The sequence below is a fragment of the Heterodontus francisci genome, unplaced genomic scaffold, assembly GCF_036365525.1.
Source record: "Heterodontus francisci isolate sHetFra1 unplaced genomic scaffold, sHetFra1.hap1 HAP1_SCAFFOLD_490, whole genome shotgun sequence".
NCBI classification, from domain to species: Eukaryota; Metazoa; Chordata; class Chondrichthyes; order Heterodontiformes; family Heterodontidae; genus Heterodontus; species Heterodontus francisci.
The window spans coordinates 789884-934062 of record NW_027142139.1 but is presented as its reverse complement, the minus strand read 5'-3'; the positions used below and the strand labels follow the sequence as shown (position 1 = coordinate 934062).

Sequence of the window (144179 nt, the reverse complement as noted above, 5' to 3'; positions counted from 1 at the left end):
ACTCCACCGACCTTCGTGAACCTGTTTGTTCAGTGACTGGAATTAATGTCAGTCTCCATGGACCCTAATTGTTTCACTGGAAGGTTTCCGTCTTCTATTAATAAGGGACTCCTTTCAATGTATCATCACATAGTGTCAACAGGAGCATCAAACCCGGCAGTAAGAGGGCCCAACAGCTCCAGACAGGGAGAGGATAGATCAGAATCTGAGAACAATAGATTGGAATGTTACAAAAATGGACAGGAGTTTAATCTGGCAATTTGACGTTCTTTCCACATATTATGACTGGTACTCATTAGACGATCGTATCTATTTTGCTCTTCAGATTATTCAGTATATTTACTATCCCATCCTCGCTATTGTTGGTGTTCCTGGTAAGACTCTTTATCCAGCTATTAATTCTACAAACCGTGTTTAACTACATTACTGCTCTTGTCATTTTCTCATCTCTCTTTGCGGTTGTTGTTTCTCCTGGTGAGTCTTTGATACAGGCTATAAACTCTACGAAGCATTGCTAATTTGGTTACTTGTCATGTAATTTTCTCTCTTGGTGTTGCTTCTTTTGATGTTCCTGGTATGTCCCTGTGTAGAGCTATCAGATCGTCGTTGTACCTAATCTGCGCTTGCTCTGAAAGATTTCACAGAAACAGACTGGTGGAAGGTATATCAATGTTTATTCACACATTAAATCATCAGATACATGAGCTCACTCCTTGCACATTATACGACTCATCAAGACACGAGGTGATCAGTCCCGGAATGGCAGCTGCCCTTCTGTTCTCTGAGTCCTTGACACAGGGAACCTTCTTGAGTGTTCTTCACTGGGGTTCTCGTGCTGTCACCAGTTTCAGCCATTGTCGACTGTGTGTCTAATCATACCTCGTGTCCATAGCAACTCCTTTATCTGGCTTGTGCAAAGACACTGTCTGGTAGAATCTCTCTTTTGTTTCAGCCTGTTTTTTTCTGCACTGTCCACAATTCCTTGACCATCTGTTTGCTGTGCTCCTTTCTACCCAGCGCCCCCCCACGTTTCAAAACATTGTATGTTGTTGTGTGATGAGCCCCTTTGTTTTAACTAAGATCTTATGTGATTTTCCTGAGTCTACAGCATCACCCCCCCCCCCCCCCCCTCCGCCCCCCTTTCATCCTGCAGGGCTATGCCCAAGGGATCACACTCTCCCGTCTCTTAGGTAGTACACTTGTGCAATTACGATTTCATTGTTAACGCAATATCATAAGCAGTGTAATGTTAAAGAAAGCACAATTTAAACATTATTGTTACATAATTAATCACTTGTGTGATCATAATACAGTCGCAATGTAATTGTTAGAATAGATTTGTCATGCATTAATTCATTTTAAGTATCTACCAATAGTTATGCAACTACCCTTGTGTTACTTAATTAATTGTCAATCTTTTTATATGGTAAGTTTGAATACTGATTGCCTTTAAGATAGCTGTCTAACCTGCATTCATACATCCTCTAACATTCCATAATCAATTTCTTAAGTTTCGAAATTAAGTGTGTCACATATATCACCATGATACCCGAAACAACTATCAGAACATGGGAGATATTTCTAAACCCGTTTGACCCCCCCCCCCCCCCACAGTTCCATAAGTCCTCCCACCAGGTAGAATCATTTATCTCATCAATCTCATCTTGTATCATCTTCCACTGCTGTTCCATATTAAAGTACACTACACCAATGGGTTCTAGTTGCTGCCTCTCTTTACCCAAGCATATGGGCAATGGCTGAATAGTATATTCATATTCCCGAAGGTAATTTATCAAGTCGTCCTTAAACTTTCTGTCACAGTTATCGTTTCTGTCTTTCTTTTATGTATTCTCCAAATCCATCTTCTCTACTCTAGTTGGTATTTGTGGGTTGAAAAGAAACGTACTGCTCCTCACCAGTTACGAGCATACTGGTACTCCTTCATTGTGGTGGTTAAGCAATATCTCCCCTTTCCCTTAAAGGCCACATGGGTTAAGCCTGATAATGCCTTCCGAGATTCCATGGTGCAATTTACAGTGGTATTAAATCCACATTTTGATTCTGCTGTTTTATATATATATATATGGTGAGGACATATGACCACCTGGTGTTCCAGACTGCACTTGGACATAGTTGTCCCAATTATCACATTTCCAATTTTCACAACATAGTTCAATATATCATAGTATTTTATGTAATCCTTTCCCCTTTCCCTGCTCCATCTACTATTCTCTGCAGTAATGGGGCAGATGGAAAAGGTTTGCCATCTGCCAACACAAAACCTCTCGCTTCCCACAGAGGTAAGTACTTGGTCAAACTGTTACACACGTACATACTGTCAGAATATATATCAACCAGTGGGGGAAACATGTGTGGTTACGTCCCAAGAAAGCGACTACAATTAGTTCTGCACGCTGCGCACTTAAACTCGCCAGTAACTGTTAGGCAATGTCTTTAACAGGTTTTCCCATTGTGATCCAGTGCACGTAATCCGCCCTCTGCCTGCCCAATCCCATCCTCCACTGCAGAGGAACAGTGAACAAAAAGTTTGAGTGCTGGTTTGATTTCTGGTTCCTTCCTCTGTACACGCTGCCCCACCCCCTAAGATTTTGACACAAAGTGTCCCTTGAGAGCCTTTGCTGTCAAAACCTGTCGCTCATGGAGTTCACTCTGGTAGATTAAATTGTCTGCCAAGGACGTCAAAGTCTTTTCCATTTTTAATGAAATATATCTACCTTGCAAGAGCAAGGTCCACCGAGCAATACGATTCTGACTAACATTACCGTCCCTCAGTCGTCCATCCAGCAACAACTGGAAGGGTGTGCATTCAGTTAGGATAGTTACGGGTCTGAGGCTAACAATGTAACATTACCGTCCTTCAGTAGTCCATCCAGTAACAACTGGAAGGACGTGCGTTCAGTTAGGATAGTAACGGGACTGAGGCTGACAATGTAACATTACCGTCCTTCAGTCGTCCATCAATAACAACTGGAAGGGCGTGCGTTCATTTAGAATAGCAACGGGACTGAGGCTGACAATATTAGTAAAATGTTGAATCACCCAGAAGACGGCAAGCAAATGTTTGTCACACACTGGGAAGGCCCTTTCTACTGACATTAACAAGCGAGATGTGTACACCACTAGGCAGAATCGGCCATGTTTCTTCTGAAACAATACCTCTGATAAGGCGGTATCTGTGGTACTGACCTCGAGGGAGAAAGGAAGGGGTGGGTCCGGCACCTGTAGCACCGGGGCTATGGCCAGCACCTGTATTAAATCTGTAACCATCGACGTGCTCTCTGGTGTCCATACACTCGGAGTTCTTTAAGGCAACTCCATCAATATGGTCCCTGCAATAACCAACGAAGCCCAGAAATGATCTCGGAGCCTTAATATCTTGCGCTAGGGGGAGTTTGAGGGTTGTCTGTACTCGCATCTGCTCTATCTCATGCTTTCTATGTGTTATCACTATTTCCAAATAGGAAATCTTTTCTTTCCTTATCAGTGCCTTTTTAAGGTTAACTTTCACTCCGACCTTCCAGGGGAGTAAAAGGAACTCCTTCAGTAGCTCTAGCTGCTCCTCCTTACTCTCCTTTTGGAGCAGTAGGTCATCCACATATTATACCAAACATTCTAATCGGGAGAAAGAACTGTGCCTGTCCCTTGTGCCAACCGCTGGTGGAATATCAACGGACTATTATGTAATCCCTGGGAGAGACACACCCAGGTGTACTGTTGTCCCTGGAATGTAAACACAAATTTATATTGACACTCTCGTGCCAGCGGTATTGACCAGAAACCATTGCTAATGTCCAACACACTAAACCACTTAGACTGCTATTGTTATTCCTTGTTTTCTAAAACTTTGACTGTCCTCTTAAATGACAGATAAATTTCCTTTTGAATGCTTTAAATAACCACTCATATCAATTTAATTGTGTTTATCGATTCCAATTACTTATGCCCAGACATGGTGATATTGCATTTTTTACATTAAAGGCAGAAGTGCTTGCAACTATCTGTCCTTCTCAAGCACTTTGATCATTGATAAAGATGTTGTGACGTTTGTTGCCTGCAATTGAATTATTAAATTCTTAAAGCTGCTGGATCTCTTGTTGTGGCATCAGTTCTCATGTGCCTTGGAACCTACCATCACCTGCTTAAAAAAAACAGAAAAAAATCCCTTGTGGCTCTGCCCCTGAGTCCAATGGGTGAATTTGTCCAATTTTATCTGCTAATTTAGTCGTTTAAAATTTAATAATGTCCAAAATATATACATTTTACTCTCAGTAATGCAAAAATAGTGTGGTGGATTAAATGGAAAAAACATTAGCTGCAGCAGGGTTATTTTCTTTTTCTCGTCTCCAAGGGGGTGGGGCAAAACATTCCCTGCTGCGTCACTTTACATAACCTTTTTTTTCTGATCGAAAAGAACTGCACTCCATTTAAACTGTTTTTGTCAATTCTTTTGGTTCCTTAGGGTTTGGAAACTACAAAATCGTTAGTAACATTATCAACTTCAAAGGAAAGCATTTCCATCAGGATAGACAGCATTTTAGATTAAACTCCAATTGTTTCCAAGCTTTTAGCATCTTTTGTAAGAGGTTTCTAATCCAAGGATTTTTGTATTATATAACAAGGATGATTGCAAACTCCAATTCACGGCAATAAACTTTGAAAAATTAAACTGCCAATGTTGTATGAGCGAGTCCTATGTCCGGAAATAAATACTCTCTCAAAACTTGACACAACAAACTTCAAAGTTAATTGGGGCCACAGATGAAATTCCAGTTTTCTGAACGTAACATGTCAGTTAACCTTCATAGTACAAACTTAATTCAGACCTTTTAACTCATAATGCTCACTAATTAAACACAGAGCAGAATAGCACGTGTGTTTTTTTAAGATAGGTAAATTACATCAAAGTTCTTGCTCTTTCTTCCGGCGCCTTTTCAAGTTCCTGTAATAAAACCAAAAGTGGAAGAAAATGTTATTTAACATTCTTACAACAAAAGCTTTAACACCAGCTCCTTACACAAACTTTAAACGGGCAGAATCTTTCCCATAACTCCTTTGTTTACCCTTTTCTCCATTAAACCAATATCTAATTCCTGACATTTGATACTTAAACAGTCTTTAAAACATGTTTTTAATTTAAACTGCAAAAAAGCAAGAGCAGATTTTAAACTGGAACTCCAATTAAAATAATGTTTTAAACTTCACATTGGATTTCTGCCAGACATCTTCAGACCTTCAAGGTTGAAGGTTATCTCTTCGAAAATTGTTCATTGCCTTTTCACAGTTGCAAAACCAGTTTTTAAAATAAAAATAAAACTTTAACTTAAAGTATAATTTAGTTTTATACCCCTCTCCTGGGAGCACAATCTTAAATTGAAATGACTACACCCAACGACCACTTTCGCACCCATTTAATTCCAAACATAGAAAATTGATTCCTGTAATGGGTTATGAATTCAAAGTAACACAATCTGTGTCAACTTCCCTGTCTCGATGCCAATGAACACACACAGGTTCAACTACTTCACAACCAAAACATGGCTCAAGGTTCCCACAAAATATACACGTGTAAAAATAGTGCAAGAAACAGACTCAGGCTTTCAACATTAAGTCCAGACAGCAAAGAGTTGACAACGGTCCGCTCGACAGAACGTAATTCGCACATTCCAAGGACATTCATTTCAAACAACAAAGAACAAATTACAGTACAGCACAGGAACAGGACATTCGGCCCGCCAAGACTCCACCGATCTTGATGCCTGTCTAAACTAAAACCTTCTGCAGTTCTGGGGACCGTATCCCTCTACGCCCATGCTATTCATGTATTTGTCAAGATGCCTCTTAAACGTCGCTCTCCACCTGCTTCCACCACCTCCCCCGGCAGCAAGTCCCAGGCACTCACCATCCTCGGTGTAAAGAACTTGCCTCGCACATCCCCTCTAAACTTTGCCCCTTGCACATTAAACCTATGTCCCTAGTAACTGCCTCTTCCACCCTGGGAGAAAGCTTCTGACTATCCACTCTGTCCATGCCACTGGTAACTTTGTAAACCTCGATCATGTCGCCCCTCCACCTCCGTCGTTCCAGTGAAAACAATCCGAGTTTATCCAACCTCTCCTCATAGCTAATGCCCTCCAGACCAGGCAACATCCTGGAAAACCGCTTCTCTACCCTCTCCAAAGACTCCACGTCCTTCTGGTAGTGTGACGACCAGAATTGCACGCAATATTCGAAATGTGGCCTAACTATTGTTCTGTACAGCTGCAGCATGACCTGCCAAATTTTATAGTCTGTGCCCCGACCTATGAAGGCAAGCATGCCGTATGCCTTCTTGACAACCTTATCCACCTGCGTTGTTACATTCAGTGATCTGTGGACCTGTACGCCCAGATCTCTCTGCCTGTCAATACTCATGCTTGATAAATCTACTAGATTTTTTCGAGGATGTATCTAGTAGAGTTGTTGAGGGGGAGCCAGGGGATGTGGTTTATTTGGACTTTCAGAAGTCTTTCGACAAAGTCACACATAAGGGATTAGCATGTAAAATTAATGCGCAGGGATAGTGTATTGCGATGGATAGAAAATTGGGTGGCGTACAGGAAACAAAGTGGGTCTTTTTCTGAATGACAGGCAGTGACTAGTGGGGTACTGCAGGGATTGGTGCTAGGACCACAGCTATTTACAATATACGTTAATGATTTAGATAAGGGAACTAAATGTAATATCTCCAAATTTGCAGATGATACAAAACTGGGTTGGAGGGAGAGTTGTGAGGAGGATGCCGAGAGGCTTCATGGTGATCTGGACAAGTTAAGTGAGTGGGCTAATGCATGGCAGATGCAGTATAATGTGGATAAATGTGAGGTTATCCACTTTGGTAGCAAAAACAGGAAGGCAGATTATTATCTGAACGATTATAAACTGAGAGAGGGGAAAATGCAACGAGACCTTGGTGGTCTTGTTCACCAGTCGCTGCAGGTAAGCATGAGGGTGCAACAGGCAGTAACAAGGCAAATGGTATCATGGCCTTCATAGCGAGAGGTTTCGAGTACAGGAGTAGGGATATCTTGCTGCAATTATATAGGGCCCTGGTGAGGCCCCACCTGGAATATCGTGTGCAATTTTGGTCTCCTTCTCTGAGAAAGGATATTCTTGCTATGGAGGGAGTGCAGCGAAGGTTTATCAGTCTGATTCCTAGGATAGCGGGATTGATGTATGAGGAGAGTTAGGATTATATTAGCTAGAGTTCAGAAGAGTGAGTAGGAATCTCATGGAAAGCTATACAATTCTAACAGGGTTTGTCAGAGTAAATGCAGGATGGATGTTCCCGATGGTGGGGGAGTCCGAACCAGGGGTCATAGTCTCAGGTTACGGGGTAAACCATTCAGCAATGAGATAATGACATATTTCTTCACCCAGAGAGGTGTAAGCCTGTGGAATTCTGTCATCACTCCCATATCCAAGGGGGATTGGAAGATTTTTGCCAGTGCTTCTTCCATTTCCACCATTCCTTCCTTCAGCAACCCTCATTCATCCCATCCAGACAGAGTAAATTGAATACTTTATTGTGGTACAAAAGGTGCTGGATTGAAAGCGGTTAACTGAACCTGTTTGTTCAGTGACTGACAAAATGTCAGTCTCCATGGACCCTAACTGTGTCGCTGGAAGTGTTCCATCTTCTATTCATAAGGGGCTCCTTTCAATGTGTTATCCCATAGTGTCAGTGGTAGCATCAGCCCCGGCACACAGAGAACAGCGACTCCAGAGAGAGAGAGAAAGAATAGATCTGAATCTGAGAACAATAGATTGGAATGTTGCAGCAATAGCTCAGAAACTGAGAACAATAGATTCTAATGTTACAACAATGGGTCAGAATCTGAGAACAATAGATTGGAATGTTAGAACATTGGGTCAGAATATGAGAACAATAGATTGGAATGTTACAACAGTGGGTCAGAATCTGAAAACAATATATTGGAATGTTAGAACAATTGGTCAGAATATGACAACAATAGACTGGAATGTTACAACAGTGGGTCAGAATCTGAGAGCAATAGATTGGAATATTACAACAATGGGCAGGAGTTTTTCCTCGGATCTTTACTATCTTTCCACATATTATGATTGGTACTCATTAAACTCTCGTATCTATCTCGCACTGAAGATTATTCGATACATTTACTATCCCATCCTGGCTATTATTGGTGTCCCTGGTAAGTCTGTCTATCTGGCTATAAATTCTATGAACCATGTTTAACTGCATTACTGCTCCTGTAAATTACTCTGCCCTTCTTGCTGCCGTTGTTATTCCTGGTGAATATCTCCATCTATAAGCTGTATAAACGATCGCTAATGGTATTATAATTCTTGTCATTTACTCTCTCGTCTTTGCTGCTGTTGCTGTCTCTATTTCAGGCTAAGACATCTGTAAACCCTGTTTCACTAAAATACTGTTCTGTAATGTACATTTTAGGAAGACTGAAGCCAGTGTCATTGGTCGCCATCACAAACTCCATCCCCTATCTGTGAAACACATGCCCCCTCCCTGTCCAATATCTAAGGCTGAACCAGACTGTTTGCAATCTGTGTGTTCTATTTAAACCTGAGCTGAGTTCATCTCCATAATCTCGCAATCACCAACCCTGCCTACTACCTCCTCTGTAATATCACCCATCTTCACCTCTGCCTCAGCCCATCTACTGCACAAACCCTCATCTGGGTCACTGTTAAATCCACACTTGACTATTCCAATTCTATCCTGGTGACCCTCCCAGTTATAAACCTCCATAAACCACAGCCCATCCAGAACTCTGCTGCCTGTATCCTAACTCATACCAAATCCCGATCACCCATCACCCGTATGCTCACTGATCTACATTGGCTCCCGGTCTGGCAGAATCTTAATTTTAATGTTCTCATTCCTGTGTTTGAATCTCTCCATGGCCTCACAACTCCAGTTAATCCCATTCCCCTGTCCATTTCCCATATTCCTTCAACTCTTTTGAGTTAAATCTTTTTTCAGTTCTCCTTTTAAAGTGAATTTCCTTCCCTCTGTATCTATCCCGAGCCACTATTTTAGACTCTGCAGCACTACTGGTGCTGAAGGTACAGAAGCTGGGATCCATAAAACGATGTGAACAGCAGAGCCGGCCACTCCTAGTGCACAATACCCCATGCTGGGCAGGGCTCCAGCCCACTCGTATCATCTATGTGCTGTTCGTGTGGTCTTCACAGCCGGCCACTTCGAGTGTGGCTAGCACACTGTCCCAAGCTGGGCAGGGCTCTGGCTCAATCGTACCATTTATATGTTGTTCCTTTGAGGATGGGTTTGAAAGTGATGTCAATGTACCATACCGGGAGCTTTGATGTACGTCTTTGAAACGTGGTCTGTGCATGTCCACTGACCGCATATGTTAGTCACTCTCAGCTAAACATACATTCAGCAGCACGAGGAACTCCCTGTAGTGTTATTTAAAAGGAACAGGCATTCAACTAACAGGTGAGAGGCTTTTGACGTACTTCTGCTATTGTAAAATTTCGTGGAGGTTCTGTGGATGGTTATCTGTACGTTGAGTTGTGAGCTGCTGCAGACATTCAGGGACGAAGTATGGGGACTGTAGTTACAGTGCCTCTGGGTCTGTAACATGACCAACAAATGGAGCAGAGGCTGCAGAGAGGTGACGCACTGTAAAGAAAGAGGAGGAGGGGGCTCTGCCCTACCAACCCCGGGTTTTTCAAGAGCACTTTTCCTACCTATACCTAACCCTGGAGCGGTGTGAGGTGACTCTGATTCAATAAGGACGTGGTCATAGAGCTTTATCAGCAACACGACCAGGAACCTTTCACCAGGGTGAGGACAGAGCTGTCAGTGGCAGTTAAGGTCACAGTTTAATTGAACGTGTACGTATTGAGATCTTTCTACGCAGAAGCGGACGCCATATCCACCATAGACTCACAGAGAGTGATAGGGTCATAGAGTCATTTACAACACAGAAGGGGGCCATTCAACAAGTCCATGCCGGCTCTCTGTGGAACAATACAGTCAGTCCCACTCCCCTGCTCAATTCCCGTTTTCCTGCAAGTTCATTTCCTTCAGGTGTCCATCCAGTTTCCTTTTGAAATCATTGATTGTCTCGGCTTCCACCACCCTCATGGGCAGTGAGTTCCAGTTCATTACCATCCACTGTGTAAAAAGGTTCTTCCTCATATCCCCCTGCATCTCTTACCCAAAACCTTCCATTGGTGTCCCCAGTCCGTGTTTCATCAGTTAATGGGAACAGTTTTCCTTGTCTATCTTATCCAAGCCTATCATAATCCTGTACACCTCTATCAAATCTCTCTCAACCTGCTTTACTCCAGGGAGAAGAACTCCTTCTTCTCCAAACCAATCTTGTAATTAAACCCCCCATCCCTGGAACCATTCTGGTAAATCTCCTCTGCACCCTCTCAAGGACCTTCACATTCTTCCGAAAGTGTGGTGACCAGAACTGGACACAGTTCTCTAGTTGGGGTCTAACCAAAGCTTTATAACGTTTCAGCATAACTTGCCTGCTTTTGTATCTTTGTCTCAAATGATGAAGTCAAAGATCTGATATGTTTTGCCATGCACTCCCCTAATATGTCCTGCTACCTTCAAAGATCAATGCATATGGATCCCCAGGTCCCTCTGTTCCTTCACAATCTTTAGAACTGTGTCATTAAGTCTATATTGTTTCCTATTCCATCTGATAAAATGCATCACCTCACACTCCTCTGTCTGAAATTCCACCTGCCACTTCTCTGGTGGATATGGTGTTATCTTGACACCGCTGCAGAACACGGAATGAAATGTGATAACAGGAACATTTTATCACAAAATTGTGGGATGAAATAGAAGGAAACGCACATTCATTCTCAATAATAACTTCTCAAATTGACATATTAATCTTAGCATCACTGCAGCTGACATTGTCTGTTACAGTTGTACTGATTTCATGTTTTGGTGTTTTTTTTCTGGGATGGTATTGTGTCGGGTTAGACCCTGGACAATGGATCAGCAATTACATTGTTTTTTTTTTCTCTCCTGCAATGAATGTTTAGCTATTCAACTTCCTGCACCATGATAATCTTTCTCACTAAACCAACAGTGTGTAATACTTTGTTTTTAGCCCCTGTGAGGTGTCTGAAATTTTCTTTGGGCCTTTGTTCTTGCTAAGTTCTGCTTTGAAATTGTTGGGTTTGATTAGCTTTGGGTTTGGGACATGATCATTGGCTTCTTCAGTGGGTAGATCCACACTGACCTTTTTTTTAGCTTCTTGGTGAGGTACACAAGTGCTGTTTACATTAGGGTATTTTCCCCTCACTTTTCCCTTTACTATAGGGAGCATCATTGTTTTCTGATCTGCCCTATGTCCTCTGGGACATTAGTGCTCGCAAGTGTTTGTCCAGCTTCCACTTCACTCTCCTGCTGCACCTCGACTCGGTGAGGCATCTCCCTCACCATTGGCATGCCTTCTCGGGACCTTTCCTTGCCCCTGCACGTTTCTGTAAATACTGTTAGCAGCCTTTTCAGTGTGCCTCTTTGACCTGCATTTAAGGAGGAGACAGTAGGGACTGACACATCTACCATTTCCGGGTTGGCTAATCGGAGAGTTGGAGGTTCCAGTTGACAATCCTCATGGCCCTCTTCTAACCTTTCCTCACTGTCCTTTGCAATCCTTCCCTACTGATTGTCTGAAAGATCTGTACTTGTCTGTCCCTTTCACAGCCTTTGCTTTTTGCCTTTGGTCTGTGGTGTCAATTAAATAATTTACCCGCTATACCTTTTGTCACTCGATACGGACCACTGAAACGGGATTTCACGGGTTCACCCTGCAGTAGGAATAGTAACAATACATGGTCTGTGGGCTGAAATGTTCTAACCTTGGCATTTGTGCCTGCTTACATTTTCATAGCTGCCTGGGAGATCTTTAGGTGCTCCTAAGCCATTGCACAAGCTTTCATGAGCCTCTCCCAGAGCATGGAAATGTAATCTAACATGGAAGACTCATCCTTGTGTCCCAAAAACTTCTCCTTGATAAGTTTAAGTGGACCTCTCACTTCGTGTCGATGAACTAATTCAATGGGACTAAAGCCAGTGGAATCATTAGATAGGTCCCTGGTAGGCAACAGGAGAAATCCTAGCGCTTTGTCCCAGTCATGGGGTTACTCATAGCAGTATGACCTGATCATTGTCTTTAGGGTCTGGTGATGCCGCTCCAAAGCCCCTTGTGACAGTAGGTGGTAGACTGAGGGCGTTAGCTGGGTTGTGTCCAGAATACCCATGACTTTTTCAAAAATACTGGACATAATACTGTTTGCCCTGGTCCAGCTGGATCTCAGCAGGCAGCCAATATCGGGTAAAGAATTGTGTTAGAGATAGTTCTTTGGGGAATGGCCTCTGGGAATCGGGTCACCACATCCATAATGGTGAGAAGATACTGGTAGTCCCTGTTTTGTTTTCAACAGGTGTTCCACACAATCTACCAGCACTCTGCTGAAGGGTTCCCCCAAAGCTGGTATGAGAATTCAGGCTTCGATTTTTCGTTCATCTGCACATCCAGTCATTGGAGGCTCGTGGGCCATTCTTAATAATTATTTAAGGGACCTCAGCGGCACTACTATCTGGTGAACCACTGTCCACTCTTCATCTGCAGGACTGTGAGGAGGTCTCCACTTCCTCATTAGCACCTCATTCTCTAAATAGTAGCACTCTGGAACTCCCTCTGCTTCAGTTTTGGTTTGGACAGCCTGTGCTATATTTTAAACACAGGGTCGGATTGTTGAACCTCAGCTAACGAAGATATGCTAACACAACATTTGGGCCCTTTACCTTCCCAAATAAGTTTTCAGGCAACCAGTCAGTAGGGTCATCCGTCTGCAGTGTCAGTTCAGGGAATTGTTTGGCCATGGACGGAGTCACCAAACTATCAGGGAGAATGCCAGGGACCTTCTCCTGCAGCTGCTCTGGGACAGATAAAATGATGTGACCACGCAGTCGGCTACTTCTACTGTGGTCAGCACAGTGCCCCATACTGGTCAGGGCTCCAGTCTGGTCAGCACAGTGTCCCATGCTGGACAGGGCTCGAGTGTGGTCAACACAGTGCCCCATTCTGTACAGGGCTCTACGGTGGTCAGCATAGTGCCGCATGCTGGACAGGGCTCCAGTGTGGTCAGCATAGTGCCCCGTGCTGGAGAGGCTCCAGTGTGATCAGCAGAGCGCCCCATGCTGGAGAGGGCTCCAATGTGGTCAGTCCAGTGCCCCATGCTGGAGAGGGCTCCAGTGTGGTCAGTACAGTGCCCCATGCTGGGCAGGCGTCCAGCTCAGTCGTACCATGTATGTTATGCTCACAAATAGAGGATTTTGAATGTGATGTCAATGTGCCATTCCAGCAACAATGGTGCACGTCTTTTAAACTTGGTCTGTGCATGTCCACTGACCGCCTGTGCTAGTCACTCTCAGCTGAACCCCCTGTAGTGTTATTTAAAAGGACAAGGCATTCAACCTACAGGTGAGGGGCTTTTGACTTACTTTTGCTATTGTAAATTTAGTGGAGGTGCTGTGGACCGTTTTCTGGAGGTTGTGTTGTTAGCTGCAGCAGACATGCAGGGAGGACAGATGTTTCGGTGACCCAACTCTGGACGACTTATGGGGACTGTAGTTACAGTGTCTCTGGGTCTGTAACATGACCAACACTTGGAGCAGAGGCTGCACAGAGGGGACATTCTGGAAAGAGGGAGGAGGACGGGGCTTTGCCCAACCAACCCCAGGTTTTCCAAGAGCACATTTCCTACCTACACCTACCCCAGGAGCAGTGTGTGAGGTGACTCTGATTCAATAAGGAGGTGGTCACCAGAGCTGTGCCACCTCCTGTAACACGACCTGTAGCCTCACACCAGAGTGAGGACGGAGCTATCAGTGGCTGTTAAGGTCACAGTTCCATTGAAACTCTATGTGTCTGGATCATTCCCGGCAGGAGGAGGAGACATATCCCACATAGAGTCACAGAGAGTGATAGGGTCATAGAGTCATTTACAACACAGAAGGTGGCCATTCTGCCCCTCTGTGCCAGCTCTCTGTGCAACAGTCCAGTCAGCCCCACTTCCCCGCTCAATGCCCGTATCCCTGCATGTTCATTTCCTTCAGGTGTCCATCCAGTTTCCTTCAGAAATTATTGATTGTCTCGGCTTCCACCACCCTGGTGGGCAGTGAGTTCCAGCTCATTAGCATCCACTGTGTTAAAAAGTTCTTCCTCATATCCCCCTGCATCCCTTACCCCAAACCTTCCATCTGTGTCCCCTAGTCCGTGTTTCATCAGTTAATGGGAACGGTTTTTCCATGTCTATCTTATCTAAGCCTATCATAATCTCGGACACCTCTATCAAATCTCTCTGAATCTCCTTTACTCCAGGGAGAAGAACTACATCTTCTCCAAACTAACCTTGTAACTAAACTCCTCCATCTCTGGAATAACTCTGGTAAATCAACCCTGCACCCTCTCAAGGGCCTTCACATCCTTCCGAAAGTGTGGTGACCAGAACTGAACACAGTTCTCTAGTTGGGGCCTAACCAAAGCTTTAGAAAGGTTCTGCATAGCATCCCTTATTTTGTATCTTTGCCTCTAATGATGAAGCCCAAGATCTGATATGTTTTGATAAACACTCTCTTAATATGTCCAAACACCTTCAAAGATCAATGCATATGGAGCCCCAGGTCCCTCTGTTCCTGCACAATCTTTAGAACTGTGTCACTAATTCTATATTGCATTCCTATTCCATCTGACAAAATACATCACCTCACACTCTTTTGTATTAAATTCCACCTGCCTGTTCTCTGTCCATTCTGCTAGCCTATCTATATCCTGTTGCAGACAGTTTGTGTCGTCCTCACTGTTACCACACCTGCAAGATTGGTATCCTCGGAAAATTTTGAAATTCTACTCTGTATTCCAAGATCCATGTCATTTATAAATAGCAAAAATACTCAATAAATCAGTGGTCCTAGCACTGACCTTTGGGGAACATCATTGTCTGCCATCCTTCAGTCTGAAAAACAACCATTTAACGCATTCCTCTTTTTGCTGTGCTTTGGTCAAATTCTGATCCAATTGAATGCTATTCCATGAGCTTCAATTTTGTTAACCAAGCTTTTGTGTGGTTCTTCATCAAACAATTTCATAAAATTCATATAGACAACATCCACCACATTCCCTTCATCAACCTTCTCAGATCACCGAAATAAATTCAATTTGTTCAGTCAAGCATGATCTGCCTTTTAGAAATCCGTGCTGACAATCCTCAATTAACTCAAACCTGTCCAAATGTGTGTTGCCCTTTTCCCCTGATTATTGTTTCTAAAACCATTCCCACCACTGATGTTAAGCTAACTGACCAGTAGCTGCAAAGCCTGTGTGTTGTCCATTGATAATTCTGGGAGGTGAGGGTGACCATCTGCATCATCATTTTCTCCCTCAGCAGGGAGAAGCAGGATCAGGGATCCCGTGGCTTTGTCAGGATAGCGGGATTCCTGATGGTGTAGGTGACTCCGCGGTGCCCGCATGTCTACGGGGAGAGGTACAGGAACTGAAAGAACTCTCACTCCATTAATGTACAGTTGGTGTGTGAGCATGTCCAGTACATCATGTTAGTGAATGTCCACTATCCTGGCAGCAGCAACCATACCTTCATTTTGAAATTGTCAGCCAGTCCAAACACTTCGGGTCTTCATGGAGAACCAGAATGTGGCTCCTCGGAGGCAAAGGGAACCCCCTCTAGACACAGCTCATGTTTCTACTCCCCCAAACCACCTCCCACTGCTAACCAACCTCACGCAGTTAACATATGTATAATGTGAGCAATGGAGTCACCAGGAACATGGTGGAACAGACCATCGGTGTGATTAAGCAATGCTTCCGATGTCTGAACCGCTCGGATGGAGCCATCCAGTGCACACTGGAGCAGGTGTCCAAGTTCATGGTGTTCTGCTGCACCCTTCATATCATCACCATCATGAGGACACAGTCATTGGCACAAGGAATCCGGAGAACACCTCAGGAGGAGGAGGAGGAGGAGGCAGGGAGGATATTTCCTGGATGCCTTCGACCCGGACAGGCTGTCGGAGAGACACTGCTAAGATTACGGTTCCTGCAGGACAACTTCCCTTTCCAACCATGAATTCCCCATTCTCCACCATTACACCCATCTGAGACGCCCCATCATGTGTCCTCTTGGTCATTATCCTGTAATAAAAACATCAGAGAATTATTACAGCACAGAAGGAACCATTCAGCCTTTCGTGCCTGCACTGGCTTTCCGAATGGACAATTCACCGAATGCCGTTCCCTGCATTCTCCCTGTGACCCTGCACATTATTCCTTCTCATATAACAGTCTATTCAGCTTCAGTTGAACCTGCCTCCACCACACTCTCAGGCAGTGCATTCCAGAATCTAACCATTCACTGTGTGAAAAAAAGCTTTTCCTCATGTCTTCTTTGCACCTTTTACCCTTTACTTTAAATCTGTGCCCTCTTGTTCTCGATCCTTTCACGAGTGGCAACCGTTTCTCTCTATCTACTCTGTCCAGACACCTCATGAGTTTTGAAACCTCTAATAAATCACCTCTCATACTTCTCCAAGGAGAACAGTGGTAAATTCTCCAATCTATCTTCATAACTGAAATTCCTCATCCCGGGAATCATTCACGTGAATATTTTCTGCACTCTCTCCAATGCCCTCACGTATTTTCTCAAGTATGGTGCCCAGAACTGGATGCCATACTCCAGCTGAGGCCGAAGTAGTGTCTTATGCAAGTTCAATATAACATCCTTGCTCTTGTACTCTATGCCCCTATTAATAAAGCCTCGGATACTATATGATTTATTAAATGCTCACTCAACCTGTCCTGCCACCTTCAATGACTTATGCACATATACACCCAGGTCCCTCTGCTCCTTCACCCCCTTTAGAATTGTACCCTTTATTTTACATTGTCTCTCCATGTTCTTCCTACTAAAATGAATCACTTCACGTTTCTCTGCATTGAACTTCACCTGCCACCTGTCTGCCCATTCCAGCAACTTTTCTATGTCCTTTTGAAGTTCTTCACTGTCCTCCTCACAGTTCACAATGCTTCCAGTTTCGTATCATCTGTAACCTTTGAAATTGTGCCCTGTACACCAAGGTCTGGGTCAGTAATATATATCAGGAAAAGCAAGGATCCCAACACTGACCCTGGGGAACTCCACTACAAACCTTCCTCCAGCCTGAACAGCATCCATTAACCACTATTCTCTGTTTCCTCTCACTCAGCCAATTTTGTATCCATGTTGCTGCCATCCCTTTTGTTCCATGAGCGACAGGTTTGCTCACAGGTCTGTTGTGTGGCACTGTATCAAAAGGATTTTGCACGCAGTGAGTGGTTAAAGTCTGGACTGCACTGCCTGAATGTGGTGGAGGCAGGTTCAATTGCAACTGAATAGCCTGTTATATGAAAATCCATGTTCACCACCTCAACAGCATTGCGCTCATCAACTCTCTCTGTTACCACCTCAAAAAACTCCAGCAAGTTAGTTAAACATGATTTTCCCTTAAGAAATCTATGCTGGCTTGCTTAATCAACTCGTATTTGTCCATGTGATCATTGAGTTTATCCAAAATTACTTTTTTTCGACGTTTTCCCACCACTGATGTTAAACTGACTGGCCTGTAGTTGCTGGGTTAATCTTTACACCCTTTTTTGATCAAGGGTGTAACGTTTACAATTCTCCAGTCGTCTGGCATCACCCCGAGTCTAAGGATGACTGAAAAATTATGGCCAGTGCCTCTGCGATTTCAACCCTCACTTCCCTCAGTATCCTTGGATACATCTTATCTGGTCCTGTTGCCTTATCCGCTTTAACGCGACCTGGAGCCTCACACCAGGGTGAGGACGGAGCTGTCAGTGGCTGTTAAGGTCACAGTTTCATTGAAACTCTATGTATATGGATCTTCCCAGGCAGGAGCATGAGGCATATCCAACATAGAGTCACAGAGAGTGATAGGGTCATAGAGTCATTTACAACACAGAAGGTGGCTATTCTGCCCCTCTGTGCCAGCTCTCTGTGTAACAATCCAGTCAGCCCCATTTCCCCGCCCAATCCCCGCACGTTCATTTCCTTCAGGTGTCCATCCAGTTTCCTTTAGAAATTATTGATTGTCTCGGCTTCCACCACCCTCATGGGCAGTGAGTTCCAGCTCATTAACATCCACTGCGTAAAAAGGTTCTTCCTCATATTCCCCCTGCATCTGTTACCCCAAACCATCCATCTGTGCCCCCTAGTACATGTTTCATTAGTTAATGGGAACGGTTTTTCCATGTCTATCTTATCTCAGCCTATCATAATCTTGGACACCTCTGTCAAATCTTTCTCAATCTTCTTTACTCCAGGGAGAGCAAATCCAGCTTCTCCAAACTAACCTTGTAGCTAAACCCCCATCCCTAGAATCATTCCTGTCAAATCTTCTCTGCGACCTCTCAAGGAACTTCACATCCGTCATAAAGTGTGGTAACCAGAACTGGACATAGTTCTATAGTTGGGGCTTAACCAAAGCTTTATCAAGTTTCAGTATAACTTCCCTGCTTTTGTATCTTTGTCTCTAATGATGAAGCCCAAGATCTGATATGTTTTGCTAAACATTCTCCTAATATGTCCTGCTACCTTCAAAGATCAATGTTTATGGAGCCCCAGGTACCTCTGTTCCTGCACAATCTTTAGAACTGTGTCATTAAGTCTGTATTGTTTTCCTATTCCAACTGACAAAATATGTCACCTCACACTCCTCTGTATTAAATGCCACCTTCCACTTCTCTGTCCATTCTGCTAGCCGATCTATATCCTGTTGCAGGCAGTTTGTATCATCCTCACTGTTTCCCACTCCTCCAAGATTGGTATCATCTGAAAATTTTGAAATTCTTCTCTGTATTCCAAGATCCATGTCATTTATATGTAGCAACAAAATAAAAAGCTCAGTGTTCCTAGCACTGACCGTTGGGGAACATCACTGTCTACCATCCTCCAGTCTGATAAACAACCATTTAACACATTTCTCTTTTTGCTGTCCTCTGCACAATTTTTGATCCAATTGGATGGTATTCCATGAGCTTCAATTTTGTTAACAAAGCTTTTTTTTGGTTCTTCATCAAATAATTTCATAAAATCCAGGTAGACAACATCCACCACATTCCCTTCATCAACGTTCTCTGATCATAGAAATAAATTCAATTAGTTCATCAAGCATAATCTGCCTTTTAGAAATCCGTGCTGAAATCCTTAAATAACTCAAACCTCTCCAAGTGTGTGTTCTCCTTTTTCCCTGATCATTGTTTCCAAAACCTTACTCACCACTGATGTTAAACTAACTGACCAGTAGTTACTAGTCTTGTGTGTTGTCCATTGATAATTCTGGGAGGTGAGCGTGAGCATCGATGTCATCATTTCTCCCTCAGCAGGGAGAAGCAGGATGAGAGATCCCGTGGCTTTGTCAGGATAGCGGGATTCCTGATGGTGTAGGTTTCTCTGCGGGGTCACCATGTCAACGGGGAGAGGTACAGGAACTGAAAGAACTCTCACTCCATTCATGTACAGTTGGTGTGTGAGCATGCCCAGTACATCATGTTGGTGAATGTCCACTATCCTGGCAGCAGCAACGATACCTTCATGCTGAAGCAGTCAGCCGATCCCAACACTTCGGATCTCCATGGAGAACCAGAATGTGGCTCCTCGGAGACAAAGGAAACCCCCTCCAGACACAGCTCATGTTTCTACACACCCAAACCACCTCCCACCGCCAACCAAACACACACAATTAACATGTGTATAACGTGAGGAATGGAGTCGCCATGAACAATGTGGAACAGACCATCGGTGTGATGAAGCAATGATTCCGATGTCTGAACCGCTGTGGGGGTGGGGGGGGGGGAGCCTTCCAGTACACCTGGAGTAGGTGTCCAAGTTCATGGTGTTCTGCTGCAACCTTTATGTCATCATCATCATGAGGACACAGGCATTGGCACCAGGAATACGGAGGCCACCTCAGGAGGAGGAGGAGGAGGAGGAGCAGGATATTTCCTGGCTGCCTTCCACCAGGACAGGCAGTCGTAGAGTCCCTGCTGAGATTCAGTTTCCCATAGGACAACTTCCCTATCCCACCATGGATCCCCCATTCTCCACCATTACACCCATCTGAGATGCCCCATCACATTTTTATTACAGCACAGAAGGGACTATTCAGCCCGTCGTGTCTGCACCGGCTCTCCGAATGAGCAATTCACCTAATCCCATTCCCTGCCTTCTTCACGTAACCCTGCACATTCTTCCTTCTCATATACCAGTTTATTCAGCTTTAGCATGTTTACAGATGTGGTCACCCCACAGTTTAGGAGTATGCAGGGAGAGAGGGAATGACAGTGAAAAATTATCTGGCAGGTAGCGCAGGTGACCCCTAAGTACATCTCACTCTCCAACAGGTATTCAGTTCTGAATACTGAGGAAAGTGATGCTTCACCTGGGGAGTGCAGCCAGAGCCAAGTCCATGGCACCACGTTTGGCTCAGCTGCAGACTGGGGTACTAGGATGACTGGAAGAGCTATAGTGATCAATAATTAGGTGAGCAGGCAGGCGTTTCTGGGCCACAGACGTGAATCCAGGATGGTGTGCTGCCTCCCTGGTGCCAGGGTCAAGGATATCATTGAGCGACTACAGAGCATCCTGAAGGAGGAGGGGAACAGCCAGAGGTTGTGATCCACATGGGAACCAAAGACATAGGTAGAAAGAGGAATGTGGTCCTGCAGTCAGAATTTAAGGAGCTAGTGAAGAAATTGGCCAGCAGGACCTCAAAGTAGTAACTTCTGGATTGCTCCCAGTGCCACGCACAACTGAGTATAGAAATATAAAACTAAGACAGATGAATGCGTGGCTGGAAAGATGGTGCAGGAGGGAGGGCTTCAGATTCCTGGGACATCGTGATCGGCTCTGCTGGAGATGGGACCTGTACAGGCCTGACTGGTTGTACCTGATCGGAGCCAGAACTGGGTTAATTGCAATACGTTTTGCCAGTGCTGTCGGGGAGATTTTCAACAAGTTTTGCAGGGGGATGGGTACCTGAGGGTAGACTCAGTTGGGACAAAACCTGAAATGAAAATAGAAGGCAGAAAATTAATGGATGAGTCGAGAAGACAGAGGAAAAGAGGGTTAGAATTTTTTTAAAGAGCTTGGCAGTGGTCAAGGGTATCTATTTCAATGCAGGGAGTATAGCAAATAAAGCAGATGAGCTGAGGGCACAGATAGACACGTGGCAGTATGATATCATAGCTATTACAGAAACATGGCTTAAGGAGGGACAGGAATGGTAGCTCAACATTCCTGGTTACAGCGTTTTCAGACACAATCGGGAGGGGGGATAAGAAAGGAGGGGGAGTGGCAATTTTGGTCAAGGAATCTATTGCAGCTGTGAGGAAGGATGGTATGTTGGAAGGTTCATCAAGTGAGGCGATATGGATTGAGCTAAGGAACCAAAAAGGGGCAATCTCACTGCTGGGAGTGTGATGCCGACAGCCAAATGGACAGAGGGAGATAGAAGAGCAGATATGTATGGAATTCTCTGAGAAGTGCAAGAACAATAGGCCTGTAATAGTAGGGGATTTTAATTACCCCAATATTAACTGGGATAATTTTAGTGGGAAAAGAATTGAGGAAGCAGAATTCTTGAGATACATTCAGGAGAACGTTGTTGTCCAGGATGTAGCAAGTCCAACAAGAGAGGGTGCGGTTTTAGACATCGTTTTAGGAAATGAAGATGGGCAGGTGGAAGGAGAGACAGTGGGGAGCATTTTGGTGGGAGTGATAATAATTCAGTTAGTTTTAACTTAATAATGGAACAGGACAAGAGATATATCAGCAGTTAGAGTTTTCAATGGGGCAAGGACGATATTACTAAACGGAGGAGCGAAAGTGGACTGGAAACAGTTGTTTGAAGGTAATTTAGTCTCAGAGCAGTGGGAGGCATTCAAAGGGGAGATTCAAAAGGTTCATGATAAACATGTTGCCACAAAGAAAAAGGGTGAGGCGGCCAAATCTCGAGTCCCATGGATGTCAAGGAGCCGACAGGGTAGGATAATGCAGAAAAGGAAAGCTTATGTCCGACACTGAGAACTCAATACTGCAGAAAGCCAAGAGGAGTATGGAAAGTGGAGGCGTCAATTCAAAAAGGAAATTAGGAAAGGAAAGAGATGGCATGAAAGAATATTCGCAAGCAAAGTCAAGGTGAATCCAAAGATGTTTTCTCAATACGATAAGCGTAAGAGTATAACTAAGGGGAGTGTGGGGCCCATAAAAGACCAAGAAGGTAACATTTGCATAAGGGTGGAAGATATTGGCATGGTTCTTATTGAATACTTTGCCTCTGTCTTCAGAAAAGAGGGGGGATTTAGATATTGTCGTTAAGGAGGAAGAGTGTGAATTATGGGGTGTGTTAAACATAGGGAGAGAGGAAGTATTGATGGAATTAACATCCGTGAAAGTTGATAAATCACCAGAGCCGGATGAAATATATCCCAGGCTGTTCAAAGAAGCAAGAGAGTAAATAGCAGAGAGTCTGCCCACCATCATTTTCCAATCCTCACTAGATACAGTTGTGGTGCCCCAGTATTGGAGAATTGCTAACGTTTTACCTCTGTTTAAAAAGGGAGCGAAGGATAGTCTGAATAATTACAGGCCAGTCAGTCTAACCTCAGTAGTGGGCAAATTATTGGAATCTGTTCTGAGAGACGGGATAAACTGTCACTTAGAGAGGCTCAGGTTTATCAAGGATAGTCAGCATGGATTTGTTAAGGGAAACTCTTGTTTGACCAAATTGATCGAATTTTTTCAAGATGTTACAAGGAATATAGATGTGGGTAGTGCAGTCGATGTCGTCTACATGGATTTTAGCAAGGCTTCTGAAAAGGTCCCACATGACAGACTGGTTCAAAAAATAAAATCCCATGGCATCCAGAGAAATGCAGCAAGGCGGATACAAAATTGGCTCAGTGGCAGGAAACAAAGGATAATTATTGACAAGTATTTTTGCGACTGGAGGACTGTTTCCAGTGTCATTCCACAGGGCTCAGTAATGGGTCCCCTACTTTATGTGGTCTATATTAAAGATTTAGACGTAAATGTTGGGGGTATGATCAAGAATTTTGCAGACGACATAAAGATTGGTCATGTGGTAGACAGCGAGAAGGATAGCTGTGAGCTGCAGGAAGATATTGACGGTCTGGTCAGATGGACAGAAAAATGGGATTCGACCTGGATAAGTGTGAGGTGATGCAATTGGGGAGCTCAAACAAGCAAAGGAATACACGATGACTAGGACAATACTGAGAAGTGTAGAGCAAGTAAGTTTGGAATGAATGCCTTCAGATCCCTGAAGATAGCAGGACAGGTCAGTAAGGTGGTTAAGAAAGCATATGGAGTCCTTTCCTTTATTAGCCGAGATATAGAATACAAGAGCACGGAGGTTATGCTGGAGCTGCATAAATCATTGGTTAGGCCACAACTTGAATATTTTCTGCAGTTCTGGTCACCTCATTAAAGAAAGTATGTAATTGCACTGGAGAGGGTACAGAGGAGATTTACGAGGATGTTGCCAGGACTGGAAAAATGCAGCTATGAGGAAAGATTGGATAGGCTGGAGTTGTTCTCCTTGGAACAGAGAAGGCTGAGGGGGAGATCTTATTGAAACGAACAACAAATTGAGGGGCCTGGATAGATTGGCGGTGCAGGGTCTAGTCACGTTAGCAGAAAGGACAGTGACTAGGGGGCATAGATTTAAAGTGATTGGTAGAAATATTAGAGGGGAGATGAGGAAGAACTTGTTGACCCAGAAATACAAAATTGCCTCAGTGACAGGAAACGAAGGCTAATTGTTGACGGGTATTTTATTAACTGGAGGATTGTTTCCAGTGTTCTTCCACAGGGCTCGGTACTGGGTCCCCTGCTTTTAGTGAGCGTCTGGAACTCACTACCTGAAAGGATGGTTGAGGCAGAAACCCTGTACTCATTCAAAAGGAGTCTGAATGTACACCTCAAGTGTCACAATATGCAGGGCTATGGAACAAATGCTGGAAGGTGGGATTAGAATAGGTGGATAACTTTTAGGCCTACACAGACACGGTGGGCCAAGTGGTCTCTTTCTGTGCCTTAAACTTTCTACGATTCTATAATTCTATAACATGAAACACGTTATCCTCGTTAACACTCACAGTTATGTCAACACACTACCAAAATGATCAGAAATGATTTTCCATTAACCTATCCGTGCTGCTAGTCATTTATTAAGACATGATTTTGCAAGCAATATACATTGTTGTGCTGCATTGTGGCCTCCAGAATTTTCCAACTACCAACACCAGCAATGGAACAATTGGTTGTGGCTCAGTTGGGAGCACTCTCACCTTTGAATTGCAGGGTTTTGGGTTCAAGTCCTACTCCAGGACTTAAGTCCACAAATTAAGGTTGACACTCCAGTGCAAATCTAAGGGAGCATTGTTAGATGTATTTTGGGCGGCACAGTGGTTTGCACCGCAGCCTCACAACTCCAGGGACCCAGGTTCGATTCTGGGTACTGCCTGTGACCGCGTGCGTTTTCGCCGGGTGCTCCGGTTTCCTCCCACAGTTAAAGACATGCAGGTGATAGGTAAATTGGCCGTTGTAAATTGCCCTTAGTGTAGGTAGGTGGTAGGGAATATGGGATTACTGTAGGGTTAGTATAAATGGGTGGTTGTTGGTCGGCACTGAGTCGGTGGGCCGAAGGGCCTGTTTCAGTGCTGTATCTCTAAAAAAAAATTACACTGATAGTAACAGGGCTGATCCGACTACACCCTTTTTAAAACAGGGTGTAACATTTACAGCCCTCCAGTCCTCTGGCATCATTTTTTAAAAATTCATTCATGGTATGTGGGCATCGCTGGCCAGGACAACATTTATTGCCCATCACTAATTGCCCATGCGAAGGTGGTGGTGAGTTGCCTTCTTGAACCACGGCAGTCCGTGTGGGGTAGGTACACTCACAGTGCTGTTCGGAAGGAAGTTCCAGTATTTTGACCCAGCGACAGTGAAGGAACGGCAAGATAGTTTCAAATTAACATGGTGTGTGGCTTGGAGGGGAACTTGCAGGTGGTGGTGTTTCCATGCATCTGCTGCCCTTGGCCTTCTATGTGATAGTGGTTGTGTGTTTGGAAGGTGCTGCCTAAGGAGCCTTGCTGCGCTGCTGCAGTGCATCTTGCAGATGGTATACACTGCTACCACTTTGCGTTGGTGGTAAAGGGAGTGAAAGTTGTGGATGGGGTGCCAATCAAGTGCTGCTTTGTCCTAGATGGTACTGACCTTCTTGAGTGTTGTTGGAGCTGCACCCATCCAGATAAGCACAGAGTATTCCATCACACTCCTGACTTGTGCCTTGTAGATGGTGGACTGGCTTTGGGGAGTCAGGAGGTGAGTTAATCGCCTCAGGATTCCTCGCCTATGACCTGCTCTTTTTAGCCATGCTATTTATATGGCTACTCCAGTTCAGTTTCCGGTCAACAGTAGCCCCGAGGATGTTGATAGTGGGGGATTCAGCTATGGCAATGTCATTGAATGTCAAGGGAGATGATTAGATTCTCTCTTGTCGAAGATGGTCATCGCCTGGCACTGGTGCAGTGCGAATGATGCTTGCCAATTATCAGCCAAACCTTGATATTGATCAAGTCTTGCTGCATTTCCACATGAACTGCTTCAGTATTTGAGGAGTCACGAATGGTGCTGAAAATTGTGCAATCATCAGCGAACATCCCCACTTCTGACCTTATGATTGAAGGAAGGTCATTGATGAAGCAGCTGAAGGTGGTTCGGCCAAGGGCACTACCCTGAGGAACTCCTGTAGTGATGTCCTGGAGCTGAGCTGATTGACCTGCAACAACCACAGCCATCTTCATTTGCGCTAGTTATAACTCGAACCAGCTCCTTGATATCAGGGCAGTCACTCATACCTCACCTCTTGAGTTCAGCTCCTTTGTCCATGCTTGAGCCAAGGCTGTAATGAGGTCAGGAGCTGAGTGACCATGGTGGAACCCAAACTGAGCGTCACTGAGCAGGTTATTGCTGAGCAATGGGGAAGGTGGGACATGTACAAGAAGGATGGGTTGCATCTGAACTGGAGGGGCACCAATATCCTGGGCGGGAGGTTAGCAAGAGCTCTTCGGTAGGGTTTAAATTAGTTTGGCATGGGGATGGGAACCGGAGCGATGGATCAGTGGATGGGATAGCTGTTGTACAGGCAGATACCGTGTGCAGAGTGCCTGTGAGGAAGGTTAGACAATTGACACGACAAAGTTGCAGCCAGTAAGATGGGTTGAAGTGAGTCTATTTTAACGCAAGAAGTGTCAGAAATAAGGCAGATGAACTTGGAGCATAGATTAGTACTTGGAGCTACGATGTTGTGGCCATTACGGAGACCTGGATATCACAGGGGCAGGAATGAATGTTGGATGTTCCGGGGTTTAGATGTTTCAAAAGGAATAGGGAGGGAGGTAAAAGAGGTGGGGGAGTGGCATTGCTAATCGGAGATAGTATCACAGCAGCAGAAAGGGAGGTCGTCGAGGAGGGTTTGTCTACTGAGTCATTATGGGTGGAAGTCAGAATCAGGAAAGGAGCAGTCACTTTGTTGGGAGTTTTCTATAGACGCCCCAATAGCAACAGAGACACGGAGGAACAGAATGGGAGGCAGATTTTGGAAAGGTGCAGAAGTAACAGGATTGTGGTCATGGGTGACTTCAACTTCCCTAATATTGATTGGAACCTCCTTAGTGCAAATAGTTTGGATGGAGCCGTTTTTGTCAGGTGTGTCGAGGAAGGTTTCCTGACTCAATATGTAGAGAGGCCGACCAGAGGGGATCTATGTTGGATTTGGTGCTTGGCAACGAACCAGGCCAGTTGGTAGATCTCTCGGTGGGAGAGCATTTCGTTGATAGTGATCACAACTCCCTGACCTTCACTATAGTCATGGAGAGGGACAGGAGCAGACGGGATGGGAAAATATTTAATTGGGGGAGGGGGAACTACAATGCTATTAGGCAGGAACTGGGGAGCATAAACTGGGAACAGATGTTCTCAGGGAAATGCACGACAGAAATGTGGAGGTTGTTTAGGGAGCACTTGCTGCGACTGCTGGATAGGTTTGTCCCGATGAGGCAGGGAAGGGATGGTAGGGTGAAGGAACCTTGGATGGCAAGAGATGTGGAATAGCTAGTCAAGAGGAAGAAGGAAGCTGACTTAAGGTTGAGGAAGCAAGGATCAGACAGGGCTCTAGAAGGTTACAAGGTATCCAGGAAGGGACTGAAGGATGGACTTAGGAGAGCGAGAAGCGGACATGAGAAAATCTTGGCGGGTTGGATTAAGGAAAATCCCAAGGCGTTCTAGGGTGGCACAGTGGCGCAGTGGTTAGCACTGCAGCCTCACAGCTCCAGGGACCCGGGTTCGATTCTGGGCACTGCCTGTGTGAAGTTTGCAAGTTCTCCCTGTGTCTGCGTGGGTTTTCTCCGGGTGCTCCGGTTTCCTCCCACAAGCCAAAAGACTTGCAGGTTGGTAGGTAAATTGGCCTATATAAATTGTCACTAGTATAGGTAGGTGGTAGGGAAATATAGGGACAGATGGGGATGTTTGGTAGGAATGTGGGATTAGTGTAGGATTAGTATAAATGGGTGGTTGCTGGTCGGCACAGACTCGGTGGGCCGAAGGGCCTGTTTCAGTGCTGTATCTCTAATCTAATCTAATCTACACTTTTGTGAGGAACAAGAGGATGGCCAGAGTGAGGGTAGGGCCGATCAGGGATCGTGGTGGGAACTTGTGCCTGGAGTCGGAGGAGGTAAGAGAGGTCCTAAATGAATACTTTGCTTCAGTATTCACTAATGAGAGGAACCTTGTCGTTTGGGAGGACAGCGTGAAACAGGCTGATATGCTCGAACAGGTTGAGGTTAAGAGGGAGGATGTGCTGGAAATTATGAATGATATGAGGACAGAAAAGTGCCCGCGGCCAGATGGTATATACCCAAGGATATTACGGGAAGCGAGGGAAGAGATTGCTGCGCCTTCGGCGATGATCTTTGCATCCTCACTGTCCACTGGAGTCGTACCGGATGATTGGAGGGTGGCAAATGTTGTTTCCTTGATCAAGAAAGGAAATAGAGACACCCCTGGGAATTATAGACCAGTCAGTCTTACGTCGGTAGTGGGCAAATTATTGGAGAGGATTGTGAGAGACAGGATTTAAGATTTTTTGGAAAAGCATGGTTTGATTAGAGTCAGTCAGCATGGCTTTGTGAGGGGCAGGTCACTCCTCACAAGCCTTATTGAATTCTTTGAAGATGTGACAAAACACATTGATGAAGGAAGAGCAGTGGATGTGGTGTATACGGATTTTAGCTAGGCGTTTGATGAGGTTTCCCATGGTAGGCTCATTCAGAAAGTGAGGACAGCATGGGATACAGGGAACGTTGGCTGTCTGGATACAAAATTGGCTGGCCAATAGTAGATGGCAAGTATTCAGCATGGAGCTCGGTGACCAGTGGTGTTCCGCAGGGATCTGTTCTGGGACCTCTGCTCTTTGTGATCTTGATAAATGACTTGGATGAGGAAGTAGAAGGCTGGGTTAGCAAGTTTTCCGATGACACGAAGGTTGCTGGAGTTGTGGATAGTGTGGAAGGCTGTTGTAGGTTGCAATGGGGCATTGACAGGATGCAGAGCTGGGCTGAGAAGTGGCAGATGGAGTTCAACCTGGAAAAGTGCGAAGTGATTCATTTTGGAAGGTCGAATTTGAATGCGGAATGTAGGCTTAAAGACAGGATTTTTGGTATTGTGGAGGAACAGAGGGACCTTGGGGTCTATGTCCATAGATCGCTCAAAGTTGCCACCCAAGTTGATAGGGTTGTTAAGAAGGCGTATGGTGTGTTGGCTTTCATTAACAGGGGGATTGAGTTTAAGAGCTGCGAGGTTATGCTGCAGCTCTATAAGGCCCTGGTTCGACCACACTTGGAATATTGTGTTCAGTTCTGGTCGCCTCATTATTGGAAGGATGTGGAAGCTTTAGAGAGGGTGCAGAGAAGATTTACCAGGATGCTGCCTGGACTGGAGGGCATGTCTTACGAAGGAAGATTGAGGGAGCTAGGGCTTTCCTCATTGGAGCGAAGAAGGATGAGAGGTGACTTGATAGAGGTGTACAAGATGATGAGAGGCATCGATAGAGTGGATAGCCAGAGACTTTTTCCCAGGGTGGAAAGGTCTATCACCAGGGGGCATAATATTAAGGTGATTGGAGGAAGGCTTCGGGGAGATGTCAGAGGTAGGTTCTTTACACAGAGAGTGGTGGGTGCGTGGAATGCACTGCCAGCGGCGGTAGTAGAAGCAGATACATTAGGGACATTTCAGCGAGTCTTGGATAGGTACATGGATGATAGTAGAATGAAGGGTAGGTGGTTAGTTTGAGCTTAGAGTAGGTTAAAGGTTCTGCACAACATCGTGGGCCGAAGGTCCTGTACTGTGCTGTACTGTTCTATGTTCTATGTTCTTTGTTCAAGTGCTGTTTGATAGCACTGTCGATGACACCTTCCATCACTTTACTGGTGATTGAGAGGAGGCTAATGGGGCGGTAATTGGCCGGGTTGTCCTGCCTTTTGTGTACAGGACATACCTGGGCAATTTTTCACATTGCAGGGTAGATGCCAATGTTGTTGCTGTACTGGAACAACTTGATGGGGGAACGGAGGTTCTGGAGCTCAGGTATTCAGTTCTATTTCCGAAATATTATCAGGGCCCATAGCCTTTGCAGTATCCTGTGCCTTCAGTCGTTTCTTGATATCACGCGGAGTGAATCGAATCCTGAGAAACAGCACTGTATACTCCCCTCCACCTCCGGTCTGTACAATGACCCTTCAACACTTCTCTCTGCTTTCTGTCCCAGAGTCAGTGTCATATCCACACTATCACTGTCACATTAATCCGTGTCACAACAAGTCTATAAAATGTCATTTGATCACAGGCCTTTTGAAAATCTATATCCATAAGTGGATAAACATGATAAGGGGCGGAAGATGTTGGTATGGTCCCTTCTGATTACTTTGTTTCTGTCTTAACAAAAGCGGTTGGAAATTCAGATATTGTGGTTAAGGAGGAGGAGTGTGACTTATTGGATGTGATCTCCATCGGGAGAGATGAAGTATTAATGGGATTAGCATCCTTGAAAGTTGATAAATCACCAGGGCCAGTTGAAATGTATTCCAGGCTGTCAAAAGAAGTGAGAGAGGAAATAGCAGAGGGTCTGATCATCATTTTCCCGTCCTCACTGGATACAGGTGTAGTGCTAGAAGATTGGTGAACTGTTAACATTGTACCTCTTTGAAAAGGGAGCAAAGGATAGACCGAATAATTGCAGGCCAGTCAGTGTAACCTCAGTTGTGGGCAAATTATTGGAATATATTCTGAGAGACAGGATAAACTGTAACTTAGAAAGGCTCAGGTCAATCAAGGACAGTCAGCATGGATTTGACAAGGGAAGATATTGTTTGACTAACTTGATTGAATTTTTCGACGAAGTAGCAAGGATGATAGATGAGGGTAGTGCAGTTGATGTGGTCGACATGGATTTTGGCAAGGATTTTGACAAGGTCCCATGTGGCATACTCGTTAAAAAAATCCCATGGAATCCAGGAAAATGCAGTAAGCTGGATACAAAATTGGCTCCGTGGCAGGAAACAAAGGGTGATTGTTGACGTGTGTTTTACTAACTTGAGGTCTGTTTGCAGTAGCATTCCACAGGACTCAGTACTGGATCCTATGCTTTTTTCAGTCTTTATTAACGATTTTAACGTAAAGGTAGGGGGCATGATCAAGATGTGTGCAGATGGTACACAGATTGGCCGTGCAGTAGATAGCGAGGAGGATAGCTGTAGGCTGCAGGAAGATATTGATGGCAGAAACGTGTCAAATGGAATTCAACCTGGTTAAGTTTGAGACGATGCAATTGAGGAGGTCAGACATGGCAAACAGATAGACGATCAATCGGAAAATACTGAGAAATGTAGAAGAAGTGAGGGACCTTGGAGTCAATGTTCACTGATGTCCTGAAGGTAGCACGTCAGTTAGATAAGGTGGTTAAGAAGGCATATGGAATTCTTTCCTTTATTAGCTGAAGTATATAATACAAGAGCAGGGAGGTTATGCTGGAACTGTATACATCATTGGTTAGGCCACAACCTGAGTACTGTGTGCAGTTCTGGTCACCTCATTACACAAAGGATGTAATTGCACTAGACAGGCGACAGAGGAGATTTGCAAGGATGCTTGCCAGGCCTGGAAAATGCAGCTATGAAGAAAGATTAGATAGGCTGGGGTTGTTTTACTTGGAACAGAGAATGCTGAATGGAGATCTGATTGAAATGGATATTATTTTGGCGGGCTGGATAGAGTGGAGGTGAAGAGTCTATTCACCTCAGCAGAGAGATCAGTGACTAGGGGGCAGTGACTTAAAGTGCTTGGTCGAAGAATTAGCGGGGAGTTGAGGAGAAACTTGTTCATTCAAAAATACAAAATTGGCTCAGTGGCAGGAAACAACGAGTAATTGTTATAATAAAAGCAAAATACTGCGGAAGCTGGAAATCTGAAGTAAAAACAAGAAATGCTGGAAATACTCGGCAGATCTGTCAGCATCTGTGGAGGGAGAAGCAGAGCTAACGTTTCAGGTCAGTGATGAAGGGTCACTGACCTGTTACATTAACTCTGCTTCTATCTCCACAGATGCTGCCAGACCTGCTGAGTATTTCCAGCATTTCTTGTTTTTATTCAAGGGTAGTTGTTGACGGGTATTTTACTGACCGGAGGACTGTTGACAGTGGCGTTCCACAGGGTTCAGTACTGCATCCCTTGTTTATTGTGAGGGTCTAGAACTTACTGCTTGAAAGGATAGTTGAAGCAGAATCCCTCCACTCAGTGAAAAGGAATCTGGATGTTCACCTCAAGTGTCATTATCTGCAGGGCTATGGATCAAATGCTGGAAGGTGGGATTAGAATAGGTGTATCATTTTGCGGCCGGTGCAGACACAATGGGCCAAGTGGCCTCTTTCTGTATCTTAAACTTTCTATGATTATATTACATGAAAGACTCACAGTTACGTCCTCAACGAACTTGATCAAGATTATCAGGAATTATATTCCATTAAGCTATCCGTGCTGTATGTCATTTATTAACCCGTGTTTTACCACCAAGAAATATTTTTGTGCTGGGTTATGACCTGTAGAAGTTTCCAACCACCTTACTTACAGGGTTTACCCAACTTCTCTCTTTTTAAACAGGGTATCACATTGACAATCCTCCAGACCTCTGGCATCACTCCCATATCCAAGGAGGACTGAAATATTCTGTCCAGTGCCTCTGTCATTTCCACCATTCCTTCCCTCAGTAACTCTCATAATTCCCATCCAGACTGGGTAAATGTTCCACTTTATTATGGCACAAAAAGTGTTGAATTGAAAGTAGTTAACTGAACCAGTTTGTTCAGTGACTGCAATTAATGTCAGTCTCCATGGACCCTAATTGTGTCACTGGAGGGTTTCCCTCTCCTCTTAATACAGGACTCCTTTCAATGTGTTTTCCGAAAGTGTCAGTGGGAGCATCAGCTCCGGCACCAAAAGGGATCCGAGGCGGCAGAGAGAGGGAGAGGAGAGATCAGAATCTGAACAGTAGATTGGAATGTTACAACAATGGATCAGAATCGGAGAACAATAGATTGGAATGATACAACAATGGACAGGAGTTTATCCGATTGGTTTTACTGGCTCACTGCCGATTATTATTGGATAACATTGGAACGGCGGATCGCTTATGCTCTGAAGATGATTCAATTTATTTACTATCCCATCCTCGCTACTATTGGTGTCCCTGGTAAGTCTCTGTATCCAACTATTTGATTCATAAACCATATTTCACTGATTTAGTGTTCTTGTCATTTAAATCGTGAGAAGACTGAAACCATTATCTTCAGTTTCTGTCACAAACTCCATTCCCTGTCCATGATCTGCATCCCCCTCGATAGCCGCTGTTTCAGGCTGAACCAGGAAGTTTACAACCTCTGGTATCTATTTAAAGATGAGCTGAGTTCATTCCCATATTCTCTCCATCCCCAGCCCGGCCAATTGTTATGGCCAGGTGATGAGGGGTCACAGTGGATCTTCTTTATTTGTCTGCAACAGTGTTTTTCCTTTATAAACAGTGAATATGCTTAACGTCTCAGTGAGTGTTTTACATTTTACCTTTGGTGTGATAATGAAGAAACCAATTGGACAAGTTCTCTTGAGTTTAAACATGAAAGAGGTGAGTATATTATACTTAACAATATAAACCCGATCTAAATAAAATCATAAAAAAACAGAACACACAGTTATGCACACACTCACACGAGAATCACACACACACAAATAGATTACAGAGTGAGAAGTAAATTTGTGGTTGGATGTGAATCCAGAATACATTTTTAAAAACTCATTCTGTGATGTTGGACGATTCCGTAGTCTTCCAGCTGAAGTTATAATCTTGAAGTCTTTGGCTTGTCGAAGTGCAGTTTGTGGCTGGTCCACATTGCTCAGGGTTTTCTTTGAGGCAAACTTGTAGGTGGCTTTCTTCCCCTGGTTACTCTGTCTGTAGCAATCTGTCGGCTTGAGGGGCCCACAGTCGCATATGGTTTTCAAACTTGTGATGTTAGGTGGAGAGAGAGAGATGGAGAGAGAGAGGGGGACACAGCCCTTCTGCCTCTGCACAGTTTGAATCATTGGCTTGTCTGTCTTTGTCCAGGGCAATCTCCCAGCTTTCACAGAGATGGACGGAAGGTCTCATGACTGCCTCAGTGTATTCTCTGGACCCTTTTAATGAGATTCAAGTTTAGAAACTTCTATCTCCCCAGGGCTCAGGATACCAGTATTTATACTTGGAGGAGTTTGCTCTTTCAAAGTCAATGTGTCAGGGTAGCCATGTATGCCGTGTTAATGAATGTAATCTTAGGTAATTCAATCACTATAGCAAGCCAATGATATAGGTCCAGACTCATCAGACATGTGTCTCCTGTTGTAGGCCTTGGAATGTGAAAAGGTGTTTCAGATGCCAATTGCGGTGGTTATCTTGGCTGACAGTTTTTTGAAGGTTAACTGTCGGATGTTTTCTATTAAAAGTTTTGTGTAAATTTCCAATCGATGAATTAAAATTCCCCATTTGGCATATTGTGTTATCTTGACACCGCCGCAGCACATGGAAAGAAATGTGATAATGGGAACATTTCATTACAGAATTGTGGGAAGAAAAAGAAAGAAACACACATGCATTCTCAAATAATAATTTCTCAAATTCACACATAAATCTTAGAATTACTGCAGCTGACATTATCTGTTACAGCTCTACTGATTTAATTATTTTGGGGTTTTGTCTGGGATGGTTATGTGTCGGGTTCGACACTGGACAATGCATCAGCGATTACATTGTTTTTCTTTTCTCTCCTCTAATGAAGTTGTAGTGGACTCTGTCGTCAGGGACACAGATAGGTGCTTCTGTGGACGTGAAAGAGACTCCAGGATGGTATGTTGCCTCCCTGGTGGCAGGGTCAAGAATGTCTGTGAACGGACAGGGGGCATTCTGAAGGGGGAGGGTGAACAGCCGGAGGTTGTGGTACACATCGGTACCAATGACATAGGCAGGAAGAGTGATGAGGTCCTGCAGGGGGAGTTTAGGGAGTTAGGGAGAAAGATAAAAGTCAGGACCTCTGGGGTTGTAATCTCTTGATTACTCCCTGTGCCACGTGCCAGTGAGGCTAGAAATAGGAAGATACTGCAGCTAAACACGTGACTAAACAGCTGGTTTAGAAGGGAGGGTTTCAGATATCTGGACCATTGGGATCTCTTCAGGGACAGATGGGACCTGTACAAGAAGGACTGGTTGCATCTAAACTGGAGGGGCACACAAATCCTGGCTGCGAGGTTTGCTAGCGTCACTCGGGAGGGTTTAAACTAGTGTGACGGGGGGTGGGAACCAGAGCAGTAGGACAGCCAGTGAAATAGATGAGGGGGGACTAGCAAATAAGGCCAGTAAGACTAAGAGGAAGAACAGGCAGGGAGATGTTGCGGAGCACAGCGGGACTGGTTGTCTGAAGTGCATTTGTTTCGATGCGAGAAGTATAACAGGTAAGACAGATGAACTTAGAGCTTAGATTAGGACTTGGAACTATGATGTTGCTCTCACAGAGACTTGGTTGAGGGAAGGACAGGATTGGCAGCTAAATGTTCCAGGATCTAGAAGCTTCAGGCGGGCTAGAGGGGGATGTAAAAGGGGTGGGGGAGATGCATTACTGGTTAAGGAGAATATCACAGCTGTACTGCGGGAGGACACCTCGGAGGGGTCATGCAGCGAGGCAATATGGGTGGAGCTCAGGGATAGGGAAAGTGAAGTCACGATGTTGGGGGTTTACTACAGACCTCCCAACAGCGAGCGGGAGGTGGAGGAGCAGATATGTAGACAGATTTTGGAAAGATGTAAAGGTAACAGTGTTGTAGTGGTGGGTGATATTAACTTCCCCTATATTGACTGGGACTCACTTCGTGCCAGGAGCTTAGATGGAGCAGAATTTGTAAGGAGCATCCCGGAGGGCTTCTTGAAACAATACGTAGATAGTCCAACTAGCGATGGGGCCATTCTGGACCTGGTCTTGGGGAATGAGCCCGGTCAGGTCGTCGAAGTTTCAGTAGGGGAGCATTTCGGGAACAGTGACCGTAATTCCATAAGTTTTAAGGTACTGGTGGATAAGGATAAGAGTAGTCCTCGGGTGAAGTTGTTAAATTGGGGGAAGGCTAATTATAACAATATTAGACAGGAACTGAAGAATTTAGATTGGGGTCGGCTATTTCAGGCTCAACCATCATCTGACATGTGGGACTCTTTCAAACATCAGTTGATTAGAATCCAGGACCAGCATGTTCCTGTGAGGAAGAAGGATAAGTTTGGCAAGTTTCGGGAACATTGGATAACGCGGGATATTGTGAGCCTCGCCAAAAAAAAAGAAAGCATTCGTAAGGGCTGGAAGGCTAGGAACAGACGGATCCCTTGAGGAATATAAAGACAGTAGGAAGGAACTTAAGCAAGGAGTCAGGAGGGCTAAAAGGGGTTATGAGAAGTCATTGGCAAACAGGATTAAGGAAAATCCAAAGGCTTTTCGCACGTATATAAAGAGCAAGAGGGTAACCAGGGAAAGGGTTGACCCACTCAAGGACAGAGAGGAAATGGGCGAGGTACTAAATGAGGACTTTGCATCAGTATTCACCAAGGAGATGGCCTTGGTGAATGACGAGCCGAGGGAAGGGACTGTAGATAGTCTCAGTCATCTCATTATCAAAAAGGATGAGGTGTTGGGTGTCTTGCAAAGCATTAAGATAGATAGGACCCCAGGGCCTGATGGGATCTACTCCAGAATATTGAGGGAGGCAAGGGAAGAAATTGCTGGGGCCTTGACAGAAACCTTTGTATGCTCATTGGCTGCAGGTGAGATCCCAGAGGACTGGAAAATAGCCAATGTTGTTCCTTCGTTTAAGAAGGGTAGCAAGGATATTCCAGGAAATTATAAACCGGTGAGGCTTACGTCAGTGGTAGGGAAATTATCAGAGAGCATTCTTCGGGACAGGATTTACTCCCATTTGGAAACAAATGGACTTATTAGCAAGGGGCAGCATGGTTTTGTGAAGGGAAGGTCGCGTCTCTCTAATTTGATTGAGTTTTTTGAGGAAGTGACAAAGATGATGAATGAAGGAAGGTCAGAGGAAGTTATCTATATGGACTTCAGTAAAGCCTTTGACAAGGTCCCTCATGACAGACTGGTACAAAAGGTAAAGTCACACGGGATCAGAAGGGAGCTCGCAAGATGGATACAGAACTGGCTTGGTCATAGAAGACAGAGGGTAGCAGTGGAAGGGTGCTTTTCTGAATGGAGGGGTGTGACTATTGGTGTTTCGCAGGGATCAGGGCTGGGACCATTGCTATTTGTAGTCTATATAAATGATTTGGAGGAAAATGAAGCTGATCTGATTAGTAAGTTTGCGGATGACACAACGGTTGGTGTAGTTGCGGACAGTGATGAGGATTTTCAGAGGATACAGTAGGATATAGATCGGTTGGAGACTTGGGCGGAGAAATGGCAGATGGAGTTTAATCCAGACAAATGTGAGGTAATGCATTTTGGAAGATCTAATGCAGGTGGGAAGTATACAGTAATTGGCAGAAAACTTAGGAATATTGACAGGCAGAGAGATCTGGTCGTACAGGTCCACAGGTCACTGAAAGTGGCAACGCAGGTGGATAAGGTAGTCAAGAAGGCATATGGCATACTTGCCTTCATCGGTCGGGCATAGAGTATAAAAATAGGTAAGTCATGCTGCAGCTGTACAGAACTTTACTTAGGCCACACTTAAAATATTGTGTGCAATTCTGGTCGCCACACTACCAGAAGGACGTGGAGGCTTTGGAGAGGGTACAGAAGAGGTTTAGCAGGATGTTGCCTGGTCTGGAAGGCATTAGCTATGAGGAGAGGTTGGATAAACTCTGACTGTTTTCATTGGAACGACGAAGGTGGAGGGGCGACATGATGGAGGTTTACAAAGTTGTAAGCAGCGTGGACAGAGTGGATGGTCAGAAACCTTTTCCCAGGGTGGAAGTGTTAGTTACTAGGGGATATAGGTTTAAGGTTCGAGGAGCAAAATTTAGATGGGATGTGCGAGGCAAGTTCTTTACACAGAGGGTGGTGAGCGCCTGGTTCTTGTTGCCGGTGGAGGTGGTGGAAGCAGGTACAATAATGATGTTGAACAGGTAGCTTGACAAATACATGAATAGGATGGGAATACAGGGATAGAGACCCCGGAAGTGCAGAAGGCTTTAGTTTAGGCAGGCACCAAATCAGCGCAGGCTTGGAGGGCCGAATGGCCTGTTCTCTGCTGTACTGTTCTTTGTTCTTTTGTTCTTTGTACTCAGGTTCCTGCACCTTGATAATATTTCTCCCGAAACCGGCAGTGTGCAATACATTGTGCTTTTTTTATCCCCTGTGAGGTGTCCGAGATTTCCTCTGGGCCTTTGTTCTTGCTGAGTTCTGCTTTGAAATTGTTGTGCTTGATTAGCTTTGGGTTTGGAACCTGATCATTGAGTTCTAAAGTGGGTAGATCCACATTGACCTTACTTTTAGCTTTCTGGTGAGGTACACAAGTGCTGTTTACTTGATTGTATTTTCCCTTCACTTTTCCCTTTACTATGGGGAGGATCATTTTGTTTTACCTACCCTATGTCCTCTGCGACATTACTTCTCGCAGGTGTCTGTCCAGCTTTCGTTGCACTCTCCAGCGACACTTCGACTGGGTGAGGCATTTCCCTCACCATTGACATGCCTTTTGGGGACCTTTCCTTGTCCTTGCACGTTTCTGTAAATGCCTTTTTAGGGTGCCTCTTTGACCTGCATTTAAGGAGAGCATAGGGTCTGATTTATCTAACATTTCAGGGTTGGCCTTTCGGAGAGTAGGGGGTTCCAGTTGGGAATCCTCCTGGACCTCCTCTAACCTGTCCTTTTCGATCCTTCCCTCCTGCCTGTCTGACAGATCTGTGCTTGTCTGTCCCCTTCACAGCATTTACTTTTTTTCCTTTGGTCTGGGGTGTCAATTAAATAATTTACCTGACTCTTCCTTTTGCCACTCGATATGGACTACTGAACTGGGCTTTAAGGGGTTCCTCGTGCATTGAATCTAGTAACAATACACGGTCTCTGGGCTGAAATGTTCTAACCTGGGCATTTCTGTCTGCTTACCATTACATAGCCGTCTGGGAGGTCTTTAGGTGTTCCTGAGCCATTGCACAGGCTCTCGCGGGCCGCTCCCAGACCATGGAAATGTAGTCTAACATGGAAGACTCATCCCTGTGTCCCAAAAACTTCTCCTTGATTAGTTTAAGAGGACCTCTCACCTCGTGTCCATAAACTAATTCAAAGAGCCTAAAGCCAGTGGAACCATTGGATAAGTCCCGGTAACCAACAGGAGAAAACCCAGCTCTTTGTCCCAGTCATGGGGTTATTCATAGCAATATGGCCTGATCATTGTCTTTAGGGTCTGGTGGTACCGCTCCAAAGCCCCTTGTGACTGTGGATGGTAGGCTGACGATTTTATTTATTTACTTATTTTATTTATTTAGAGATGCAGCACTGAAACAGACCCTTCGGTCCACCGAGTCTGTGCCGATATCAACCACCCATTTATACTAATCCTACATTAATCCCGTATTCCTACCACATCCCCACCATCCCCCAACTCCCCTTCCACCAACCTATACTAGGGGCAATTTCTAATGCCCAATTTACCGATCAGCCTGCAAGTCTTTGGCTGTGGGAGGAAACCGGAGCACCTGGTGAAAACCCACGCAGTCACAGGGAGAACTTACAAACTCCGCACAGGCAGTACCCAGAATCGAACCCGGGTCGCTGGAGCTGTGAGGATGCGGTGCTCCAGATTACCCATGACCTTTTCAAAAATACTGGACATAAAATGTGTGCCCTGATCCGACTGGATCTCAGCAGGCAGCCCATATCGGATAAAGAATTGGGTTAGCCCCTCCACCACTGCCTTGGCAGAGATAGTTCATCAGGTGAATAGCCTCTGGGAATCGGGTCACCACATCCATAATGGTGAGAAGATACTGATAGTGCAGTATTGTCTTCAGCAGATGTCCCACACAATCCACCAGCACTCTGCTGAAAGGTTCCCCAAAAGCTGGTATGAGAATTAGGGATGCAGGTTTTATTGCAGGTTGGGACTTGCCCACAACCTAGTGCATGTGACTACATTTACAGAACTCCTCCACATCATTGTGGAATTGTGGCCAGTCAAAATGCTGTCTTCTGCGGGCTTTGATTTTTCATACACCGAAATGTCCATCCATTAGAAGGTCGTGGGCCATTCTTAAAATTTCTTTAAGTGACCTCAGTGGCACCACTATCTGGTGAAACACTGTCCACTCATCATCCGCTGGTCTGTGAGGAGGTCTACACTTCCTCATTAGCTCCTCATTCTTGAAATAGTAACAGTCTGCAACTCCCTTTGCTTCGGTTTTGATTTGGACAGTCTGTGCTTATTTTTTAACACCTCAAGTAAGGAAGATCTGTTTAACACATCCTTTGGGTCCTCTAACTTTCCAAAGAAGGTTTCAGACAGCAAGACAGTAGGGTCATCCGTCTGCAGTGTCAGTTTAGGGGATTGTTTGGCCATGGACCGAGTGATCACACAATCAGGGAGAATGTCAGGGATTTCTGCTGTAACTACTCTGTCTCCCGGACATCTTTCCGTCTCTCAAGAACTACAGGGGACGCTGCCACCTTTTCCCCCGTCAAGTCATTACCCAGGTGCAGTTCGACCCATCAACCGGTAAACTAGGGACAATCCCCATGGTAAAGCATCATGAAACTGAGTCGCACTGCAAGTGCACTGGATATAAGGGTACGGACATATATTGCCTTCCGATACCATTCACTAACGCTCTAGCATTCACTGTACTTTATTTATCCCAGCAGAATGGACTGGGTTGCCCCTGCATTCTTGAGTATAACTATTGGTTTACTTGCCTCACTGGAGGGGTATGGGGTCACTTTTCCTTAGGATACAAATTCCTGGTAACTCGCAGGGATTTTGTTAAGTTTTCCCACACTCTCTGTGGTAGGTTTACTGGGTCTGACTGCCACAGTTAAAGGCACAGCCTGATCTGCTGTGCTTTCCATCAGGTCCCATTTTCCTGCATGGATCTGGTGGAATCTGATTAATTCTACAGGTTTTCCCCGTCCTTTCCATCATTCCACACGATGGTGACCTGCCTTATTACAATGGAAGCACACAGGTCTTCGGCTGTTACTCCTGCTCTCACTACCGTCCTATTTGGCCTGAGGATGGGCCCCCATGTGTCCAGCTTTTCTTCCATGCCCATGGCTGTTCAGGGTCCGATCACACTCCCACCTTTTATTCTCGGGTCTTTGGCGTGTTACGAGGGAAGGGATTCCCTGTTGGGTTAAGGCCTTGTGTACAAGGGAAAATTCATCAGCCAGAATTGCAACCTGCCTGGCTCTTTGAACCTTTTGTCCCTCTTTAGGGGTTTTAATGGGTGGGGGAGCGAGTTTGTGAACTCCTTGAGATGGATCACCACTCTGAGGTTTAGATAAGTGGGCTGCAATTTGAGTGTTTGCATCCACTGGTCAAAACTAAACACAAAAACTGACTTTAAATCTTCTATAGTTACCTGAAAATGAAACGTTTGGCGAAGACAAATGTGGGTCCAATACAGGCAGAGTCAGGGGAATTTATAATGGGGAATAGAGAAATGGCAGTGAAGCTAAATTATTACTTTTTGTCCGTTCCGAAGAAGGGTCACTGACCCGAAACGTTAACTCTGCTTCTCTTTTCACAGATGCTGCCAGACCTGCTGAGTGGTTCCAGCATTTCTTGTTTTTATTTCAGATTTCCAGCATCCGCAGTATTTTGCTTTGATATTACTTTATGTCTGTCCTCATTGAGGAAGATACAGGGAAATCTCCAGAATTAGAGAACCAAGGGACTAGGGGGAATGAGGAAGTGAAGAAAATTATTATTAGTAAGAATGTTGTATTGGAGAAATTAATGGGGCTGAAGTTTGATTACGCGCCAGGATCTGATATTTTGCATCCCAGAGTGTTGAAAGAGGTAGCGATGGAGATTGTGGCTGCATTGGTGACCATCTTCAAATATTCTACAGATTCTGGAGCGGTTCCTGCAGATTGGAAGGTATCAAATGTCACCCCACTATTTAAGAACGGAGGGAAAGAGAAAACAGGGAACTTTAGACCTGCTTTCGGACATCAGTCATTGGGAAAATGCTGGGACTCTATTCTAAAGGATGTGATAAATGGACAGTTGGATAATAATGATCTGTTTGGGCATCGTAAACATGGATTTATGAATGAGAAATCATGTTTGACGAACATGTTGGAGTTTTTATTGTGGATGTTACGAACAGAATTGATAAAGGGGAGTCGGTGGACGTGTTATACCTGGATTTTCAGAAGGCTTTTCATAAAGTCCCCCACAGGAGGTTGGTTAGCAACATTAAAGCACATGGGATTGGAGGTAATATACTGGCATGGATTAAAGATTGGTTAACAGGCAGAACACAGATAGTAGGAAGAAATGGGCCATTCTCACTATGGCAGGCTGTGACTGGTTGGGTACCGCAAGGATCAATACTTGGGCCCCAGCTGTTAACAACATATGTCAATGATTTGGATGTGGGGACCAAATGTAATATTTCCAAGTTCGCAGATAACACAGAACTAGGTGGGAATGTATGTTGTGAGGAAGATGCAAAGCATCTTCAAGGGGATTTGGACTGGCATACTGACTGGGCAAGAACATTGCAGATGGAATATAATATGGGCAAATATGAGGTTCCCCCGCTTTGGTAGGAGGAATAGATGTGCAGAGTATTTCTTAAATCGTAAAAAATTAAAAAGTGTAGATGTACAAACGGACCCGGGTGTCAGTAAGTCACTGAAAACTAACATGCAGTGCAGCAAGCAATTAAGAAGGCTAATAGTCTGTTAGCCATTATCGTGGGATGATTTGAGTACAGGAGTAATGAAGTCTTGCTTCATGTGCATATAACCGTGCCTCGACCACACCTGGAATATTGCCATCGAGGGAGTGCAATGACGTTTCACCAGACTTTTCCCGGGATGGCGGGACTGTTCTATGAAGAGAGCTAGGGAAAACTTGGCCGTTATTCTCTGGTGTTTCAAAGAATGTGTCGGGTTCTGATTGAAACCTACGAAATAATTAAAGGGATAAACAGCGTAAATGCGTGTACGATATCTCTCCTGGTTGCGGAGTCTATAACTAATGGATACAATTTCAAAATAAGGGGGAAGCCACTTAGGACAGAGATGAGGAGAAACTTCTTGACTCGGAGGTTTCTGAATCTTTGGAATTCTCCATCCCAGAGGGCTGCAGAAGCTCAGTCGCTGAGTATGTTTAAAGTATAGATCGACAGATTTCTAACTACAAATGACAAAAAGGAGATATGGAGATTATGTGTGAAAAAGACATTGAAGTGGATGATCAGCCATTGTCATATTGAATGGTGGAGCAGCCTCGATGGGCTGAATGGCCTACTCCTTCTCCTATGTCCCTGTGTTCAGAAGCTGCTTAACTCTTTCAAACTCGAGGTCAGTTTAGTCAGGCTGCTTTCGGAGGGTTTGTAATGTTTGATGGTACAGTTCTGGTCCTATCTCATGTATGCCCAGGATAGCTTTTTTAGTCATCTCATGATCTGACGAACTTTCATCTGGCAATAGTGAATAAATCTCATGGGATTTTCCTATTACTTTGTTTTGTAACAACAGTGTCCAGCTCTCTGCTGGACATTTCAGCTGCTTTCCAAGCTTTTCACACGTGACGAAAGATTCTACCACATCCTCTTCATTGAACTGTGTCATGAACTGGGTGAACTTTAAGAGATCAGCACATGGTCCTGAGCTGGGGGTAGCCCCCTCACCAGCTGTGCCTTCACTGGGTGTACTGGGTCTTCCTCTAGTTGTTTGAGCTGCCTTAAAGCCCTCTCCTCCTTCTCCTTCTGGAACACTCTTACTTTTTCCCTTTCTTGAAATTCACTCTGTTCTTTCTCGCACTCTCCAGAACTCTAATTCTAGTCTATTCTGTTCTAGTTTTACCTTAGCTAACATTACTCTATCTGTTTGTGATTCAAAACCTGTTTGAGTCTTCAGCTTCAAGTGAAATATGATTGGCCAAAAGTTTTAGGATTTTGGGTTTCCTAGCTTTTGGATGGAGAGTAATCCCTAACTGTCCAGCTGCATTACTCAATTTTTCAACAGAGAGGGGTTTTAACCTGTACCGAGTTACTTCACTCTGTATGCAACTCCTTTATTGCGCATGTAACTCCTTTAGTCAGAAAGGGAGGGAAACAGAAAGCAGGAAACTACAGACAAGTTAGCATCACCTTTGTCTTGGGGAACATGTTAGAAGCTATTATTAAAGACGGTGCAGCCGGCACTTAGAAAAAATCAACGTAATCAGGCAGAATCAAAATGGTTTTATGAAAGGAAAATCATGTTTAATCAATTTATTGGAGTTCTTTGAAGAGGTAACATGTGTTCTGGAGAAAAGGGAACCGGTGGATGTACTGTACATAGATTTCCAGGATGCAATTGATACGGTGCCACATCAAAGATTTTGTGAAAATAAAAGCTAATGGTGAAGGAGGTAACATGTTGGCATGGATAGAAGATTGGTTAGCTAACAGAAAACAGAGAATAGGCATAAAAGGGCCATTTTCTGGTTGGCAAGATGTAAGGACTGGTTTGCCACAGGGATCAGTGCTGGGACCTCAACTTTTTACAATTTATATAAATGACTTGAATGAAGGGACCGAAGGCATGGTTGCTAAATTTGCTGAGACACAAAGATTATTAAGAAAGCAACTTGTGACGGGGACATAAGGAGGCTGTAAATGAATATAGATAGGTTAAGTGAGTGCGTAAAGACCTGGAAAATGGAGTATAATATGGGAAAGTGGGAAATTGTCCACTTTGGCAGGAATTATTAAAAAAGATGCATATTATCTAATGGTGAGAGTTTGCAGAGCTCTGAGATGCAGAGGGATCTGGGTGTCCTTGTGCATGAATCACAAAAGGTTAGTATGCATGTTCAGAAAGTAATTAGGAAAGCTAATAGAATGTTATTGTTTATCGCAGGGTAATTCAATACAAAAGTAGGGATGTTATGTTTCAGTTATAGAGGGCATTGGTGAGACCACATCCGGAGTACAGTGTACAGTACTGGTCTCCTTCTTTAAGGAAGGATGTAAATGCATTGGAAGTAATTCAGAAAAGGTTTACTAGACTCATACCTGTAATGGGTGGGCTGTCTTATGAGGAAATATTGGACAGGCTAGGCTTATATTCACTGGAATTTAGAAGGGTAAGCGGCGACTTGATTTGAACATCTACGATCATGAGCGGTCTTGACAGGGTGCATGTGGAAAGATGTGTGTATCTGGGTGTATCTCGAATAAGGGGTCATAATTTAGAAATGTGGGGTCGCCCATTTAAAACAAAGATGAGGAGAATTCTTTTTTTCTGTGAGGGTTGTGAGCCTTTGGAATTCTCTTCCTCAAAAGGCAGTGGGAGAGAGTCTTTAAGTACTTGTAAGGCAGAGATAGATAGATTCTTGATAAGCAAGGGGGTGAAAGATTATCGAGGGTAGGTGCTAATGTGCAGTTGAGGTTTCAATCAGATTGGTCATAATGTTACTGAATGGCATAGCAGTCTTGAGGAGCCGAGTGGACTACAACTGCTCCTAATTCATATGTTCATATGTTCGTATGCTCTGTCTTCGAACGTGGGCATTTCATGGTTCCAGCAGTGAAAACCACAATAAAATCTGCATTGACATTTTAATGTTTTTCTCAGGAGCAATTGTTTTTCCCACTTCCAATTACTATTTGTTGTTGGTTTACGAAAACTAGAACCTCCAGATTTCTGTTCCAGCCAGGTGAGGAGGGGTCCCAGGACCCCCTCTTGTCTTATATCTTATTTGGCCCCAACAGGGTTTATTCCTTTTTAGCCGTGGACGTGCTGAGCACCTCAGTGAGTATTTTATCTTTTATCTTTGTTGTGATCGTGAAAGAACCAATCAGACAGGTTTTCTTGAATTTAAACAAGAGATGAGTTTATTTTATTTAACAATCTAAGCTGGCTCTAAATAAAATAATAAAAATATACGCTACACATTCACGCACACACTCACATGAGAATCTCACACAAATAAATTAGAGTGAAAAATAAATTTGTGATGGATTAGAGTCCAGAATAAATAAATTTAAATAAAAACGTCTGTGAGGTTGGATAATTCTCTGGTCTGCATTTTTCCACCCTTATTTATGAGTTTCATGTCATCTGCAAGAGTTGAAATTATGTTTTTTTTTACACATACGTTGGTGTCATTTATATATCTATCAATATGCCAGGAACAGCACTGGTTCAAATATCGAAACCTGAGAAACAGCACTGTATACTCCCCCTCCCCCAGTCTGAACAATGACCGTTCACTACTTCTCTCTACTTTTTGTCCCTAATATCCACACTATCACTGTCACGTCAATCCATGTGTTCCATTTTTCATAACAAGTCTATGAAATGCCATTTCATCAGAGGTCTTTTGAAAGTCTGTACATAGAACACAAAACACATTATCGTCATCAACACTCACAGTTATGTCATCAATGAACTTGATCAAAACTATCAGACATGATTTTCCATTAACCTATCCGTGCTGTTGGTCATTTATTATCCCATGTTTTTCCGAGAAAGATATATTTTTGTGCTGGGTTCTGGCCTCTTGTAATTTCCAACCACCGACATTAGTCCGACTGGTCAGTAGTTACAGGATTTATCTAATCTCTCCTTTTGGAACAGGGAGTAACATTTACAGCTCTTCAGTCCTCTGTCATGACTCCCATATCCAAGGAGGATTGGAGGATTCTGACCAGTGCCTCTGCTATTTCCACCATTCCTTCCCTCAGCAACCGTCTCCATTGTTTTATCAAAGAACTGCATAGGTTCAGTTTTCCTAATCTGTCTATTGAATGACACTTAATCAAACACCTTTTGAAAGTCTATAAATTTACCGTCAATCACACCACCCTCATCAACCCTCTCCATTGTTTTATCAAAGAACTCCATCAAGTTTACCTCACCACCACCTCTCTCCACTCCTCCACTGTTGTTAAATTGTCAGACTGCTTATCCAACATCCAGTACTGGATGACCAGAAATTTCCTCAAATTAAATATTGGGACGATTGAAGCCATTGTTTTCAATGCCCACTCCAAGTCTGTTCGCTTGTTATTGATTCCATCCCTCTTCCTGGTAACAGTTGAAATTCAGACAGTCTGTTTGCAGCTTTGCTGCCATATTTGGGACAAAATTAATATTCACATAGACAAAAGTGGGTTAATTAAGGAACACCAGCACGGATTTGTTAAGGGAAAATGGTGTTTAACAAACTTGCTGGCGTTTTCTGAAGAGGTAAAAAGGAAGAATGATGAGGGCAATGCTGTTGATGTGGTGTAAATGGAATTCCAAAAAGCATTTGATAAAGTGTCACACAACAGACTTGTGAGCAAAGTTGCAGCTAATCAAATAAAAAGCAACATGAAACTAAACTGGTTGAGTGACAGAAAACAGGGAGTAGTGATTAATGGATGCTTTTCGGGCTGGAGAAAAGTTTGTAGTGGAATCAAAGCGAAATACTGCAGATGCTGGAAATCTGAAATAAAAACAGAAAGTGCTGGAAATACTCAGCAGTGTCTGTGGAGAGAGAAATAGAGTTAATGTTCCAGGTTAGTGACATTTCATCAGAACTGGCCAAGGTTAGAAATGTAATAGGTTTTAAGCAAGTAAAGCGGGTGTGGAGGGTGAAAACACAAGGACAGAAATGTGGACATGAGAGCGGGGGTGTGGGATGGAGGGTGTTGAAATGACAAGCCAGTGGAAGCTCAGGGTCATGCTTTTGGACTGAGTGGAGGTGTTCCACAAAGTGGACACCCAATCTGTGTTTGCCCTGCTGCAGTGTTCCAGTGAACATCAATTCCAGTTCGAGGAACAGCACCTCATTGTCCGAATAAGCACTTTACAGACTTCTGGACTGAAGATTGAGTTCAATAATTTCTGAGCATGACTGGTCCATTTTTATTATTATTTTGTTTCATCTGTTTTTTTTACCATGTGCCAGACTTAAACTGGGATTTTTATGTTGGTGCTATTAGCTCGGGCTGTTCATTATACTATCATTTAACAGCTTCTCTGCACTAATGCTTTATCTTTCACCACACCATGAGCGCACTCTCTTTACCTTTGCCCCATGACCTCCTGATCAGTTAATCTCTCTGGCCCTCTGTCTTACCAAAAACCTTTTTGCTCCATTTTGCGCCATCCCTGCTTTATTTGCTTAAAACTTATTACATTTCTAACCTTTTCCAGTTCTGATGAAATTTCACAGACCTAAAACGTTAACTCTGCTTCTCTCTCCACAGATGCTGCCAGACCTGCTAAGTATTTCCAGCACGTTTTGTTTTTTCATTTAAGATTTGTAGTGGAGTTCCCCAGGGATCAGTGTTGGGGCCCTTTCTCTTCCTGATATATATTATTGACCTAGACATCGGTGTACAGGGCACAATTTCAACGTTTGCATAGGATACAAAACATGGAAGCATTGTGACCTGTTAGGAGGATAGTGTAAAACTTCAAAAGGACTTAGACAAGTTGGTGGAATGGGCAGACAGGTGACAGATGAAGTTCAATGTGGAGAAATGTGAAGTGATTCATTTCGTAGGAAGAACATGGAGAGAAATTATAGAATAAAGGGTACAATTCTAAAGGCGGTGCAAGAGCAAAGAGACATGGGTGTATATGTGCATAGGTCATTGAAGGTAGAAGGACAGGTTGAGAGAGCGGTTAATAAAGCATACAGTATCCTGGGCTTTATTAGCATCAGCATGGTATTCAAGAGCATGGAGGATATTTTAAACTTGTATAAGACACAAGTTAGTCTCAGCTGCAGTACTATGTCTAGTTATGGGCGCCACAATTTAGGAAACGTTAAGACATTGGAGAGTGGACAAAAACATTCACAAGAATGGTTCCAGGGATGAAGAATATCAGTTATGAAGAGAGACTGGAGAAGATGGAACATTTTCCTGAGACAAGAGAAGGCAGAGAGGAGATTTGAAAAAGGTATTCAAAATTATGAGGTGTTTGGACAGAGTGGATAAGAAAAAAACTGTTCCCACTCCTGAAAGAATCGAAAACGAGAGGGCAAATAATTAAAGTATTTGGTAAAAGAAGCAGAAGTGACATGAAGAAAACTTTTTCACACAGCGAATGATTAAGGTCTGGAATGCACTCCTGAGAGTATGGTGGAGGCAGATTCAATCGAGGCATTCAGAAGGAAATTGGATTGCTGTCTGAAAAGGAAGATTGTGCAGCGTTACAGGGAGAAGGCAGGGGAGTGGTACTAGATGAATTGTTCTTTTGGAGATCCAGTGCAGACATGATGGACTGAATGGCCGCCTGTAACAATTCTGTGATTCTGTGACAGTTGACCACAAAATGAGCTTCCAACCTTATATTCGTGCCATCACTATGGCCACCTATTTCCACCTCAATAACATCGCCCAACTTCACCCCTGTCTCAACTCATCTGCTGCTGGAGCTCTCATTCATGCTTTCATTACCTGTAGACTGGACTATTCCAACTCATTCACCCACATTTTACTATCTGTAAATTTGAGGTGATCTAAAACTCTGCTGCCTGTGTGCTAACTCAGAGCAAGTCCCATTCCCCGATCACTGACCTACATCAGCTCACAGTCAAGTAATGTCTTGATATTCAAATTCTCAAATATGTTTTCACATCCCTCCATGGTCTCACCCCTCCCTATCTCTATAATCTCTTCCTGCCCCACAAACCTCTGAGATATATCTGCTCCTCTAATTCTGGATTCTTGTGTATCCCTGATTTTAATTACTCCTCCATTGGTGGCCACACCTTCAGTTGTCTCGGCCCCAAGCTCTGGAATATCCTCCCTACCCAGCTCCAGCTCTGTACCTCGCTTTTATCCTTTAAGACACTCCTTTAAATCCTGCCTCTTTGACCAAGCATTTGGTCACCTAATATCTCCCTTTGTGGTTGGGTGTTATACTTTATTTCATAATGCTGCTGTGAAGGACCTTGAGATAAGTTCTTGTTAAACTTTGTCAGGCATGAATTGGCATTAGCATATCTATGCTGCTTGAAAATTATTAGTCTATGCTTTTCCAAGCAACAAATATTTTTGACCTGGGTTGTGAAATTCCCCCACCACTGACGTCAAATTGACTGTTCAGTAATGATAGGGTTTACTCCATCTGTCTTTTTTCTAAACACTTGTAACCCTCCAGTCCTCAGCCATCACTCCCATATCCATGGAAAATAGAAATATTCTGGCCAGTGCCTCTTCAGTTTCCACCATTCCTTCCCTCAATAATCCTCATACATCCATCCAGACTGGCAAATGTTCGACTTTATTGTGGTACAAAAAGAGTTGGATTGAAAGGTGTTAACTGAACCAGTTTGTTCAGTGACTGTAATTCACGTCAGCCTGCATGGACCCTAATTGTGTCACTGGATGGTTTCCCTCTTCTATTAATAAGGGACTCCTTTCAATGTGTTATCACATAGTGTCAGTGGGAGCATCAGCACTGGCACGAATAAGGATCAACAGCTCCAGAGAAAGAGAGAGAGAGAGAGAGAGAGAGAGAGAGAGAGAGAGAGAGAGAGAGATCAGAATCTGAGAACAATACATTGGAATGTTACAATAATGGATCAGAGTCTGACAACAATAGATGGGAACGTTGCAATAATGGGCAGGAGTTTCATCTGGGAGTTTGACCGTCTTTCTGCAAATTATGACCGGTTATCATTAAACTATCGGATCAATCTCGCACTGAAGATTATTCAATACATTTACTATTCCATCCTTGCTATTATCGGTGTCCCTGGCAAGTTTCTCTATCCAGCTATTAATGTTATAAACCACGTTTAACAACATTACTGTTCTTGTCATTTACTCTGCCCTCCTTGTTACTTTTGTTATCCCTGGCAAAACTCTATCTCGAGCTATGGGATCGAGAAACGATTGTTGCTTGTATTAGAGTTCTTGTAATTTATGCTACCATCTTTTCTGCTGTTGCAGTCCCTGCTAAGTCCTTATTTCCCGCTATGTGATCTCTAAACCCTGTTTCACTGATATAATGCTCTTGCAATTTTAATTTTGGGAAGAGTGGAGCTCGTGCCATCGGTCTCCATAGGAAATTCTGTCCCCTATCCATGAACACGTATCCCTAAATGGCTAAAGTCTGAGGTTGAACCAGACAGTTTTCATCCTCTGCGTTCTAGTTAACCCTGTCCTGAGTTCTGACCCCCTATTCTCTCCATCACCAGCCCTGCCTACTATCAGTACTGTAATATCACCCATCTGCCTCAGCTCATCTGCTATATAAACCCTCATCTGTGCATTTGTCAGCACAGAAACACCGAAAATAGGAGTAGGAGTAGGCCATTCGGCCCTTTGAGACTTCTCTGCCATTAATTATGATCATGCTTGATCATCCAACTCAGTAACCTTTTCCTGCTTTCCCCCTTATATTGTTTGATCCCTTTCACCCCAAGAGCTATATCTAATTCCTTTTTGAAAACATACAATGTTTTGGCCTCAACTGCTTTCTGTATTAGCAAATTCCACAAGCTCACCACTCTCTGGGTGAAGAAATATCTCCTCATCTCAGTCCTGAAATGTTTACACCATATCCTTCGACTCTGACCCCTGTTTCTGGACTCCCCACCATTGGGACTATCCTTCCTGCATCTACCCTGTCAAGTCCTGTTAGAATTTTATAGGTTTCTATGAGATCCCCCTTCATTCTTCGGAACTCCAGCGAAAATAATCCAAACCGACTCAATCTCTCCTCATACGTCAGTCCCGCCATTCTGGGAATCAGTTTGGGAAAGCTTCGCTGCACTCCCTCGATAGCAAGAACATCCTTCCTCAGATAAAGAGACCAAAACTGCATACAATATTAAAGGTTTGGCCTCACCAAGGCCCTGTATAATCGCAGCAAGAACATCCCTGCACCTATGCTCGAATCCTCTCGTTGTGAAGGCCAACATACCATCAAACAGGGTCTGCAACCTCACACACTCCAAATATACAAGGAACACAGGCTCGTCTTAGCCGCAGAAAGTACAGGCGGCCTGGGAGTCTGTGAACCTGCTTAAAAGTCTATTGCACAGGACTTCCCCGTGCAACACCCTCCACCGCAGACCCCTGATGTAAAGGGGGAAGATTCCCACATAGAGAAGCCTCCATCACGGTTTCCCCTCTCCACCGTATGGCAATGCGGACCGCCAGGGCGAGGAAGTGGAGACTGTGCAGGAGCAGCCCAGACAGGAAACACCTCCGCGCCAATTGCAATGGCACGGAGGGCATTTCCGAGAGGCGGCTCGGGTTGTGCGTGATTGGGTCCTGAGGAGGGTTTCGGAGCTTGGGTCCGTTGAGCAGTTCCGGCCGAGCGGCGGTCAGCTCGGTTGGGAGCGTTCCGCTCTCCCGAGCCACCTCGCCACCCACAGTGAAGGCGTCCCGGGGGCATTGGCTACTGCTTCACTCACTGGTCCGTCCCCGGAGTCGGCCACCCGGACAGCCGACGCGCTCTCCTCCGCTGGCAGGGGAGCGCCCTGACTGGAGGTGACCATGTTCCAGACTCGGAATAGATCCCGGTAAAATACAGCCAACTCCCTCAGAGAGGCGTGGCTAACGATCTCCGCCAGGAATTGCGTGTTGTGTTGAAGGCAGTGACACTGGCGGAAACAATATGTCGCCAGCGCCAACCATCTGGAAGGACCCTAAACATACAGCTGTCTCTGCAGGGTCTGAAGACAGAGAGTCGCAGCCTGCGTGCGGATGCACACCAGCGACTGGCCGCCCTCCTCGATTGGGAGACTCTGGACCACGGCAGAGACCCAGTGTTTCCTTTTGCCCCAGAAGAAATCGACGAGTTTCTTCTGGATCTTGATGGCAAATGCAGGGGGTGGGGCCAAAGTGACAAACCGGTACCACAGAATATTGCCCACCAGTTGGTTTATGACCAGCGCTCGGCCCCTGTGGGAAAGCATTCGGAGCAGTCCTGTCCAGCGCCCCAGCCGAGTGGTGACTTTCGTCTCCAACTCCTGCCAGTTTGTTGGCCATTCTTCCTCAGCGGGGCGAAGGTGGACTTCCAGATGGAGGAGATGCGTGGTGCTCCACGCAAAAGCTGTCAACTCCTCCAGCAGGGAGTCCACCCGCCACTGACACACCAAGAGACCGGAACATTTCTCCCAATTGATCCTTGTGGAGGACACGGCAGAAAAGGTCTGTTGTCAGTCACGCATCCTCCACAAGTCAACGGGATATGTGACTGCGAGGAGCACGTCATCCGCGTAAGCTGAGAGGATGACCCGCATGGCCGCCTCGCGCAGAGCCAATCCCGTCAACCTCCTGAGAAGCAGGCACAGAATGGTTCCACGCAGATGGTGTACAATTGGCCAGACATGGGGCATCCCTGACGCACTCCTCTCCCAAAGCCAAGGGGCGCCGTCAAGGACCCGTTAACCTTGACTAGACAATTTGCGGCGGCATATAAAAGTCGGACCCGCGCCACGAAATGCGGCCCGAGTTCGAAAGCATGCAGAGTCCCTAAATGTTATTCGTGATCCACCCTTTCGAACGTCTTCTCCTGATCGTGGGAAAGAAAGGTGACTGACTGACCAGTCCTCTGGGAAAGATGGAACAGGTCCTGGACCAGGTGGATGTTGTCCTGGTTGGACCGGCCAGGGAACCTGTAGGACTGGTTGGGGTGGATCATATAGGCCAGCACGGAACCCAGGCGGGTATACATAGCCCGGGCAAAGATCTTATGATCTTATGCTGAGGAGGGGGACCAGATGCCACTTTCTAATCAGGCGAAGATGGCCCTTCTTTGGCAGCAGGACAATGACTGCCCTGCGCCACAAGAGGGGCATTTCCCCGGTCGCCAGGTTTTCCCCCAGGACCCGCGCATAATCGTCCCCCAGGATGCCCCAGAACGCCCTGAGGAACTCCACGGTCAACCCAGCCAGCCCTGGGGATTTGCCCCTCGAGAGCTGGTAGAGGGGGCCAGCTCCGCCAACGTGAGCGGAGCCTCCAACCCTTCGTCGCACTCCGAGCTGACCTGCGGCAGGTCCTCCCACAAAACTCTGCACGCATCCTTGCTGGACGGATCCGGAGAGAACAACGCACTGTAATAAGTATGGACCAGGAGGCCCATTCCCTCAAGATCCGTGATGGAGGATCCGTCGTCGGCCAGCAGCTCGACGAGCTGCTTACGGACACACTGCCATTTTGCCAGCGTCTAGAAGAAGGGTGAGGCTCGGTCCAAATACTCCAGGATCTGTATCCGTGACCTTACGTATGCACCTCGGGAGCCTTTGAGCTGAAGGTCCCACAGCACGCGTTTTTTCTCCTTGTACACCTGTCACAGGGACAGGTCCGTGACAGCATGACCGAGGTGGGACTCCAGGTCGACCACCACCCTCCCTAGGCGCCCGAACTCGGCCGACCCCTTCGCCTACTTCTGACAGAAGATGCGGATTTGAGTCTTACCCACATCCCACCATAGCCTCAAGGAGGGGAAGCCCACCCACCCCGCTTCCTTCTCCAGTCGGTCCAGAATCGACGGAACAGGTCCCGGAATCACTGGTCTTCCAGCAGCCAGTTGTTAAAGTACTTACTCTGTCCGCGTGCGGAGCGGAATGAACTCCGCCCACACCAGGTGGTGGTCCGAGCACGGCACCAGCCGCATGGAGGCCGCTGATACTCGGGAGACATACGCCTGTGAAAAGTTGAGGCGTTCGATCCGTGACCCTCCTCCTCCAGTCCTCCATGTGAAGGCGCTGGAGTCTGGATGGAGATTCCGCCAGACGTCCACCAATTTGAGGGAGCTGATCACTTCCCTCAACTTCTCCACCGAAGCTTGGCCGCCCTGGACACCGGAGCGAACCCCCACATCGAGGGTACAGTTAAAGTCCCCCCTGAGATGATGCACTCGCCGCTATCGATGGAGCTCAAGAGAGCGGACACTTCTTCAAAGAAGCGCGCTTGCAATGCGCCGGGCCTGGACGAGTACACGTTCACAAGGTGGAGCGGCACGCTACCCAGGCGAACGGCGAGGTGGAGCAAGTGGCCCGGCACTAGCTCCTTGATACCCAAGATCTCCGGCTGAAAAGTCATGGCAAACAAGATAGCCACCCCACGAGAAATAGGGATGAGGTGACTCATGTAGACCCCACCCTGCCACTCCAGGAGTCAGGTGGCTATGTCCCCCGGAAAAGGATGGGTTTCCTGCAGAAAGCTCACCGCGTATTTCCCTTGCCTGAGGACAGAGAGATTGTGAAATCTGCGGTGGGACCCACTGCTGCCGTTGATGTTGAGGCTGGCTATGATTATCTTCATGTCAAAGGTACTTAAATAAACCGTCACCAACATCTCACTGTGAGGAGGGAGCGGAAGTGCACCCGGCCTTCCACTCCCCCAGCGACCCATTGAGGAACGCATTAAAAGGGCGCCTCTCAACCATGTTTCAGGCCCGCATCCTTGCCTTCTTTCCTGAAGGCGGCACGAACCGAGCGGATTATCAGCGCCAGATTGGACCAATGGCCGAGGACCAACAGAACGTTATTGCAGCACCCCTGCACACCGCGAGGAAATCCCGGAGTTCCGCCGTGGGGATGAGAGGAGAGTCGGTGGGAGGCACGAGGGCTCCACCACCTCACTGGCGATGGAATCAAGGTCATCCTCCGTGCCCCACACCGAATCCCCATCCTCCTCCGGGTCATCACCGCCAGTGGCCACTGTGGGGCGGAAGTCCAGGCCACGCCAGCTGGTCCCGCCTCCGGCCCGATCCCAAACCCAGGATTGATGGTGGAGGAGCCCTCTCTTGGTTCTTGGATGGAACTGGAACCTGTGGGTACCAGCGGTTCAGGAACCCCCTCCACCTCCGTCCCCAGGTCAATCAGAGGTCCAAGGGAGATGGAAGTGCCCGACTCCGGAAATCCAGCTGGAGCTGGGACCAGAGGTGGAGAGAGGAGGCCATCTCCTGCCGCACCAGCACCCACAGGACCAGCAGATATGGAATTACACAGATTGGCCTCTGCGTCGGGAACTGACAGGCGGCAGCGTCAGGCTGTTGGGAGGGCGGCCCCTCACAGGTCTCACTGTCACCCAAGACACCCGACCCATCGGACAAAGGGATGATTTCTCCCGTGGGGTCTAGCATTTCACCAACCAAGGGCGGGCGCCCCACCTCAGGAGATGACAAAATCACAGGAGCATCTCCCGCACCTCCGCTCCAAGGGGTGGAGGGCGCCCGCCCAGGGCTCGAGGCCCTGATCGTGCTGGTGGCAAGGGGAGCCTGAGGACGCACGCCAGGAGAAGCATCCGTGGTTCAGGAAGTTCGTCAGAGGAGAGACGCGGAGGCTCTGAGACCTCCATATCAGCAGGCGCCTCTGCCTCCGAACCCACCTTCTGTCTGGTTACCCAGGGCCTGAGCCCAGCCCTGGGGCAGGTGGATTCCCTGGGAACGGGCCTTAAACTGAGCTCAGGCTTGGGTTGTGTCACAGTGTCCAGGGACGTGGCCCTCGATGTTTATTTTTCCTCTGCACCTTTCTTCCACTTGGACGGGCTGTCCCCATCCCGCCGGAGGCTGTGAAAATCACACCTCTGGCACCGACTGAACGGTATCTGGTGGAGATGTAGGGGAGGTGGGAGGAGGTGCAGCGGCGTCCCCCTGGGCTGCCGAGGTGGAGTTTGCAGCCGGGAGATTTGGGCAGTTCTTATGAACATGCTCCACCCCCTTGCAGATATGCCACCGCACCTCGTCCAAGGTCCAGAAGACGTGGTAGGCCGTCCCCTGGAACTCTGCATTGAAATGGCCATCCCTGACCTCCTCCCACGCCAGCTTCATGAATAGCTGGCAGCGGAAAGAGTACACATGCCGGAGGCTGTTCTCCCGAAGACCGAGCGGGACTGGGGTGAGCCCCGTCTTTACCTCCCCCAGATGGTGCAGGTAGGGAAGGAGGAGCTCACCAGGAATGAAGGGTGGGACATTTCACAAAATGACCTTTTGCACACTGGTCTCCAGAGGGCCCACTGGCCGTAAGGTTCCGCCCAAGGTGAATCCCTTGCTCAGAGCCAGGGACACCGCCTGCTCGATCTTCAGGAAAAACACTGCCTTCCCAAACATTTTCGAGAATGCAACAATGGCCGAAGGGCCGACAACCTCGGCCATTGCTTTAACATATGCCTCTATTGTCATGTTTGGATGTACGTAGCTCTTGACCCCATGCGTTGATGTTATTAGTGCAAACGGTGACGGGGCAACAGCTGCAGTAGCCACAGCAGCATGCGCGCGAGAATGCCCTGCCACTGGTGACGAGGGACTTGCCATGAGGTCGCAGAGCCGCGCCCCCCCCCCCTTAAGTAATAAACTAACAGTTTCTTTTAAACTGAAGCAATATGATGGGATGGGTGGGGGTAGAGGAGAATAGGGGTGCAAAGGAACAGGACAAGGAGAGGAGAGGAAAGACAGCCGTGTGTTGGAAGGGAGAGATGAGCTGCGAGGATGTGGCTGTGGTTCGGCAGTTGGAACACCTTACTTCAGAGTTCACTGTCCTGTATTCCAGTTAGGGGAGGGTTCTTCGGCCGTGTCACTTAGAGCCGCTCGGTTCTCTCCTTTTCTGCTGTTCTGTGAAGACAATGAAGTCTTTCTTCAGCCGGGCAGCTCCAGCCGTCCCAAGCCACATATTTGGGGGTGGGGAGGGAGCCCCTTTTGTGCAGGATGGCAGATAAACACAACAGCAAATGCAGGGGCTCCCTATAGAATTTGGCAGCCCCACCCCTGGATCTTCTGGTGCCTCTTCCCTCCCCCAACAGTCCAAACAACAAACAGTTCTCTGGTGCTCCAACACCCACCTCGACAAAATGACTTACAGGTCTTCTCGTCTGGAAAAAGTGCAACTGTTCCACAGTAAAATAAAAGCAAAATACTGTGGATGCTGGAAATCTGAAATAAAAACAAGAAATGCAGGAACCACTCAACAGATCTGGCAGCATCTGTGGAAAGAGATGCAGAGTTAACGTTTAGGATCAGTGACCCTTCTTTGGAACTGGCAAATATTAGAAATGTCACAGGTTATAAGCAAGTGAAGAGAGGGTGGGGCAAGAGATAACAAAGGAGCAGGTGTAGATTGGACAAGGCCACATAGCTGACCAAATGGTCATGGAGCAAAGGCAAACAATATGTTAATTGTGTGTTGAAAGACAAAGCATTAGTACAGATTAGGTGTTAACGGACTGAGGTTGAACATGTACAAACATGAAAAAACAATGGGTCAGCAAACTGAACAAACTAAAATGAAACAAAATAAACATAAACAAAAATAGTAAAAAATGTAAAAAAGAAAAAAGAACTAAAAATAAAAGTAAAATGGGGGGCCCCATCATGCACTGAAATTATTGAACTCAATGTTCAGTCCGGCAGGCTGTAGTGTGCCTAATCGGTAAATGAGATGCTGTTCCACGAGCTTGCGTTGATGTTCACTGGAACACTGCAGCAAGCCCAGGATAGAGATGTGAGCATGAGAGCAGGGGGAAGTGTTGAAATGGCAAGCAACTGGAAGCTCGGGGGCCCGCTTGCGGACTGAGTGGAGGTGTTCCGCAAAGCGGTCACTCCGTTTGTGTTTGGTCTCACCAATGTAGAGGAGACCACATTGTGAGCAGCGAATACAGTATACTGCATTGAAAGAAGTACAAGTAAATCGCTGCTTTACCTGAAAGGAGTGTTTGGGGCCTGGGATAGTGAGGAGAGAGGAGGTAAATGGGCAGGTATTACACTTCCTGCGATTGCAGGTGAAGGTGCCATGGGACGGGGACAAGGTGGTGGGGGTAATGGAAGAGTGGACCAGGGTTTCGCAGAGGGAATGATCCCTTCGGAATGCTGACAGGGGAAGAGAGGGGAAGATGCGTTTGGTAGTGGCATCACACTGGAGGTGGCAGAAATGGCGGAGGATGATCCTTTGGATATGGAGGCTGATGGGGTGGAAAGTGAGGACAAGGGGAACCCTGGCATGGTTCTGGGAGGGAGGGGAAGGGGTGAGGGTACAGGTGCGGGAAATGAGCCGGACACGGTTGAGGGTCCTGTCAACTACATTGGGGGGGAATCTTCGGTTGAGGAAAAAGGAGGTCATATCAGAAGCACCGTCATGGAAGGTAGCATCATCAGAGCAGATGCGTCAGAGACGGAGAAACTGGGAGAATGGAATGGAGTCCTTACAGGAGGTCGGGTGTGAAGAAGTGTAGTCGAGGTAGCTGTGGGAGTTGGTGGGCTTGTAATGGATACTAGTAGGCAACCTATCCCCAGAGATGGAGACAGTCCTACTCAGGCCCCCTCCCCCAGATCTTTTTCCGGTACATTGATGACTGAATCAGTGCCGTTTCCTGCTCCCGCCCCGAACTGGAAAACTTTATCAACTTTGCTTCCAATCTCCACCCTTCTCTCACCTTTAAATGGTCCATCTCTGACACTTCCCTTCCCTTCCTCGACTTCTCTGTCTCCATCTCTCCGGATAGCTTGTCTACTAATGTCCATTTTCAGTCCACCGACTCCCACAGCTACCTCAACTACACTTCTTCACACCCTACCCTGTTGAGTTCAATAATTTCAAAGCATGACAGTCCCCTATTTTAATTTTATCTTTAGTTATTTTTTCTTTCTTTCGTTTTTACATGTTTTACAATTTTTTTTAGTTTTTTTTTTGCATGTTTATTTGTTTTCATCTTGGTTTGTTAAGTTTGCTTACCCATTGTTTTATTTTCATGTTTGTACTTGCTGCTGTTCAATCTGCATTCCGTTAGCACCCTATCTGTACTAAGGCTTTGTCTTTCAACACACCATTAACATATTGTTTGCCTTTGCTCCATGACCTTTTGGTCAGCTATCTGGCCTTGTCCAATCTACACATTCTCCTTTGTTATCTCTTGCCGCACCCCCGCCTCACTTGCTTATAATCTTTGCCATTTCTAGTATTTGCCTGTTCCGAAGAAGGGTCACTGACCCGAAACGTTAACTCTGCTTCTCTTTCCACAGATGCTGCCAGACCTGCTGAGTGGTTCCTGCATTTCTTGTTTTTAGTTCCACAGTAAATGCAGCTGTCTCCACTCTCCAGTCACCTCTTAGCAGTTACGAAACTCTGCTGTGTCCTCTCCAGTTACTCCAACACAGTTGCAGTTGCAGCAACACAGACGCAGCTGCTCCCCCTGATTGCCTGCAGGAGGTGCTTCCCAAATTGTCAATCCAGTCCCAGTGCTGTACCAGTTCTGGGAGTATTTTATTGGGACAGTGTAGAGGGAGCTGTACTCTGTATCTAACCCCTTCTGTACCTGTCCTGGGAGCATTTGATGGGGACAGTGCAGAGGGAGCTTTACTCTGTATCTAACCCCGTGCTGTTGCTGTCCTGGGAGTGTTTGCTGGGGACAGTGCAGAGGGAGCTTTTCTCTGTATCTAACACCGTTTTTTTTATGTCGAGGGGGCCGTTATTCCTCAGGCCCCCTTTATATACACACTTATATTTTTAAAATAACTTTATTAAAACCAGATCAATAAAAAAAAACTCAAATTAAAATGCCATTCTAGGCGTCAACGATGCACTCCAGTCCCTGCGGTGCCCACCGGTCGCGGAAGGCCTCAAGCGTACCAGCGGACACCGCATGCTCCTTTTCCAGGGACACCCGGGCGCGAATGTAACCGCGGAAGAGGGGCAGGCAATCGGGGAGGACGGACCCCCCGACGGCCCGCAACCTGGACCTGTGAATTGCCACCTTGGCCAGGCCCAGGAGCTGACCGACGAGGAGATCTTCCTCCCGGCCCAAGCCCCTCCGCACCGGGAGCCCAAAGATCAGGAGTGTGGGACTGAAGTGCAGCCAGACTTTGAGGAGCAGCCCCTTCAGATACTCAAATAGGGGCTGCAACCTCGCACACTCCGTATAAATGTGGAACACGGACTCGTCCAGGCCGCAGAAAGTACAGGTGGCCTGGGAGTCCGTGAACCTACTTAAAAGACTATTGCACGGGACTGCTCTGTGCAGCACCCTCCACCCCAGGTCCCCGATGTAAAGGGGGAAGACTTCCGCGTAGAGAGACCTCCATCGGGGTTTCCCCTCGCCGCCAGATGGCAACGCGGACCACCAGGACGTGTCCGGCCAGCTGATGAGGGCGAGGAGGTGGAGAGTGTGCAGGAGCAGCCCGTACAGGAAACCCTTCCGCGCCGATTGGAATGGCATGGAGGGCATTTCCGAGAGGCGGCTCGGGTTGTGTGGGACCGGCTCCCGTGGAGGGTTTCGGGGCCTGGGTCCGATGAGCAGTTCCGGCCGAGCGGGGGTCAGCTCGGCCGGGAGCGCTCCGCACTCCCGAGCCCCCTCGCCACCCGCAGTGAGGGGCGTCCCGGGGGTTTCGGCTACTCCACCCGCCGGACCGTCCCCGGTGTCGGCCGCCCGGACAGCCGAGGCGCTCTCCTCCGTCGGCGGGGGTGCGCCCTGACTGGAGGCGACCATGTTCCAGACTCAGAAAAGATCCCGGTAAAGGACAGGCAACTCCCTCAGAGAGGCGCGGCTAACGGAGCTGCGTGTCGTCTTGAAGGCAGTGACACCGGCAGAAAAAATACGTCGCCAGTGCACACCATCTGGGAGGACGCTCGACGTACAGGTATCTCTGCAGGGTCCGAAGGCGGAGAGTCGACGCCTGGGTGCGGACGCACACCAGCGACTGACCGCCCTCCTCGATCGGGAGTCTCAGGACCGCGGCAGAGACCCAGTGTTTCCTCTTGCCCCAGAAGAAATCGACGAGTTTCTTCTGGATCTTGGTGGCAAATACAGGGGGCGGGGCCAAAGTGACCAACCGGTACCACAGCATGGAGGCCACCAGTTGGTTTATGACCAATGCTCGGCCCCTGTCGGAAAGCACTCGGAGCAGTCCTGTCCAGAGCCCCAGGCGAGCGGTGACTTTCGCCTCCAACTCCTCAGCGGGGCTAAGGTGGACTGCCAGATAGAGGAGGTGCGTGGTGCTCCACGCAAAAGGTGTCATCTCCTCCAGCAGGGTGTCCACCCGCCACTGACCAACCAGGAGACCGGAACATTTCTCCCAATTGATCCTCGCGGAGGACGCGGCTGAAAAGGTCTGCTGGCAGTCGCGCATCCTCCGCAAGTCAACGGGATCTGTGATTGCGAGGAGCACGTCGTCGGCGTAAGCCGAGAGGACGACCCGCATGGCCGGCTCGCGCAGAGCCAATCCCGTCAACTTCCTGCGAAGCAGGCACAGGAAGGGCTCCACGCAGATGGTATAAAATTGGCCGGACATGTGGCATCCCTGACGCACTCCTCTCCCAAAGCGAAGGGGCGCCGTCAAGGACCCGTTAACTTTGACTAGACACTCTCCGGCAGCGTATAAAAGTCGGACCCGGGCCACGAAATGCGGCCCGAGTCCGAACGCGCGCAGAGTCCCGAAAAGGTAATCGTGATCCACCCTGTCGAACGACTTCTCCTGATCGAGGGAGAGAAAGGCGACTGACTGACCAGTCCTCTGGGAAAGATGGATCAGGTCCCGGACCAGGTGGATGTTGTCCTGGATGGATCGGCCCGGGACCGTGCAGGACTGGTCGGGGTAGATCATGTGGGCCAGCACGGTGCCCTGGCGGGTAGACATAGCCCGGGCAATGATCTTATAATCCGTGCTGAGGAGGGAGACCGGACGCCAGTTTTTAAGCAGGCGGAGATCGACCCTCTTCGGCAGCAGGATGATGACCACCCTGCGCCACGCGAGGGGCATCTCCCCGGTCGCCAGGCTTTCCCCCAGGACCCGCGCGTAATCGTCCCCCAGGACGTCCCAGAACGCCCTGAGGAACTCCACGGTCAACCCATCCAGCCCTGGGGATTTGCCCCTCGAGAGTTGGTGGAGGGCGCCAGTCAGCTCCGCCAACGTGAGCGGAGCCTCCAATCCTTCGGCGCCCTCCGGGCTGACCTGCGGCAGGTCCTCCCTCAAAACTCTGCCCGCATCCTCGCTGGACGGATCCGGAGAGAACAACGCACTGTAATACGTCCGGACCAGGAGGCCCATTCCTTCCGGATCCGTGATGGAGGATCCGTCGTCGGCCAACAGCTCGACGAGCTGCTTACGGACCCCCCGCCATTTTTCCAGCGAGTAGAAGAAGGGTGAGGCGCGGTCCAAATCTTCCAGGATCTGGATCCGCGACCTTACGTACGCGCCTCGGGACCCTATGAGCTGCAGGTCCCTCAGCGCGCCCTTCTTCTCTTTGTACGCCTGCCACAGGGCCGGGTCCACGACGGCATGACCGAGGCGGGACTCCAAGTCGAGCACCTCCCTCTCAAGGCCCCCGATCTCGGCTTCCCGCCTCTTGGTCGACCCCTTCGCGTACTCCTGACAGAAGACGCGGATGTGAGTCTTGCCCACATCCCACCAAAGCCTCAAGGAGGGGAAGCCCCCCTGCTTCCGTCTCCAGTCGGCCCAGAATCGACAGAACGAGTCCTGAAATCGCACGTCCTCCAGCAGCCGGTTGTTAAAGTGCCAGTACGCGGACCCCGCCCGCGTGCGGAGCGGAGTGAACTCCGCCCACACCAGGTGGTGGTCCGAGCACGCCACCAGCCGCATGGAGGCCGCCGAGACGCGGGAGACATACGCCTGCGAAATGTAGAGGCGGTCGATTCGTGACCCCCCTCCTCCAGACCTCCACGTGAAGGCGCTGGAGTCGGGATGGAGATTCCGCCAGACGTCCACCAAGTTAAGGGAGCTGATCAGTCCCCTCAACTTCTCCACCGACGCTTGGCCGCGCTGGGGACCGGAGCGATCTCCCACCTCGAGGGTGCAGTTAAAATCCCCCCCGAGGATGATGCACTCGCCGCTATCGATGGAGCTCAAGAGAGCGGACACTTCTTCAAAGAAGCGCGCTTGCAACGCGCCGGGCCTGGGCGCGTACACGTTCACAAAGTGGAGCGGCATGCTACCCAGGCGACCGGCGAGGTGGAGCAAGCGTCCCTGCACTAGCTCCTTGACCCCCAAGATCTCTGGCTGAAAAGTCGGGGCAAACAAGATATCCACCCCACTAGAAATAGGGGTGAGGTGACTCATGTAGACCCCACCCTGCCACTCCAGGAGCCAGGTGGCTTCGTCTCCAAGAACGGTGTGGGTTTCCTGCAGAAAGCTCACCGCGTATCTCCCTTCCCTAAGGACTGAGAGATTGTGAAATCTGCGGTGAGCCCCTTTGCTGCCATGGATGTTGAGGCTGGCTGTGGTTATCTTCATGTCAAATGTACTTAAAACCCGACACAAACACCTCACTGTGAGGAGGGAGTGGAAGTGCACCTGGCCCTCCACTCCCCCAGCAACCCATTGAGGAACACATTAAAACGGCGCCTCTCAACCAGTTTCACGTCCGCGCGCTTGCCCGCTTTCTTCAGGGCGGCACGGACGGACTGGATGATCAGCGCCAGATTCGACCAACCCCTGCAAGCCGCGAGGAAATCCCGGAGTTCCGCCGTGGGGAAGAGAGGAGATTCGGTGGGAGGCACGAGGGACTCCACCACCTCACTGGCGATGGAATCAAGGTCATCCTCCGTGCCCAACACCGAATCCCCATCTTCCTCCGGCTCATCACCGCCAGCGGCCGACACATCCACCACACACTGTGTGGCGGATGTCCTGGCCGCTCCAGCTGGTCCTGCCTCCGTCATGATCCCACCCCCAGGATAGATGGCGGAGGAGTCCTCTCTGGGTTCTCTTTTGAAACTGGAGCATGTGGGTGCAAGCAGTCCAGGAACCCCCTCCAACTCCGCCCCCAGGCCAATGTGTGGTCCAGGGGGGACAGAGGTTCTCGACTCCGGAAATCCAGCCGGAGCCGAGACTGGAGGCGGCGAGAGGAGGCCATCTCCCGCTCCGCCAGCACCCACACGCCCAGCAGATGGGGCAGCATTCTCAGTTATAACTGGGTCGGGTGTCTCCTGGTTGGTGGTGGACTCCGGCTGGGAGGCCCGACCCTCTGGGGCCTCGCCCTCCCCTTCATTCAGGGCACCCGACCCAGTAGCAGTGGCAGAATGGGCGGCGTCCCCAGGCTCCCCCACCACAAGCAGGGCCCCACTTACTCCTTCAGGAGGGGCCTCAAGTACCGGGGCCTTCCCCTCCCCTCCATCCTGAGGAATAGAGCGCTCCTGCCCGGACTTTGCAGCCTTGGTGGTGGCGGTAGGGGAAACCTGGGGACCCGAAACAGGAGACAGCTCCCCTCCAACAAATGGGGCCTGCGCCTCAGGGGCCCTTCTTACCTCTGTGGAGGGGTGCCTTCTCATCTTTTTCCCAGTTGCGTGCGGAGGCTCAGAGACCTCCATATCATCAGAGGCCTCCACCTCCACACTCTCCTTTTTTATATTCACCCTGGGCCTCAGCCCAGCCCTGGGGCAAGTTGACTTCCCGAGATCGGGCCTTGGGGTGAGCTCAGACTCGGGTAGTGTCACGGTGTCCAGGGGACGCGCCTCTCGATGTTTATTTCTCCTCCGCGCCTTCCTTCCACTTGGACGGTCACCCCCCTCCCTGCTGGAGGCCGTGAAAACCACAGCCTCCGGTACCGACTGAATGGTATCTGGTGGTGGTGTCGGGGGGGTGGGAGGAGGTGCAGCGTCGCCACCCCGGGCCGCCGAGTTGGAGTTGGCAGCCGGGAGGTTGGGGCAGTTCTTACGAACATGCTCCACCCCCTTACAGACATGGCACCTCACCCCGTCCAAGGTCCAGAAGACGCGGTAGGCCGTCCCCTGGAATTCTACATAAAAGTGGCCCTCTGTCACCTCCTCCCGCGCCAGCTGCATGAATAACTGGCGGCGGAAGGAGTACACGTGTCGGAGGCTGTTCTCCCGAAGAACGAGCGAGACTGGGGTGAGCCCCGTCTTTACCTCCCCCAGATGGTGCAGGTGGGGAAGGAGGAGCTCACCAGGAATGAAGGGCAGGACATTGGATAGAATGAGCCTTTGCGCAGTGGCCTCCAGGGGGTCCACTGGCAGAAAGGTCCCGCCCACGGGGAGCCCCTTGCTCAGAGCCAGGGACACCGCCCGCTCGGTCTTCAGGAAAAACACTGCCTTCCCGTACATTTTAGAGGCTGCAACAATGGCCTAAGGGCCGTCAACCTCGGCCATTGCTTTCACGCATGCCTCGATAGTCATGTTCGGGTGGACGTAGCTCTTGACCCCATGCTTCGATGTTAATAAAGCAAACGGTGACGGGGCAACAGGTGCAGCTGCAGCAGCCGCAGCAGCATATGAACGGGAAGGCCCCGCCACCGGCGAAGAGGGGCTTGCCATGGGGTCGCAGAGCTACGCCCACCCCCAAGAAACAAAGCACACAACAGTTTTCTTAAACACAAACAATATGATGGGGGAGGTGGGGATGGGAATAGAGGAGGATAGGGCTGAAAAGGACAAGGAGAGGAGAGGATAGGTGGCCGAGTGATGGAAGAGAGAGAACAGCTGCAAGGATGTTACACTTCAATTGGTGGTTGGAGCACCTTCCTGCAGAGTCGACACTCCACTCTTCCAGTTAGGGGAGGGTTCTTCGCCCGGGTCGGTTAGAGCCGCCCGGTTCTCTCCCTTTTCTGTTGTTGTGTAAGGATTTTCTTCAGCCGGGCAGCTCCAGCCGTCCCGAGCCACACAGTTGGGAGTGGGGAGGGAGCCCCTTAAGTGCAGGATGGCAGATAAACACAAGAGTTAGTCCAGGGGCTCCCTATAGAATTTGGCAGCCCCACCCCTGGATCTTCCGGTGCCTTCTCCCTCCCCCAACAGTCCAAACAACCAACAGTTCTCTGGTGCTCCGACACCCACCTCTCCAAAATGACTTGCAGGTCTTCTTAATCGTTGAAAAAGTGTAACAGTTCCTCAGCAAATGCAGCTGTCTCCACTCTATAGTCACCTCTTTGCAGTTATTCCACTCTCCTCTCCCCAGTTGCTGCAGTCTCCACTCTTCACTCTGCAATTGCTGCAACACAGGTGCAGCTGCTCCCCCTGATTGCTGGCAGGAAGTGCTCCAAATTGACCAGCCAATCCCAGTGCTGTACCTGTCCTGGGAGTGTTTGATGGGGGACAACGCAGAGCGAGCTTTACTCTATATCTTCCCCACACTGTACCTGTCCTGGGAGTAGATTAAACTAATATGATTAACATTCTGCATATGTGGCATTCCTGAACATTAATCCCTGTGACAGTTTCTATGCTGTTATGTCCTTATATTATAAAACTCTTTCTGTTGCTGTCTATAGCTGGTGTCTGTGCTCCTCATGTAGATGCCTCATTGGTTATTGCTGAGTGTTGCTATTGAACTATGGGAGCAGTCACTGCCGGTCGCCATAATGACCTCGCTCAACTGACCCTATCCACCCAGTCCATCCCAATTGCCAGCCAGTGTCTGTGGCTGAACCAGCTTGTTCACAACCCAGGCTTCCTATCGAACTCTGAGCTGAGCTGCCAGCTCCATCAGCCAGACCACTTACTTTCACCCCCATATCCTTGCCTGTCTCTGTTTCCGCATTAGTTCATCTGTAGCTGGATCCCTTATCCATTCCTTTGTTAGCTCCAGATGCAACTATTCCAATCCTCTCATCACTTACATCCCAGCTTGTTCCCCCTATAAACTTCAGCCCATCTAAAACTCTGCTGCCTGTATCCTAATTCACACTAAATCCCATTCATCCATCATACCTGCGCTTGCTGTTCTACATTGGCTCCGGGTCTGGTAACTATGTCCTCCTGAAGTATCTGACTATCCCCCCCACAGTTTACATTTCCCAGCTCCACATCATCTGCAAACGTTGAAATTATGCCATTTATATCTACGTCTGTGCCATTAATATGTGACAAAAGGAGGAGTGATCCTAATACTGATCAATGGGGAACACTATTATATACTCCCAACAAGTTTGAACAACAACTGTCCACAACTTCTCTCAGCTTTCTGTTTCTTAGCCAGTGTCATATCCACACTGTCACTGCCCCTTCAATCCATGGGTTGTAGTTTTCCTAACAAATCCATTAGATGGCACTTGATCAGATGACATTTGAAAGTCCATATAAATAACATCAGCCATGCTGCCTTCAACCAGCCGCTCCATGACGACATTGAAGAACTCGATCAAGTTTGTCAGACATGATTTGCATTAACTTGTCCAGGATGCTTGTCATTTATAAACTCCTCTTTTTCCAAGGCAATAAGGATTTGTCCCAGATTATAGACTGCAATAGTTGACAAATTTACATCGATGTTAGACTGCTGGAACTGTAATTCCAGAGTTTATCCATTTCTCTGGTTTTAAACAGGGTGTCACATTGGGGAATCTGTAGTAATTTATCATCACTTCAATATCCTAGGAGCAATGTAAGATTCTGGCCATTTCCTCTGCTATGTCCACCATTCTTTCCATTAGCAACCCTCATAGATCACACCTGGAAAGCGTAAATGTTATTCGTTATCATGGTACCAACAGTGTTGGATTGAAAGTAGTTAACTGAACCCATTTGTTCAGTGACTGTCATTAATGTCAGTCTCCATGGACCCTAACTGTGTCACTGGAGGGTTTTGCTCTACGATTAATAAAGGACTACTTTCAATGTGTTATCCCATCGCGTCAGCGGGAGCTTCATCCCTGGCAATAATGGATCAGTGGTTCTAGAGAGAGGGAGAGGATAGATCAGAATCTGAGAACAATAAGTTGTCATGTTCCAACAATGGAACAGAATCTGAGAACAATAGATTGGAATGTTACACCAATGGACAGGAGTTTATCTTATTGGTTTGACAGTCTTACTGCAGATGATTATTAGATACCATTAGATTGGCGGATCTTCGATGCATTGAAGATGATTCAATGCATTCACTATCACATTCTCGCTTTTCTTGGTGTCCCTGGTAAGTCTCTCTCTATCTTTCAATTCAATAAACTGTGTTTAACTGCATTTCTGATCTTATCGTTTACTCTGCCCACCTTGATACTGTTGTCATTCCTGGTAAATATCTGTCTCCAGATATTAGCTCTAAGGACCATTGCTAACTGTATTACTATTGTTTTAATTTGCTGTTGCATCTTCACTGCTGTTGTCACACTGCTAAGTCACTCTATTCGGGTATTACAGGTGTAAACCACAATTCAATGCATTACCGCCCTTGTTAGTGAAGTAATGGGGAGATTGAAGCCATTGTTTTCAGTATCCAACACAAACTCTGTTCTCTATCCAACGAATCTGCCAATACATGAGGTGAAACAGAGTGTTCACTTCCTCGCTGATTGCTTTGACCCTGAGCTAAGTTCCAATACTGTATCCTTTCCATCCCCAATCCTGTCTACGACTATTTCCTGGACATTTTCCACCCTGACTTGCCTAGTGCTCCTGCACAGTGCTACCCCAGTGGCTGTAGGCAGTTCTATTTGTTCATGGACGTGGGCATTGCTGGATAGGCAAGGAATTATTGTCCATTGCCAAATGCCGTTGAGAAGGTAGAGGTGATCTGTTTTCCTGAACGTTTTTTACCCAGCAACAGTGAAAAAATGGCAATGTAGTTCCAAGTCAGGATGATGAGCTGCTTGGAGGGGAACTTGCTGGTGGTGGTGTTCTTATGTATCTGCTCCCTTTGCCCTTCTAGCTGGTAGAGGTTGCGGGTTTGGAAGGTGCTCTTGAAGGAGGCTTGGTGAGTTGCTGCAGTTCATCTTGCAGACTGTACACACTGGTATCATTTTGCTCCAATGCTGAAGTCATAGATTTACGACAGAGAAGGAGGCCATTATGCATGCTGGCACTATGCAGAGCAGTCCAGTCAGTCCCACATTTTTTTTATTATTCATTCATGGGATGTGGGCGACGCTGGCCAGGCCAGCATTTATTGCCCATCCCTAATTGCCCTTGAGAAGGTGGTGGTGAGCTGCCTTTTTGAACTGCTGCTGTCCGTGTGGGGTAGGTATATCCACAGTGCTGTTAGGAAGGGAGTTCCAGGATTTTGACCCAGCGACAGTGAAGGAGCGGCGATATAGTTCCATGTCAGGATGGCGTGTTGTTCGCTCCCTGCACAATCCTCATGGCCCTGCAAGTACATTTCCTTCCAGTGCCATTCCAGTTTCCTTTTGAAATCATTGATATGTCCATCCTTCCACCACCCTTATGGGCAGCGACTTCCAGGTCAATACGACCCACTGCATAAAAAAGTTCTTCTTCACATTCCCTCTGCATCTCTCGCCCAAAACCTTCCACCTGTGTCCCCTGGCCCTTGTACCATTAGTTAACGGGAACAATTTATCCTTGTCTACCTTATCTAAGCTTGTTATAATCTTGTGCACCTCCATCAAATTGCCCCTCAATCTCCTTTGCTCCAGTGAGAAGCACATTAGTTTTTCCAAACTAACATTGTAACAAAAGCCCTCATCCCTGGAATCATTCTGTCAAATCTCCTCTCACATCATTCCTAAAGTGTGCTGATAAGAACTGGGCACATAACTTTTCTTTGGCCTCCTTATCTCGAGAGACAATGGGTAAGCGCCTGGAGGTGGTCAGTGGTTTGTGGAGCAGCGCCTGGAGTGGCTATAAAGACCAACTCTGGAGTGACAGACTCTTCCACAGGTGCTGCAGAAAAATGTGTTTGTCGGGGCTGGACCACAGTTGGTTCTCCCCTTGCATCTCTGTCGTTTTTCCTGCCAACTACTAAGTCTCTTCGACTCGCCACACTTTAGCCCCGCCTTTATGGCTACCCGCCAGCTCTGGCGAACGCTGGCATTGGACTCCCACGACTTGTGATCAATGTCACAGGATTTCATGTCGCGTTTGCAGACGACTTTAAAGCGGAGACATGGACGGCCGGTGGGTCTGATACCAGTGGCGAGCTCGCTGTACAATGTGTCTTTGGGGATCCTGCCATCTTCCATGCGGCTCACATGGCCAAGCCATCTCAGGCGCCACTGACTCAGTAGTGTGTATAAGCTGGGGATGTTGGCCGCCTCGAGGACTTCTGTGTTGGAGATACGGTCCTGCCACCTGATATCAAGTATTCTCCGGAGGCAGCGAAAATGGAATGAATTGCGACATCGCTCTTGGCTGACATACGTTGTCCAGGCCTCGCTGCCAGAGAGCAATGTACTGAGGACACAGGCTTGATGCACTCGGACTTTTGTGTTCCGTGTCAGTGCGCCTAATTGGGGCTAACCAGAGCTCTATCTCATTGCTTTATAAAACTTCCCTACTTTTGCATTCTATTTCTCTATATATGAAGCATAATCTGTCAGTATTTCCTTCCACATTCAAACGCACATGGAACCCCAGCTCCCTCTGTTCCTACACACTCTTCAGAACAGTGCAATTAAGGGTAGATTGCCTCACCTATCCCTAATGCCAAATTGCATCTCATCATACTTGTCTTATCAAAATCCTTCTGCCACTTTTCTTGCTATTCTGCTAGTATATCTATGTCCTGTTGCAGGCAAATCATATCATCTTCACTGTTTGTCCCTCCTCCAAGGTTTTCACCAGCAAATTTTGAAATTCCACTGTATATCCAAGAGCATGTCATTTGTATACAGCAAACTAAAAGCAGTGGTCCTAGCCATGCCCTTCAGGGAACACCACTGTCTACAATCCTCTAGTCTGAAATCAGCAACCTTTTTCCACAATAACTGTTTACTATCATTAAGCCATTTGTTTACTCCTATTGGGCACCGACCCTCCTATTCTTCGAGCCTCAATTTTATTCACCAGCCATTTATCTGGTACTTTATCAAACACTTTATTCAAATCCATATAGACAACATCCACGGCATTCCTTTCACCAACTTTCTCTGATTCTTTATCTAAAAATACAATTAGATAAGTCAAGCATGATCTCCCTTTTACAAATCCGTGCTCAATATCCTTAATTAACTCAAATCTCTCCAAGTGCCTGTTAATATTTCCACTGAGAATTGTTTCTAAACCTTTAATCTACATTCACAGAATCACATAATCGTTGCAGCGCGGATGGAGGCCATTCGGCCCATCGTGGCCACATTGGCTCTCTGAAGGAACGATTTCCGACGTTTCCATTCCCCCATCTTCTTCCCATAACGCTGCACATTCTCCCTTTTCATATAACTGTCTAATTCCCTTTTGAATGCTTCAATTGAACCTGCCTCCACCACGTTCTCAGGCAGTGCATTCCACATCTTAACTGCTGGCTGCACGAAAAAGTTTTTGCTCATGTCACTTTTGCTTCTCTTACCAAATACTTTAAATCTGTGTCCTCTCGTTCTCGATCCTCTCACGAGTGGGAACAGTTTTTCTCCATCTGCTCTGTTCAAATCCCTCATGATTTTGAATACCTCTATCAAATCACCACTCAGCCTTCTCTTCTCCATGGAAAACAGCCCTAATCTCTCCAATTTATCTTCAAAACTGAAATTCCTCATCCCTGGAACCATTCTCATGAATCATTTCTCTACTCTTTCCAATGCCCTCACGTCTTTCCTCAAGTGTGGCACCCAGAACTGGACGCAATAGTCCGGCTGAGACTGAACTAGTGTCTGAGACAAGTTCAACATAACTTCCTTACTCTTGTACTCTTTGCCCCTATTAATAAAGCCCAGAATAATATAAGTTTTATTAACCACTCTCACAACCTGTCTTGCCACCTTCAATGACATATGCACGTATACACCCAGGTCCTTCTGCCCCTGCACTCTATTTAGTATTGTACCCTTCATTCGAAATTGTCTTTTTATGTTCTTCCTACTGAAATGAATCACTTCAATTTCTACGCATTGAACTTCATCTGCCATCTGTCTGCCCATTCCACCAACATGTCTATGTCCTTTTGAAGTTCTACACTATCCTCCTCACAGCTCACTATCCTTCCAAGTTTCGTATCATCTGCAAACTTTGAAATTGTGCCCTGTACACCAAGATCTAGGTCATTAATATATATCAGGAAAGGCAAAATGCCCAACACTGATGCCCGGGGAACACCAACCACTAATCTTTGTTTCCTGTCACTCAGCCAATTTCATACCTATGTGGCTACAGTCCGTTTTATTCCGTGAGCTACAAGTTTGTTCACAATTCTGTTGTGTGGCATTGTATCAAATGCCTTTTGAAATACCATGTACACCACATCAACAGCATTGCTGTCATCAATCCTCTCTGTTATCTCCTTAAATTATTCCAGCAGCTGAACTAAACATGATTTTCACTGCAGAAATTCATGCTGTCTTTCCTGAACTAACTCGCATTTCTCCATGTGACTATTGATTTTGACCCATTTTTTTTAGACGTTTTCCTATCACCAAAGTTAAACTTAAATCACTCATGATGAATTAACTGGCCTGTAGCTGCTAGGGGGATCCTCACACCCTTTCTAGTATAAGGGTGTCACATTTGCCATTCTCTAACTCTCTAGCACTACCCCCATCTATGGAGGATTGTCAGATGATGGCATGCTGTTGTGATATCTCCATTTCCACTAGCAGCCTGCGAAGGAAACCATCCAGACCAGGTGACTTATTAACCCCAACCATGGCCAGCCTTTCCACGACTCCTCCCTCTCAATTTTTACTCTATCCATTGTCTCTACTCTCTCACTCCCATTGATATTTGGTCAGATTCCTCTTCCTCAGCAAACAATGATATAAAGTACTCATTAGGTATATTTGATTTGCTCTGTGCCTCTATGTGTATATTACACTCTTTTCCCCGAATAGGCCCCACTCCATCTCGTTCGACCTGATTAATATATACATGCCTTGGGAAATGTTTGCGTGCCCTTTTAGAACATTTTTGCGTTCTCTTTTATGTTGAATGGGAGTGAATGGTAAAGTGGTAAATGAGGTGCCGATCAATCAGGCTGCTTTCTCCTAGATGGTGCAAAACTTCCTGAGTGTTGGAGCTGCCCCCATCCAGGCAAGTGGGGATTATTCAATTACACTCCTGACTGTGTGGTGTGAATATTACTTGCTAATTATCAGCCCAAGGCTGGATATTGTCCAGGTCGTGCTGCATGTAGGCACGGACTGCTTCAGTACCTGAGCAATCACGAATGAAACTAAACACTCTGCAATCCGTCATGAATAATCCCACTTCTGATCTTCTGATTGAAGGTCATTGATGAAGCAGATGAAGATTGTTGGGCCTAGGAAAATACCCTGAGAAACTCCTGCAGTGATGTCCCAGGACTGAGATAATTAACCTCCAACAACCAGAACCATCCTCCTTTGTGCCAGCTTCCAACCAGCTTAGAATTTTCCCCATGATTCCCATTGACCTCAGTTTGAGTAGGGCTCCGTGATGCCATACTCGGTCGAATGCTGCCTTGATGTCAAGGGCAGTGACTCTCACCTCACCTCTGGAGTTCAGTTCTTTTCTCCATGTTTGGACCAAGGCTGCAGCGAGGTCTGTAGCTGAATGAACCTTGAGGAATCAAATTGAGCACCAGTGAGCAGGTTATTGGTGTGTAAGTGCCACTTGACAGCACATTCGATGACACCGTCCATTACTGGTTCCTAAAGGGTGATAGAAGTATGAGTTTGGAATACTGCTGATGTTCACACTGGGAGAGTGCAAATGGCCGCACAAGATGTCTGTGAGGGCCCATATTCACACTGTAGCAGCTCGGCATGGTGATCAGTATCCTGGGCTGGTTGACACATATTCACACTTTACCAGCTCGGCATGGTGATCACTATCCTGGGCTGGTTTGACACGTATTTCCACTGTACCAGCTCGGCATGGCGATCAATATTCTGGGCTGGTTGACCCATATTCACACTGTACCAGCTCGGCATGGCGATCAGTATCCTGGGCTGGTTGACCCATCTTCACACTGCACCAGCTCGGCATGGTGGTCAGTATCCTGCGCTGGTTGATCCATATTCTCACTGCACCACCTCAGCATGGCGATCAGTATCCTGGGCTTGTTTACCGATATTCACACTGTACCAGCTCGGCATGGCGATCAATATCCTGGGCTGGTTGACCCATATTCACACTGTACCATCACGGCATGGTGATCAGTATCCTTGGCTGTTCGACCCATATTCACACTGTACCAGCTCGGCATGGCGATCAGTATCCTGGACTGATTGATGGGTGACGGCAAGGGATTGAATGGAGTATAAATATTGTCACACTGAGACTGGACATCAGGATGGTTCTCCACTGAGACATTGCCACTCACACAGGGTGACACTTCAGCTAACCTAGCAATTGTTTAAATAATCTGCTGTGTGAGCCTTTGAGCACAGAGGCCCACAGCCATAGGAACATAGGAAATCGCAGCAGGAATAGGCCATTCCGCCCCTCAAGCCTACTCTGCCATTCATCAATATCATGGCTGATCATCTACTTCTATGCATTTTCCCACACTACCTCCATAACCCTTGATATTTTTAATATCTAGAAATCTGTCTGTCTCTGTCTAAAATATAATCAATGACTGAGCCTCCACAGCCCTCTGCAGCAGAGAATTGCAAAAATTCAACAGCCTCTGCATGAAGATATTCCTCCTCATTTCAGTCCTAAACTGTCCAGCTCCCACTCTGAGACTGTGTCTCCTGGTTCGAGATTTGGTGCAGTTTTGGTCTCCTTACCTGAGGGAGGATGTTCTTGCTGTAGAGGGAGTGCAGCAAAGGTTTACCAGACTGATTCTTAGGATGGCGGAACTAATGTATGCGGAGAGATTGCGTCGGTTAGGATTGTAATGGCTGGAGTTCAGAAGAGGTAGGGAGGATCTCATAGAAACCTATAAAATTCTACCAGGACTCGACAGGCTAGATGCAGGAAAGATGTTCCCAATGGTGGGAGAGTCCAGAACCAGGGGTCATAGTCTAAGGATTTTTATTTCAGATTGCCAGCATCCGCAGTATTTTGCTTTTCTTATTGTCATAGTCTAAGGAGACGGGGTAAACCTTTCAGGACTGACATGAGGACAAATTTCTTCACCCAGAGAGTGGTGAACCTGTGGAATTCACTACCAGAGAAAACAGCTGAGGTCAAACTATTGTATGTTTTCAAGAAGGAGTTAGATATAGCTCTTGGAGCGAAAGGTATCAAAGTGTATGGGGCAAAAGCGCAAACAGGTTACTGAGTTGGATGATCAGCCAAGATCATAATGAATGACGGGGCAGGATCGAAGGGGTGAATGGCTTACTCCTGCTCCTATTTTCTATGTTTCTATGAGACTTCACAGCCAGGGGAAACATCCTTCCTGCATCTATCCGGTCGATCCCTGTAGGAATTCTGTTTGCTTCAATGACATCTCCTCTCATTCGACTGGACTCTGGAGAATAAAGGGCCAGTTTAATTAATCTCTCCTCATAGACAATCCTGCCATCCTAGGAACAGTCTAATGAACCTTTGTTGCATTTCCTCTTTGGAAATATATCCTTCCCTAGGTAAGGAGACCAAAACTGGACACAATACTCTCGGTGTGGTCTCAGCAAGGCGTTATACAATTGCAGCAATACTTATTTACTCCTGTACTCAATTTCTCTTGCAAAAAAAGGCCAACATCATTTGCTTTCCTACACCAAAATGTGTGCTTTGGTGACATATGAACAAGGACACCCAGGTCCCGTTGGAGACCAACACTCCTCTCAGGTGGATCAGTGATTTACTTGTACTTCTTTCAATTTGGTATACTATTTTCGCTGCTCACAATGTGGTCTCCCCTACACTGGGGGAAGCAAACACAGACTGGGTTACCATTTTGTGAAAGAATTCCACTCACCATAAGCATGACCCCAAGCTTCCGGCTGCTTGCCATTTTTGCACCCAACGCCCCCCCGCCCCCCCTTTCCCCCCACCCACTCTCATACCAAAATTTCCGACTTTGGCATGCTCCAGTGTTCCAGTGAAAATCAACGCAAGCTCGAGGGGCAGCACCTGATCATTTGTTTCGGAACTCTACAGCTTTGCGGACTGAACATTAAGTTCAATAATTTCTGGGCATGACTGGCCTTTTACATCTTATCATATTTTCATTTCAAAAGTCTATAGGTGACCACTTGAAACGTCATAGTACACAGAACTACGGGCCAAGTGCAAGAATATCGGATTAGAATAGTTGAGTACTCTATGGCAGGCACAGACACGATAGGTCGAAGGGCCTGTTTCTGTGGTGTAATACCGTATGACTCCATAACTCTATTTTACTTTTAACTGTGTGCCTTTTTTATGCAGACAGAGCTAATCATTATTCTGCTATTAACTCCCTCTCTGGACTAATGCCTTGTCTTTCAAAACAAGCATGAACACATTCTTTGCCTTTGTCTCAGGTCAGTTTTGTTATTTAAACTCTCCTGCCTCTCCCCTATCAGACACCCTCCCTTTTGTTCTCTTCCCCACTACTCTCTGCCCACCCCTTAACTTGCTTAAAACCTAATTCTTATCTAATCTTTACCTGTTCTGATGACAGGTCACAGACCTGAAATGTTAACTCTGCTTCTCTATCCACTGAAGTTAAACTGCTGGACTGTAGTTGCTAGGCTTATCTTTGCATCTTTTATATTGAATAAGGATATAATATTTGTAATTCTCCAGTCGCCTGACACCAACCCCGAGTCTAAGGAAGATTAGAAAATTATGGCCAGTGCCTCTGCGATCTCCAGTCTCATTTCCCTCAATATCCATGGATGCATCTCATCCGGCTCTGGCGCTTTCTCATCTTTCAGAGCATAAAGTCTATCTAATACTTCCCCTTTAGCACTGGTAAATCTTTCTAGTGCATTAATTACCTTCACTTTCACTGTGGCCTGTGTAGCATCATGTTCCTTGGTGAGGACAGATGTATTCATTTAAGACCTCAGCTATTCCCCTTGCCTCCATGTGTAATTCCCTCTTTTAATCCCTAAATGGTCCTATTCAATCTTTTACCACACTTTTACTATTTCAATGCCTGCAGATGACTTTGGGAATTCCTTTTATGTTAGCTGCCAGTCTCGTTTCATACTCTCTCTTTGCTTCTCTTGTTTGCTTTTCACTTCCCTTGTGAACTTTCTATATTCAGCCTGGTTTTCCATTATATTATCAACCTGATATCTGTCAAAAGGACAATATTTCTTCTTCATCATCATCTCTTTCGCTTTTGTCATCCAGGGAGCTCAGGATTTATTTGTCCTAACTTTCCCCTTCGAGGGAACATACCTTGATTGTGCCTGAAAAATCTCTCCTTTGAAGCAGCCCATTATCCACATACCATTTTTTCTTGTTAACTTTTGATTCCAAAATATTCGACCCTGATCGATTCTATGTTTAATTATATTTATGGGATGTAGGCGTCACTGACTAGGCCAGCATTTATTAAAAATGCCCTTGAACTGAGTATCTTGCTCAGAGGCAAGGTTGAGGGAGGGGCAGGTTTGGCAGCTCAATATCCCGAGATATAGAATCTGCAGGCGAGACAGAGGAGGGGGAAAAGAGGAAGGGGCATTGAAATATTAGTTGCTGCAGTAAGGAGAGATGATATTTTGGAGGAGGAATCAAATGAAGCTTTATGGGTAGAGTTTAGGAATGAAAAAGGGACAGCCACATTGCTAGGTGTTGATTATAGACCCACAGATAGTCATCGGGAAATTGAGGAGCAAATATGTGCGCAATTTGCAGGGGTGCAAAATAAATAATAGGGTGATTATGTTCGGTGATTTCAATTTTCGCAACATTAATTGGGCTTAGATGGAGGGGAGTTCTTAAAATGTAGACAGAATAACTCTTCAGCTCAATATGTAGAGGATCCAATGAGGGAGGGTGCAGTGCTGGACCTAATTCTGGGGAATGAAGCCGGACAGGTGTTTGATGTGTTGGTGCGGGCAGCATTTTGGTGATAGCAACCACAACATGGTACAATTTAAGCTTGTTATGGAGAAAGAAATAGACAAGTTGCAAAAAAAGGTTTTGGATTGGGGGAGAGCAAATTTTAGTAAAATAGGCAGGATCTGGCCAAGGTAGACTGACAAGAGTTAATTTCGGGAAATCAACAGAAGAGCAGTGGGGGGCATTCAAAAAGGAAATGGGGAGGGTACAGGCCCAACATGTTCCCTCTAGGGTAATAGGTAGGAGCAACAAACCCAAAGAACCATGGATGACCAGAAACATTCAGGGTACGATGAGAAGGAAAAGAGAGGCTTTTAACAAACACAATGGAAGCATTAGTGGAGTACAGAAAGTGTAGGATGGAGCTTAAGAAAGTAATTAGCAGAGCAAAGAGGGGATATGAGATAGCTTTGGCTGGTAAAAGTAGGGGAAAACCCAAGATATTTTATAAGTATATCAATGGGAAGAAGATAACCAGAGAAAGAGTCCGACCCATTAGGGACCAAAGGGTAAATTTGTTCGTGGAGACAGAGGAAATGGGTAGGGTGTTGAATGAATACTTCACATCAGTCTTCACCCAAGAGAAAGAGGATGTAGATATGGCACTCAGAGAGAGAGACTGTGAGGTTCTTGATCAAATTGTCGTAAGGAGTGATAAGGTATTGGAGGTTTTGGCAGGGTTAAAAGTGGACGATTCTCCAGGTCCGGTCGATTTGTGTCCCAGGATGCTGTGGGAGGAAGGGTGAAGATGTAGGGGCTCTGACCCTAATTATTAATTCCTCTCTGGCCACGGGGGAGGTGCCAGAGGACTGGAGAACAGCTAATGTGGTCCCACTATTCAAGAAAGGTTGTAGAGATAAGCCGGGGAACTACAGGCCAGTGAGTCTCATGTAAGTGGTAGGGAAACTATTGGAGGACATTCTGAAGGAGAGAATCTATCTCCACTGGGAGAGGCAAAATTTGATTAGGAATAGCCAGCATGGCTTTGTCAGAGGGAGGTCATTCCTAACAAATTTGATTGAATTTTTTGAGCATGTGACCAGGTGTGTAGATGAGGGTAGTGCAGTTGATGTAGTTTACATGGATTTCAGAAAGCCCTTGACAAGATCCCCCATGGGAGACTTATCAAGAAAGCAAATGCACATGGGATGCAACGTAACTTGAGAAGGTGGATTCAAAATTGGCTTAGCTGTAGGAGACAGAGAGGGATGACAGACGGCTGTTTTATTGACTGTAAATTCAGTGCCCAGTGATGTACCACAGGGATCTTTGCTGGGTCCCCTATTGTTTGTCATTTCTATAAACGACATAGATAACTTTGTGGGGGGTAGGATCAGTAAATTCGCGGATTACACAAAGATTGACCAAGTGGTTAACAGTGAGGTGGAGTGTCTTCGGTTAGAGGAAGATACAGACGGGATGGTCAAATGGACAGAAAAGTGGCAGATGGAATTTAATGCTGAAAACTGTGAGGTGATACACTTTGGAAGGAGTAATGTGACACGGAAGTATTCAATGAATGGCCGACACCGGGAAGTTCCGAGGAACAAAGGGACCTTGGCGTGTTTATCTACAGATCTCTGAATGCAGAAGGGCAGACTAATAGAGTGGTGAAAAAGGCATATGGGACACTTACCTTTATCAATCGCGGCATAGATTACAAAAGCAGGGAGGTCATGTTGGAGTTGTACGGAACTTTGGTAAGGCCACAGCTGGAGTACTGTGTGCAATTCTGGTCGCCACATTATAGGAAGGATGTGATTGCATTGGAGGGGGTGCAGAGGCGATTCACCAGGATGTTGCCTGGGATGGAACATTTAAGCTATGAAGAGAGGTTGGATAGACTTGGGTTGTTTTCATTGGAGCAGAGAAGACTGAGGGGTGACCTGAGCGAGGTGTACAAGATTATGAGCGGCATAGACAGGGTGGATAGGGAGCAGCTGTTCACCTTAGTTGAAGGATCAGTTACGAGGGGTCACAAGTTTAAAGTGAGGGGCGGGATGTTTAAGGGGGATTTGAGGAAGAAACTTTTTACCCTGAGGGTGGTGACGGTCTGGAATTCCCTGCCTGGGAGGGTGGTAGAGGCGGGTTGCCTCACATCCTTTATAAAGTCCTGGATGAGCACTTGGCACGTCATAACATTCAAGGCTATGGGCCAAGTACTGGCAAATAGGATTATGTAGAAAGGTCAGGTGTCTTTAATGCATCGGTGCAGACTCGCTGAGCTGAAGGGCCTCTTCTAAACTGTATTATTCTGTGATTCTGTGATTTCAGAGGGCAGTTCTCACTCCATTGAAGTTGGCTTTTCCCCAGTTAATTATTCTTACTCTGGATTGTTCTTTGTCCTTTTCCATAGTCAACCAAAGCCATATGGTACACTAAACTTTTTCTCTTAAATGCTCTCTTACCTTGATCTTTTCTATGTTAATTATTTGATACTTGATCCACGTGGCCCACCTCATCCCCAAGAACCAGATCCAGCAGTGCCTCCTTTCCCATTAGACTGGAAATATATTGCTGTGGAACATTTTCCTGAATACACTTTAGGAACTCTTGCCCGCCTCTGCCCTTTGTACCACTAATATCCCAGTCCATATTTGGATAATGAATGTTCTCCGTTATAATTACTCCGTAATTCTTGCATCTTTCAGTAATTGCCTTGCAGATTTCTTTCCTCCATGTCATTCCCACTAGCTGGTGACCTATAGATAACACTGAACAATGTAACTGCACCTTTTTTGTTCCTTAGCTTCAGCCAAATAGATTCGGTCCTCAACCCCTCTGGGATATCCTCTCTCTCCAGTACTGCAAAAGTCTCCTTAATCAATACCATCACCCGCCCCCCTTTTTTCCCTTTCCTATCTTTCCTGAACACCCTTTATACAGGAATATTTAACACCCAGTTCTGCCCTTCTTTGAGCCAGGTCTTTGTTATATCTACAGCATCATATTTCCACATGACAATCTGCGTCTGTACCTCACCAGTCTTATTAACCACACTCCATGCATTCGTATATATGCTCAGTAAGCATAATTCAGACTCCATTATTTTCTCTCTTAATCTGACCTAATCTAATAACTTATTATTCTCTACTCTAATTCTAGCTATCTCTCCCATGGTGTGGGTGTTCCTCTCTGATATTAATCATAGTTCCCACACCCCTGTCAAGTTAGTTTAAACCTTCCCCAATAGCACTAACAAATCAACCCAGAAGGTAATTAGTTCCAGCTCTATCAAGGTGCAACCGTCCGGCCTGTACTGATCCCACATTCTCGAAAACAGGTCCCAGTGCCCCAGCAATGTAAAACCCTCCTTCCTACACCATCTTTCCAGCCATGCATTCCTATTTATTTAATTACTTGCGTGGGTGATGGTAGTAATCCGTAAATTATTGCTTTTGAGGTGCTGCTTGCTAATTTCTTACTGCTCTCGCTGAATTCCGACTGCAGAACCACCTCCCTCTTTCTGCCTATGTCGTTTGTACCGACGTGGACCACCACTGCTGGCTGTTCACCTTCCACCTTCAGGATGTTCTGCAGTCACTTAGAGATATCCTTAACCTGACAACAGGGAGGCAACGCATCATCCTGGATACACATCTGCGGCCTCAGAAACGCCTGTCTGTTCCTATGATCATTGAATCACCAATCACTATAAAGATTCCAATCTTCCCTGCACCAGCACCACCACCAACCCCCCAGTACAGCTGAGACAGCTCTGGTACCATGGCCTTGTCAGTGGCTGCAGTCCACAGTGGAACCATCACTTTCTTCAGTATTGAATACTGGTTGGAGAGTGTGATGCACTCAGGGCTCTCCTGTGCTATCTGAATGATACGTCTTGACTGTCTAGTAAACACCCATTCCCTCTCTCCCAGCATACACTTAAGCTGTGGGGTGACCACACCTATAAACGTGCTCTCCACAAATCACTCAGCCTCGTGTACATACCACAGATTCAGACATATTACTATCCAGCAACGCATGCGGGCGCACACGCACACACACAAACACACAAATACTCCAGGCACTGAGCCGCACACACACACAGATTACAAAGTATGTACTGAGGAACACACGTGCTCACACAAACACACATACAAACTCACCACAGCACAATACAGGTCTGAGACACTGACACACACACAAACACGCTGTACAATACAGGCCCTGAGACTCACAAACACGTGCACACACACACAAACACACACAGGCAAGAAGGCACAAAGCACAACCCAGTCTCTGAGACACACACACACACACACAGATGCAAACACATGGAAGCATACCCACACAGAGAAACACACACAGCAAAACGTAGGGCCTGAGATACACGCACATTGACACATGCGCACACATATCAACACAGGCACGGATGCAAACACACACAAACAGACACACATACGTGGAGCAAATCACAGGTCCCACGAGACACACACACTCTCATGCGTACATATACATACACACGCACAAAGACATACACAGACACACACACACACAGACACAGGTGCACACATAGACACACCGCACAAGCCAGGCTCTGATACACAAAACACACAAACACAAACACACCACAGCACAACGCAGGTCTGAGACACTGCAATGCACACAGACAGGCATACACGGCACAGCTGATTCCCTGGGGCAAACGCCCGCACACATAGACACACACACATATACACAGAGCCACACACACAGACACAGAAACACACACCGATCGAGGTCCTGGTACACAAACACAGAACACAGCACAGGGTCTGAGACACAAAACACATAAACCACTTACACACACAGCCACATGCACACATACACACGCACACACACACAAGCAGTTCACAGTGCAATACAGGTCTGAAACTCACAAATGCACATACACACATACACACACATGCAAGCGTACAGTACAATCCAGGCCCTGAGACTCAGAAACACACGCACAAACAATCACACCCACACAAACACACACAGGCACGAAGACACAAAGCAGAATCCAGGACTTGAGACACACATAGAGACAACCGAGGCCCCGAGGCATAAAACGCACACATACAGACACACAGCGCAACCCAGTCCCTGAGACAAACCCACACACAGACACACACGCAGGCACGTGCATGTGCACACACAAGCACTGATACAAACACACGCAAACATACCCACACAGGCACGCATACACAGCTCAGCCCAGGCCCTGAGGCGCACACAAGCAAAATCACATACACAGAAACAGTACAACCCAGACCCTGAGACACATACACATACACACAGACTCAGCCACATCCACCCATACACAAATACAGATATAAACACATGCAAGCACATCCACACAGACACACACACAGCACAGCACAGTCCCTGAGACAAACCCTGTCTCTTAGACAAAACCACACACAGATACAAACACACACACACACACACACACCGACATTTTAATAAAATAATTCATGGGATTTGTGCATCACTGGCCAGGCCAGCATTTATTGCCCATCCCTAATTGCCCTTGAGAAGGTGGTGGTGAGCTGCATTCTTGAACCGCTGCTGTCCATTTGGGGTAGGTACACCCACAGTGCTGTTAGGAAGGGAGTTCCAGGATTTTGACCCAGTGACAGTGAAGGAACACCGACATTGTTCCAAGTCAGGATGGTGTGTAACTTGGATGAGAAATTGCAGGTGGTGGTGTTCCCATGTATTTGCTGCTCTTGTCCTTCTAGTTGGCAGAGGTCGCGGGTTTGGAAACTGCTATCTAAGGGGCCATGGTGCATTGCTGCAGTGCATCTTGCAGATGGTACACACTGCTGCCACTGTGCGTCGGTGGTGGAGGGAGTAAATGTTTGTGGATGGTATGGCAATCAAGTGGGCTGCTGTGTCCTGGATGGTGTCGAGCTTCTTGAGTGTTGTTGGAGCTGCACCCATCCAGGCAAGTGGACAGTGTTCCATCACACTCCTGATGTCTGCCTTGTAGATTGTGGGCAGGCTTTGGGGAGTCCGGAGCTGAGTTACTCAGTCAAACACAAACACAGACACACATAAACGCACATACACGCACCAATCAGACCCCAGGCACTGAGGCAGACAGATATACAAACACACAAAGACAGACAGATAGACAGACACACACACACACACACAACAGATCAGATCCAAGGCACTGAACCAGACAGATGTGAAAACACATACACACAAACACAGACAGACATGCAGATACATACAAGAGAAAGAGAGAGACACACACACACCGATGAGGCACCAGGCACTGAGCCAGACAGATACATAAACACACAGACACTCACAGATACACACACACACCGAGCTGACGCCAGGCACTGAGCCAGACAGATATACAAATACATACACGCATACACTCATACACACACATGCACAAACACACACACACATAGGCACACATACACACTAAGCGAGCTGATCCCGGGCACTGGGCCAGGCAGATATACAAATACATACACAAAAAGACACACATAATCGTACACACACACACACACACACACACACACGTGCATGCGCACAGTGGAATCCAGGCCCTGTGACACACAAGCAAACACAAACACATCCACACAAACACACACAGTTACGAAGACACAAAGCAGAACCCAGGCCTTGAGACAAACATACACATACACACACACATAGAGCACAACCTAGACCCCGAGGCATAAAACGCACACATACAGACACACAACACTACCCAGTCCCTGAGAAAAACCCACACACACAAACACAGACAGTCACGTGCATGTGCACACACAAGCACTGATACAAACACACGCAAACGCACCCACACAGGCACGCACACACAGTTCAGCACAGGCCCTGAGGTGCACACACGCAATCACACATACTCAGAAACAACACAACCCAGGCCCTGAGGCACATACACACACACTCAGCAACATTCACCCAAACACAAAAGCAGATACAAACACATGCAAACACAGCACAGCCCAGTCCCTGAGACAAACCTAGTCCCTTCGACAAACCCGCACACAGATACAAACAACACAGACACACCCACACAGGCGCACTCACACTCACAGGCGCACACAGGCACACAGCCCAGGCCCTGAGACATGCACAAGAACGCAAAGTACAACAGCTGCACTAAGACACACGCAGACACACAGCACAACCCAGGCCCTGAGACATATAACACACACACCTGCACACACAGGTGTGCATGCACACAGAAGCACACACAGATGCACGAACATTCAAAGCAGAAATGAGGCCTGAGACACACACACACGCACTCACCCACACACAAATATAGATTCATGCACACGCAAGCACACCCACACAGGCATACAAACACACACACACGCAAACACAGATACATGAAGACACAAGGCACAAATTAGATATGAGTCACACACAAACAAACGCAAACACACACAGAGACACAGACACACGCATACACAAACATAAACACAAACACACAGAGAACAACCCAGGCCCTGAGATACACAAACACACATGAGATCACATCACAGCCGGACACTAAAGCACACACACAGACACGCACTCACACAGAAACAGACACTTTCACACACACACACACACACACACACACACACACACACACACACACACAATCATACACACACACACACACAATCATACACACACACACACACACACTCCCTCTCCCTCACAAGCACACACACACACTCTCTCACACTCATACACACATATGTTCTCTTTCACACACACACTCTCTATCTCAAACACACACACATGCACACACTCTCTCTCACACACACACACAGTCCCTCGCACACATACACACACATATGCTCTCTCTCACACACGCTCACACTCTCAAAGGCACACATGCTGGCTTTCGCTCTCTCTGTCACGCACATGCCCACACATGCTCTCACTCTAACACTCAAACACACTCTCACACACACACACAATCTCTCTCTCTCTTTCACACACAGGCACACAAACTCTGTCTCTCACACACACGCTCACTCTCATACACACTCACACACACAGTCTCTTCCGACACAGGCACTCTTTCTCACACACTAACACACACACACACACAATCTCTCTCTCTCTCACACACACAGGCACATACACTCTCACACTCACATGCGCTCTCTCACACACACTCTTTCTTTCACCACACACACAGACGCACGCTCTCTCACACACACACAAACACACACTATCTCTCTTACACACAAACACGTTCACACAAACACACACACTCTCTCTCAAACAGACACACATACACGGACTCTCTCTTTCACCCACACACACACACACTCTCTCACTCACAGCCATTCTCTCTCACACACACACACATGCTCTCTCTCTCACACACACATGCTATCTCTCACACACAATCTCTCTCACACATACTCACACTCTCTCACACACACACACTCTCTCTAACACACGCTCACACACACTCTCAGACACATACACATGCGCTTATTCTTTCGAATACAAACACACACACACTGTCTCAGTAACACACACACGCTCTCTGACACATACACACACTCTCTCTAAGACATATACACACACACATACACACACTCTCTGTCTCACATGCGTACACGCTGTCACACATGTATGCAATCTCTCTCTCTCGCAACACACACACAGACACGCACTGCCTCTCTCTCGCACACACACGCACACATACACTGTCTCTCTCACACACACACTCTTTCTCACACACACACTCTCTCAAACACACACACATATACACAGTCTATCACACACACACCCACACACCCTCACACACATACACACAGACACGCTCTCTCTCTCTCTCACACAGACACACACACACACATCCACACGCTGTTTCTCTCACACACACATGCTCTCTCTGTCTCACACACGCATGCTCTCTCTCACGCACACACATGCTATCTCTCACACACAATCTCTCTAACACACACACACTCTCAGACACACACACACATGCGCTTTCTCTCTAGAATATAAACACACTGTCTCAGTAACACACACACGCTCTCTGACACACACACACAGACTCTCTTTCAGACATACACACACACACACATGCACACACACTCTCTGTCTCACACACACGCACACACACTCTCACACACGTATGCACTCTCACTCACACGCGCACAAATACGCACACGTGCTCTCTCTCACACACATACAAGCACGCTCATTCACAGATGCACTCAAACACACAGTCTCGCTCGGACACACACACGCTGTGTTGCTCACACACACTCTCACACACACACACCCACGCACACGCTCTCTCTCACACGCACAGTCTCTCACAGATACACACTCTTGCTCACACACATACTCTCTCTCAAACACACATTCTCTCTCAAGCACACACATGCACCAACTCTTTGACACACACGAACACTCAATTACACACATGCACACACAAGCTTTTTCTCTCACACACAAACACACAAACACACACGATCTCATACACAAGCACAAACACACATACACACATACTCTCGCACACAAACAACTTTCTCAGACACACACAAAGGCTCTCTCTCACATACACAAACACACACGCTCTCTCTCTCGCGCACACATGTACACATGCTGTCTCGCACATACACACACCTACACATGCTCTCTCTCTCTCAAAGACACACACGTGCTCTCTGTCAAACACACATACACACACGCAGTCTCTCACTCAAATACACACACTGTCTCGCTAACATACACAGTCTCTCAGACAGACACACACGCGCTTTCTATCTAGAATACACACTTGCACACACTCTCTCAGTAACACACACACGCTCTCTGACACACATTCTCTCTCTCAGACATACACACACACGCTCTCGCTCTAACACACACTCTCTCTCTCACACACACACTCTCTCTCTTGCAACACACAGACAGCCACACGCTGCCTCTCTCACAAACACTCACATACACGCACACACATTCTCTCTCACCCCCCACACACGCACACACATTCTCTCTCACCCCCCCCACACACACACACATACGCACTCACGCAAACATACACGCTCTGTCTCAAACAGACACACATACACACACTCTATCACTCTTAGACAGACATAGACACACTCTTTCACACGCACTCTCTCTCTCCCACAAACACATGCATACACGCTCTGTCTCACATACCAACACACGTACACACGCTCCCTCTCAAACACACACACACGTACACATGCTCATTCTCTCACACACCCACACACCCACACACACTCTCTCTCTCAAACACCCACGCGCTCCCTCTCAAACACACACACGCGCTCTCTGTCAAACACAGGTGGGCACACACATACACACACACACACAGACACATACACCCACTCTTAGACATGCACACACGCTCTGTCTCGCACACACACACAGACACACACACAGTCTCTCACACAAATATACACACACTCGCTCTCACACACATACACACACACACACACACACACACACATACGCACTCGCTCTCTCTCACACACACACGCACACAAATACACTCAGATGCACTCACACACGCTCTCTCAGACAAACACACGCTGTCTCTCTTACACACTCACACACACATGCTCTCTCTAGCACACAAATGCACACACACACACTCTCTCTCTAACACACTCTCCGACACACACAAAAACACACGCCTTCTATCGAGAATGCAAAAACACACACTCTCTCACGAACACACACACACGCCCTCTGTCACACACACTGTCTCTCTCAGACATACACACACACGCTCTCGCTCTAACAGATACACACAATGTCTCTCTCACACACACACGCGCACATACACTTTCTTTCACACACACACGCACTCACACTCTCTCACATACACAAGAACTCTCTCACACACACACTCTCTATCTCGCCCCGCACATTGACACACGCTGTCTCTCACTTTCACGCAGACACTCACACACACGCACACACATTATCTCTCTCCCACCCACACACACACTTTGTCGCTCTTACATGCACGCTCACGCAAACACATACAAACACGCTCTCTCAGACACACAAACACAGGCTCTCTCTCACAAACACAAACACACACGCTCTCTGTCACACACACACATGCACAGACACTCTCTCTCTCAAACACGACACGTCCACATGTTCTCTCTCAAGCACACACACACCCACACACGCTCTCTCTCAAACACCCACGCGCTCTATCTCAAACACACACACGTGCACTCTCTCTCTCTCTCACACACACACACACGCCCACTCTCAGAAGTACAAACACACACTCTCAGACACACACACGCACACTCTCTCAGACAAACACACGCTGTCTCTCTCACATGCACGCAGAGATACACTCACACACCCACACGCTCTCTCTAGCGCACACATGTACACACTCTCTAACACACACACTCTCTCAGACACACACAGACACGCTTTCTATCTAGAATAGAAACACCCACACACACACACACTATCACTAACACACACACGCTCTTTGACACACAGACTCTCTCACTCATTCATACACGCACATGCTCTCGCTCTAACACACACACACTCTCTCGCAGAGACACACACACACACACTCACGCCACACACACACACACGCACACACACTCTCTCACACACACATGCACTCTCTCTCACACACACCCACATGCTGTCTTGCTCACATAACACACTCTCTCACAGACGTGCAAACATGCTCTCTATCTCTCTCTCAGACACACGGACACACTCATTCACACACACGCACTCACTCACACACACACGCACACAAATACATACATGCGCTCTCCCTCACACACATACAAACACACTCACTCTCAGACGCATTCACACTCAGTCTTTCTCAGACACACACACGCTGTCTCACTCACGCACTCTCTCACACACACGCACACACACACCCTCTCTGTCACACACACACTCTCTCTCACACGCACAGTCTCTCACACACACTCTCTGGCTCACACACACGCTCTCTCAAACACATACACACTGTCTCTAGCACACACATACACACACTCTTTCACACACACATACTCTATTACACACATGCACACGCGTCCTTTCCCTCTCAGATATACACACACCCTCAGAAACATACACACACGCTCTCTATCTCCCACACACATGCTTTCTCTCCCATACAGAAACAGTGCGGCACGGTAGTGCAGTGGTTAGCACCGCAGCCTCACAGCTCCAGGGACCCGGGTTCGATTCTGGGTGTGCGGAGTTTGCAAGTTCTCCCTATGTCTGCGTGGGTTTTCGCCAGTTGCTCCGGTTTCCTCCCACATCGCACACACTCACTCAGACAAATGCATGCTGTCACTCTCACATGCACTCACACATGCTCTCTCTGGCACAAACAAACACACTCTCTCTTTAACACACACACACACTCAGGCACACACACACACACACACACACACACACACACGACTTCTCTCCAGAATACAATCACATGCACACACTCTCTCACTAACACACCCACACTCTCTGACACGCACACTCTCTCTCAGACATACACACTCTCGCTATAACACACACACACTCTCTCTCACACACACAAACACACACGCTCTCTCTCAAACAGACACACTTACACCCACTCTCTCTCACACACACTCTCTCACATGCATACACACTTACACACGCTCTCTCTCACACACATACACACACGTTCCCTCTCAGACTCACTCGCACATACAGCCTCTCTCAGACACACACAAGCTGTCTCGCTCACACACACTCTCACACATATGCACACACGCACACACGATCTCTCTCACACAAACATTCTCTCTCACACACACACTTGCTCACACACACAGTCTCTATCAAACACACACACTTTCTCTCTAGCACACACATACACACACTCTTTCACACGCACATATTCTATTACACACATGCACACAATGCTTTGTCTCTCACACATACACACACCCTCATAGGCATACATACATGCTCTCTATCTCACACACCCTCAAGCTTTCTCTCTCACAGCCAAAAACACACAGACACACAGACACACACTCATATACAAACACTCTCTCAGACACACACACACGCTCTCTCTCACACGCAGAAACAGACACGCTCTCTTTCACATACACATACATATGTACATACGCTCTCTCAAAGACACACATGTACACACGCTCCCTCAAACACACACGTGCTCTTTAAAACACACACTCACACACACATACACGCTCTCTCACACACACATACACTCTCTCACTCACGTACACACTCTCTCACTCAGGCACATACAGTCACACACCCACTCTAGCTCTCACAAACAAATGCACACAGAGACACTCTCTCTCATACATACAAACACTCTGACGCACACATACACACAAACTCTCTCTCACATACACACATGCGCACACACAAATTCTCTGTCAGATGCATTCACACACACACACTCTCAGACACACAAGCTATCTCTCACACTCTCACACGCATGCTTTCTGTCTCTCTCAGACACACACACGCTCTCTCACACATACACTCGCACACATGCACCCATGCTCTCTCTCCCACACACACACGTTCTCTCTCTTACTCAGACAAACACACGCTTTCTCATGCACGCACTCGCACACATGCACACACGCTCTCTCTCGCACGCACACTCTCTCTCTCTCATACACACATACACACAAACACGCACACACGCACGCTCCTTCTCTCTCTCAGAAACACACAGGCGCTCTCATACCCACACTCGCACACATGCACACACGCAGGACACACCCCAGCACTGAGCCAGACATATGCACACACGCTCTCTCTTATACACACACACACACACACACACACACACACACACACACACACACACACACACACACACACACACACACAGATCACGCCACAGGCATTGAGACAGAGCCTCTCAGTTAATTCAACATTTCACTTCTATACAAGAGCAAAGTGCTGCAGATGCTGGAAATCGGAAATAAAAGCAGAAAATGCTGGAAGTACTCAGCACGTCTGGCAGAATTTGTTGAGAGACAAACAGAGTTAATGTTTCAGGTCGGTGACCCTTCTTGAGAACTGGGAGAGATTAGAGATGGAACAGTTTTTGAACCAGACGCAGATAGGATGGAGGGGGAGGGTTAAGATCAACATTCAGTTTAACAATTTCAATATCATCCTTTTATTATTTAATCTCACCTGTCTTCCACCGTATCACAGACCTTCCCATTTTTTCATTCAGGTTCAATCATTTTAATACATCACTGGGTACACGAACACATTTATAAATCTCAATAAGTCCTCAATCAAACTGGTGACTTTGCTCCAGCCTGATGTACAATTACTCTGTTTATGTCCCTTCCTCACAGTTAACTTGCTGACGATTGGGATCCTGTCTCGGGGAAAGTGCGGTCTCTCCAAATGTGTCACTCGTTACCTGGTGGCCATGTCAGCGGCGGATCTACTGGTCATTATCCTGGACCTGATAATGAGACACATTCCCATTGTTTATCGGGAGCAGTTTCGGTTCCTGTGGTCCATCCCTGTGTGTAATATCCACGCCGTCCTGCTCTATGCCGCCACAGACTGTTCTGTTTGGTTCACCGTCACTTTCAGCTTTGATCGATTTGTGGCCATTTGTTGCCAGAAGCTGAAAAGTAAATATTGCAGTGAGAAAACGGCTGCTGTGGTTGTGGGAACAGTGACTGTGCTGAGCTGTTTAAAGAACATCTTCTGGTATTTTATGTTCACAGGTGTGTATTGGCTGGAGAACGAACCCTGGTTTTGTTCGGCAAGAGGCAATGTTTATGATTCTAGTCTCTGGATAACAATCGAGTTCCTCCACCACATTCTAACCCCGGGGATCCCATTTGTGCTGATTCTGCTGCTCAACGCTCTCACCGTCAGACACATTTTAGTGAGCAGCAGAGGACGCAGGAGACTCCGGGCTTACAGCAGTGGGGAGAGTCGCAGAGACCCCGAGATGGAGAGTCGAAGGAAATCCATCATTTTACTGTTAGTTATCTCGGGGAATTTCATCTTGTTGTGGGCAATGTTAATGGTGTATTCGGTAGATAACCGGATATCGTTTTTGGTGCCTGTATCTGTTTATCTCCCTCAGTTTCTGATGGAATTGGGCTTCATGCTTCAGCTCCTGAGTTGCTGCACAAACACTGCGATTTACGCCGTGACACAGACTCAGTTCAGAGAGCAGGTGAAGAACGTGCTGAAATATCACTTTACTGCAATTGTTAAATGTATTCAATGATCAGAGGAGGGGGCGGGCCTGTAACCATGCTGACAGAGCAGGGGCGGGGACTGTCACCATGGATACAGAGCGGGGACGGGGCCTGTCACCATGGAGACAGAGCGGGGACGGGGACTGTCACCATGGAGACACAGCGGGGGCGGGACATGTTACAATGGGGGCAGAGCGGGGTCAGAGCCGCCCACCATGGGGACAGAGCAGGGGTCGGGGCCTGTCACCATGGAGACAGAGAGGGGCAGGGACAGTCACAATAGCGGCAGAGCGGGGGCGGCTCTGGCACATAGAGAGAGTGCGAGGGCGGGGCCTATTTCCAGGGTGACGGAAAAGAGCGGGCGGGGTCTGTTTCCAGGGTGACGTAGACGTGGGAACGGGGTCTGTTTCTCCAGTAACGAGAGGGAGGGCGGGGATCGTTATCAGGGTGAGGTCGAAGTGGGGTCGGGGTCTGCTTCCCCAAAGCTGGAGGAGTGGGCACGGGGATTGTTTGCCCAGTGACGGAGAAGAGGGGGGGGGGGTGTCTGTTTCCACAGTAACGAAGAAGTGGGGGCATGGTCAGTTTCCATACTGATGGAGGATTGGGGGAGGTATCTGTTTCCAGGGTGACGGGGTGTGAGGGCGGAGTCTGTTTCCAGGGTGATGGGGATTGGGGACGGTGTCTGTTTCCAGGGTGATGGGGAGTCGGGGCGGGGTCTGTTTCCAGGGTGATGCGGTGTGCGGGCGGGGTCGATTTACAGTGTGATGGAGGAGTCGGAGCGGGCCCTGTTTACATTGTGATGGAGGAGTGGGAGCGGGGTCTGTTTACACAGTGATGGAGGATTGGGAGCGGGTCTGTTTACAGTGTGATGGAGGAGTCGGAGCGGGCCCTGTTTACATTGTGATGGAGGAGTGGGAGCGGGGTCTGTTTACACAGTGATGGAGGAGTGGGAGCGGGTCTGTTTACACAGTGATGGAGGAGTGGGAGCGGGTCTGTTTACAGTGTGATGGAGGAGAGGGAGCGGGGTCTGTTTACAGTGCGATGGAGGAGTGGGAGCGGCGTCTGTTTACAATGTGATGGAGGAGTGGGAGCGGGGTCTGTTTACATTGTCATGGAGGAGTGGGAGCGGGGTCTGTTTACACAGTGATGGAGGAGTGGGAGCGGGGTCTTTTACACAGTGATGGAGGAGTGGGAGCGGGTCTGTTTACAGTGTGATGGAGGAGTGGGAGCGGGGTCTGTTTACAATGTGATGGAGGAGTGGGAGCGGGGTCTGTTTACAGTGTGATGGAGGAGTGGGAGCGGGTCTGTTTACAGTGTGATGGAGGAGTCGGTGCGGGCCCTGTTTACATTGTGATGGAGGAGTGGGAGCGGGGTCTGTTTACACAGTGATGGAGGAGTGGGAGCGGCTCTGTTTATAGTGTGATGGAGGAGTGGGAGCGGGGTCTGTTTACAGTGTGATGGAGGAGTGGGAGCGGTGTCTGTTTACAATGTGATGGAGGAGTGGGAGAGGGTCTGTTGACAGTGTGATGGAGGAGTGGAAGCGGGGTCTGTTTACAATGTGATGGAGGCGTGGGACGGGGTCTGTTTACAGAGTGATCGAGGAGTGGGAGCGGGGTCTGTTTACAATGCGATGGTGGAGCGGGAGCGGGGTCTGTTTACAATGTGATGCACGAGTGGGAGCGGGGTCTGTTTACAGTGTGATGGAGGAGCGGGAGCGGGGTCTGTTTACAAAGTGATGGAGGAGTGGGAGCGGGGTCTGTTTACAGTGTGATGGAGGAGTGGGAGCGGGGTCTGTTTACAGTGTGATGGAGGAGTGGGAGCGGGGTCTGTTTACAGTGTGATGGAGGAGTGGGAGCGGGGTCTGTTTACAGTGTGATGGAGGAGTGGGAGCGGGGTCTGTTTACAGTGTGATGGAGGAGTGGGAGCGGGGTTTCTTGACACAGTGATGGGGAAGTGGGAGCGGGTCTGTTTACAGTGTAATGGAGGAGTCGGAGCGGGCCCTGTTTACATTGTGATGGAGGAGTGGGAGCGGGGTCTGTTTACACAGTGATGGAGGAGTGGGAGCGGGTCTGTTTACAGTGTGATGGAGGAGTGGGAGCGGGGTCTGTTTACAGTGTGATGGAGGAGTCGGAGCGGGCCCTGTTTACATTGTGATGGAGGAGTGGGAGCGGGGTCTGTTTACACAGTGATGGAGGAGTGCTAGCGGGTCTTTTTACAGTGTGATGGAGGAGTGGGAGCGGGGTCTGTTTACAATGTGATGGAGGAGTGGGAGCGGGTCTGTTGACAGTGTGATGGAGGAGTGGAAGCGGGGTCTGTTTACAGTGTGATGGAGGAGTGGGAGCGGGGTCTGTTTACAATGTGATGGAGGAGTGGGATCGGGTCTGTTGACAGTGTGATGGAGGAGTGGAAGCGAGGTCTGTTTACAATGTGATGGAGGCGTGGGAGCGGGGTCTGTTTACAGAGTGATCGAGGAGTGGGAGCGGGGTCTGTTTACAATGTGATGGTGGAGTGGGAGCGGGGTCTGTTTACAATGTAATGGAGGAGTGGGAGCGGGGTCTGTTTGCAGTGTGATGGAGGAGTGGGTGCGGGGTCTGTTTACAATGTGATGGAGGAGTGGGAGCGGGTCTGTTGACAGTGTGATGGAGGAGTGGAAGCGAGGTCTGTTTACAATGTGATGGAGGCGTGGGAGCGGGGTCTGTTTACAGAGTGATCGAGGAGTGGGAGCGGGGTCTGTTTACAATGTGATGGTGGAGTGGGAGCGGGGTCTGTTTACAATGTAATGGACGAGTGGGAGCGGGGTCTGTTTGCAGTGTGATGGAGGAGCGGGAGTGGGGTCTGTTACAGTGTGATGGAGGAGTGGGAGCGGGGTCTGTTTATAGTGTGATGGAGGAGTGGGAGCGGGGTCTGTTTACAATGTGATGGAGGGGTGGGAGCGGGGTCTGTTTACAGTGTGATGGAGGAGTCGGAGCGGGCCCTGTTTACATTGTGATGGAGGAGTGGGAGCGGGGTCTGTTTACACAGTGATGGAGGAGTGGGAGCGGGTCTGTTTACAGTGTGTTGGAGGAGTCGGATCGGGCCTTGTTTACATTGTGATGGAGGAGTGGGAGCGGGGTCTGTTTACACAGTGATGGAGGAGTGGGAGCGGGTCTGTTTACAGTGTGATGGAGGAGTGGGAGCGGGGTCTGTTTACAGTGTGATGGAGGAGTCGGAGCGGGCCCTGTTTACATTGTGATGGAGGAGTGGGAGCGGGGTCTGTTTACACAGTGATGGAGGAGTGGTAGCGGGTCTGTTTACAGTGTGATGGAGGAGTGGGAGCGGGGTCTGTTTACAATGTGATGGAGGAGTGGGAGCGGGTCTGTTGACAGTGTGATGGAGGAGTGGAAGCGGGGTCTGTTCACAATGTGATGGAGGCGTGGGAGCAGGGTCTGTTTACAGAGTGATCGAGGAGTGGGAGCGGCGTCTGTTTACAATGTGATGGTGGAGTGGGAGCGGGGTCTGTTTACAATGTGATGGAGGAGCGGGAGCGGGGTCTGTTTACAAAGTGATGGAGGAGTGGGAGCGGGGTCTGTTTACAGTGTGATGGAGGAGTGGGAGCGGGGTCTGTTTACAGTGTGATGGAGGAGTGGGAGCGGGGTCTGTTTACAGTGTGATGGAGGAGTGGGAGCGGGGTCTGTTTACAGTGTGATGGAGGAGTGGGAGCGGGGTCTGTTTACAGTGTGATGGAGGAGTGGGTGCGGGGTTTCTTGACACAGTGATGGGGGAGTGGGAGCGGGTCTGTTTACAGTGTAATGGAGGAGTCGGAGCGGGCCCTGTTTACATTGTGATGGAGGAGTGGGAGCGGGGTCTGTTTACACAGTGATGGAGGAGTGGGAGCGGGTCTGTTTACAGTGTGATGGAGGAGTGGGAGCGGGGTCTGTTTACAGTGTGATGGAGGAGTCGGAGCGGGCCCTGTTTACATTGTGATGGAGGAGTGGGAGCGGGGTCTGTTTACACAGTGATGGAAGAGTGCTAGCGGGTCTTTTTACAGTGTGATGGAGGAGTGGGAGCGGGGTCTGTTTACAATGTGATGGAGGAGTGGGAGCGGGTCTGTTGACAGTGTGATGGAGGAGTGGAAGCGGGGTCTGTTTACAGTGTGATGGAGGAGTGGGAGCGGGGTCTGTTTACAATGTGATGGAGGAGTGGGAGCGGGTCTGTTGACAGTGTGATGGAGGAGTGGAAGCGAGGTCTGTTTACAATGTGATGGAGGCGTGGGAGCGGGGTCTGTTTACAGAGTGATCGAGGAGTGGGAGCGGGGTCTGTTTACAATGTGATGGTGGAGTGGGAGCGGGGTCTGTTTACAATGTAATGGAGGAGTGGGAGCGGGGTCTGTTTGCAGTGTGATGGAGGAGTGGGAGCGGGGTCTGTTTACAATGTGATGGAGGAGTGGGAGCGGGTCTGTTGACAGTGTGATGGAGGAGTGGAAGCGAGGTCTGTTTACAATGTGATGGAGGCGTGGGAGCGGGGTCTGTTTACAGAGTGATCGAGGAGTGGGAGCGGGGTCTGTTTACAATGTGATGGTGGAGTGGGAGCGGGGTCTGTTTACAATGTAATGGACGAGTGGGAGCGGGGTCTGTTTGCAGTGTGATGGAGGAGCGGGCGTGGGGTCTGTTACAGTGTGATGGAGGAGTGGGAGCGGGGTCTGTTTACAGTGTGATAGAGGAGTGGGAGCGGGGTCTGTTTACAATGTGATGGAGGGGTGGGAGCGGGGTCTGTTTACAGTGTGATGGAGGAGTCGGAGCGGGCCCTGTTTACATTGTGATGGAGGAGTGGGAGCGGGGTCTGTTTACACAGTGATGGAGGAGTGGGAGCGGGTCTGTTTACAGTGTGATGGAGGAGTCGGATCGGGCCCTGTTTACATTGTGATGGAGGAGTGGGAGCGGGGTCTGTTTACACAGTGATGGAGGAGTGGTAGCGGGTCTGTTTACAGTGTGATGGAGGAGTGGGAGCGGGGTCTGTTTACAATGTGATGGAGGAGTGGGAGCGGGTCTGTTGACAGTGTGATGGAGGAGTCGGATCGGGCCCTGTTTACATTGTGATGGAGGAGTGGGAGCGGGGTCTGTTTACACAGTGATGGAGGAGTGGTAGCGGGTCTGTTTACAGTGTGATGGAGGAGTGGGAGCGGGGTCTGTTTACAATGTGATGGAGGAGTGGGAGCGGGTCTGTTGACAGTGTGATGGAGGAGTGGAAGCGGGGTCTGTTCACAATGTGATGGAGGCGTGTGAGCAGGGTCTGTTTACAGAGTGATCGAGGAGTGGGAGCGGCGTCTGTTTACAATGTGATGGTGGAGTGGGAGCGGGGTCTGTTTACAATGTGATGGAGGAGCGGGAGCGGGGTCTGTTACAGTGTGATGGAGGAGTGGGAGCGGGGTCTGTTTACAATGTGATGGAGGAGTGGGAGCGGGGTCTGTTTACAAAGTGATGGAGGAGTGGGAGCGGGGTCTGTTTACAGTGTGATGGAGGAGTGGGAGCGGGGTCTGTTTGCAGTGTGATGGAGGAGTGGGAGCGGGGTCTGTTTACAGTGTGATGGAGGAGTGGGAGCGGGGTCTGTTTACAGTGTGATGGAGGAGTGGGAGCGGGGTCTGTTGACAGTGTGATGGAGAGGGTGAGCGGGGTCTGTTTACAGTGTGATGGAGGAGTGGGAGCGGGGTCTGTTTACTGAGTGATGGGGGAGTGTGAGCGGGGTCTGTTTACAGTGAGATGGAGGAGTGGGAGCGGGGTCTATTACAATGTGATGGAGGAGTGTGCGCGGGTTCTGTTTACAGTGTGATGGAGGAGTGGGAGCGCGGTCTGTTACAGTGTGATGTAGGAGTGGGAGCGGTGTCTGTTACAGTGTGATGGAGGAGTCGGAGCGCGATCTGTTTCCAATGTGATGGAGGAGTGGGTGCGGGGTCTGTTTACAATGTGATGGAGGAGTGGGAGCGGGGTCTGTTACAGTGTGATGGAGGAGTGTGAGCGGGGTCTGTTTACAGTGTGATGGAGGAGTAGGAGCGTGGTCGGTTACAGTGTGATGGAGGAGTGGGAGCGGGGTCTGTTTACTGTGTGATGGGGGAGTGTGAGCGGTGTCTGCTTACAGTGTGATGGAGGAGTGGCAGCGGTGTCTGTTACAGTGTGATGGAGGAGTGTGAGCGGTGTCTGTTACAGTGTGATGGAGGAGTGTGAGCGGTGTCTGTTCCAGTGTGATGGAGGAGTGGGAGCGGTGGCTGTTCCAGTGTGATGGGGGAGTGGGAGCGCGGTCTGTTTACGATGTGATGGAGGAGTCTGAGCGGGGTCTGTTACAGTGTGATGAAGGAGTGGGAGCGGCGTCTGTTTACAATGTGATGGAGGAGTGGGAGCGGGGTCTGTTTACATTGTCATGGAGGAGTGGGAGCGACGTCTGTTTACACAGTTATGGAGGAGTGGGAGCGGGGTCTTTTACACAGTGATGGAGGAGTGAGAGCGGGTCTGTTTACAGTGTGATGGAGGAGTGGGAGCGGGGTCTGTTTACAATGTGATGGAGGAGTGGGAGCGGGGTCTGTTTACAGTGTGATGGAGGAGTGGGAGCGGGTCTGTTTACAGTGTGATGGAGGAGTCGGTGCGGGCCCTGTTTACATTGTGATGGAGGAGTGGGAGCGGGGTCTGTTTACACAGTGATGGAGGAGTGGGAGCGGCTCTGTTTATAGTGTGATGGAGGAGTGGGAGCGGGGTCTGTTTACAGTGTGATGGAGGAGTGGGAGCGGTGTCTGTTTACAATGTGATGGAGGAGTGGGAGAGGGTCTGTTGACAGTGTGATGGAGGAGTGGAAGCGGGGTCTGTTTACAATGTGATGGAGGCGTGGGACGGGGTCTGTTTACAGAGTGATCGAGGAGTGGGAGCGGGGTCTGTTTACAATGCGATGGTGGAGCGGGAGCGGGGTCTGTTTACAATGTGATGCACGAGTGGGAGCGGGGTCTGTTTACAGTGTGATGGAGGAGCGGGAGCGGGGTCTGTTTACAAAGTGATGGAGGAGTGGGAGCGGGGTCTGTTTACAGTGTGATGGAGGAGTGGGAGCGGGGTCTGTTTACAGTGTGATGGAGGAGTGGGAGCGGGGTCTGTTTACAGTGTGATGGAGGAGTGGGAGCGGGGTCTGTTTACAGTGTGATGGAGGAGTGGGAGCGGGGTCTGTTTACAGTGTGATGGAGGAGTGGGAGCGGGGTTTCTTGACACAGTGATGGGGGAGTGGGAGCGGGTCTGTTTACAGTGTAATGGAGGAGTCGGAGCGGGCCCTGTTTACATTGTGATGGAGGAGTGGGAGCGGGGTCTGTTTACACAGTGATGGAGGAGTGGGAGCGGGTCTGTTTACAGTGTGATGGAGGAGTGGGAGCGGGGTCTGTTTACAGTGTGATGGAGGAGTCGGAGCGGGCCCTGTTTACATTGTGATGGAGGAGTGGGAGCGGGGTCTGTTTACACAGTGATGGAGGAGTGCTAGCGGGTCTTTTTACAGTGTGATGGAGGAGTGGGAGCGGGGTCTGTTTACAATGTGATGGAGGAGTGGGAGCGGGTCTGTTGACAGTGTGATGGAGGAGTGGAAGCGGGGTCTGTTTACAGTGTGATGGAGGAGTGGGAGCGGGGTCTGTTTACAATGTGATGGAGGAGTGGGAGCGGGTCTGTTGACAGTGTGATGGAGGAGTGGAAGCGAGGTCTGTTTACAATGTGATGGAGGCGTGGGAGCGGGGTCTGTTTACAGAGTGATCGAGGAGTGGGAGCGGGGTCTGTTTACAATGTGATGGTGGAGTGGGAGCGGGGTCTGTTTACAATGTAATGGACGAGTGGGAGCGGGGTCTGTTTGCAGTGTGATGGAGGAGCGGGAGTGGGGTCTGTTACAGTGTGATGGAGGAGTGGGAGCGGGGTCTGTTTACAGTGTGATGGAGGAGTGGGAGCGGGGTCTGTTTACAATGTGATGGAGGGGTGGGAGCGGGGTCTGTTTACAGTGTGATGGAGGAGTCGGAGCGGGCCCTGTTTACATTGTGATGGAGGAGTGGGAGCGGTGTCTGTTTACACAGTGATGGAGGAGTGGGAGCGGGTCTGTTTACAGTGTGATGGAGGAGTCGGATCGGGCCCTGTTTACATTGTGATGGAGGAGTGGGAGCGGGGTCTGTTTACACAGTGATGGAGGAGTGGGAGCGGGTCTGTTTACAGTGTGATGGAGGAGTGGGAGCGGGGTCTGTTTACAGAGTGATGGAGGAGTCGGAGCGGGCCCTGTTTACATTGTGATGGAGGAGTGGGAGCGGGGTCTGTTTACACAGTGATGGAGGAGTGGTAGCGGGTCTGTTTACAGTGTGATGGAGGAGTGGGAGCGGGGTCTGTTTACAATGTGATGGAGGAGTGGGAGCGGGTCTGTTGACAGTGTGATGGAGGAGTGGAAGCGGGGTCTGTTCACAATGTGATGGAGGCGTGGGAGCAGGGTCTGTTTACAGAGTGATCGAGGAGTGGGAGCGGCGTCTGTTTACAATGTGATGGTGGAGTGGGAGCGGGGTCTGTTTACAATGTGATGGAGGAGCGGGAGCGGGGTCTGTTACAGTGTGATGGAGGAGTGGGAGCGGGGTCTGTTTACAATGTGATGGTGGAGTGTGAGCGGGGTCTGTTTACAAAGTGATGGAGGAGTGGGAGCGGGGTCTGTTTACAGTGTGATGGAGGAGTGGGAGCGGGGTCTGTTTGCAGTGTGATGGAGGAGTGGGAGCGGGGTCTGTTTACAGTGTGATGGAGGAGTGGGAGCGGGGTCTGTTTACAGTGTGATGGAGGAGTGGGAGCGGGGTCTGTTGACAGTGTGATGGAGAGGGTGAGCGGGGTCTGTTTACAGTGTGATGGAGGAGTGGGAGCGGGGTCTGTTTACTGAGTGATGGGGGAGTGTGAGCGGGGTCTGTTTACAGTGAGATGGAGGAGTGGGAGCGGGGTCTATTACAATGTGATGGAGGAGTGTGCGCGGGTTCTGTTTACAGTGTGATGGAGGAGTGGGAGCGCGGTCTGTTACAGTGTGATGTAGGAGTGGGAGCGGTGTCTGTTACAGGGTGATGGAGGAGTCGGAGCGCGGTCTGTTTCCAATGTGATGGAGGAGTGGGTGCGGGGTCTGTTTACAATGTGATGGAGGAGTGGGAGCGGGGTCTGTTACAGTGTGATGGAGGAGTGTGAGCGGGGTCTGTTTACAGTGTGATGGAGGAGTAGGAGCGTGGTCGGTTACAGTGTGATGGAGGAGTGGGAGCGGGGTCTGTTTACTGTGTGATGGGGGAGTGTGAGCGGTGTCTGTTTACAGTGTGATGGAGGAGTGGCAGCGGTGTCTGTTACAGTGTGATGGAGGAGTGTGAGCGGTGTCTGTTACAGTGTGATGGAGGAGTGTGAGCGGTGTCTGTTCCAGTGTGATGGAGGAGTGGGAGCGGTGGCTGTTCCAGTGTGATGGGGGAGTGGGAGCGCGGTCTGTTTACGATGTGATGGAGGAGTCTGAGCGGGGTCTGTTACAGTGTGATGAAGGAGTGGGAGCGCGGTCTGTTTACAATGTGATGGAGGAGTCTGAGCGGGGTCTGTTACAGTGTGATGAAGGAGTGGGAGCGGTGTCTGTTACAGTGTGATGGGGGAGTGGGAGCGTGGTCTGTTTACAATGTGATGGAGGAGTCTGACCGGGGTCTGTTACAGTGTGATGAAGGAGTGGGAGCGCCGTCTGTTTACAGTGTGATGGAGGAGTGGGAGCGGTGTCTATTGCAGTGTGATGGAGGAGTGGGAGCGCGGTCTGTTTACAATGTGATGGAGAAGTGGGAGCGGTGTCTGTTTACAGTGTGATGGAGGAGTGGGAGCGGTGTCTGTTGCAGTGTGATGGAGAAGTGGGAGCGCGGTCTGTTTATGATGTGATGGAGAAGTGGGAGCGGTGTCTGTTTATAGTGTAATGGAGGAAAGGGAACGGGGTATGTTGACAGTGTGATGAATGAATGGGTACGGTGTCTGTTTACAGGGTGATGGGGGAGTGTGAGCGGGGTTTGTTTACAATGTGATGGAGGAGTGGGAGCGGGGTCTATTTACAGGGTGATGCAGGAGCGTGAGCGGGGTCTGTTTACAGTGTGATGGGGGAGTGTGATCGGTGTCTGTTGACAGTGTGATGGAGGAGTGGGAGCGGGTCTGTTGACAGTGTGATGGAGGAGTGGAAGCGAGGTCTGTTTACAATGTGATGGAGGCGTGGGAGCGGGGTCTGTTTACAGAGTGATCGAGGAGTGGGAGCGGGGTCTGTTTACAATGTGATGGTGGAGTGGGAGCGGGGTCTGTTTACAATGTAATGGACGAGTGGGAGCGGGGTCTGTTTGCAGTGTGATGGAGGAGCGGGAGTGGGGTCTGTTACAGTGTGATGGAGGGGTGGGAGCGGGGTCTGTTTACAGTGTGATGGAGGAGTGGGAGCGGGGTCTGTTTACAATGTGATGGAGGGGTGGGAGCGGGGTCTGTTTACAGTGTGATGGAGGAGTCGGAGCGGGCCCTGTTTACATTGTGATGGAGGAGTGGGAGCGGGGTCTGTTTACACAGTGATGGAGGAGTGGGAGCGGGTCTGTTTACAGTGTGATGGAGGAGTCGGATCGGGCCCTGTTTACATTGTGATGGAGGAGTGGGAGCGGGGTCTGTTTACACAGTGATGGAGGAGTGGGAGCGGGTCTGTTTACAGTGTGATGGAGGAGTGGGAGCGGGGTCTGTTTACAGTGTGATGGAGGAGTCGGAGCGGGCCCTGTTTACATTGTGATGGAGGAGTGGGAGCGGGGTCTGTTTACACAGTGATGGAGGAGTGGTAGCGGGTCTGTTTACAGTGTGATGGAGGAGTGGGAGCGGGGTCTGTTTACAATGTGATGGAGGAGTGGGAGCGGGTCTGTTGACAGTGTGATGGAGGAGTGGAAGCGGGGTCTGTTCACAATGTGATGGAGGCGTGGGAGCAGGGTCTGTTTACAGAGTGATCGAGGAGTGGGAGCGGCGTCTGTTTACAATGTGATGGTGGAGTGGGAGCGGGGTCTGTTTACAATGTGATGGAGGAGCGGGAGCGGGGTCTGTTACAGTGTGATGGAGGAGTGGGAGCGGGGTCTGTTTACAATGTGATGGAGGAGTGGGAGCGGGGTCTGTTTACAAAGTGATGGAGGAGTGGGAGCGGGGTCTGTTTACAGTGTGATGGAGGAGTGGGAGCGGGGTCTGTTTGCAGTGTGATGGAGGAGTGGGAGCGGGGTCTGTTTACAGTGTGATGGAGGAGTGGGAGCGGGGTCTGTTTACAGTGTGATGGAGGAGTGGGAGCGGGGTCTGTTGACAGTGTGATGGAGAGGGTGAGCGGGGTCTGTTTACAGTGTGATGGAGGAGTGGGAGCGGGGTCTGTTTACTGAGTGATGGGGGAGTGTGAGCGGGGTCTGTTTACAGTGAGATGGAGGAGTGGGAGCGGGGTCTATTACAATGTGATGGAGGAGTGTGCGCGGGTTCTGTTTACAGTGTGATGGAGGAGTGGGAGCGCGGTCTGTTACAGTGTGATGTAGGAGTGGGAGCGGTGTCTGTTACAGTGTGATGGAGGAGTCGGAGCGCGGTCTGTTTCCAATGTGATGGAGGAGTGGGTGCGGGGTCTGTTTACAATGTGATGGAGGAGTGGGAGCGGGGTCTGTTACAGTGTGATGGAGGAGTGTGAGCGAGGTCTGTTTACAGTGTGATGGAGGAGTAGGAGCGTGGTCGGTTACAGTGTGATGGAGGAGTGGGAGCGGGGTCTGTTTACTGTGTGATGGGGGAGTGTGAGCGGTGTCTGTTTACAGTGTGATGGAGGAGTGGCAGCGGTGTCTGTTACAGTGTGATGGAGGAGTGTGAGCGGTGTCTGTTACAGTGTGATGGAGGAGTGTGAGCGGTGTCTGTTCCAGGGTGATGGAGGAGTGGGAGCGGTGGCTGTTCCAGTGTGATGGGGGAGTGGGAGCGCGGTCTGTTTACGATGTGATGGAGGAGTCTGAGCGGGGTCTGTTACAGTGTGATGAAGGAGTGGGAGCGCGGTCTGTTTACAATGTGATGGAGGAGTCTGAGCGGGGTCTGTTACAGTGTGATGAAGGAGTGGGAGCGGTGTCTGTTACAGTGTGATGGGGGAGTGGGAGCGTGGTCTGTTTACAATGTGATGGAGGAGTCTGACCGGGGTCTGTTACAGTGTGATGAAGGAGTGGGAGCGCCGTCTGTTTACAGTGTGATGGAGGAGTGGGAGCGGTGTCTATTGCAGTGTGATGGAGGAGTGGGAGCGCGGTCTGTTTACAATGTGATGGAGAAGTGGGAGCGGTGTCTGTTTACAGTGTGATGGAGGAGTGGGAGCGGTGTCTGTTGCAGTGTGATGGAGAAGTGGGAGCGCGGTCTGTTTATGATGTGATGGAGAAGTGGGAGCGGTGTCTGTTTATAGCGTAATGGAGGAAAGGGAACGGGGTATGTTGACAGTGTGATGAATGAATGGGTACGGGGTCTGTTTACAGGGTGATGGGGGAGTGTGAGCGGGGTTTGTTTACAATGTGATGGAGGAGTGGGAGCGGGGTCTATTTACAGGGTGATGCAGGAGCGTGAGCGGGGTCTGTTTACAGTGTGATGGGGGAGTGTGATCGGTGTCTGTTGACAGTGTGATGGAGGAGTGGGAGCGGTGTCTGTTTACAGTGTGTTGGGGGAGTGAGCGGGGTCTGTTTACAGTGTGATGGGGGAGTGTGAGCGGGGTCCGTTTACAGAGTGATGGGGGATTGTAAGCGGGGATTTTTTCCTGTGTGATGGGGGAGTGGGAGCGGGGTCTGTTTACAGGGTGATGGGGGACTGTGAGCGGGGTCTGTTTACAGTGTTATGGGTGTGTGTTAACGGGGTCTGTTGACAGTGTGATGGGGGAGTGTGAGCGGGGTCTCTTTACAGTGTGATGGGGGAGTGTGAGCGGGGGCTGTTTACAGAGTGATGGGGGAGTGGGAGCGGGGTCTGTTTACAGAGTGATGGGGGAGTGTGAGCGGGGTCTGTTTACAGGGTGATGAGGGAGTGTGAGCGGGGTTTGTTTACTGTGTGATGGGGGAGTGTGATCGGGGTCTGTTTACTGTGTGACGGGGGAGTGTGAGCGTGGTCTGTTTACAGTGTGATGGGGAGTTTGAGCGGGGTCTGTTTACAGTGTTATGGGGGAGTGTGAGTGGCGTCTGTGTACAGAGTGATGGGGGAGTGTGAGCGGGGTTTGTTTACAGTGTGATGAGGGAGTGTGAGCGTGGTCTGTTTACAGTGTGATGGGGAGTGTGAGCCGGGTCTGTTTACAGTGTGATGGGGGAGTGTGAGCGGTTTCTGTTTACAGAGTGATGGAAGTGTGGGGGCGTGGTCTGTTTATCGGATGATGTAGAAGTGGGAGCGGGGTCTGTTTCGCGGGTGATGTAGGAGTGGGAGCGGGGTCTGTTTACAGAATGATGGCGGAGTGGAAACGGGGAATGTTTACAGCGTGACGGCGAAGTGGGGGCGATGTCTGTTTCCCCAAAGACGGAGGAGTGGTGGCGGTGTCTGTTACCCCAGCGACGGAGAAGTGTGGGAGGGGACTGTTTCCCCAGTGACGAAGGAGTTGGGTCATGGTCTGTTTCCATACAGACGGAGGAATGGGGAAGGGGTCTGTTTCCAGGGTGATGGGGTGTGAGGGCGGCATCTGTTTCCAGGGTGGCGGTGATTGGGGGAGGTGTCTGTTTCCAGGGTGACGGGGAGTCGGGGCGGGGTCTATTTCCACGGTGACGGGGTGTGCGGGCGGGATCTGTTACTGCAGTGAACGAAGCGGTGTCGTGGTCTGCTTCCAGGGTGACGGGGAATGGGGGAGGGGTCGGTTTACAGAGTGATGCAGGAGTGGGAGCGGGGTCTGTGTACTTTGTGATGGAGGGTGGGAGCGAGGTCTGTTTTCAGAGTGATGGAGGAGTGGGAGCGGGGTCTGTTTCCAGAGTGATGGAGGAATGGGAGCGGTGTCTGTTTACAGAGTGATGGAGGAGTGGGAGCGGGGTCTGTTTTTAGAGTGATGGAGGAGTGGGAGCGGGGTCTGTTTACAGAGTGATGGAGGAGTGGGAGCGGGGTCTGTTTACAGAGTGATGGAGGAGTGGGAGCGGGGTCTGTTTGTAGAGTAATGGAGGAGTGGGTGCGGGGTCTCTTCACAGTGTGATGGAGGGGTGAGAGCGGTATCTCTTCAGAGAGTGATGGAGGAGTGGGTGCGGGGTCTGTTCACAGTGTGATGGAGGCGTGAGAGCGGTGTCTGTTTAGAGAGTGAAGGAGGAGTGGGTCCGGGGTCTGTTTACAGTTTGATGGAGGAGTGGGAGTGGGGTCTGTTTACAGAGTGATGGAGGAGTGGGAGCGGCGTCTGTTTGTTGAGTAATGGAGGAGTGGGAGCGGGGTCTCTTCACAGTGTTATGGAGGGGTGAGAGCGCTGTCTCTTCAGAGAGTGACGGAGGAGTGGGAGCGGGGTCTGTTAACAGAGTGACGGAGGATTGGGAGCCGGGTCTGTTCACAGTGTGATGGAGGAATGGGTGCGGGGTCTGTTCACAGTGTGATGGAGGCGTGAGAGCGGTGTCTGTTTAGAGAGTGAAGGAGGAGTGGGTCCGGGGTCTGTTTACAGTTTGATGGAGGAGTGGGAGTGGAGTCTGTTTACAGAGTGATGGAGGATTGGGAGCGGGGTCTGTTTAAAGTGTGATGGTGGAGTGGGAGCTGTGTCTGTTACAGATTGATGGAGGAGTGGGAGCGGGGTCTGTTTACAGTGTGATGGAGGAGTGGGAGCGGTGTCTGTTTACAGTGTGATGGAGGAGTGTGAGCGGTGTCTGTTTACAGTGTGATGGAAGAGTGGGAGCGGGGTCTGTTTACAGTGTGATGGAGGAGTGGGAGCGGTGTCTGTTTACCATGTGTTGGGGGAGTGGGAGCGGGCTCTATTTACAGTGTGATGGAGGAGTGGGTGCGGTGTCTGTTTACAGTTTGATGAAGGAGTGGGAGCGGTGACTGCTTGCAGAGTTATGGGGGTGTGTGAGCGGGCTCTGTTTACAGTGTGATGGAGGAGTGGGAGCGGTGTCTGTTTACACTGTGATGGAGGAGTGGGAGCGGTGTCTGTTTACAGTGTGATGGAGGAGTGGGAGCGGTGTCTGTTTACAGTGTGATGGAGGAGTGGCAGCGGTGTCTGTTTACAGTGTGATGGAGGAGTGGGAGCGGTGTCTGTTTACAGTGTGATGGAGGAGTGGGAGCGGTGTGTGTTTACTGTGTGATGGAGGAGTGGGAGCGGGGTCTGTTACAGATTGATGGTTGAGTGGGAGCGGTGTCTGTTTACGGTGTGATGGAGGAGAGGGAGCGGGGTCTGTTTAATGTGTGATGGGGGAGTGTGAGCGGGGTCTGTTTAAAGTGTGATGGTGCAGTGGGAGCGGTGTCTGTTACAGATTGATGGTTGAGTGAGAGCGTTGTCTGTTACAGATTGATGGTTGAGTGGCAGCGGTGTCTGTTTACAGTGTGATGGAGGAGTGGGAGCGGTGTCTGTTTACAGTGTGATGGAGGAGTGAGAGCGGTGTGTGTTTACTGTGTGATGGAGGAGTGGGAGCGGGGTCTGTTACAGATTGATGGTTGAGTGGGAGCGGTGTCTGTTTACGGTGTGATGGAGGAGAGGGAGCGGGGTCTGTTTAATGTGTGATGGGGGAGTGTGAGCGGGGTCTGTTTAAAGTGTGATGGTGCAGTGGGAGCGGTGTCTGTTACAGATTGATGGTTGAGTGAGAGCGTTGTCTGTTACAGATTGATGGTTGAGTGGGAGCGGTGTCAGTTTGCAGTGTGATGGGGGAGTTGGTGCGGGGTCTGTTTACAGTGTGATGGAGGAGTGGGAGCAGTGTCTGTTTACTGTGTTATGGGGGAGTGGGTGCCGAGTCTGTTTACAGTGTGATGGAGCAGTGGGAGCGATGTCTGTTACAGATTGATGGTTGAGTGGGAGCGGTGTCTGTTTACGGTGTGATGGAGGAGAGGGAGCGGGGTCTGTTTACTGTGTTATGGGGGAGTGGGTGCGGAGTCTGTTTACAGTGTGATGGAGCAGTGGGAGCGATGTCTGTTACAGATTGATGGTTGAGTGGGAGCGGTGTCTGTTTACGGTGTGATGGGGGAGTGTGAGCGGGGTCTGTTTAAAGTGTCATGGTGCAGTGGGAGCTGTGTCTGGTCCAGATTGATGATTGAGTGAGAGCGGTGTCTGTTTACAGTGTGATGGAGGAGTGGGAGCGGTGTCTGTTACAGATTGATGGTTGAGTGGGAGCGGTGTCTGTTTACGGTGTGATGGAGGAGAGGGAGCGGGGTCTGTTTAATGTGTGATGGGGGAGTGTGAGCGGGGTCTGTTTACTGTGTGATGGGGGAGTGTGAGCGGGGTCTCTTTAAAGTGTCATGGTGCAGTGGGAGCTGTGTCTGGTCCAGATTGATGATTGAGTGAGAGCGGTGTCTGTTTACAGTGTGATGGTGCAGTGGGAGCGGTGTCTGTTACAGATTGATGGTTGAGTGAGAGCGGTGTCTGTTTACAGTGTGATGGAGGAGAGGGAGCGGGGTCTGTTTACTGTGTGATGGGGGAGTGGGTGCGGGGTCTGTTTACTGTGTGATGGGGGAGTGGGTGCGGGGTCTGTTTTCTGTGTGATGGAGAAGTGGGAGCGGGGTCTGTTTTCTGTGTGATGTTGGAGTGGGAGCGGTGTCTGTTTACAGTTTGATGGAAGAGTGGGAGCGGGGTCTGTTTACTTGGTGATGGGGGAGTCTGAGTGGGGTCTGTTTACAGTGTGATGGGGGAGTGTGAGCGGGGTCTGTTTACTGTGTGATGGGGGTGTGTGAGCAGGGTCTGTTTACAGAGTGATGGGGGAGTGTGAGCGGGGTCTGTTTACAGTGTGATGGGTGAGTGGGAGCGCGGTCTGTTTACTGTGTGATGGGGGAGTGTGAGCAGGGTCTATTTACAGTGAGATGTTGGTGTGGGAGCGGTGTCCGTTTGCAGTTTGATGGAAGAGTGGGAGCGGGGTCTGTTTACAGTGTGATGGAGGATTGGGAGCGGTGTCTGCTTACCGTGTGATGGAGGAGTGGGAGCGGTGTCTATTTGCAGAGTGATGGAGGAGTGGGAGCGGGGTCTGTTTACAGTGTGATGGAGGAGTGTGAGCGGGGTCTGTTTACAGTGTGATGGAGGAGTGGGAGCGGTGTCTGTTTACAGTGTGATGGAGGAGTGGGAGCGGTGTCTGCTTACAGTGTGATGGAGGAGTGGGAGCGGTGTCAGTTTGCAGTGTGATGGAGGAGTGGGAGCGGGGTCTGTTTACAGTGTGATGGAGGAGTGGGAGCGGTGTCTGCTTACAGTGTGATGGAGGAGTGGGTGCGGTGTCTGTTTCCAATGTGATGGAGGAGTGGGAGCGGGGTCTGTTTACAGTGTGATGGAGGAGTGGGAGCGGGGTCTGTTTACAGTGTGATGGAGGAGTGGGAGCGGGGTCTGTTTACAGTGTGATGGTGGAGTGGGAGCGGGGTCTGTTTACTGTGTGATGGAGGAGTGGGAGCGGGGTCTGTTTACAGTGTGATGGAGGAGTGGGAGCGGTGTCTGTTTACAGTGTGATGGAGGAGTGGGAGCGGGGTCTGTTACAGATTGATGGTTGAGTGGGAGCGGTGTCTGTTTACGGTGTGATGGAGGAGAGGGAGCGGGGTCTGTTTAATGTGTGATGGGGGAGTGTGAGCGGGGTCTGTTTACTGTGTGATGGTGCAGTGGGAGCGGTGTCTGTTACAGATTGATGGTTGAGTGAGAGCGTTGTCTGTTACAGATTGATGGTTGAGTGGGAGCGGTGTCAGTTTGCAGTGTGATGGGGGAGTTGGTGCGGGGTCTGTTTACAGTGTGATGGAGGAGTGGGAGCAGTGTCTGTTTACTGTGTTATGGGGGAGTGGGTGCGGAGTCTGTTTACAGTGTGATGGAGCAGTGGGAGCGATGTCTGTTACAGATTGATGGTTGAGTGGGAGCGGTGTCTGTTTACGGTGTGATGGGGGAGTGTGAGCGGGGTCTGTTTAAAGTGTCATGGTGCAGTGGGAGTTGTGTCTGGTCCAGATTGATGATTGAGTGAGAGCGGTGTCTGTTTACAGTGTGATGGAGGAGTGGGAGCGGTGTCTGTTACAGATTGATGGTTGAGTGAGAGCGGTGTCTGTTTACAGTGTGATGGAGGAGAGGGAGCGGGGTCTGTTTACTGTGTGATGGGGGAGTGGGTGCGGGGTCTGTTTACTGTGTGATGGGGGAGTGGGTGCGGTGTCTGTTTTCTGTGTGATGGAGAAGTGGGAGCGGGGTCTGTTTTCTGTGTGATGTTGGAGTGGGAGCGGTGTCTGTTTACAGTTTGATGGAAGAGTGGGAGCGGGGTCTGTTTACTGTGTGATGGAGGAGTGGGAGCGGGGTCTGTTTACTGTGTGTTGGGGGAGTGTGAGCAGGGTCTGTTTACAGTGTGATGTTGGAGTGGGAGCGGTGTCTATTTACAGAGTGATGGAGGAGTGGGAGTGGAGTCTGTTTACAGTGTGATGGGGAAGTGGGAGCGGTGTCTGTTTTCACTGTGATGGAGGATTGGGAGCCGGGTCTGTTTCAAGAGTCATGGAGGAGTGTGAGCGAGGTCTGTTTACAGTGTGATGGATGAGTGGGAGCGGGATCTGCTTACGGATTGATGGAGGAGTGGGAGCGCGGTCCATTTACAGATTGATGGAGGAATGGGACCGGGGCTGTTTACAGAGTGATGGAGTAGTGGGAGCCGAGTCAGTTTACAGTGTGATTGAGGTGTGGGAGCGTTGTCTGTTTACAGAGTTATGGAGGAGTGGGGGCGGAGTCTGTTTAAATTTTGATGGAGGAGTGTCATCGGGGTCTATTTGCTGTGTGATGGAGGAGGGGGAGCGGGTTCTGTTTACGTGGTGATGGAGGATTGGGAGCGCGGTCCGTTTACAGAGTGAAGGAGGAGTGGGAGCCGAGTCAGTTTGCAGTGTGATGGAGGTGTGGGAGCGTTGTCTGTTTACAGAGTTATGGAGGAGTGGGGGCGGAGTCTGTTTAAATTTTGATGGAGGAGCGTCAGCGGGGTCTATTTGCAGTGTGATGGAGGAGTGGGAACGGGGTCTGTTTCTCCAGTGACGGTTTCTATCAATACCAGCTGGAGTGGCATTGAGTCCCACTCACACCCCAGGAAAGAACCATTTCAATCCACATCTCCATTAATACCAGCTGTAGTGGTACTGAGTCCAACTCAGACAACCGGAAAGAGCCAAATGAAACCAGGCCTCTACTAATACCAGCTGTGTGGTACTGAGTCCCACTCACACAACAGGAAAGAGCCAATTCAATCCAGGCCTCTGTGAATACCAGCTGGATTGGTACTGAGTCCTACTCACACACCAAGAAAGAGCTAATTCATACCAGGCCTATATTAATACCAGCTGGACTGGGACTGAGGCCCACTCACACACCAGAAAAGAACCAATTCAATCCAAGTCTCTACTAATACCAGCTGGAGTGGTACTGAGTCCCGCCCACGAACCAGGAAAGAGCCAGTTCAATCCAGGCCACTATTAATACCAGCTGGAGGGGCATTGAGTCCCACTCATACACCAGGCAAGAGCCAATTCAATCCAGGGCTCTATTAATACCAGCTGGAGTGATACTGAGTCCCGCTCATACACCAGGAAAGAGACAATCGAATCCAGGGCGCTATTAAAACCAGCTGTAGTGGAATTAACTCCTGCACACACACCAGGAAAGAACCAATTCAATCCAGGTCTCCATTAATACCAGCTGGAGTGTGACTGAGTCCCATTCACACACCGGGAAAGAGCCAACTTAATCCAGGCCTCTACTAATACCAGCAGGTGTGATACTGAGTCCCAGTCGCACACCAGTAAAGAGCTAAATCAATCCAGGACTCTATTAATACCTGCAAGAGTGGTACTGAGTCCCACTCACACACCAGGAAAAAGCGAGTTGAATCCAGGCCGCTATTAATACCAGCTGGATTGGAATTAACTCCCACTCACGCACCAGGAAAGAGCCAATTCAATCCAGGTGTCTATTAATACCAGCAGGAGTTGTACTGAATCCCTCACACACCAGTAAACAGCCACTTCAATCCAAGCCTCTATTAATACCAGCTAGCGTGTTACTAACTCCCACTCACACACCAAGAAAGCGCCACATCAATCCAAGCCTCTATTAATACCAGCTAGCGTGTTAGTGAGACCAACACACACACCAGGAAAGAGCCAATTAAATCGATGTCTCTAATACTACCAGCTGGAGTGGTACTGAGTCTCACTCAGACATCAGGAAAGAGCCAATTCAATCCAGGCCTCTATTAATACCAGCTGGAGTGGTATTAATTCCCACTCACACAACTGGAAAGAGCCACTTCAATACAGGCCTCTAAAATATACCAGATGGAAAGTACAGACTCCCACTCACGCGCCAGGAAAGAGCCAGTTTAATCCAGGCCTCTACAAATACCAGCTGGAGTGGCACTGACTCCCACTCACAAATCAGAAAAGAGCCAATTCAATCCAAGCATCTATTAATAACAGCTGGAGTGGCACTGAGCCCCACTCACATACCAGGAAAGAGCCCATTCAATCCAGACCTCTGTTCATACCAGCTGGAGTGTTACTGAGCCCCAGTCACACACCCAGAAAGAGCCAACTCAATCCAGGCCTCTATTAATAACAGCTGGATTGGAACTGAGTCCTACTCACACAACAGGAAAGAGCCAATTAAATCCAGGCCTCTATGTATACCAGCTGGGGTGGAATTAATTCCCACTCAGACACCAGGAATGTGTCAATTCAATCCAGGTCTCTGCTAATACCAGCTGGAATGGTACTGAGCCCACTCGCACACCAGGAAAGAGCCAATTCAATCAAAGCCTCTATTAATACCAGTGGGAGTGGTACTGATTCACACACAAACACCTGGAAATAGCCAATTCAATCCAGGCCTCTACTAATAGCAGCTGGAATCGTAATGAGTCCAACTCACACACCAGGAAAGAAGCCAATTCAATTCAGGCCTCTATTAATATCTGCTGGAGCGGTACTGAGTGCCACTCACACACCAGGAAAGAACCAATTCAATCCAGGTCCCTATTAATACCGGAAGGAGTGCTAGTAATCCAACTCACACACAAGGAAAGAGACAATTCAATCCAGGCCTTCATTAGAACCACTTGGAGTGGGACTGAACCCCACTCACTCACCAGTAAAGGGACAATTCAATCCCGGCCTCTATTAATACATGTTGCAGCGGCACTGAATCCTACTCAGACCACAGAAAGGACCCAATTCAATCCAGGCCTCTATCCATACCAGCTGGAAGTAGCACTGAACCCCACGCACACACTAGGAAAGAGCCAAATTGGTCCAGACCTCTGTTAACACCAGCTGGAGCGGTACGGAGTCCCTCCCACACACCAGAAAAGAGTATATTCAATCTGGGCCTCTACTAATACCAGCTGGAGTGGTACCAAGCCACAATCACCCACCAGGAAAAAGTCAATTCTATGCAGGCCTCTGTTAATATCTTTTGGACTGGTACTGGACCCCACTCACACACCAGGAAAGAGCCAATACAACACAAGCCTCTATTAATACCTGCTGCAGTGGTACTGAACTCCGCTCACTCACCAGGATATAGCCAATGCAATCCAAGCCTCTGTTCATGCCAGCTGGAGTGGCACTGATTTCCACTCAAAAAAGGAAAGAGCCAATTTAATCCAGGCCTCCATTAATACCAGTTGGAATGTTACTGAACCTCACTCACACTCCAGAAAGGACCCAATTCAATCCACTCCTCTATTAGTACCAGCTGGAAGTGGCACTGAAACCCACTCGCACACCAGGAAAGAGCCTAATCAATCCAGGCCTCTATTAACATCACCTGGCGTGGTACTGAGTCCCACTCACACACCAGCAACGAGCCAATTCAATCCAAGCCTCGATTAATACCTGTTGGAGTGGTACTGGACCCCACTCAGAGACCAGGAAAGAGCCTATCCAACCAAGCCTCCATTAGAACCAGCTGGAGTGGTACTCAACCCCACTCACAAAAAAGGAAAGAGCCAATTCAATCCAGGCCTGTATTCATATCAGCTGGAGTGCTCCTGAAGTCTACTCACACTCCATAAAGGACCCAATTCAATCCAGGACTCCATTAATAACAGCAGGAAGTGGCACTGAAACCCAAACACACACCAGGAAAGAGCCAAATCAATCCAGTCCTTTAGTAACACCAGCTGGAGAGGTACTGAGCCCACTCACAAAAAAGGAAAGAGACAATTCAATCCAGGCCTCTATTAATACCAGTTGGAATGTTACTGAACCTCACTCACGCCAGAAAGGACCCAATTCAATCCACTCCTCTATTAATACCAGCTGGAGTGGTACTGAACCCCACTCACACCAGGAAAGAGCCATCTCAACCCAGGTCTCCATTAATACAGGCTGGATTGGAAGAGAATCCCACTCACGCACTGAGAATGAGACAATTCAATTCAGGCCTCCATTAATACCAGCTATAGTGGTGCTGAATTGCAGGTTGACAGGTGAATTGGCCATTAGCAATTGCCCCGAGTATAGGTAGGTGGTAGGGAAATATAGGGACAGGTGGGGATGTGGTAGGAATATGGAATTAGCGTCGCATTTGTATAAATGGGTGGTTGATGGTCGGAAACGACTCGGTGGGCCGCAGGGCCTGTTTCAGTGCTGTATCTCTCAACTAAACTAAACTCACACACCAGGAAAGAGCCAATACATTCCAGGCCTCTATTAATACCAGCTGGAGTGCTACTGAACCCCACTCACACACCAGGAAACTGCCAATTCATTCCAAGCCTCTTTTAATACCAGCTGTACTGGTACTGAGTCCCACTCATACACCTTCAAATAACCATTTCAATCCAAGCCTCTATTAATACCACCTGGAGTGGCACCGATTCCCACTCACAAAAAATGAAAGAGCCAATTCAATGCAGGCCTCCTTTAATACCCGCTGGAGTGGTACTGCGTGCCACACAAACACCAGGAAAGACCCATTCAATTCTGGTCTCCATTAGAACGAGCTGGCGTGGTACTGAACCTCACTCACAAACCAAGAAAGAGTCAATTCAATCAAAGCCTCCATTAATACCAGCTGGAGTAGCACTGAGTCCCAGCCACAAACAAGGAAAGAGCCAAATCAATCCAGTCCTCCATTGACAACAGGTGGAGCTGTATTGAGTCCCTGTCACACAGAAGGAAAGAGTCTATTCAATCTACGCCTCTACTAATATCAGCTGGAGTGGTACTGGACTCCACTCACACACCAGGAAAAAGCCAATTCATTCCAGGCCTCTACCAATACCAGCTGGAGTGGTACTGAGCCACACTCAAACACCAAGAAAGAGACAATCCTATTTAGGCTTCTATTAATACCAGCTGGAGTGTTACTGAGTCCCACTCACAAACAAGGAAAGAGCTAATTCAATCCAGACCTCTATTAATAGTAGCTGGAAGAGGCACTGAGCACCATTCACACACCAGGAAAGAGCCAATTCAATCCAAGCGTGTTTTAATAACAGCTGGAGTGGTATGGAACACCACTCACACCAGGAAAGAACGAAGTCAACCACGCCTCTGTTAATACCAGCTGGAGTGGTACTGAAACCAACTCACACATCAGGAAAGGGAAAATCCAATCCAGGCCTCCATCAGAACCAGCTGGAGTGGTACTGAACCCCACTCACAGACAAGGAAAGAACAAAATCAATCCAGTCCTCCATTAACAACAGGTAGAGTGGTATTGAGTCCCTGTCACACAGAAGGAAAGAGTCTATTCAATCCAGGCCTCTACTAACATCAGCTGGAGTGGTACTGGACCCCACTCACCACCAGGAAAAAGCCAATTCATTCCAGGCCTCTGCCAATACCAGCTGGAGTGATACTGAGCCACACTCAAACACCAAAAAAGAGCCAATCCTATTTAGGCCTCCATTCATACCCGCTGGAGTGTTACTGAGTCCCAATCACCCACCTGGAAATAGCCATCTCAATCCAAGCCGCAATTAATACCCACTGGAGTAGTACTGAGTGCCACTCATACAACAGGATAGGGTCTGTTCAATCCAGGCCTCTACCAATAGCAGCTGGAGTAGTACTGAGCCGCACTCTCAAACCAGGATCCAGCTAATTCAATCCAAGCCTCTATTAATACCTTTTGGAATGGTACTGGACCCCACTCACACACCAGGAAATAGCCAATTCAATCCAAGCCTCTATTAATATCTGCTGCAGTGGTACTGAACCCCACTCACTCACCAGGAAAGAGCCAATTCAATCCAAGCCTCTATTAATAACTGCTGGTGTGGTCCTGAGCCAGACTCACACACCAGGAAAGAGCCGATACAATCCAGGCCTCTTTAATACCAGCTGGAGTGGTACAGAGTCCCACTCACACACCAGGAAAGAGTCAATTCAATCCAAGCCTCTATTCATATCAGCTGGAGCGGTACCGAAACCTAATCACTCACCAGGAAAGAGCCAATTCAATCCAGGCCTCTATTAATACCTGCTGCAGTGGCACTGATTCCCACTCACAAAAAAGGAAAGAGCCATTTCAATTCAGGCCTCTATTCATATCAGCTGGAGCGGTACTGAACCCTAATCACAATCGAGGAAAGAGCCAATTTAATCCAGGCCTCTATTAATACCAGCGGGAGTGGGACTGAACCCCACTCACGCACCAGGGAAGAGCCAATTCAATTCAGGCCTCCATTCATACCCGCTGGAGTGTTACTGAAGTCTACTCACAAACCATAAAGGACCCATTTCAATCCAGGCCTCTATTAATAACAGCTGGAAGTGGCACTGAAACCCACTCACAGACCAGGAAAGAGCCATATCAATCCAGGCCTTTATTAACACCAGCTGGAGTGGTACGGAACACCACTCAGTCACCAGGAAAGAACCAATTCAATCCACGCCTCTGTTAATAACACCTGGAGTGCTACTGAAACCAACTCACACACCAGGAAGGGGCAATTCAATCCAGGCCTCCATTAGAACCAACTGGAGTGGTACTGAATCCTACGCAGACCCCAGAAAGTACCCACTTCATTCCAGGCCTCTATTAATACCAGCTGGAAGTGGCAGTGAACCCCACTCACCACCAGGAAAGAGCCAAATCAATCCAGTCCTCGATTAACAACAGCTGGAGCGGTATTGAGTCCCTGTCAAACAGAAGGAAAGAGTCTATTCAATCCGGGCCTCTACTAATATAAGCTGGAGTGTTACTGGACCCCACTCACTCACCAGGAAAGAGCCAATTCATTCCAGTCCCCTATTAAAACCAGCTGGAGTGGTACTGAGCCACACTCACACACCAGGAAAGAGCCAATCTTATTTAGGCTTCTATTAATACCAGCTGGAGTGTTACTGAGTCCCCATCTCCCACCTGGAAATAGGCATCTCAATCCAAGCCGCAATTAATACCCACTGGAGTAGTACTGAGCCACACTCTCAAAGCAGGATACAGCCAATTCAATCCAAGCCTCTATTAATACCTTTTGGAGGGGGACTGGACCCCACTCACACACCAGGAAATAGCCAATTCAATCCAAGCCTTTATTAATACCAGCTGGAGTGGTACCGAGTCCCACTTACACACCAGGAAAGAGCCAATTCAATCCAAGCCTCTATCAATACCAGCTAGAGTGGTACCGTTTCCCACTCACACATCAGGAAAGAGCCAATTCATTCCAGGCCTCTATTAATACCTTTTGGAGTGGTGCTGAGTCCCAATCACACACCAGTAAAGAGCCAATTCAATCAAGGCCTCTATTAATAACAGCTGGAGTGGCACTGGACCCCCCTCACACACCAGGAAACAGCCAATTCATTCCAAGCCTCTTTTAATACCAGCTGCAGCAGTACTGAGTCCCTCTCACACACCAGCAAAGAACGAATTCAATTAATTCCTCTACGAATACATTCTGGTGTGGCACTGAACCAGACTCACACACCAGGAAAGAGCCAATAAAATCCAGGCCTCTATTAATAACTGCTGGAGTTGAACTGATCCCCACTCACACACCATGAAAGAGCCATTTCAATCCAAGCCTCTATTAATATCAGCTGGAGTTATACTGAGTCCCATTCACACACCAGGGAAGAGCCATTTCTATCCAAGCCTCTATTAATACCCGCTGTAGCGGTACAGAGTGCCACCCACATACAAGGAAAGAGCCAATTCAATCCAGGCCTCTGTTAATACCAGCAGGAGTTCGGCTGAAACCAACTCACACACCAGGAAAGAGATACTTCAATCCACGTCTCCATTAGAACCAGCTGGGGTGGTACTGAATCCTGCTCAGACACCAGAAGTACCCAATTCAATCCAGGCCTCTATTAATACCAGCTGGAAGTGGCACAGAACACCACTCACACACCAGGTAAGAGGCAAATCAATCCAGGCCTCTATTAACACCAGATGGAGCGGTATCGAGTCGCTGTCCCACAGTAGGCAAAAGTCTATTCAATCCAGGCCTCCATTAGAAACAGCTGGAGTGATACTGAGCCACACTCAGAAACCAGGAAAAATCCAATTCAATCCAAGCCGCTATAAATACCTTTTGGAATGGTAGTGGACCCCACTCAGACACCAGGCAAGAGCCAATTCAATCCAGGCCTCTGCTAATACCGACTGGAGTGGTACTGAGCCACACTCACACACCAGGAAAAAAGTCAATTCTATCCAAGCCTCTGTTAATACCTGCTGCAGTGGTACTGAAGCCCACTCACAAACCAGGAAAGAGCTAACTCAATCCAGTCCTCGACTAATACCAGCTGCAATTGTACTGAACCACACTCACACACCAGGAAAGAGCCAATTCAATCCAAGCCTCTTTTAATACCCACTGGAGTGGTACTGAGTCCTCTATTACTACCAGCTGGAGTGGTACTGAGTCCTCTATTACTATCAGCTGGAGTGGTAATGATTCCCACTCACACACCAGGAAAAATCCAATTCAATCCAGGCCTCTATTAATACCAGCTGGAGTGATGCTGAATCCCAATCACACACCAGGAAAGAGACAATTCAATGCAGGCCTCTATTAATACCCACTGGAGTGGTACTGAATGCTACTCATACACCAGGATAGAGTCTATTCAATCTAGGCCTCTACTGATACCAGCTGGAGTGGTACTGAGCCACACCCACGCACCAGGATATAGCCAATTCAATCCAAGCCTCTATTAATACCCACTGGAGTGGTACTGAATGCTACTCATACACCAGGATAGAGTCTATTCAATCTAGGCCTCTACTGATACCAGCTGGAGTGGTACTGAGCCACACCCACGCACCAGGATATAGCCAATTCAATCCAAGCCTCTATTATTACCAGCTGCAGTGATATTGAAGCCCACTCACACATCAGGAAAGAGCCAATGCAATCGAGTCCTCTATTACTAACAGCTGGAGTGGTACTGATTCCCACTCACACACCAGGAAAGAGCCAATTCAATCCAGGCCTCTATTAATACCAGCTGGAGTGATGCTGAATCCCAATGACACACCAGGAAAGAGATAATTCAATCCAGGCCTCTATTAATAACAGCTAGAGTGGTACTGAACCCCACTCATACACCAGGAAAGAGGCAATTCAATCCAGGCCTCCATTAGCGCCAGCTGGAGTGGTAAAGAAACCCACTCACACACGAGGAAAGAGTCAATTCATTTCAGGCCTCCATTAATACCTGCTGGAGTGGTACTGAACCCCACACACTCACCAGCAAAGAGCCAATTTAATCCAAGCCTCTATTCATGCCTTTTGGAGTGGTACTGGACCCCACTCAGACACTAGGAAAGAACCAATTCAATCTTGGCCTCTATTAAAACCAGCAAGAGTGGTACTGAACCCCAGTCACAAGATAGGAAAGATCCAATTCAATCCAGGCCTCCATTAATACCAGCTGGAGTGGCACTGTTTCCCACTCACAAAAAATGAAATAGCCAATTCAATCCAGTCCCCTATTAATACCAGCTGGAGTGGTACTGAGTCCCACTCACACACCAGTAAAGAGCCAATTCCATCCAGGCCTCTATTAATACCAGCTGGTGTTGGAGTGAGACCCACTCACAGACCAGGGAACAGCCAATTCATTCCAACCCTATTTTAATACCAGCTGGAGCAGCACTGAGTCCCTCTCACACACCAGGAAAGAGCCAATTCCATCCAGGCCTCTATTAATACCAGCTGGTGTTGGAGTGAGACCCACTCACAGACCAGGGAACAGCCAATTCATTCCAACCCTATTTTAATACCAGCTGGTGCAGCACTGAGTCCCTCTCACACAACAGGAAAAAGCCAATTCAATCCTAGCCTCTATTAGTACCAGTTGCTGTGGTACTGAAGCCCACGCACACACCAGAAAACAGCCAATGCAATCGACGCCTCTCTTAATACCAGCTGGAGTGGTACTGTGTCCCACTCACACACCAGGAAAGAGCCAATTCAATCCAGGCCTCCATTAACACCAGCTGGAGTGGTACTGAATCCCACTCAAGCACCAGGAAAGAATCAATTCCATCCAGACCTCCATTAGTGCCAGCTGGAGTGGTAAAGAATCCCATTCACACACTAGCAAAGTGTCAATTCATTTCAGGCCTCCAAAAATACCTGCTGGAGTGGTACCAAACTTTACTCACACACCAGAAAGGACACAATTCAATCCAGGCCTATATTAATACCAGCTAGAAGTGGCATTGAAACACACTCCCACACCAGCAAAGAGCCAATTCAATCCAAGCCTCTATTAATACCAGCTGGAGTGGTACTGAGTCCCACTCATACACCAGCACCAGGTTAAAGTCTAATCAATCCAGGCCTCTACTAATACCAGCTAGAGTGGTACTGAGTCCCACTCACACACCAGAAAAGAGCCAATTCAATCCAAGCCTCTATTAATAACTGCTGGAGTGGCACTGAACCCCACTCAAACACCAGGAACAAGCAAATTCAATCCAGGCCTCTATTAATACCAGTTGGAGTTGGAGTGAGACCCACTCAAACACCAGGAAAGAGCCAATTCATTCCAACCCTCTTTTAATACCACTGGAGCAGCACTGAGTCCCTCTCAAACACCAGGAAAGAGTCAATTCAATTCGGCCTCCACGAATACCATCTGGAGTGCTACTGAGCCACAGTCACACACCAGGAAAAAGCCAATTCAATCCAAGCGTCTATTCATACCTTTTGGAGTGGTACTGAAACCAAATCACACACCAGGAACGAGCCCATTCAATCCACGCCTCTACCAGCACCAGCTGGAGTGGTACTGAACCCCACTCAATCACCAGGAAACAGCCAATTCAATCCAGACCTCCATTAGTGCCAGCTGGAGCGGTAAAGATTCCCACTCACACACCAGAAAACAGCCAATTCAATCCAGACCTCCGTTAGCGGCAGCTGGAGGAGTAAAGAATCCCACTCACACACTAGCAAAGAGTCAATTCATTTCAGGCCTCCATTAATACCTGCTGGAGTGTTACCGAAATGTACTCACACATCAGAAAGGACCGAATTCAATCCAGGTCTCCATTAATACCAGCTCGAAGTGGTATTGAAGCCCACTCCCAAACCAGCAAAGAACCAATTTAATCCAAGCCTCTATTAATACCAGCTGGAGTGGTACTGAGCCACACGCACACGCCTGGGGTAGATGGGACCTCTACAAACAGGATGGTCTTCACCTGAACCAGAGGGGTACCAATATGCTGGTGGGGAGATTTGCTAGTGCTCTTCGGGGGGATTTAAACTAATTCAGCACGGGAAAGGGAACCTAAATTGTAGTTCCAGTGTACAGGATGTTGAGAGTAGTGAGGTCAAGAATAAGGTTACAAAGATGCAAGAGGGCACTGACAAGCAAGAACCTGGTTTAAAGTGTGTCAATTTCAACGCCAGGAGCATCCGGAATAAGGTGGGTGAGCTTGCAGCATGGGTTGGTACCTGGGATCTCGATGTAGTGGCCATTTCGGAGACATGGGTAGAGCAGGGGCAGGAATGGATGTTGCAGGTTCTGGAATTTAGATGTTTCAGTAAGAACAGAGAAGATGGTAAAAGAGGGGGGGGTGTGGCATTGTTAATCAAGCAGAGTATTACAGCGACAGAAAGGACGTTTGAGGACTCGTCTACTGAGGTAGTATGGGCCGAGGTTAGAAACAGGAGAGGTGAGGTCACCCTGTTGGGAGTCTTTTATAGACCTCCGAATAGTTCCAGAAATGTAGAGGAAAGGATAGCGAAGATGATTCTCGACAGGGTCGAGAGTAACAGGGTAGTTGTTATGGGGGACTTTAACTTTCCAAATATTGACTGGAAATACTATAGTTCGAGTACTTTAGATGGGTCAGTTTTTGTCCAGTGTGTGCAGGAGGGTTTTCTGACACAGTATGTAGACAGGCCAACCAGGGGCGATGCCACATTGGATTTGGTACTGGGTAATGAACCCGGCCAGGTGTTAGATTTAGATGTAGGTGAGCACTTTGGTGATAGTGATCACAACTCGGTTAGGTTTACCTTAGCGATGGGCAGGGACAGGTCGAGACCGCAGGGCAAGAATTATAACTGAGGGAAAGGAAATTCTGATGCGATTAGGCAAAATTTAGGTTGCGGAGGATGGGGAAGGAAACTGCAGGGAATGGGAACAATCGAGATGTGGAGCTTATTCAAGGAGCAGCTACTGCGTGTCCTGGATAAGTATGTACCTATCAGGCAGGGATAAAGTTGTCGAGCGAGGGAGCCGTGGTTTACTCAAGAAGTTGAAGCGCTTGTCAAGAGTAAGAAGAAGGCTTATGTTAGGATGAGACGTGAAGGCTCAGTAAGGGCGCTTGAGAGTTACAAGCTAGCCAGGAAGCATCTAAAGGGAGAGCTAAGAAGAGCAAGGAGAGGACACGAGAAGTCATTGGCGGATAGGATCAGGGAAAGCCTAAGGCTATCTATAGGTATATCAGGAATAAAAGAATGACTAGAGTTAGATGAGGGCCAATCAAGGATAGTAGTGGGAAGTTGTGTGTGGAATCAGAGGAGATAGGGGAAGCGTTAAATGAATGTTTTTCGTCAGTATTTACAGTAGAGAAAGAAAATGTTTCGAGGAGAATACTGAGATTCAGGCGACTAGGCTGGATGGGATTGAGGTTCACAAGGAGGAGGTGTTAGCAATTTTGGAAAGTATGAAAATAGATAAGTCCCCTGGGCCAGATGGGATTTATCCTAGGATTCTCTGGGAAGCCAGGGAGGAGATTGAAGAAACTTTGTCCTTGATCTTTATGTCGTCATTGTCGACAGGAATAGTGCTGGAAGAGAAACGAATAGCAAATGTTGTCCCCTTGTTCAAGAAGGGGAGTAGAGACAGCCCTGGTAATTATAGACCTGTGAGCCTTACTTCGGTTGTGGGTAAAATGTTGGAAAAGGTTATAAGAGACAGGATTTATAATCATCTTGAAAAGAATAAGTTCATTAGCGATAGTCAGCACGGTTTTGTGAAGGGTAGGTCGTGCCTCACAAACCTTATTGAGTTTTTCGAGAAGGTGACAAAACAGGTGGATGAGGGTAAAGCAGTGGCTGTGGTGTATATGGATTTCAGTGAGGCGTTTGATAAGGTTCCCCACGGTAGGCTATTGCAGAAAATACGGAAGTATGGGGTTGAAGGTGATTTAGAGCTTTGGATCAGAAATTGGCTAGCTGAAAGAAGACAGAGGGTGGTGGCTGATGGCAAATGTTCATCCTGGAGTTTCGTTCCTTGTGGTGTACCGCAAGGATCTGTTTTGGGGCCACTGCTGTTTCTCATTTTTATAAATGACCTGGATGAGGGTGCAGAAGGGTGGGTTAGTAAATTTGCGGATGACACTAAGGTCGGTGGAGTTGTGGATTGAGCCGAAGGATGTTGTAGGGTACAGAGGGACATGGATAGGCTGCAGAGCTGGGCTGAGAGATGGCAAATGGAGTTTAATGCGGAGAAGTGTGAGGTGATTCGCTTTGGAAGGAGTAACAGGAATGCGGAGTACTGGGCTAATGGGAAGATTCTTGGTTGTGTAGATGAACAGAGAGATCTTGGTGTCCAGGTCCATAAATCCCTGAAAGTTGCTACCCAGGTTAATAGGGCTGTTAAGAAGGCATGTGGTGTGTTAGCTTTTATTAGTAGGGGGATCCAGTTTCGTAGCGACGAGGTCATGCTGCAGCTGTACAAAACTCTGGTGAGACCGCACCTGGAGTATTGCATGCAGTTCTGGTCACCGCATTATAGGAAGGTTGTGGACGCTTTGGAAAGGGTGCAGAGGAGATTTACTAGGATGTTGCCTGGTATGGAGGGAAGGTCTTACGAGGAAAGGCTGAGGGACTTGAGGCTGTTTTAGTTGGAGAGGAGGAGGAGAGGTGACTGAATAGAGACATATAAGATATTCAGAGGATTTGGTAGGGTGGATAGTGAGAGTCTTTTTCCTCGGATGGTGATGGCAAACACGAGGGGACATAGCTTTAAGTTGAGGGGTGATAGATATAGGACAGATGTTAGAGGTAGTTTCTTTACTCAGAGAGTAGTAGGGGCATGGAATGCCCTGCCTGCAGCAGTAGTAGACTCGCCAACTTTAAGGGCATTTAAGTGGTCATTGGATAGATATATGGATGAAAATGGAATAGTGTAGGTCGGATGGTTTGACAGGTCGGCGCAACATCGAGGGCCGAAGGGCCTGTACTGCACTGTAATGTTCTAATTCTAAAAAAAAATTATTGGACACCACTCAGACACCAGGAAAGAGCCAACCAAAGAGGCCAATCCTGGCCTCTATTAATACCAGCTGGAATGGTACTGAACCCCAGTCACCAGAAAGGAAAGCTCCACTTCAATCCAGGCCTCTATTAATATCAGCTGGAAGACCCACTGAGCCCCACTCACATACCAGGGAAGAGCCAATTCATCCAGGCCTCTATTAATAGCTACCGGAGTTGGAATGAGACCCACTCACACACCAGGAAACAGCAAATTCATGCCAACTCTCATGTTATACCAGCTGGAGCAGCACTGAGTCCCTCTCACACACCAGGAAAGAGTCAGTTCAATCCAGGCCTCTTCTAATACCAGCTGCAGTGCTACTGAGCAACACTCCCACTGCAGGGAAGAGCCAATTCAATCCAGTCCTCGACTAATACTTTTTGGAGTGGTACTGGACGCCATCACACACCAGGAAAGAGCCAACGCAATCGAAACCTCTATTAATACCAGCTGGAGTGCACTGATTCCCAATCACAAAAAAGGAAGGAGTCAATTCTACCCAGGCCTCTATTAATACCAGCCGGAGTGGTACTGAAACCAAATCACTCAACCAGAAAGAGTCAATTCAATCCACGTCTCTACTAATAGAAGCTGGAGTGGTACTGAACCACACTTACGCACCAGGAAAGAGCCAATTCAATCCAGGCATTCATTAATACCAGCTGGAAGTGGCATTGAAACCCACTCACACAAAAGGAAAGAGCCAAATCAATCCAGGCCTCTATTAACACCAGCTGGAATGGTACTGAGTCCCACTCACACCCCAGGAAATTGCCAATTCAATCCAAGCCTCTATTAATACCTGTTGGAGTGGTACTGGACCCCACTCAGAAACCAGGGAAGAGCCAATTCAATCCTGGCGTCTACTTAGACCAGCTGGAGTGGTACTGAACCCCTGTCACAAGAAAGGAAAGATTCAATTCAATCCATTCCTCTATTAATACCTTCTGGAAGAGCCACTGAGACCCACTCACACACCAGGAAAGAGCCAGTTTAATCCTGACCTCTATTAATAACTGCTGGTCTGGTACTGAGTCCCACGCACACACCAGAAAAGAGCCAATTCACTTCAGGCCACTATTAATACCTTTTGGAGTGGAACTGAACCCCACTCATACACCAGCTATGAGCCAATTCAATCCAAGTCTCTATTAATAACAGCTGGAGTGGTACTGAGTCGCAATCACACACCAGAAAAGAGCGAAATCAATCCAACCCTCGATTAATACCAATTGAAATGGTACTGAACCCCTCTCCAACACCAGGAATGAGCCAATTCAATCCAGTTCTCAGTTAATAACAGCTGGAGTGGCACTAAACCTCACTCACACACCAGGAAACGGCAAATTCATTCCAAGCCTCTTTTAATACCATCTGGAGCAGGACTGAGTCCTTCTCACACACCAGCAAAGAGTCAATTCAATCCAGGCCTGTACTAATACCAGCTTGTTTGGTACTGAGCCAGAATTACACACCAGGAAAGACACAATACAATCCAGGCCTCTATTCCTACCAGCTGGGTTTTGAACTGAACCCCACTCACACACCTGGAAAGAGCCACTTCAATCCAATCCTCTATTAATACCAGCTGGAGTGATACTGAGTCCCGTTCGCACACCAGGAAAGAGTTAGTTCAATCCAGGCCTCTTCTAATACCTTTTGGAGTGCTACTGAGCCACACTCCCACAGCAAGAAAGAGCCAATTCATTCCAGGCCTCTACTAATACCTTTTGGAGTGGTACTGGACGCCACTCACACACCAGGAAAGAGCCAACGCAATCGAGACCTCTATTAATACCAGCTGGAGTGCACTGATTCCCAATATCAAAAAAGGAAAGAGCCAAATCTATCCAGGCCGATATTAATAACAGCCGGAGTGGTACTGAACCCCAATCACTCAACCAGGAAAGAGCCAATTCAATCCAGGCCTCTATTAATAGAAGCTGGAGTGGGACTGAACCCCACTCACGCACCAGGAAAGAGCCAATTCAATCCAGGCATTCATTAATACCAGCTGGAAGTGGCATTGAAACCCACTCACACAACAGGAAAGAGCCAAATCAATCCAGGCCTCTATTAACACCAGCTGGACTGGTACTGAGTCCCACTAAAACACCAGGAATGAGCCAATTCAATCCAAGCCTCGATTAATACCTATTGGTGTGGTACTGGACCCCACTCAGACAACAGGAAAGAGCCAACTCAATCCTGGCCTCTGTTAATACCAGCTGGAATGGTACTGTACCCAGTCACCAGAAAGGAAAGATCCACTTCAATCCAGGCCTCTATTATTACCAGCTGGAAGAGCCACTGAACCCCACTCACGCACCAGGAAAGAGCCAATTTAATCCAGACCTCCATTTGTGCCAGCTGGAGTGGTGAAGAATCTCAGTCACACACCAGGAAACAGCCAATTCATTTCAGGCCTCCATTAATACCCACTGGAGTGTTACTGAACACTACTCACACATCAGAAAGGACGCAATTCAATCCTGGCGTCTATTTAAACCAGCTGGAGTGGTACTGAACCCCTGTCACAAGAAAGGAAATATCCAATTCAATTCATGCCTCTATTAATACCATCAGGAAGAGCCACTGAGACCCACTCACACACCAGGAAAGAGCCAGTTTAATCCTGACCTCTATTAATAACTGCTGGTGTGGTTCTGACCCAGACTCACACACCAGGAAAGAGCAAATTCAATCCAAACCTCTATCATTACCAGCTGGAGTGGTACTGAGTCCCACTCACACACCAGGAAAGAGCCAATTCACTCCAGGCCACTATTAATACCTTTTGGAGTGGAACTGAACCCCACTCATACACCAGCAATGAGCCAATTCAATCCAAGTCTCTGTTAATAACAGCTGGAGTGGCACTAAACCCCACTCACACTCCAGGAAACGGCAAATTCATTCCAAGCCTCTTTTAATACCATCTGGAGCAGTACCGAGTCCTTCTCACACACGAGCAAAGAGTCAATTCAATACAGGCCTGTACTAATAACAACTGGTGTGGTACTGCGCCAGAATTACACACCAGGAAAGAGGCAATATAATCCAGGCCTCCATTAGTACCAGCTGGGTTTTGAACTGAACCCCATTCACACACCAGGAAAGAGCCAATTCAATCCAAGCCACAATTAATACCTGATGGAGTTGGTGTCATTCCCACTCACAAACCAAGAAACAGCCAATTCGTTCCAAGCCTATTTTAACACAAGCTGGAGTGGTACCGAGCCACACTCACACACCAGGAAAGAGCCAATTCAATCCAGGCCTCTATTAATACCAGCTGGACAGGTACTGAGTCCCACTCATACACATGATATAGCCATTTCTATCGAAGCCTCTATTAATACCGGCTGGAGTGGTACCGAGTGCCACCCACACACAAGGAAAGAGCCTATTCAATCCAGGCCTCTGTTAATACCAGCTGGAGGTGCTAATGAAACCAACTCACACACCAGGAAAGGGACAATTCAAAATAAAAACAAGAAATGCTGGAACCACTCAGCAGGTCTGGCAGCATCTGTGGAAAGAGAAGCAGAGTTAACGTTTCGGGTCAGTGACACTTTTTCGGAACTGTTCAATCCAGGCCTCCATTACAACCAGCTGGAATGGTACTGAAACCTACTCAGACACCAGAAAGTACCCACTTCATACCAGGCCTCTATTAATACCAGCTGTAAGTGGCACTGAACACCACTCACACACCAGGAAAGAGCCAAATCAATCCAGGCCTCTATTAACACCAGCTGGAGCGGTATTGATTCCCTGTCACACAGCAGGAAAGAGTCTATTCAATCCAAGCCTCTACTAATACCTGCTGGAGTGGCACTGAGCCACACGCACACGCCAGGAAAGAACCATTTAAATCCAAGCCTCTATTAACACCCACTGGATTAGTGCTGATTGCCACTCATACACCAGGATAGAGTCTATTCGATCCAGGCCTTTACTAATATCCAGCTGGAATGGAAAAGAGCCACACTCACACACCAGGATACAGCCAATTCAATTCAAGCCTCTATTACTATCTTTTGGAGTTGTACTGGACCCCACTCTCACACCAGGAAAGAGCCAATTCTATCCAAGCCTCTATTAATACCTGCTGAAATGGTACTGAAGCCCAACCACACACCAGCAAAGAGCCAATGTAATCGAGGCCTCTATTAATAACAGCTGGAGTAGCACTGATTCCCACTCTAAAAAGGAAAGAGCCAATTCAATCCAGGCTTCCATGAATACCAGCTGGAGTGGTACTGAACACCAATCACACACCAGGAAAGAGCCAATTCAATCCAGGCCTCCATTAATACCCACTGGAGATTTACTGAACTCCACTCACGCACCAGTAGGGACCAAATTCAATCCTGGTATTCATGAATACCAAAAGGAAGAGGCATTGAAATCCACTCACACTCCAGGAAAGAGCCAAATAAATCCAGTCCTCTATTAAAACCAGCTGGAGTGGTACTGAGTCCCACTCACACACCATAAAAGAGCCAGTTCAATCCAGGCTTCTAATAAAACCAGCTGGAGTGGAAGTGAACCCCAGTCACCAGAAAGGAAAGATCCAATTCAATCCAGTCCTCTAATAATACCAGCTGGAAGAGCCACTGAGCCCCACTCACACACCAGGAAAGAGCCAATTCATTACAAGCCTCGATTAATAACAGCTGGAGTTGCACTGAACCACACTCAGACACCAGGAAAGAGCCAGTTCAATCCAGGCCTCTATTAATAACAGCTGGTGTGGTACTAAATCAGACTCACGCACCAGGAAAGAGTCAATACAATTCAGCCCTCTATTAATACCAGCTGGAGTGGTACTGAGACACAATCACAGACCAGAAAAGATCCAATTCAATCCAACCCTCTATTAAAACCAGTTGTAATGGTACTGAACCGCACTCAAATACCAGGAAGGAGGTAATTCAATCCAGTCCTCTATTAATAACCGCTGGAGTGGCACTAAGCCCGACTCAAACACCAGGAAATGGCCAATTCATTCCAACACTCTTTTTAATGCCAGCAGGACTGACTCCCTCTCACACACCAGGAACGAGCCAATTCAATCGAAGTCTCTATTAATAGCAGCTGGGCTTTGAACTGAACCCCACTCACTCACCAGGAAAGAGCCACTTCAATCCAAGTCTCTATTATTACCAGCAGGAGTGATACTGTTTTCCATTCACACACCGGGAAAGAGCCAATTCAATCCAAGCCACTATTAGTAACAGTTCGAGTGGCACAGAACCCCAGTCACACACCAGGAAAGAGCCAAATCAATCCAGGCCTCTATTAATAACTGCTGGAGTGGCACTGAACCCCAATCACACACCAGGAAAGAGCCAATTCAATCCAGTCATCTATTAATACCAGCTGGAGTTGGAGTGAGTCCCACTCACACAGCAGGGAAGAGCCAATTCAATCCAGGCCTCTATTAATACCAGCTCGAGTGGCACTGAGTCCCACACACACACAAGGAAAGAGCAAATTCAATCCAGGCCTATATTAATACCGGCTGGAGTGCTACTGAAACCATATCACACACCAGGAGAGGGAAACATCAATCCAGGCCTCCATTAGAACCAGCTGGAGTGGTACTGAATCCTACTCAGACACTGGAAAGGACTCAATTCAATCCAGGCCTCTATTCATACCAGCTGGAAGTGGCACTGAACACCACTCACACACCAGCAAAGAGCCATTTACATCCAGGCCTCCATTAACACCAGCTGGAGCGGTATTGCGTCCCTGTCATACAGCAGGAAAGCGTCTATTCAATCCAAGCCTCTATTAGTGCCAGCTGGAGTGGTACTGATCCAAACTCACACACCAGGAAAGAGCCATTTCAATCCAGGCCTCTATTAATACCCACTGGAGTAGTACTGAGTGCCACTCATACACCAGGATAGAGTCTATTCAATCCAGGTCTCTGCTAATACCCACTGGAGTAGTACTGAGTGCCACTCACACCAGGAAAGAGCCAATTCAATCCAGGCCTCTATTAATAACTGCTGGAGTGGCACTGAACCCCAATCACACACCAGGAAAGAGCCAATTCAATCCAGTCCTCTATTAATACCAGCTGGAGTTGGAGTGAGTCTCACTCACAGAGCAGGAAAGAACCATTTCAATCCAGGCCTCTATTAATACCAGCTCGAGTGGTACTGAGTCCCACTCACACACAAGGAAAGAGCAAATTCAATCCAGGCCTTTATTAATACCGGCTGGAGTGCTACTGAAACCATATCACACACCAGGAGAGGGAAACATCAATCCAGGCCTCCATTAGAACCAGCTGGAGTGGTACTGAATCCTACTCAGACACTGGAAAGGACTCAATTCAATCCAAGCCTCTATTCATACCAGCTGGAAGTGGCACTGAACACCACTCACACACCAGCAAAGAGCCATTTCCATCCAGGCCTCTATTAACACCAGCTGGAGCGGTATTGCGACCCTGTCATACAGCAGGAAAGCGTCTATTCAATCCAAGCCTCTATTAGTGCCAGCTGGAGTGGTACTGAGCCACACTCACACACCAGGGAAGAGCCATTTCAATCCAAGCCTCTATTAATACCCACTGGAGTAGTACTGAGTGCCCCTCATACACCAGGATAGAGTCTATTCAATCCAGGCCTCTGCTAATACCAGCTGGAAGTGGCATTGAAACCCACTCACACACCAGGAAAGTGCCAAATCAATCCAGGCCATCAGTAACGCCGGCTGGAGTGGTACTGAACCCCAATCACATACCAGGAAGGAGCCAATTCAATCCAGGCCTCCATTAGTGTCATCTGGAGTGGTAAAGAATCCCACTCACACACTAGGAAAGAGCCAATTCATTTCAGGCATCCATCAATACCCTTTGGATTCTTACTGAATAAGACTCACACACAGAAAGGACACAATTCAATCCAGGCATCCATTAATACCAGCTGGAAGTGGCATTGAAACCCACTCACACAACAGGAAAGTACCAAATCAAACCAGGCCTCAACTAACACCAGCTGGAGTGGTGCAGAATCATACTCACGCATTGGGAAAGGGCCAATTCAATCCAGGCCTCTGTTAATACCAGCTGGAGTGGTACAGAATCCCACTCTCATGAATGCCAAGCATTCACACATACACACACATACACACACACACACACACACACACACACACACACACGTAAACACACAAACAGCCACACGCAGACACACACGCAGACACATCATGCCCCAGCCCCTGAGCCAGGCACACGCACACATAGACACACACACAAAGACATATGCACACACACCTACACACGCACACCGGGAAATCATTCCACAGACCCTAAGCCACACACACTCATACACACAGAGCCCAGGACGAGTGCCAGACACACACGAACACACACAGACACAGAAGCATGTACACAGACACACTCGGACACACATACACAAACGCACACAGATATACACACACAGTCACACACACAGACACACACACACAGCCACATACACAGACAGAGACACACAATCACAAACACACATTGAGTTCACACCCAGGACCCTGAGTCAGACACACACACACACACATACCCACACACAGTCACACAGACCCAGACGCACAGACACCGACACAGACACACACACACAGACACACAGCCACAGACACCCACACACAATGACACATTGAGGTCACGCCCAGGACCCTGAGCCAGAAACATCCCACAAGGGCACACAGAGGCAGACACACTCGGACACACAAACATATCACAACGCAGGAACTGAGCCAATCAAACACACGAACATAAACACACACCGAGATCACACCTCAGGCACTGAGATAAACACACAAACATATACACACATGCACATGCACTCATACACACGCACACACACAGAGCACTCAACACAACCCTGGTACTGAGATACACACACACAAAGATAAGCACACACACAGATACACGCAGACACACATACACACACAAATACACAGACACCCACAGATGCACATGGACACACATGCACCAGCACAAACAGATACACAACACAAAGGCACAGGCTCCACCAGGGTAGGCGATGATGTAGTGGTGTTATCACTAGATAAGTAACCCAGATGTCCAGGGTCTTGCTCTGGGGACATGGGTTCGCATCCCACCACAGCAGAAGGAGGAATTTGAATTTAATTTTTAAATCTGGAATTAAAAGCTAGTCAAATGATGACGATGAAACTATTGTCGATTGTTGTCAAAGCCCATCTGGTTCACTAATGTCCTTTTGGGAAAGAAATCTACTGTCCTTACCTGGTCTGGCCTGCAGATGACTCCAGACCCACAACAACGTGATTAACACTTACATGCTCTGTGAAATGGCTGAGCAAGCCTCTCAGCTGCATCTAACCACTACGAAGTGAATAAAAAGGAATGAAACCGGACAGACCACCCGGCATCAACCTAGGCAACGGAAACGACAACGGCAAACCCAGCAATGTCGACCCTGTGAAGTCCTCCTTACTAACATCTGGGGGCTTGTGCCAAAGTTGGGAGAGCTGTTCCACAGACCAGTCAAGCAAGAGACTGACATCGTCATATTCACGGAATCATACCTTACAGACAATGTCCCAGACACTGCAATCACTATCCCTGGGGATGTCTTGTCCAACAGATCTAGCAATGCAAAACTGGGCATCCATGAGGCGCTGAGGGCCATCAGCAGCAGCAGAATTGTACTCAACCACAATCTGTAACCACATGGCCCGGCATATCCCCCACTCTACCATTACATTCAAGCCAAGACACCAACCCTGGTTCAATGATGAGTGCAGGAGGTCATGCCAGGAGCAGCACCAGGCATACCTCAAAGTTAGGTGCCAACCCGGTGAAGCTACAACACAGGACTATCTGCGTGCCAAACTGCGTAAGCAGCATGCGACAGACAGAGTTAAGCGATTCCATAACCATCGGATTAGATCTAAGCTCTGCAGTCCTGCTACATCCAGCCGTGAATGGTGGTGGACTATTAAACAACTAACTGGAGGAGGTGGCTCCACAAATATCCCCATCCTCAATGATGGGGGAGCCAAGCACATCAGTGCGAAAGATAAGGCTGAAGCATTTGCAACAATATTCAGCCAGAAGGTCCGAGTTGTTTATCCATCCCTGCCTCCTCCTGAAGTCCCTGGCGTCAGAGATGCCACACTTCAGCCTATTCGATTCACTCCACATGATATCAAGAAACGACTGAAAGCACTGGATACTGCAAACGCTATGGGCCCTGACAATATACTGGCAAAGGTACTGAAGACCTGTGCTCCAGAATCTACCGCACCCCTAACCAAGCTGTTACAGTACCACTACAACACTGGCATCTACCCTTCAATGTGGAAAATTTCCCAACTGTGTCCTGTGCACAAAAAAGCAGGACATATCCAACCCGGCAAATTAGCACCACATCAGCCTACTCTCAATCATCAGTAAAGTTATGGACGGTGTCATCAACAGTGCCATCAAGCAGCACTTACTTCGCAATAACCTGCTCAGTGACGCTCAATTTGGGTTCCGCCAGAGCCACTCAGCTCCTGACCTCATTACAGCCTTGGTTCAAACATGGACAAAAGAGCTGAACTCAAGAGATAAGGTGAGAGTGACTGCCCTTGACATCAAGGCAGCATTTGAACGAGTATGGCATCAAGGAGTCTAGCAAAACTGAGGTCAATGGGAATCAGGGGGAAAACACTCCAATGGCTGGAGTCATACCGAGCACAAAGGAAGAAAGTTGTGTTTGTTGGGGCTCAATAATCTGAGCTCCAGGACATCACTGAAGGTGTTCCTCAGGGTAATGTTCTGGGCCCAACCATCTTCAGCTGCTTCATCAATGACCTACCTTCAATCATAAGGGACGTTGGCTGATGATTGCAAAATGTTCAGCACCATTCGTGACTCTTCAGATACAGAAGCAGTCGAGTAGAAATGCAGCAAGACTTGGGCAATAGCCAGGCTTGTGCTGATAAGTGGCAAGTAACATTCGCGCCACACAAGTGCCAGCGAATGACCTTCTCCAACAAGAGAGAATCTAACCATTTCCCCTTGACATTCAATGGTATTACCACGGCTGTATCTCCCACTATCAACATCCTAGGGGCCGCCATTGACCAGAAACTGAACTGGAGTAGCCATATGAATACCGTGGCTACAAGAGCAGGTCATAGGCTGGGAATCCTGAGTCGAGTAACTCACCTCCTGACGTCCCAAAGCCTGTCCACCATCAACAAGGCACAAGTCAGGAGTGTGATGGAATACTCTCCACTTGCCTGGATGGGTGCAACTCCAACAGCACTCAAAAAGCTCGACACCATCCAGGACAAATAAGCCCGCTTGATTGGCACCCCATCTACAAACATTCATTCCCTCCACCACCGACGCACAGTGGCAGCAGTGTGTACGATCACAGGATGCACTGCAGCAATGCACCAAGGCTCCTTAGACAGCACCTTCCAAACCTGCGACCTCTATCAACTAGAAGGACAAGGGCAGCAAAGACATGGGAACACCACCACCTGCAAGTTCCCCTCCAAGTCACACACCATCCTGACTTGGAATTATATCTCCTTTCCTTCAGTGTTGCTGTGTCAAAATCCTGAAACTCCCTTTCTAACGGCACTGTGGGCGAACCTAATTCGCATGGACTGCAGCGGTTCAAGAAGGCAGCTCACCACCACCTTCTCAAGGGCAATTATGGATGGGCAATAAATGCTGGCCCAGACAGTGACGCCCACAACCCATGAAAATACTTAAAAAAAACACTCACTGACACACTGTGTACATCATGACCCACATTCAGATAAACCCTGTGTAATGTAAAGCACCCTCCTGTCCTCAGGACTATTATTGCACTGACAGAGAACACAGATTAAGATGAACACACACTTTGACTCATCTGTACATCATGACCCACAGTCAGATGCACCCTGTGTAATGTAAAACACCCCCAGTGTTCCCAGGAATGTTAACACAGTGACAGAGAGCACAGATTAATATTAACACACTCACTGAGACACTGGGTACATCATGACCCACAGTCAGATACACCCTGTGAAATGTAAAACAACCCCACTGTCCTCAGGAATATTAACACCGTGATGGAGAACACAGATTAATATTAACACACTCACTGACACACTATGTACATCATGACCCACAGTCAGATACACCCTATGAAGTGCAAAACACCATGCCTGTCCTCAGGAATATTAACACACTGATAGAGAACACAGATTAATATTAACACACTCTGACACTCTGTGCACATCATGACCCGCAGTCAGATACTCCCTGAGATGTGTAGAACACACCCACTGTCTTCAGGAATATTAAGAACTGGGGAGGGGAATGGAGGAGGCGAGTGGGGAGGGGAATGTTGCAGGGAAGAGGGCTGGAGGAGTAGGGGAATGGAGGGTAGTGGGGTCAGGGGAGGCGTGTGGGGGAGTAAAGTGGCGGAGGAGAGTGGGGGAGGGGATTGGTGAGGTTTTCGGGAAGGGGAGTGGGGGCGTGAAGTAGAGGAGGGGCGGGGGTGCGAAGGGTTGTGGGGGAGGGGAGTATGTTGAGAGCAGTGGGAAGGACAGTGGGGAGAGGCGAAGGGGGAATGAGGGATGGGGTGATGTATGGGTTTGGGGGCAGGGAGGGGGAGTGGGGGAGGGGAGTCGGGAAGGGGGAAGGGAGTGAGGAAGGGGAATGGTGGAGGGGACTGGGGAGAGTAGTGGGGAGGGGTGTGCAGGAAGGGAGTGAGGAGGGGAGTGGGGGAAGGGAATGCTGCAGGGCAGTGGGGGAGAGGAGTGGGAGAATAAAGTGGTGAAGGGGAGTGGGGAAGGGGAGTGTGTGAGGGGAGTGGGTGAGGGGACGGGAAAGGGTTGTGGGAAGGGGTGTGGGGAGGGGTGTGGGGGAGGGGCGTAGGGAGGGGAGTGGAGGAGAGGCGAGTGGGCCTGGGAATGGGGGAGCGGAGCAGTGGAGGGGAGGAGAGCAGTAGAGTGCAGAGGGGAGGGCAGCAGGGGAGGGGAGCAGGGGAGCAGATCGGGGAGGGGAGCGGAGGGGTTGGGGGAGGGTTTGAAAGTGTTGTCCGGACGTGGGAGAGGGGAGTGGGAGAGGGGAGGGGATTGGTAGAGTGGAGAGATGTGTGGGATGTGAGTGTGTGCGTGGAGTGGAGGTGGGGAGTGTGGAAAGAGATTGGAGGGAATGAAGAGAGCAGTGGGGAGAGGCGTGGGGAGAGGCGCGCGAGATGGGATTTGGGAGTTGAGTGGAAAGGGGAGTGGAAAGGGTAGTGGATGGAAAGTGGAGAGGTGGGCAGAGAAGTGGAGGAGTGGGGAGGGAAGTGAAGGAGTAGGGAGGGGAGTGGGGGGATTGGGGGGTGTGTGGGGGCTCTGGGGGGTGTATAGGGGGTTTGGGGCAAGAATGGTGGGGAATGAGGGGAGGGGAGTAAGGAAGGTAGTGGGGAGGGGAGTGAGGTAGGGGAGGGGAGTGGAGTGAGGGGAGTGGGGGGAAGGGAGTGGGGGAAGGGTAGGGAAGTGGGGGGAGCGGGAGGGAGTGGGGGACGCGAGTTCGGGCGAGGGGAGGCAGTGGGGATGGAAAATGGGGGGATCATGGAGGGGAGTAGGGGATGGGGTGGGAGTGTGGGAGGGTAGTGGGGGGATGATAGAGACAGTTGAGGGGCAGTGGAAATAGGAGTGGAGGAGTGGGCAGTGGTTGTATAGGGAGTGGCCGAGAGGGGAGGTGAGGGGAGAGGGGGAGGTGAGAGAGTGGGGGAGCGGAGTGGGGGAGTGGATGTGAGTAGGGAAGGGGAAGGTAGGTAGGTGGGGAAGGCGAGGATAGAGGGTTGGGTAAGGGGAGGCGTGTGGGGTAGGGGAATGGCAAGGGAGTGGGGTAGGTGAAGGGGTGTGGGGTAGGGGAGGGGAGGGGATTGGGGTAGGGCAGTGGAGGAGAATGGAAGGTTGTGTGGAAGGGGAGTGGGGGATGGAGTGGGTGGGGGCATGGGGGAAGGGAGTGAGAAAGGAGAGGGGAGGGGAGTGAGGAAGGGAACGGGTAGGGGAGTGGGATATGGAGTAGGGGAGGGGATGTTGAGGGGAGGGGTGGGGAGGAGAGTGGGGAAGGGGAGGGGAGTGGGGAAGGTGGGAATTTGGGAAGGGGAGGGGAGTGGGGGGACGGGTGGGCAGTGGGAAAGGGGCGGGGAGTGCAGGTGGGGAGTGTGGGAGGGTAGGGGAGTGGGGAGGGGAGTGAAGGAGGGGAGTGGGTATGGAGCATGGGGGAGGAGAGTGGGGAGGGGAGTGGGGAAGAGAGTGGGGGAGGAGAGTGGGGGAGGTGAATGGGGGAGGAGAGAGGGGGAAGGGGAGTGGGGAGGGGAATTTGGGAGGGGAGGAGAGTGGGGAGGGGAGGGGACTAGGGAGGGTGGGGAGTGGGGAATGGGAGGGGAGTATGGGAGGGGAGGGATTGGGGAGGGGAGTGGGGAAGGGGAGGGGATTGGGAATGGGTAGAGAGTGGAGTAGTGGAGGGGAGTGGGCGAGGGGAGTGGGGGCGTGGGGGAGTATTGTGGGGGAGGAGAGTGGGGGGGAGAGTTGGGTAGGAGAATGGGGAGGAGAGTGGGGGAGGAGAGTGGGAGAGGAGGGTGCGGGAGGTGAGTGGGAAGGGGAGAGGGAATGGGAGTGGCGGAGGGGGACAAGATGTGAAGGGGAGTGGGAAATACGGATGGGAGTAGGGAGCGGAGTGGGAAGGGGAGTGGGTAATGCAGAATGGGGAGGGGGTGTATTGGGGTGGGGGATGGAGGGTATGGAGTGGGGCAAGGAGCTAGGGTAGTGGGGTAGGGGAGTGGGAAGGGGAGTGGGGGAATGGAGGAGTGAGGAGACGAGTGGGGAAGGTCGTGAGGATGGTCGTGGGTTATGGGTGTGGGAAGGGTCTTGAGGGAGGCGAGAGTGGAGGGTCGTCGGGGATGGGATTGGGGAGGGGAATGAAGTGGGGAGGGGTGTACGGTAGGGAGTGCGGGAGGGGAATGGAGGAGGGAATTGGGGAAGGGGAGTGTGGGGAGGAGAGTGGGGAGGAGAGTGGGAAGGAGAGTGGGGAAGGGGCAGGGGAGTGGGAAGGGGAGTGGGATTGGGAATGGGGATGGCGGAGGAGAATGGGGAAGGGGAATGGAAAGGTAAGTGGGGAAAGGGGAGGGAAGTGGGGGAGGGGAGTGGGTAGGGGAGTGAGTAATGAGGAGTGGGTTAGCGGAATGGTAGGGAAGTGGGGTAGGGGAAGGGGAAGGGAGTGGGGTAGGGGAGTGCAGGGAAGTGGAGGGTTGTGTGGGAGGGAGTGGGGGAGCGGATGGGATTGGGGATGGAGTGGGTGGGGGCGTGGGGGAAGGAGAGGGGAAGTGGAGTGGGATATGGAGTGGGTGAGGGGCGGTGGAGTGGAGTGGAGGGGAGGGGTGTTGGGAAAGGGAGGGGAGTGGGGCAGGGGTGTGGGGGAGGGGAGGCGAGGGAAGTGTTGGAGGGGAGTGAGGAGGGGAGTGGGGGCGGGGAGTGGGGGAGGAAAGTGGGGGAGAAGCGTGGGGAGGAGAGTGAGGAGGGGAGTGGAGAAGTGGAGGGAAGTGGCGAAGTGGAGTGGGGAATGGGGTGGAGAGTGGGGAAGGGGAGGGGAGTGTGAAGGGGAGTGGGGGAGGGGTGTTGGAAGGGGATTCTGGGAGCGTAAAGTGGAGTGGAGAAGTGGGGAGCGTGGAAGGATAGTGGGGAGGGGGAGGGGGAGGGTGGTGGGGGAGGGAAAGAAGGGAGAGGGGGAAGGGGAGGGGTGTGGGTGAGGTGTGTTGGATGGGGCGTGGGGGAGTGGAGGAGTGGGGAGACCAGTGGGGAAGGGCCTGGGGGATGGAAGTAGTGAGGAGCGTGGGGGATGGGAGTGGGGAGGGGAGTGGAGTGGGAAGAGGACTTGAGGAGGGGAGTTGGGGAGGGGGGTTTGGGAGGGTAGGGGAGTGCAGGAGGGGAGTGGAAAGGGGCGTGGAAAGAGGAGTGGAAAGGGAACTGGAAAGGGATGTGGAGGCGTGGGGGGGTAGTGGAAGTGGGGGAGTAGGGGAGCGTAGGGGAGTAGAAGGGCCGGAATGGGGAGTGGAAACGTGCAGAGGGCAGTGGGGAAGGGAGTGAGGAAGGGAGTGGGAGAGGGGATTGGGGAGGGGAGAGGGCAAGGGAGCGGGGAGGGGAGTGTCGGAAGGGGAGTGGGGAGGGAGGTAGGGAGGGCACCGGGGACGGCAGTAGGGAGGGCAATGGGGCGTGTGGCAGGAAGGGAGTGGGGAAGTGAGTGGGGAGGGGAGAGGAAAGGCGAGTGTAAGAGTGCGGAGAGTGGGGTAGGGGAATGGGAGTGGGGTTGGGGAGTGGGAGGGAGGGGAGTAGGGGAAGAGAGTGGGGGAGGATCGTGGGGGAGCAGGTTGGGGTGGAGAGTGGGGGAACAGTGTGGGGGAGGGGAGTGGGGAAGGGGAGGAGAGTGGGAAGAGGTGGGGAAAGGGGAGGGGATTGGGGAAGGGGAGGGGAGTGGGAAGGGGAGTGGGAATGGAGAGGGGAGTAGGGGAGGGATGAAGGAAGTGGGAAGGGAGTGGGAAAGGGAGTGGGGAGGGTGTTGGAAGGGGATTCGGGTAGTGGGGGAGGGAGTGGACTAGTGGGGAGGGAGTGGACGAGTGGGGAGGGGGGCTGGTAGCGGGGGAGGAGAGTGGGGGAGGGTAGTGGGGGAGGGAGGCAGCAGAGTGGGAGTGGGTGGGAGCAGAGTGGGGGAAGGAGTGAGGGGAGAGGGGCAGGGGTGTGGGACGGGGAGTGGTGGAATGGAGGAGTGGGGGGACGAGTGTGGGGGTTCGTGGGGAATAGGAGTCGGGGAGGAGAGTGGGAGGGGGGAGGAGGGTGCGAAGGGGAATGGAGAATGGGGAGGGAAGTGGGGAAGTGGTAAGGGAGTAGGAAGGGGAATGGGGAATGGGTGGAGTGGGGAAGGGGAGGGGAGTGGGTAAAGGCGAGGAGACTGGGACGGGGAGTGGGAGAGGGGTGTGGGAAGGAGATTAAGGGAGTGAAAAGGGGAAGTGGAGGAGTGGGGAGTGGGGAGGGAATTGAGGGCGGGAGAGGGGAGTGGGGGAGGGAGGGAGGGGAGTGGGGGAAGGAGGGAGCGGAGTGGGTGAGGGGTATGGGAAGTGGAGTGGAGGGGTGGGCAGATGAGTGGGGAGGGGCGTGCGGGATGGGTTTGGTGAGGGTGGTGGGGGATGGGAGTGGGGGGAGGGGATTGTGAGGGGTGCTGGGGAAGCGGGCTGGGGAGGGGAGTTTGGGAGGGGAGTTGGGGAGAGGAGTATGGGGGTGAGGGGAGTTGGGAGGGGAGCGGAATGGGGAGTGGAAAGAGGAGGGAAAGTGAAATGGATGAGTGGGGAGGGGAGTGGGCAGGGGAGTGGGGAAGGCAGTGGCAAGGTCAATGGGGGGAGTGGGGGGAGGGCAGTGGGCAATGGAGTAGGGAAGGGAGTGGGGGAAGGGAGTGTGGGAGAGGAGTGTGCGAGGGGAGCAGGCAAGGGGGGGTTGGGAAGGGAGTGGGGGTGTGGGTCGGCGAGGTGAGTAGGGCGGGGAGTGAGGAGGGGGTGGAGAGAGTAGTTTGGGAGTGGAGTTGGAGAGGGGAATGGAAAGGCGAGAGGAAAGGGGAGTGGGGGAGTGAGGTGGGAAGTGGAGGAGTGGGGGAGAGAACAAAGAACAAAGAACAAAGAACAGTACAGCACAGGAACAAGCCATTCGACCCTCCAAGTCCGCCTATCTTGATGCCTGCCTAAATTAAAACCGTCTTCACTTCCGGGTACCGTATCCCTCTATGCCCATCCTATTCATATATTTGTCAAGATGCCTCTTAAACGTCGCTATCGTACCTACTTCCACCACTTCCCCTGGTAGCAAGTTCCAGGCACTCAACACCCTCTGCGTAACGAAATTGCCTCGCACATCCCCTCTAAACCTTGCCCCTCTCACCTTTAACCTATGTCCCCCAGTAACTGAATCTTCCACCCTGGGAAAAAGCTTCTGACTATCCACTCTGTCCATGCCGCTCCTAACTTTGTAAACCTCTATCATGCCGCCCCTCCACCTCCGTCGTTCCAGTGAAAACAATCCGAGTTTATCCAACCTCTCCTCACTGATAATGCCCTCCAGACCAGGCAACATCCTGGTAAACCTTTTCTGCATCCTCTCCAAAGCTTCCACATCCTTCTGGTAGTGTGGCGACCAGAATTGCACACAATATTCGAAGTGCGGCCCAACTAAAGTTCTGTACAGCTGCAGCATGACTTGCCAATTTTTATACTCTATGCCCCGACCGATGAAGGCAAGCATGCCGTATGCCTTCTTGACTACCTTATCCACCTGCCTTGCCACTTTCAGGAACCT

General features: G+C 48.7%; 1 protein-coding gene across 1 annotated transcript; it reads left to right on the top strand.

Moving 5' to 3' along the window:
• The first annotated feature begins 32844 nt into the window (after nt 1-32844).
• On the top strand, nt 32845-135521 carry LOC137366681 (probable G-protein coupled receptor 139). Its single transcript, XM_068028358.1, has 3 exons — nt 32845-33025; nt 93097-93984; nt 135280-135521. Exons 1-3 carry the CDS (start codon nt 32845-32847, stop codon nt 135519-135521), a joined length of 1311 nt encoding a protein of 436 aa, XP_067884459.1.
• The last annotated feature ends 8658 nt before the right edge of the window (nt 135522-144179 follow it).

Bases quoted from the DNA above. Each gene is read 5' to 3' on its own strand.
- LOC137366681 (XM_068028358.1), top strand. From the start codon at position 32,845: ATGGATCAGAATCGGAGAACAATAGATTGGAATGATACAACAATGGAC. The intron at 33,026-93,096 runs GTAAGTCTCTGT...CCTTCCTCACAG, and splicing joins CGCTACTATTGGTGTCCCTG to TTAACTTGCTGACGATTGGG. The intron at 93,985-135,279 runs GTATTCAATGAT...GACCCTGTGAAG, and splicing joins CTTTACTGCAATTGTTAAAT to TCCTCCTTACTAACATCTGG.